We start from the raw sequence: 144,179 nt of genomic DNA, 5'->3' as shown, positions 1-144,179 counted from the left end.
TATGTCTCAAAAAACTGGATAAAAATAAATAAACACAGAATGTTAGAGTTTGAGGGGCCATGATTTACTTTCTACATTCAAAAAAAAAATTCTTGAGTGGTGGAATTATGGGTAATTTAATTTTTTTCTGTCTACTCTTCTATAGTTTCCAAATTTTTATGATAGCCATGTTTTACTTTCATAGGTAGAGAAAAAATAAGGAACTTATTTTTTAAAAATAATTATCTAATCTGTTTTTCCAATACTTTATCTCTTTTAAAATATCCTCCTTTAGACAAGCCAGCCACTTTCTTTCCAGATAGAAACCAAGGTCTGGAGTGCTTACCTGAGGCCATCAGGGGGTTTAGTGGTTGACTAGAGCCTCCAGTTCCTGGGAGGACCCTACATGTAGGCCTTGTCTTCATATGGAAACCCCAGAAGCTCACTCAGAGGCGTAGCTAATGGGGGAGGTGATCCCAGAAAAAACACCAGTGAAAGGAGCGGTGACAGGTGGAGACATGAGAAAAGAGGTGAATTATCAGCCAGTCGAGGTGAATTACCAAGTGAGCTGCCAGTCAGAGAAAAGGAGCTGTGTCCACAGGGGACCGGGGGACCTCTGGGAGCCAAGGCAGAGCACACCTCACTGCATTCCATTTCAGGGAGACGGAGCTGGGGTATGGAATGTGTCACCTCCTGTCGACATCAAGGACCACTCCCAGGGTCGTGACAATTCCTGAGTACTCTAGCCTGTCACATGGATGGGCAAAGTGGGCTCTGGCAGCTAGAAGTGGGTCCTGCTCACCGAAGGGGTCAGAGTGAGGGGACGTGGGGGAGCAACACCAACACCTACCACAGGTATAATAGGGAGGAAACAAAATTGTGAACTTGGAGAGGCACCCAGATGCCTGACTACCAAAACCATAAGCCTGCTCTGGAGGTCACAGGGCCCCAGATTTATCACCTGGGAAACCTTCATTTAGGTTAGCAGATCACCTCCAGGAAATTATTTGTGAGAAGCAGCACATTATTTCATGGCCTCAGGAACATCTATGTTAGTACGTATTCTTTGGTTACAAGTGACAAAATCCAATTTCCATCAGTGTAGACACAAAAGGGGGCGGGGGAACATCACTTCCTTATATAAGTAGGACAGGGTGTGAATTTTTCGCAATTCATCTATGAAATGAGCACAAATCTTGCAATTGGTCCGCCCAGATGAGATGCATTTTTAAAAATTTGCACTATCATCTTATACACTATCAGCAACCTAAAAATTCCCGGAAGAAGGGAGGGATGCTGGGCGCACAGATGAATAAATGTCCTCCTCACCATTGTGATGAACAAAGTAGCTGTCCCCTAACAGAAAATAGGGCTGTGAGGGAATGTTAACACTTGTGGGTAAAATTGTGAATTTATTGGAAAATAGTCTTTGCAGAGATAATCAATTTGAGATAAGGTCATGCTGGATGAGGATGAGCCTCATCTACCATGGCTGGTACCTTTTTAAGAAGAGAAGAGTCACAGACATTGGGAGAATGCCCTATAATGATGGAAACAGAAATTGGAGCACTGGGTTTACAAACCGAGGAATGCCCAGGATTGCTGGCAACTCCAGAAGCTTAAAGAAAGTCATGGAGCAGATTTTCCCATAGAGCTTTAAAGAGCGTGGCACTACTGATATCTTGATTCTGGACTGTAACCTTAGAGCTATGAGAGAATAAATGCTTGTTGCACACAGTTTGTTGTAATTTGTTTTGGCAGCAGTTTTTGATCTGAATGTTTGTGTCCCCCAGAATTTATGTTAAAATCCTAACCCACAAGGTGATGGAATGGAGCCTTTGGGAAATGCTTAGGTCATGAGGATGGAGCCCTCATGAATGGAATCAGTAACCTTATATAGAAGAGGTCTGAGAAAGCTCCCTTAACCTTTCAGCCCTGTGAGGACAGAAAAGAAAGTCATCTACAAACCATGAAGAAGGTTCCCACCAGACACTGAATCTGCTGGCACCTTGATCTCAGACTTCCCAGTCTCCAGAACTATGAGAAATAAATGTTATTTGTAAGCCAATCGGTCTGTGGTATTTTGATATAGCAGCCCACAAGTACTAAGACAGCAGCGCTAGGAAATTAATGCAGTGATTGGCTGCACACAGCTCTGGCGAGAAAGGAGGACCAAGCCCCTGACAGGACAAAGATATGTCAGCATGAGGACACTGGGCAACTAGGCATGAAAAAGAACAAATGCTGGGCCACCAAGGACAGGAAGCTGAGGTGAACGCTCACTCACACACCTTCCTCGTTGGGCTGTTTCCTAAGGCTGGCTGTCTCTGTGTAAGGAGCAACATTTTCTACCTAGGAAAAGGTAAAGAAAAGAAATGTGTCATCCCAATTTCTCTTTTAGGTGACTGTAGGTCTTCTCTTAGGTGGTTTTGACTGCTGTGATTATAAAAGGCAGCAAATATTCTCGAAAGGAATGGTATCATACCTTTCTTATAATTTCTATTGAGTCCATTATTAACAACTGATTAACCAATATGAGCTAAAGCATGGCAAAGGACACAGAAGACATGTAGAACATAGTCCTGTTCACAAATAACAAACTATGTTAAGAGATCAAAGAACAGCGGATGAAATAATAGTGAACCCTACATGATGGTAAAAGAAAAAATAGATACTCATCTTGGTCCTTGGTGTCTCTTGCTTGAATCACAGTCAATTACTTATTTCTCTGTATCCCTCTCCAGTAGATTTTATTATTGGCCTAAATATTTTATGCCTCCTTTATTCATGTCATTTTCTGAGTAAATTTGTAATTCCTACAAATGGATAGAGTCAAAGTCCCAATTCTTGGGTTCAGCCACATGACTGACTTTGGCTGTCGGAATATAAGAAGAAGTGACAGTGCATTGGCTGGTATCCAGGCCTCAAGCCATGTGTCTTTCTGCTCGCTTCTCTGCCATCAGAATAAAAAATATATATACATATGCAGGCTAGCCTATTCATTCCAGAGGAGGATGAGAGATATGTGGAGCTGAGTCAAGTCACCCCAGCTGAGCCAACCTAGATCAACTGACAATGAGACAACTCTCAGACTCATGAGCAAAATAAATAATTAGTGCTGTGTTCTATAGAGAGTGTGGGACTATTTGTTACACAATAATAGCTAACTAACACTCTGCTGGGTACAGCTGACTCTCATGCTCCTGTAGTGCTTATTGTACTTAGTTATCCACATGCCACATCTCTTCTATTGCACTGTGAAATTCCATCAGGAAGGTAATGGGGTTTTTCTTTTTTATTTTTCTTTTATATTATTCTTAGTACCTAACCTGTGCCTAACACACAGGGTACACTCACTATAAATGGTTGAATAAATGACTATGTGAAAGAATGAGTAAATGAATAGCATTTTCTGCATGGCTTTTGCTTTGAAAGTTATCCTTGAAGGTCCAAAAGATCTTGCTATGCAATCTATAAAACTTCTTTCAAATTTTAAACACTGTATAAAATGTTATATATTTGTCATATATTTATTAATGCATATATTGAAACAGTGTATAAAATAATCATCATAACAAGCATATCTACTGTTACAAACCTTTTACATCACCTCCAAAATAAAATGAACCAGCTAACATACAACTTACCCCCAAAAGAGAACAATTTCTTCAGGCATTGATTAATCAAAAAATATTTTTAAAAATATTCAGTACATAGGAAATCTTTATTTGAGCCAATAAGGAAAGAGACTTGATTGATCTGGATAATTGCTTTGCTCCAAGGAAAATGCCACTCATCGAGAGAGCCTATGTCCTTTTTCCAGACACCAGGTCTCTGTGGGAGCAGAACACAAACAACACCACAAAGGGGTCAGGCTAGGGCAGCAGGAGAGGATAAAGTAGTCAGGAGCAAAAATGCCCAGGACAACAAAACAACCTGTGTCTACCTAGGTAAACAGGTCAGAGATACGGAAGGATTGTACGATGAACTTTTTCTTAAATAAAAAACAGATTTTGACATAATACAGACACACTGTTATCTATTTTATAGATGGAAAAGTAAACTGCACAAGTTTCCTGAAATGAAAACACGAGACTGGCCTAAAGTTTTTTTAAGCAGATTTGCAACACTTTTGACAGCTGTTTGCCCTTCTTTTCCAGGCTGTTAAACTGGACTCCATCCATTACTAACTTTTAAACTGAAAAAATAATGTGGAAAGTTTGTAGTACAAGGAAATATCTGATGGTGAAAAAGGAATATGTCAAAGTATTGGCATTTCTGTTTCACAATTTTAGGGAGTTAATTTCCCTTTCATATAGCCTTGTATCTAATAATTTGCTTAATGCAAGTGAAAACAAAATTACTTCTGACGGAAAAAAGTCATAAACTTGTATTTCAATGAGATCAGATTCTCTGGTTGTTTTGTTTGGAGGTGGTAAAACAAAGAAAAGCAAAGAATATCAAGAATGCTGTAATGGAAACTGGATCTATTTCTCACCCCAAGCCTGAAATTCTCACTCTCCTTCCCCGAGGCAACCATTTACTGTTTCTAGAATATTATCCCTAAAATATTCCATGCACACATAAGCATTCCATATCTTTGAAATAGTTAAACAAATGCCAAATTTCTAACACCTGTTGTTTTACATCTTGTCTTTTTCATGTGGAAAAAATCTTGGAGCTCATTTTATAAGTTACTTGCATTTCAACAGAATCCCTCAAAAGTGACAAGAAAACATGGGAAACCAAGACTGTTTTAAGTTGTTTACTAGCAAAATAAATTAGCAAGCAGTCCTTCATGAAAGCACCCAGCATGTTCTCTGGCATTTGTGAGCTACGTGTATGGAAAACTCAATACAAGACTGTGAGAAACCAACTGAAGTTCTATATTGTAATGGCCGTTGACTGGAACATTAGCAGCATTAACATGTGCCTCATGATAATAATCGGTTTCATGACTTTCATGTCACTGTTGGGGATTTTGAGGAATAGGAAAGCGTGCTCTTTAGTGGGGAAATGCAAATTCAAATAACAATGAGCTATGATTTCAGAGCCATTAGATTAGCAAAGATTTCAAGTCTTAATAACATCACCTGTGGTGAGAGGGAATCAAAAACTGGCTTTCATACTTCATCTGTGGAAATAAATTTGAAATAATTACAACAGGGAGCAATTTTATAATACTTAGTAAAGTTAATACACACAAAATCTCAACTTAGCAAGCACACTTTCACATATATACTGAAGCAAGGTCCTTGCACAAGTGAGTTGGCCATGTGTACATAATAAGCCTGTTCAGCGCTTGTGATAGCAAAATGATGGAATACTAAAGGGGAAGTTAAAACAAATGTATGAATTAAAGCTACATTTTCCTTCAACATGGGTAAATATCAAAAGAAAACAATGGTAAATGAACAAAAGCAAGCTGCAAAAACATATGTAAAAATATGGCGCCATTTAAGTAAATTTGTAAAACCTATGAACAATGCTTTGCTTTGTGGTGGACACATATTCTCCAGCTGCCAGATCCACCTGCCAGCCTTCTCCAGCACACTCTGGCCCTGGGAGGCTTCGTGGACTTCATCTTCCAGCACTCTTCCGTTGGATTCATTTGGGTTCATCTGACAGGAGGCCCTAGTAGTAGTCTGAGGGGAGGAGAAAGGGAGTCTGAATATCATACCCTCTACCCCTTGCCAAGGCTGCATTTTTTGACAGAAGGCCGCAGCTGCTGTCAGGTAACCTGCACCTATGGCGACAGGTCTTTCTGGGTCTGGTCGCAGTTGTGGCTCTGTAGTGGGTATTTCCCTGTATCCCTCCAAGCTTAGGCATAATAATGACTCCATTCAGATGCCATCTCCCAAGTACTTCGCCATCCCTTGTGGAGCTCTGTTATCACAGCCTACACATTTGCAAGTAGAACCTTTAGTAGATGTTCTCTATTACCTGCCAAGGTCCTGAATGATGCACATATTTTTGTGGGGAGATTTAACACTAAGCCTGCTAATGCCATACACTCAGTTCAGGAGACTGGTTACCTCTGTGAAAAGAAGTATAATTGAAGAAGAAGGGAAGGAGGAGGAGAAGGCTTTAGCTGGATTTGCAAAGGTTTTTTTAAAAATAAATTTTTTAAAATCACAGACACTATTATTTAAAAATGGTTAAATCAATTAAATCTGGGTGGCTAATACATAGGTGTTATGTAATGTTTTGATTGAAATATTTCTGAAAATATTTTGTTATAATAACAAGCTTGAGATAGTGAAATTCTTTCCCATGCAGGGTGACACAAGAGTGTCATATGAGGCCCCAGGCACACTGCATCTGATAGAAAGTGCTTCTCCCTTGCCCTGATTGTTTCTTCACCAGCACTTCCTCAAAAGACCAACGATAATTCTGCATAATTGGGTGAGGCATTCCACTCTCTTTGCTTGGAAACTGTGTGGAAGGGCAGAAGTGCAATTAGAACTACAACACCTGAAGAAAGTGAGATAAAGTTGGCTCCCAGTCAACTCTCGAAGGCATTGTGGTAGGTGACAGCCAGTCAGGAGTGTCCAGCCCCCAGCCTGTGGGCTGCATGCTGCCCAGGACGGCTATGAATGCGGCCCAACACAAAACTGTAAATTTACTTAAAACCTTTTTTTTGGCTCATCAATTTTCGTTAATGTCTGTGTATTTATTGTGTGGCCCAAGACAGCCCCTCCTTCTCCAGTGGGCCCAGAGATGCCAAAATGTTGGACACCCCTGGACTAAACAGATCACTTGAGTCGTTCTATGTCTGCCAATTATTGTTAACCAAGGCTTCAACTCATTTGTTTCCATGTTGCTGAGGAAGTTGTTTACATCACCAAAATAGACAAAAACAGGGTTGAAAATTGCACAGTCATTCAACTTCCTTGAGAAAAATGTATTGCTCTAAATCTTGGAGCTTAGAGTCAAAGCCTGTATTGCCTTGCCTGTGCGTGTATGTGCATATGCGCACAAGGTTGTGATTTTAATGTTCTTAAATATTTTATTGCTTTCTGTGGTATTTATACCAGTTACACTTATTTTGGCAGCAAAGTAATCAAAATGAAGTGTAGGGTTGACAGGACAGGTCCCCTCGGCTCTTCTAGCCCCACCTAATGCCCTCCCTTCCCCCAAAATAAATGCTGTTATTAATGAGCTGTGTTCTCCTGGGCCATTTTCTATGCATGTGTGTGCATGTGTGTATAGAACTATTATCTTTACTATTAAAGCTTTAATACTCTTCTTGGTGTTCTACAGCTTACTGTCCTCATTTAATAATAGGTGTTCTAGTAATGTTTGATACATCTCTATGAGACAAGTAGAGTTAATTCTCATTTTTACAAAAACCTATTATTTTCCCCATTTTACAAATGGGAAAGCAGAAGTGTAGAAAGCTTATCTGAGCATAGACAGCTAGGAAATGCCAGCACCAGGATTGGAAGCCAAATGGACCAGTGTCAGAGCCCTCATTTGTTACCCCTGTGCTGTATTATCCTCGTCTTTTAAGACTTTGTCATGTCACTCCATGGAGGTCTTCCTATATCTCTTTAGGTGCTGCATGGTTCTCAATAGAATGGATGGTGTCTGGGCCATCTGGCTCTCGCCACTCACACCAAGTGCTTCTTAATGCAAGTGCTTAGAATTTCCACCTGAACTAACTCTAGGGCTAGGGGTGGGGGAAACAACTGCCCTCAGCCAGTGACTGATGGGGATTGGTGATAAATATCTGAGCTACCTGAATCCTCAGGTAGGACTAATCTGAGGTGTGTTCTTCATACTCTCCCAGAATTCCCAGTGATTGAGGCCCATCTGCCCATTCTTTACTAACACAGCCATGGCTTCCTTCCTTCTCCTATGTTGCTTCCCTAAGACCCTGAAGGAGCTTCCTGGGATCATCTCCCAAATAAACCACTTATATGCACATCCTTGTCTTTGGGTCTATTCCTTGGGAAGCCTGCAGCAATGCTCATACAATGCAGTCTCAGCATCTCAGCACCACCCAAACTGGGTGGGCACCTGCCTGCGCCAATTGGATTCTCTCTCCAGGATTCTCATATTGGAACAGACAGGATGTTGGTCAGTTTCTGCAGGAGCCTGGGGCTCTGACATATGACCTTGGGCGTGTTGCAAGGTCATAATATATCACATGTGTAGGAGAAGCAGAGAGAGCCAGTCTGAAAGGGGAGGGGGGAGAATGGTCAAGAGAATCAGAGATGAGAGATGGCTTCCTGCTGTAGCTTCCCTCCCTTCCTGAAGCCCTCCGACATCTGCTTCCTGGTCTATGAATTATGCCAATATAGAAAAAGGACACAATAAATTTCCTCTTTTCTCTCACACTAACTTAAATAACTTGTTACATACTACCAAACAATGGGTTAACACAGCAAATCATCACAATATTGAACTTGCCCTGGAAATCTGCGTTCCAAGACTCTCCTCCTCCCTACTCCCATTCTCTTCCCAGCCTAGTTCTCTGCTGGGACTCAGGAGGAGCAGAAGCTCTGCTATCAGACCTCTTCCTGTGACTGGCCTCATGGGAGGCCTGATCCTGCTGACGGGGGCCCCCAGGGAATTGGTGGGCTCTGCTGAAAGGGTATATTCGTGCTGAAGACCCCTCTCAGGCAGCAGCAGTCCTGTCTGCCCTCACTCAGCCTTTGCCAGACTCGAAGCCTGGGCTCCATCTGGGTGAAGTAGCTCCTTGCTAGACAATAACCGGTGTAGCCCTTGCTGTCAGCCCCTTGCTCTGTGCCCCTTCAAAAGGAGGCTGGGAGTCTTTTGAGGTTCTCTTCATGCCCTCAGCCTAAGGGACACAAGATGAGGAAAAAGCTCTCCCCACCCTCTCCTTCTGGGGCATGTTGCAGCGTGGGCACTGCTCGTCTAGTATAGGCTGCTTCCTCGGGCCCCGTTTCAGGAATTTTTATTCAAAAAGCACTACTGATCTCTAAGTTCACAAGCACCCCCAAATTCCAGGGGACATATGTCAATTCTCTCAAGAATCACAAATGCCCCAAACCGATCTGATAACCCCCCAAAACCTGTTCCTCCACGGCAAGGGTCCCCAACCCCGAGGGACACAGACCAGTACCAGTTCAAGGTCTGTTAGGAACCAGGTCGCATAGAATCACCACCTGAGTTCCACCTCCTGTCTCCTCCCCCTTCCCCATCAGTGGAAAAAATGTCTTCCCCAAAGCCATTGCCTGGTGCCAAAATAGTTCGGGACCGCTGCTCTGCAGGCTCTTCTCACCTCAGCTAATGGCAGGCAATTCTATCCTTCCAGCTCCTTGGGCCAAAACCCGTCTTCACTCCTCCTTTTTCCCTATTTTATATCCAATATGAGAGCAAACCTAGCTCTACCTTCAAGATATATCCAGAATCTTATCACTTCTCACCACCTTCCTGCTATCCTCATGTCTTGCTTGAATTACAGTAATATCCTCTTCCCACGTCTTCCTCCTTCCAGCTTGCTGCCTGTATTAGTAATCCATTGTTAATGAGAATGCCAAAGAAACAAGCACAAAACCTCCGTGGCATTCATCAGTGATGCATCTGGGGTTAACTGGGGATCAGCTAAGTGGCTCATATCCATGCCTGGGGGCCAGCTGGTTGGCTGACAGAGGTGGGTCATCTATGCTCCATGTATTTCTTAGCCACCAGTGAGTTTACCTGGACAAGTTCTCAGGATGGTGGCAGAGATGCAAGACAGCAGGTGGAAACCTGCAAGGCTCCTGAAGCCCGGGCTTAGAAGAGTTCTGCCATCACTTTCACCTTCTTCATTCAGCCAAAGCAAGTCATAGGGTCAAGCCTGGGTGAGGGGAGTCCTTACCAACTTTTATGGCTGAAACTAAATCAAGTGGCAGGGAAGTGCATTTTGCCTCATAAGAATAAACCCAGACATAAAAGAGTATACACAGTGGGAACCCATTTATTAGAAATTCTAGCCCTGGCTGGTGTGGCTTAGTGGATTGAGTGCCAGCCTGTGAACTAAAAGGTCACTTGTTCGTTTCCCAGTCAGGGCACGGGTTGCCAGCCAGGTCCCCCGTTGGGATTGTGGGAGAGGCAACCACACATTGATGTCTCTCTCCCTTTTTCTCCCTCCCTTCCCCCTCTCTAAAAATAAACATATAAAATTTAAAAAAAAAAATTCTAGAGAAGGCAAAACTGTATAGACATAAAACCAGTCAGTGATTGACTAAGGCTTGGGGTTGGGGAAGACGGCATGTCAGACCATTCTGGGGTGGTAAAAATGTTCTATATCTTGATTGCAGTGACAGTGAAAATCTTTGTTGAAGGCTAGAGCTCCATTTTACAAGGATGAGGGATATACTGTAGTTGGAGGGTGTTAGACGTCTTCCCGAAAACTAGGAATGTTTACAGATCTGCAGAGATAAGGCCTCTGAATAGGCTGGCTGCAAGTGTGAATGGGATTTGGGACCCCAGATGCTACACAGAGGCCTTGGCAAGGAGCCCCTACCTGAACCTGAGGGGAGGAGACACTGGAGGGGGATTATGAAACTCCACTTCTTCCAACTGATCAGGTGGCAAAATATTTGGACTGACGGGGTACCAGCATGGTTGGGTTCTGGTGAGAACTCTCTTCCTGGCTTGCAGATGGCTGTTTTCTCACTGTGTACTCACACGGCCTTTCCTTTGCACTTGTGTGTAGAGAGAGAAATCTCTCTTTCTCTTCTTATAAAGTCATCAAGTCTACAACATCAGGACTCTGCCCTTAATGACCTCATTTAAATTTGATTACCTCCTAAAAGCCCCATTTCCATATACAGTCACATTAGGAGTGAGGGCTTCAACATGTGAATATATGGGGTTGGGGGGGTGGGGGAGAGAGGTATTCCAGACCATAGCAAAGAATAAGCAGCCCCTCCTTGGTCTCAGCATGAAAATTTCAATTTAGTCACCACAGAACTTGCAAGTTATGAAGCAATAATAACTGGTGAGAGTCAAAGAAGACTTTCCAAAATTGGGATTCCCGTGGGACCATCAAGCCCAAGTGCACATTTTCTAAACCTTGAATCCAGCCAGATGTTCCCACGCTCAATGGCTTCCTATTGCTCTTAAGAAAACATACAGACTCTCTCTTTTTTTTTTAATTAATTGTCACTGGAGGATATAGTCATTGATTTTAGTGAGAGAAGAAGGGGAAAAGAGAGATAGAGAAAGAAATAACAATGTGGAGAGAAACATCAATTTGTTGCCCCCTGTACATACCCTGACCAGGGACTAAACACCATATGCCCTGGCTGAGAATCAAACCTGGGACCTTTCGGTGCACCAGATGACGCTCCAATCACTGAGCCACACCAGCCAGAGCAACATACAGACTCTTTATCACTGCTTTCTGAATCCCCCATTCTACCTCCCGGCATCTTCTCCTGTCACACGCTGATGCAGTCCCACTGAGATTTTCTTCCGTCCCAAGGGGCTCTCCTTCACCTTCGGGCCTGCGCCCATGTGGCTCCCTCTACCCAAAAGTCTTCTCTACCCAGTACCTCACATTTCATTCCCTCACCCTTGTTTTGGGCCTGCCAGCTCCTCTCACAGCTCCTCTCATCCTGGAGGTCTCAGATGAGAGGTCACTTCCTCCAGAAAACCTCAAACTAGGTTATACGCTTTTCATGTTCACTATAGGCCAAGGTAGAGAGAACAGTATCATGAAGCCCCATGCGCTCATCACTCAACTTTGTTGATGATGAAATATAATAAAAAAAAATACAGCTTCTTCTGCACAATCTGACCTCACTGTAAGGTTCTCCAAAAAAATTGACAATGTGCTTTAAAGGAACAGAAGGGGAAGGACGTGTGATGCTCCAGTTGGCAGCTCCAGGCTCCATCCAGCACAGCCTTTGAGGGCATCTCAGGAAGTTTATAATCTGTTGCATAAGTGTTTGTGCATGTGCACCCTGTGAGACATACTGTACAAAAGCTAGGTCTAAGTTTAGGTGAATTCCAAGATCTTCCCCCGCTAGATCCTCTAAAAATACCTTCTGTGTTACTTAGGAAATCTCTCTTGCTCCTGAACAGGAATATGATTTGATCTGACTCCAAAAGAAAAAAAAAAGTAGTACCATCTGAAAGAAAAAACGGGGCATCCTGGCTTGGTACCTCAGTTGGTTAGAACATCATTCTGGTATGCCAAGGTTGCAGGTTCGAGCCTGAGTCAGGGCATATACAAGAATCAACCAATGGCCCTGGCCAGTGTGGCTCAGTTGGTTGGAGTGTTGTCAAGTAACTGAAGGAGGTGCAGGTTCAATTCCTGGTAGGGACACATTCCTGGGTTGGGGGTTCTATATCTGGTCTGAGCGTGGATCCGCAGTCCGGCACGTGCAGGAGGCTGGGGGTCAATGTTTCTCTCTCATCGGTGTTTCTCTCTCTTCCTTCTTCTCTTCCTTCCTCTCCCTCTAAAAGCAATAGGAAGAAAAAAGGTCCTTGGGTGAGGATAAAAAAATAAAGAAAATAGAAATAAAGAAATACTTTTAAAAAAGAATCAACAAATGAATACGCAGCTTAGTGGAACAACATATTGATGTTTCTCTCTCCTCCTTCTCTCCCCCCGCCAAATCAATAAATAAAAATGAAAAACAAACAAACCCATAAATCAAAAATCAAAAAAACCCAGATCACTCATTGAGAGATATGGATGGGTAAGGAACTATCTGAAACTACTTCCCTTTTTAGAAGGTATGTAATCTCCCCTCTCCCCATTGCTGTGTTCGGCACTGAAAACACAGTGGAGAGGAGGCTTCACCATTGAAATTTGGTGAGTGTAGGAAGTGGGAGACAAATACAGGCAGCATTCTAAGTCCTGCTTTGTAACACAAAACATGTCAGAGAGAGAAATGCTGAAAAACAGAATAGGGGAGGATTTATATTTCCATGTTGGCAGTAGATCACATTCAGTCTTATTCAGTGAAGCAGCTTCAGTGGCTGTTGCCATGGGAACCAGACATGAGTAAGTAGTTTACTGAATGCAGCTTTCACGGGCTGACGTTCTAAAGCTGGGCCAGGGGTCCCCCCTCACTCCAGGTATTCTAAAGCTGCCAGGAGGTTTTCTTCTGATAGGTGTGTTTTTAATTTCACTATCTATGAAAACCCAAAACATCTGTGATAAAATGCTGCTAAAATGAACCTAATGGTTGTAGGATTTTGATTATCTTGTCAGGAATGAAATAATTCAGTGTACTTGCCAGAAGGAGACTATCAGCATAATTTTTATGTGTGTGCACGCTGAGTTTTGCATCACGATGTAGAAGGGATCATCTCACATTGTGAGATCACCAAGGCCTGATTTGCAGTCTTTTCTCTTTCCTGGCTGTGCTGATTCAGAAAAACATTCACCATTGTAGAGACTTCTTTGTAATCTTTCCAAGTTCTTCATTATTCCTCATTTGTTCAAATTGGATAATTCTCTGGTGAGAGCGTGGCCAGACAATTTGTCTCCCCAGCTACATGACAAAGTGTAGTGCCACTTGTTTCCTCGTCACGTTCAGCCCTCTAGTTACCAGTACTTACCCAACACACGTGGAAGGGCAGCTGACACTGAAATACTGTGTATCTGGGATTCTTTCCAGAAATACTCTGCAGTGGTCAGTGTGTAGAAATCCACGCACATCAAGCAGAAAGCAACAAGTTGGGGCAGTGCTGCCTAAGAGGCCAGTTTGCAGACCTGGGCTTTGTTTCTTAGAAGCCCTTAGAGTGACTGGTTTCCTTTCCCACAACTGCTTCATGATTCCTGGGATGCACTGCCCAGATTCCTTTCCCAGCCAGAAAGTCTGCTCAAAGTCTTGTCAGCTGACAGCTGAGTGCCTTTCCAGGAATTGCCTTCTCCTAAAAGGAGGCAGCTTCCATAGGGCCATGCATTCTCCTGGGCACCCCGCATACAATGTCTAGTTCACGAGATGAGGGGTATAAAGGCTCAGCCCCCTTACTCCCACCCATCTTACTCTGACTAAGATACCCCTGAAGGGTCATCCCAGCTCCAGAGGCCCCTGTAGAGTTGCCGAATGCTTGTTGAAATCCTTTGCAGCCCAGCTTCTCCCTCTGGTCAGCCCTGCTGCCTTCCTTTCCTTTCCATGGCTGCTACTCACAAGGGAACTCCCTAGTACATCCGTATATTAATGTTCATCTCAGAACCTGCTTCCCAGGGTAAAAATCTGCAACAACCCTGAACTTGCTTTGGGAAATTCCCTTCCCTATTTGGGTGTGATTTATTCCGTGCTCTGTCTCAGGCCCATGGCATTTGGAAAAAATCCATCCTTTCCTTATCCCCAGGTCCCATTGATTTCTGAATTCGGGCAATGAAACAATGAGAAGGGGTCTGAAGGCTCTGAAAAAGGAATCAGTTTTCTTCCTAGTTTTCCTAAAGATTCACCAAAGAGATGTTCTTTGTCACTGGACATGAACAAAGAAGCATGTAGCCTTTGAGTTGCTGACAGATGCCTTAAGGTGATGAGAGAAGCCTGCTGAGCCTAGAGCCAACATGTGAAAGTGGAGGTGAGAAATAATCACTAGATTTGAGCCACTGGCTCCAACTACACCTGTACCAGTCACATCTGAAGCCAGCCTACCTCAGGATTTATCAACCTGTGAACCAATACATTTACTTTATTTTCTAACTTCAAGTTCTGACGGTAAAATAGCATTGATGTTACTGGAACCTACTTCCTGGGGATGTTTTGGAGAATTAATTATCAATTCTTCCAGCACATCAGAAGTGCCCTACCAATGTTAGTAATCCATGTAGTTTTCAAACCCCATGGCTGATTTATATACTAGAAGACCATGCATTTCTTTTAAGCGTGGGCTCCTCAAAGTTACAAAGGTTTTTATTGGACAATATTTCAGACTTTCTTTCCCTATAGTATGAAGTTTCATCCAGAGCTGAGATTTTCAATTTTTAAGCAGTAACATTTTTGAAAACTGAAATCTCATGTGAAAACCACAGATATGTGTATGGTAATAATCAAAAAAATGTTCAGGGAAGCTGGTATGTGCCAGGTACTGTGCTTAACATTTTACTTATAGGCTCTATGTGCGTGTTTGTGTTATATATGAATTCACTGAAATCCCCCAACAGTCACGTGAGGTAAGCTCTAGTATTATCTCTATTGTAGTTTTCAGGAAACCTCTCCAATGCATTCATGATAGTACAGAGAGTCCTATGTGGAGCTTGACAACTTTGATTCTTGTATTTATTTTTATCCTCATCTGAGGGCATTTTTTCCTCCATTGGTTTGCGGGGGGTGGGGGGTGGGGGCGGGAGAGAGAGAGAGAGAGAGAGAGATGCAAGAGAGAAGCATCGATTGGTTGCCTCCTGCATGCACCTGAACCAGGGATTGAGCCTACAACCTAGGTATGTCCCCCGACCCGGAATTAAACCCACAGTCTTTTGGTTACAGGATGATTCTCCAACCGACTGAGTCACAACGTCCAGGACATTAACTCTTTATTTACTCTGGATAACAGATACTTTGACTGCAGCTTTGGGTCACAAGACTCTCTTTTTTTAAGCAGGAAATAGAATATTGTTAAGTGCAAATAGCCTAAAGTAATTACATACACACACAAATAATGTTTATTTCAGAGCTTCAGCGGGTCTTTGTGTAGCTGAGAGCAGTTGTTGAGAAATGCTGAGGCTCAGTCACAGACCTCTTTCATATTCCAAACAGGCCTGAGAAAACCATTTGAAAGGCGAAAAGGGAGAGCAAGGCCAATTAAAGAAAGAAATGAATAATACTACCTTATATAGAAATGTAAAATTTTATATTCATTGAAATAACTATGCAAATTATAGGGTGTGTTAGGAAAATGCTTTACTTCCTCTTTTTGGGTTTACCCTGCACAGTCTGAGAATTAACGTCTGTCTTTGGGAGGCTACATGGGTTTGTGTGTGTAGGAGCCTTCAGTTCCCTGATGGGCAACTAGGAAATGCAGAGTCCTATCTGCAATTACACGGATAGGGCTGAGCCAAAAAGAAAAAGGGAAATGGACTCATGGACAGGGACAACAGTGTGGTGATTACACTGGTAGGGAGATTGGGAGTTCAGGGTTAGGATTTAGGGATCCATGTCCACACTGGACTCTTTGAAGGGGCTTGGAATGCTAAAACCTTCGAGAACTGTCCTTATGCCCACACCCTCAAGGTGTTGCTCCAGACCAAATAAATGAGCTTCAGGGCCATGTATCACTCAGGGAAGGACCTGATGAGGACCCAGGTCCAAGTCTGATGGCAAGATACCTGGGTAGCAAGAAAGGAGAGGGGTATGGAATGAGAAGCCAGGAGCTCCCGTTTCGACACAACACTAGCCAGCAGGGTAACCTCAGGCGTTTCTCCTTGGCTTCTTGGAGCCTCAGACTTCTCTTCTTTAAAATGAGAGGTTTGGAAATTCCACAATGACAGATTCATTCTTTCGGCCTACGGTGTTTCTTCTTGACAAAATATACATTCATCTAAGAGCGTTGCCAGAAATCATAACCAGGCATTTAGGCTAAAGTGAGTTTATTCAAGAACAGGCTTTGATGGGAGATAAAAAGCACAGAAAGGGGAGGCTGGACAGGCCAGTGTACAGTTATGATTGGAGCTAATAAGGTATGGGAAGAAAAATGAACTTTTGACAGTGTCACCTTGTCAAGGGAAGAGGGTGGTAGAATATGTAGACATGTCACCACAGTAAAAGTTGAGTTTTACTATGTTTGTTCCACAGATAAACAATTGCTAGCAGTGCTGACTAAAACCTCCAAGTACAAAAGCATCACCCTGAGTTTCTTCTAGGGTGGGAATATGATTGTAAGGAATACTCTGAGCGGGAAAATTAATTCCTTTTTTCAGATCTCCCCTCTAAAATGTATGTCTTGTGATCGTTTTCTAATTAAGTCATTTATATATTGAGAATGTAGGAGAGTTCTGCTTTGTTTTATCAACTCTAAAATCAAAGGTTTGTCAATGATTTTTTTTTTTTAATAAGAGCTTTGGAGAAGATACTCCCAATGTCCCTCTTCTAGCTTTAAAATATTTTGGCTGTGTGTCATGCCTTAATTCCTGAAAGTGGAGGTGTCTGAAGGAGACCCAGCCCCATAGGGACCAATTAAAAGAAAAGGCACCATGCTCAGGGCTGGCCAATTTTGCTGACTCATTGAAATCAGAAATATATCCTGTCTGCATTTGTTGAGAAATAAAGGGAGAGCCACATTTTGTAGCTCGTGGCATCTTATAATTTCTTCCAGAAGTTCAGCAGACATTGTGAATTAGAGATCAAATTAATGTAAATTTCTACAAGGAAGTTAAGCTACAGCACTCGATATAAGCAATTCCCTTTAGAAGCAGCCAAGAAAATGGTCTTAACAGAAATAACATGCTTAGATGGTTTAGAACAATCTCTTTGCCCAATCATCTGATCCTTAGAGTTCAAAAAACAAAACAAAATGCTTCTCTCCATATCATTTTAATTTTTTAATTGGGTTCTGAATAAGGATTGTCTTTAAGTGGCAGGAGAAAATATTTTTAAAAAGGCATTTTAGCTCTGAAATAAGCTTTTTCCCCCACAGAAACAAATATGAACAACAAGGCACATTTCCTCTTTAAAGTTTCCTCAGGGACAGATGAGCCTGCGATCTTTGACCTTGTGGTATCTGGTGACACACTATTCTATGCACAAAAATCATTTTAGTTGTCTGAAGATTTATTAACACAGGTCTATTCCCTGAAAAATACACTCTTCCCAGAGAATTCTATCTATTCGCTCACTGTTTCATGATTTATTTTGAAGGATTTGACTTATTTTGAAGTGCTTGAAGCATTCCTTCAGGGGTAATTTGAATTCATCTCACAGAATCTAGGCTGCTTTGTGAGTTAGAATTTCAGGATCTGTAACTTGACAAAGGAGATTTATGGCTTTTATGAATGTTGGAAAATAGGAGCTTCAATGGGTTAAACTCCACTGAAAACTTGCTATTGATTTGTTCCCAACATTTAGAGATTTTTTAAAAGATTTTATGTATTTATTTTTAGAGAGAGGGGAAATGAGGGGGGGAGAGAGAGAGAGAGAAAGAAACATCAATGTAAGAGAGAAACATCCATCGGCTGCTTCTCACACGCACCCCTGACCGGGGACCAAACCCACAACTCAGGTTTGTGCCCTGACTGATGTCGAACCAGAGACCTTCTGCTTTGTGGGATTATGCCCAACCAACCAAGCCACACCAGTCAGGGCCATTTAGTGATTAATTCACAAAACCTAAGAGACGCTGTTAAGGTATTAGAACAGAATTCAGATTCCTGAATATGTTTTAACCAAGCGAATGGTAACTTCAAGTGTATCAAGTGGTCAGCTCAGTGTGTATGAGACTTGAAAGGATGTATTTTTTCAGTGTTATTTTCTATCAATTGAAGAATTTTAAGGTGCCAGATTCTAATCTGGAGTTTCTTTCATGCATTCATATACAAAATAACTTAAGTTTAGTTCAAACCTTTTTCTCTTATTCCATCAAAACAATGTCCATCTCACAGGAGTTTGGTCTTAGAAGAGGAAAAAAAGAGCAACAATAAATTCCAATGAGAAACACAGGAAATGAGACTTGTCGTGAGAAAATTCTTCCAGTCTTTGCATGTTAACTTGAGTGTAATAACTGTGTCATTGAGGGCCAACACTGGAAGAAAACAGGAACTGTTTAGCTAAACACTCTCCACTGAGGGGGTCTCAAGGATGTCTTTATTATTGGTTCCAGATGCTGATTTACCTTACCAATTTTTAGATATGGCTGCTATTGAGTGTGATTGGTCACTTCTTTCCCCTTTCAGGAAAGAAGTAGTTCATTGTTTTATGTTGTCTTTCATTTGTTTCCAATTTAACAAGTCTTAAAGTCTCTAGTTATCCTCATTTGTGGAAAAAATGGGCTGGCATTATAACTATGGGAATAACCATGCTGATGGAAAGGAAAAGGGAACTAAGAAGAGGATAAAGGGGATTACTTTAGATAGAATGGTCAGAAGAAACCTCTCCAAGTAAACAACAATTAAGCTAAAATCTGCCCCCTCAACAACAACAAAAAAAGAAAAAAGAGAGAGAGAGAGAGAGAAAGAACCAGCGTAAGAAGAGAATGGGAAGAGCCTCTATGAAAAAGAAACAGCATATGCAAAGGCCCCGAGGCTGGACAGGGCTGCTGTAGGAAGCCAAAGAGAGAGTGGTATAACATGAACTTAGGAAGGCATACAGGTCCTTTAGCAGCTTAGAGAGAATGCAAGTTTATGTTTAATTCAAGTTTATATTTAATCCTAAGTGTAGAGTAGAAATCCATTAAAGGATATTAAGTAGACTGCGGCGTAATCTGGTTTTTATTCTCAAATCCACCTATTTTCTGTGTAGATAATGGGTTGGATAGGGCAAGGAGATTGGGTGGTAATGGAGGTGGACAGGTTTCAAATGGGTTTTTGAGATAAAATCACCAGCACTTTTGATGAATTGGATGTAGAAAGCAAGAGAAAGACTGAATCAAGATATAATGAAGTTTCTTACTAGGGCAACTAAATGAAAGGTGGTACTATTTATAAGACAGGTAAGGCTTAGGGTGGGGCAATAGGTTTAGGAGGTGAGGAACCAAGAGTCCAGGAGACACACTGTGATATCTGTGAAATTCTGTAGTGAGAATATCAAGAAAGCATTTGAAACCTTGAGTTCCAGAAAGAGATCAAGGATGGAGATATTAATGTTGACATTGTTGGCATCTAAATGGTATCAAAGGCATGGGATTGGGTAAGATCATGCAGAAAGAACATAGAAAGACAAGAGACAAAATGCACAGGATTCCCAACATTTAGAGGTTGAATAGTGGATATAGAACTTACATAAATGGCAAGGAGGTGGCAAACAAAAAGAAAATGGTATCCCAGAGATCAGGAGGAATATTTCCAGAAACAATAGGATCAGTACTGCTTAGAAATCAGTAAATACAAAAACAACAGCAATAAATGTCCATCCAGTTGGGCAACAAGGAGGCCGTTGTTAACCATGATGAAAGCAGGTTTGACAAAATGGTGGGGGCACAGCCAGACCAGAGGGAAAAAGGAGGTGAAGAAGTAGAGACGGATGTAGAAGGCATTCTTCCAAGAAATTTGGCTCTGACGACAGCAGTCTAAAAAACCTTGTTTTCCTACACATTGTAAAGGAACAAAGCTCTAAGGTTCTTGTCATGTTACAGTCTGGTTTCCCTTCCTGTTTTGATTGCAAAGTTCTCTTTGCTTCAATTTTCAATTAGCACTAACGGGAAAATCACCTCCTTTCATCCCAGCATGAAACCTGGACATTATTGTCCTGTAAAGTAACTACTAATTACATTGGCAGAAGTAAACTTCCTGAAAGCCTGTGTCCTTGCTGAATAAAGATTTCATTTAGGTGACCCTGATTTCTTGTTAGAAGCTGAAAATATCTTTCCATGTTCATAAAACCAATTAATTATTCAGGAGAAATAGTCTCTTTATTGTTCAGCCAAGAAATTGAAAATGACCTTTTAAGGACAGGAGCAGCTTGTTTCCTACCATTAGTATAAGAATAACTTTGAGAGAAAAGGAACTGGTCGGTCATTCGTCTCGCTTCTGTGGCACCTCCTATCTTTGACAAGATGTGTGAGGAACTATCTGCTCTCAAGACTTTCCACCCCTTTCCCAGCTCCAGAACTTAAATCAGTGCTTCACTTTTCCTTAAAATGCTCCTGGCTCCGATATTACATACCTCTTTTGTCTCTTCTCTCCTCAGCATCACCCTTTCCTTGGCTTAACTACATTCAGTTGCCAAGATGGCCCCCAAGGATGTTCACCGCCCAGTATTCATGCCCTTGTGTCATCCCCCTTTTTCACTAAATAGGGTTGATCTCCGTGACCAGTAGGGTATTACAGAGATGATAGAGAATGACTTCCAAGGCTAGGTCACAAAAAGCATTGTGGCCTCTACCTTGCTCTCTCTTGCATTGCTTACTCTGGGAAAAGTCAGCCACTTTGTCATGAGAAAGATAAAGTAATGTGTGGAGAGGTCCTTGTGTAAAGAATCGGAAAGTTCCGGCCTATAACCAAAACTATGTGAGTGTACCACCTTGGAAATGGATCTTCCAGTCCCAGGCAAGCTTTCAGATGACCACAGGCCCAACTGACAGCTTCCTAAGAGACCTAGAGCCAGAACTGAGGCAGGAGACAGCGTGGCAAGAACTCTGAGGCTGCACTGCTGTTACTGGCCAGCTTCTAGCATCCTGGCTGCCAGGAAGGGCCTCTTGGTACTTAGGTAGAATGAACAGCAAATCAAGGCAAGGGAGGAGGAGGGAGACATGCCTTACCCATTAACTCAGCAGTCCTGAGACTGGTCCGATAATATTGCCAAGTGTCCCAACATTACAAGAAACACCATGTTAGTATGTGAGGGGGGAAGTCATTGAAATTTCATGTAGCATTTCCACTATCTGGGAAAAAAAGCCTTGAAACTGTGCTTTCACCCCAAGGCCTGAAATATGGGAAAGGGTCCACAGTGCCCAAAGAAGCCCATAAATAACTTTGGATAACTGCCCCAACTTTAATTAACTGCCTCCTGCCATGTATCTGTTCACAAGATGAACAAATGGAGTCGGGAGCAAGAGAAGGGTTCAGGCTAACAGTCCCACACATGTACCTAAGTTTCTGTAGTTACATTTCCCTAGGAAAGCTGGCACCATTTTAACCAGTCAATCAATACGTAACTTTTTTACTCCTATCTCGCCAACTACGTATGTCCTCAGAAAAAAGGATCCACCAGGCTTTTGGCCACCCAGGGACTTGCCACCCAAACCTTCAGCTGCCCTTACTTTTGCCGCCCTGCTTTTCCCTGAACCTATGCCTTTCACATCCACTCCCCACCTAAGCTAGGCCCGTTCTCTTCCATGGGAACAAATCACTAATAAACCCTGATTGCACACTAACAGATTTGCTGATCTGTAATTCTTTGTAGGCATTGGCAAGAAGAACCAGGTTCTCTCCCATCAACCAAACCACTCAGCTAAGCTGCTTCTAAATTCCTGACCCACAGAAACTATGATATAAAATGATTAATGTTTTACAACACTAACCTTTGGGATCTATAGCAATAAATAACTAATACATCTCTGAGATTAAATTACTGGGGGCAGCCCTGCAACTTTCTGAAGAGAATTTTTTTTTAACTCAAATCTGTAATGATAAATTTTAGAAAACAGAAAAAGTGATGTAGAAGGTTCAAGGCAGAGGATACGATGAAGATGTAATTTTTCTCTGTGTGTGTTTTTGAAAGCAGGAGAGGGCAGAAAATGCTAATATATGGTTAAGTAGGTCCTGATAGCCTGTCTTCTTCAAATCCAACTCCTTCTAACCTTGTGCTTCTTGTCAGAGCTTCTTTTCTTCCTTTACTTTAAAAAAAAAAATCATTGAAGTAGATGGTGGTAGATTTAAAATAGCCACTCTGGGGGAAGCCAGACACCATGTAAGATGTCTGACTATCTTCAGGCCACCATGCTGGGAGGAAGCCCAAGATAACCATCTGGAGAGGTACTTGAAAGGAGAGATGCCTGGCCAGCCCCCAGCTACTCCAGCCATCCCAACTGAAGTGCTAGACACGCACTTCAAGTGGAGAAGCCATCTTGGACATCTGGTCCCATCTGCCTTTCAGCCAACTCTGCCCCCACCCGCCTTCTAACTGCAACAACACAGGAAACCCTGAGCAAGAACCTCCCAGCTGAACCCAGCCAGCCAAGAGAACTGAAATAATAAAAAGGTTGTCTTAAGCCTCTAAGTTTTGGAGTGGTTTATCCTGCAGCAAAAATAATCAGAATAATGAAAAGGGAGTAGCACTGACATCCCAGGAGACAGCAGCCTCAGACTCGAGCTTTGTGCTTTCATCCCCCTTCCCACAGGAGTGCCCTTCACTTCACCCCACACCTTGGGTGTGAACTTCTTGCCTAAGGACTGGGAAGACTAACTAGTTTGAAAATGGAAAACCAAGAACCAGCAGATTCTTCTTGAAAAACCAAACAGTTTTTTATTTCAGAGGAGTTCATTGCAGAAGGAAAATGGTCAAGTTAGAAAAAACAGCTTACATGGATCCTACTGGTAAAACAGGAACTTAGGAAACTGTGAAATGTACAACTAAGAAAGGACAGTTGGCTGATGGAGTGACGATTATCCCAGTGCTGTAGAGAACTCTTCATTATGATTGTGTCTTTCTGATGAAACAGCTCCATCAACGCACGGGAGGCTACTGCCCAGAATTCCCGCAGGTCTCATAGATGATAACAAAAGCTCAGAAGCAGCTGCTCTGCGAGAGCTGGAGGAAGAAACTGGCTATACAGGTGATGTTGCTGAATGTTTTCCAGCTGTCTGTATGGATCCAGCCTTGTCAAACCGTACCACACACTTCATGACAGTAACTATTAATGGAGATGAGGCTGAAAATGCAAGACCTAAGCCAAAGCTAGGAGATGGAGAATTTGTGGAAGTAATTTCCTTACCTGATGAAGAGATTTGAAGCTCTGGTAGCTGAAGAACATCTGACAGTAGGTACTGGGGTCAATTCCTATGCTCTGGCGCCAAAACATGCAAACACGAAGCCATTTGAAGTGCCCTCCCTGAAATGTTAAGGCCAGAGGAGAGTAGCCGCGTTTCTGTAAATGAGGTCACCAGTCCTCCTTCACTAAGGCTTTGTATTCAGCTAAGTCTAATGGAGATTTGAAAATACCTTACTCATAAAATATAAACAACAAAGATTGCAAAAGAGGAAGAAACAGCACGAAAAGGGGATTTATCAGGACTTCCTGTCCAGGTTGGTAATCATTGATTTATAATAGAGCCATTTGTCTGGCTGTGCAACTTTCTCCAGCTCAGTTTCTCAGGTTCAGGATCAGAGGAATGAATAGTGGGGCTTATGCAAGATTATTACTTTGCCACATGGTATAAAGAGACATCAAACACCCAAGGAGTGATAAGTGAGTATTAATGAGACTGTGTTTGCTCTTAAAAGGAGAAAAGGAATCCAGAAAATAAAGGTATGGTTCCCAAAGTCTTGTTGTCTAGGCCAGTGTTGTGCAAAGAGTTAAACTGTTAAAAAAACATTTTTTTTAAAGCAAATGGTTGACCATTAACAGTTTTCTCTTCTGAATCCTTGGTCATATTGTTTCACCCACAATTTTGTATCTTCTGTTGTAATTATGTAGGTGGGCAGCTGGGTCTATTCCTGCTATGAGATGATGACATCCAGTAGGACAAGGGCCATCTTATCCTTTTGAACATCCCTATAGCCCCCTGCCCTACACTTCAAATAGGCTTTCAAGAAACATTTGTAGTGTTGCTAGGTATTTAATTTTTAAGATGTATCAGTGTAAGAATACCCAATCCTGTAGAGGATTTTTATAATAACTTATTTGAGCCAAACAGAGGATATTTGGCAACAAGATCACACACTGAGAAAAAATGCTTCAGAGAGCAGTTTGCAGTTTCTTTTACGTATTTGAGATTAAGGAGACAACTGTAAGGAAGATTACAGGAAGGTGGGAGAAAGCAAGGCTGGGATTGGATTACAGGGAAATTAAGATTATGTATTCTCTGGGGGGTGGTCACCTTTAGAAAGGAATCTGAAAGGAAGCATTTCAAAGGTGTGTTAACCTAGAGGCACAGAAACAATGGGCCGGACTTGCTTGAGGCAAAAATGAGGTTTAAAGAAGTTATATGCCTGGGGCCTCACGACCCACAATGACCTGCCCACTTAGGAATTTATTATCAGATCATTTTAGAGATTACTTTCCGTAGAATCTTTTTTTCATTCACAAAAGATACCTCAACATCCTCTTGTTGCTAACGTTTCTTTCTTAAAAAAAAAGATTTTATTTATTTATTTTTGGAGAGAGGGGAAAGAAGGGACAAAGAGAGCGAGAGAAACATTGATCATTTGCCTCTTTGATATCCCCAACCAGGGGCCCACAAACCCAGTGTGCCCTGACCAGGAATCCAACTGGTGACTTTTCCGTTTGTGAGATGATGCACAGCCAACTGAGCCGCACCAGTCGGAGCTTGTTAATGTTTCTTAATCATGAAACAGAGAGCTGGAGGTTTTCAAAACCACCTGAAATATACTTCCCATCACAGTCTTTGGTCACTTTGATCATTCCTGTTGATTAGGTCAACCTCTTCCTTCTTGAGGTAGCTCTTGACTTTGGTGAAGGCTTTCAATAGCAAATAATACAGACTCAGATGTTAAGTATACCATTTAATAATAAAAAAAAAATGCTCATTCTTCAGTGAGGTAGGAAAACGCAGGATTATTTTTTAAAAATATTTTATTTATTTATTTTTAGACAGAGGAGAAGGGAGGGAGAAAGAGGGAGAGAAACATCAGTGAGTGGTTGCCTCTTGCACACCCCTTACTGGGAGTCTGTCCTGCAACCGAGGCACCTGCTGGCACTCAATCCACTGAGCCACACCAGCCAGGGCCTCTCCCTTCCTCCCTTCCTCCCTTCCCTTCTTTCTTCTCTTTCTTCTTTTTCTTTTTTAAATATAAGACCTTGGCAGGGCCTCTGGCTGATAAGAAGACGGCATTTGAGAGATTAGAGGAAAAGCTTTGAAATTGAGTGTGCCTAAGCTTATCAAGTGAATGGCTCCTACTAACTAGATAGTCAAGAGTAAGGGGATTTATTTTCAAAATAGGAACAGGCTATTAAGAGTCAATAGATGGAGTGCCCTCCCTCTCGGAAGCAGGTCTGCACATTTCCCTTCCCCTCCTGGTCCCCCCAGGTGCCTCACCTCTGCCTTTCTCTCTCCTAAACTCCAAGGACCCTTCTTCTACTGCTATTAAGCTTTTTTCCTGAGCCTACGCAGCCCAACTGACTCACTTCTACTACCTCTGTAACTTTCTAAATAAACTTTCTATTATAATTTGAAAAAAAGAAAGAAAGAAAGGAGAGTCAATAGAACCCAAGTTTATTTTCTTCACTTGTACCACCCACTATTTTGAGGCTGTTCTCTTTGGAGAACAAAGTGTGACTTACTGCCAGGTGTTTCTATAGAAGCACCTCAAGGTTGCTTGATAAGTTACACACTCTACCACAACCACTCCCAAAACCAATAAAACAGGCCTGAACCCATTCTTGACTTGTAAGTAGCTATAATTTCACAAAACAAAAGTGCGAAAAGTGAAAGTAGATAGAGACCAAGATTTCAACCCATGATTGTGTTGACTGGGTGTGCAAATGTTTACAAAGCTGGGTTTTCAATTCCACTAAATATACAGAAACTTTGAAAAGATTTAGAGCAGAGACAATCAAATCTAAATACGTGATTACATCTGCCAAAACCTAAAAAATTAGGGATAGAAAATGCTGACTTTATTTTCCATATAGCTTGATAAAAGATTTTTAGATAAGTTAATATTTCCAAAATTAAAGCAGCTATAATTATCTAAACTCATTGCATCAAATAAATGGCTAGGATATTCTGTGAGTCTATCATGTAACTTGGAAAACTTATTTTTTGTCATTTTAAGAATGCTTTAAAGAGGGACCAATATTTCTTTTCTACATGAATTTTGTTCATGTTAGTAGCTTTTAATCTTTTTGTTTTAAAAGAGTGACATCTTGAAATTAAATGGGTAGATATTTATGTCCTAAGTACAATGCAGATAAATATCTTTGAAAGGTAAAATCCTTATTAAGTAAAATGAATTTTTAAAGTTATGAACCATTTAAATAAACTTTCACTTAATTGTCTTTTCATTTGTTTAATCAATGACATTTTTAAAATACATATATCACATTGCAATAGTTTCAATTTTAAGCTATGCATTCTAAGTTATTTATATTTTAATGTAAGTAACTATCCTTTTAGCAACTGAGACTGGAAATGAGAGGACATTTTTCACAAATAATCAAGTTGTATAGGATCTGCAAGCTCAAAAGAAACATTTGTGCAAGTGAAAAATGACATAGTATAATTTATTGCAGCCCAACTTCTACTTGCCTTGGGAAACTTGTAGGCTTTATCTCCGTATTTGTGACTGTCACATCCAGCTTTTACAGAAAAAATAATTTTTGGAGACAAATCACCCAGCTCACTTTTTCACAATGTCCTGGTGGATTGTAAATATGATTTTCTCTGCTGACTAGCTGTAGAAATGACATGCAGTTAAGTGATTTATTTAAGGTCTTCACAAATGTGATGTGAGAAAATATAAATGAAATTGGAACCAAAGATGTTGGATATGATCTTGATATTTGATATTTGCCTTCTTTGCAAGTATTTCCCAGCTATTGGTTTGCTTTCATGCATTATGTAAAAGCAACTGTACAACTGCAGGGTGTGTGTTATCAACTGGCTTGCAAGGAAGGAGATTTAAGCCCAAGATTGCAGCACCAGGTCATGTGAAGTGACTAAGGCTATGATTTTAGGTGCCTTGAAGTCTGGCTAGTGATTCACCATCTAGAGCTCCTAAAAATATATGATGTAACCCAAAAACATCAGGTGAGAGATAGATGCTAAAGGCCTGCAAAATGACATATTCTTTGAACATCACTCCTCTGTGGGAGGACTGTGGTGCACCGTGCTACTTAAGAGGCAGGTATCATCAGCATCCCCTGGGAGCTAGTTAGAAATACAGAATCTGTAGAAGTGACCTGCGAGGAGTCAGATTCCCTGTGTGAAGAAGTTTGAAATGTCATTCAGTGTTTAGTGCTCAGGTATGTAGTAAGTACTGTAGTGGGTTTTTTTCTTTTTGTTTGTTTGTTTGTTTTGGCGGAGGGAGGTGGTGGGGAGGTAAATGTGTAGCTATTTTAAAATATTTTGACATAATTTCACTTTTTTTGCATTTTTATCTGATGGCATTGTTTCTTATACTAAACCATTTTTCTGACTGAAAAACAAAGCAATACAGAATCTCAGTATCAGAATCAGAAACTGCACTTTAACAAGAACCCCCGACAACACCTTCAAGTAATTAAAGGATAACAAACTTTGAGAGGCACTGATCTAGCCCTAGATTCTAGAGCATCCCATAATTTTATTTGATTTCTGTAAACTATCCCACGACCCATGACACCTCTTTCCCTCTCTCTTCTACCCACTTCTCTTTTGTTTTATGCATGCCCTCCTCCTCCGCCTCTTCCTCCTTCTCCTCCCTTTCTTCTTCCTCTCCCACCTCTTCTTCTTCCTCTTTCTCTCTGTGTCTTTCTCCACATGCACACACACATACACAGATTATTATTTCTCCAAATCATTTGTAAGAAGTCTGTATCCATCGTACCCTGCACACACACACACACACACACACACACACACTTTTTATGTGGGGTAGCAGAGGATCACACAGTATTTTCTCAAACTTGTGATTTCATTTTTATGATTTCGGATATTATTTATATTGTTTATTTAATAAGATTCAAAGTTCGCCATATTAAAGAGCTGCACTTGTTCATAAATTCCACTCATAGAGTTTTGTTTCATTTTTTCTTTTATGCCTGCTTAAATACTCCATAACCTTTGGGAATAAATGGCCACATTTTAGCTTTCATTCTAGGCATCTGTGTGTAATTTTTTGACATGTCTGAAGGGAAAACTGATGAGGACTAACCACCATTTGGATTTGAGTATGGTATTTTTTTCTCCCAGATTTATTGGGATATAATTTACATATAACACTATTTAAGTTTAAGGTGTTCGATGTGTTGATTTGATACATTTGTGTATTGCAAAATGATTACCACCAAAGCATTAGCTAACACTTCCACCCCATCACATAATTACCATTTCTTTCTTATGGTGAGAACATTAAAGATTTACTTTCTTAGCAATTTTCCTTTTTAAAAAAAAAAGTTTTTAAATGACCTTTTAAACAGATAGGAAAAATAACCTTGAGGTACATTGTTTTCAGTTTCAAAGGAGGTCTAGAAAAAGCCTTGGGTACACGTGTTCCATCATCTGGAATTTTTCCACCTTCAAAGAGACCCAAAGTATCCAAATTCTCTTATCTATTTGAAAATACTAGATGGTATCCCCAGAGGAGTTTTAAAAGCATGCCTGAAGGTATCATCAAAGCTAAGATTAAATTTAAACTTATATACGTGCCATATACACTGTGCAAAAATATCACAAAGATACTCAAAGGAAATACTGTTCTGTTTCAGCAGTGGCTCCAGAAATAATCCAAAGAGGAGTTTTACACAATCTATTTTCTGAGTTTTACAGAGACTTTACCCTTCTGTGTTAGCCTCTTCACCTTCTGTGTTAGCACTGTGTCAACCTTAAAAGGGCACAGAAAAGGGCGTCTTAGCAACTTCCAGGGACAGTTATACCTTGGTACTCACTGGCTTCAGAACTCGTCAAACCCTGTACTCGTCGCATGTTGATGAGAAAAAAAGTGTTTCAGCACTAGGTGCTTGCTCAGGACTGGTCGCTGCACTTGCTAGAACTTGTATGAGTCATGATGCTGACCAGCAAGAGAAAGCCTTGGGTACACGTGTTCCATCGTCTGGATTTTCAGATGATGGAGCTTCATCTTCAGGTGAGGTGGAGGGAAGGGAGAAAGTCTACTGCACTGATAAAAGAAATGTGAGGTAAAGGGGTTGAAGTTCAAAACTTTGTGGAAAAACATCACCCAGACAATACTCTCACAAGCCCACATGTGGACATGTTTAATGAAGAATGTCACACTGCAGAAGCGTTTTGAAACACAGACAGAAACAAGTTTCTCTTGATAGGTTTTTAGTGAAACTCTCTAAATCTGAGTCTCCAACAGTGTTCAGTGAAGCCAAGAGACAGAAAAAAGAAGAAATCCCTGAGAAATCGTCTGAAACTGGCTTGGAAGAGGACTCCTCTTCCAGCGATTAACCCCTCTCCTCCTCCTCCTCCTCCTCCTCTACCTCGCCACCATCTCATTGTGTCAGGAACCCCTCTCAGTACAGATAAAGTGAAGTTAAATTTTATTTTATTTTTATATAATTAATTGCTTTTTAATCCATGTCTGTTTGGTTTTAAGGTTCCGTAATACAAAACAACCTCATTACAAAATATTAGCCCAGTAAAGTGTGAAAGTTTGGGGAATTTTCACAAATTATTTCTGATTACATTATTTCTTATGGGAAAATTTGTTGTGTACTTGTTGGTTTCAACACTTTTTCATGAGTTCCGGAACAAATTAACAATGAGTCCCAAGGTCCCACTCTATGTAATATTAGCTGTAATCACCATGCTGTACATTGGGTCCCCATGGACATTAGACCTTATAACCATGCCCTTTGACCCGTATCTCTGCACTTCCCTCACCCTCCAGGCCCCCCTAATCACTACTCTAATCTCCATTTCTACGAGTTCAAGTGCCTCCTACACTTAATAGTTCAGTGTATATTTCCTAAGAGCAAAGATCTTCTTTTATGTAATCACGATATAGTTATCACATTCAGAAACTTCACATTGATATGTATGTAATATCTAACCTACAGCCCATATTCAACTTCCAGCATTTGTCTCAAGATGTCCTTTCTAGTAATTTTTTTTTCTGATGTAGGATCCAGTCTAGGAGCACATGTTATGTTTAATTGTCATGTCTTTTTAGTCGCCTTTAATTGGAACACCTTCTCAGTTTTTCTCTGCCTTACAACAACAGCAACAAAAAAATGGAGTGACATTTTTGAAGAGTATAGGCTAATCTTTTTTCTTCATTCTTAGATTCAGATTATGTATATTTATATATATTTTCCTAGTTTTTATCATATGTTTTACTCTAATTGTTTTTAAATAAGCTTAGGTTCTCAATTTTAATATAGTCAAATTCATTAATAGTTTCTTGCATGTTGAGTACTTTTGTTTTCTTATTTTTTTACTTATACAGCAACATACATTTTATTTATTTATTTATTTTTGAAATCCTCACCTGAGGATATGTTTGGTAGTGGGGCGTGGGCGGGGGGGGGGGAAGGTATAGCAGAGAAAGAGAGAGAGAGAGAGAGAGAGAGAGAGAGAAACATCAATGGGAGAAAGAAACACGTATCTGTTGCCTGTGGTACAAGCCCTGGCCAGGGATCAAACCTCTAACCTAGGTATGTGCCTTGACCATGGATCAAACACACAAAGTTTTTACATAGGAGAAGAAGCCACAACCAACTGAGCCACTCAGCTAGGGTATATTTTATTTATTTTTTTAATTGAAATGTTTGGGGTGAAATTGGTTTATAAAACCATACAGGTCTTAAGTGTACAATGAAATAAAAAGTCATCTGCACACTATATTGTGTACCTGTCATCCCAAGCAAATTTCCTTTCCATCCTCTTTTTCCCCTCTTTGCCCATCTCCACCTATCCCCTACCCTCCTTTCCCTCTGGCGATCACCACACTGTTGTCTGTCTGTGTGCTGTGTATATATGTTTTTTTGGCTAATCCCTTCACCTTCTTTATCCAGTTTCCCAGTCTCCTTCCCTCTGACAGCTGGCAGTCTGTTCCATGTGTCCATGCCTTTGTTTCTGTTTTGTTTGTTAATTTATTTTGTTTATTAAATAAAACTGCATCCTGAGGACATAAAGATTCTATCCTATATTTTCTTCTAATGCTTATAAAATTTTGCTTTCGCATTTAAGTTCTTTGTCTCTGTGGCATTTATTTAGTGTATGATGAAGGAGGAATTCAACTACATAAGTCACATTTACAAAATTGTATAAATCAGAATTTATTTGCCAATAACATACTATATTCCTTAAGAAGAAAGAGATGTAATATAGTGAATTATGTGCATTCAAAAGTCTTGGGAACATTGGAGAAATAGGCTCTAGACTGGGCTTCAAAGAATGATTCTCAACAAACCAATGTGTTAATGTTGAAATGGCTCTAGATGTTAGACCTTGGTCCTTGAGTTTTGGCTAAAAATAATTCAGAGTCAAGACTCAAATACTAGCAAAAGTTCATTTAGAAAGTCACAGAGGGAGAAGAAGTGAGTCAGATGGTCTGTGTGAGATCAAGAAACAAGTTACAAAGGCAAAAGCAGAGCCCTTGGAGTTTAGGAGAAAGTAAGCAAAGGTATGTGCTTTGAGGGAAGAAATGGGGAGGAAAGGCGTAGGTGTGGGAGGGAGAGAGAGAGAGCACATGCCCAAAGCTTGGGAGTGCTTGGGAGAGAGAGAGAGACCTAGATCATATATTTTTGACTTGAATACTCCATGTGTTATTGTGCCCTTATGCCCTTGTTTTTTCTAAACTACAATTGGTGAATTTTAGAAGGCTCATGCAAGAAATGTTTTGATAGGATCGATGCTAAGGACTCAGTATACAAATTTCAAATTCTCAACTCCAATAAACTATGAAGTAAACTATGTTTATACCCAGGTTGGAATAGCCAAGAAGCTCTCTGCAACAGTCAACATAGTCTGCTCTTTAGGTATCAGCGTGGACTTGGGAAATGTAGAAAATTTGTGGGGCCAGACTCTCAACAGACAGGACTCAGCAAGGCCATGCTGGGCAGTGGACTCTTTGGAGTCTTGGGGAAGGGAATATGAGTATTTGTCAGAAAGAATGGGCCTAGTATTAGTTAATATTCTTGGGTTACAGGTAACAAAAAGGTGACTGACTCTCTTTACCTTATAAGAAAGGGAATATATTGAAATATAGTCATTGTGATACTGAAAGCCTGGTCAGACGGCTGGGAGCGGGCAGAAAGTGGGGAACACAAATCTTTGTCTCAGAGTTTGCTTTGGAGGAATACAAACTAAAATAATAGGAGAGAGAAATGCTATTGTTCCAAGCTGACACCGTTTCTCACTTTTGGATCAAATAGCTACGGCCAGGCAGGCGGGATCTCTTAGTAGTGAGCTGGCCAGCCTTCGCCCACACTTAGAGATAAGCACAGACTCCAAGCCATGAAGAACGGCTGCGAGCCCCACGCTCACTGCGACGGAGGCCTGAAGGAATTCTCAGTCTGTGAAAACTTACGTGAAAGGAGGCATTGGAGAGGAAAGAAGCTGATGTGGAATAGAAAGGAACTGAATCTCCTCCTTAGCAGAGCTTGTGGGTGTGATGTGTCTCAGATTCACGGGCTTCAGTGTGCTTAGGTTAGTGGTTATCAGACTGAGAAATTTTGATCCAACAAAGTAAATTTTTAAAAATTCGCGCCTAGATATAGGATTGCCAGGCTTTAATTTTGCCACATAGACCATTATAAAGTAAAAAAAAAAAAAATTCCTGTCATTTCAGTTTTAATGAATATTTTGGCCTTTAAAACATAAAAGTGAATGACATGTATAATAGGATAACTTTTTGAGGGATAAATTTGGCTTCATGGAAAACTTATGACATTTTCTTTGTTTCTCACTTTCCTTGTGGCTGGTAAAAATACACTGAGGAATCATCACTTGTTCCATATGGATTTTGGGTATTATACCTCTTCTTCTCAGGGTTATTTCTAATGGTTTTACAGGATAGAAAGAGAAACTCCCTCTGGAGAACAAAAAAGGAGAAAGTGAGGGAATTAGTGGAAGGGATGCGTAGAAACCACACTCCATTTTTCAGGATTATTTTCTCTTCTTCCCTCTACACATCTGCTCTGCATCTCTCTGTTTTCCCATTGCCTTCATCTGTTGACTCATCTTGGACTTGGCCTGATAATTTGCAACCTCCAGGCCTACATATATAGCACTTATTGAGGACTTCCTTCTCAGTGTCTGTTATGGGAGGAACCGTGTCCCTCAAAAAGATATGTTCACATTCTAACCTCCATATCTGTGAATATGACCTTAATTGGTAATAGGGTCTTTGCCGTTGTAACCAAGATGAGGTCATTAGGGTGGTCATCAATCCAGTATGACCGGTGTCCTAAGGGGAGAAGACACAGACACAGACATGCACAGAGGGAAGACAATGTGAGGGTGGAGGCAGAGATTGGAATGTTGCATCTACACATCAGGGAATGCCAGGGATTATTGGCAACACCAGAAGCTAAGAGAAAATCATGGAGCAGATTCTCTCTTTGCGCCTTCAGAAAGAGCATGGCTCTGTCAACACCTTGATTTTGCAATTTTTGTCTCCAGAACTATGACAGAATAAATTTCTATTGTGTTCAGCCACTAAGTTTGTGGTACTTTGTTGCAGGACTCCTAGTAAACTAATTCAGTATCCTGGCTGAATTTGCTGGGAGAAGCTGATTAGCTTCCTTCTGATCATGGGTCGAACCCTGGTCCAGTCAGAAGCCAGCCTAGTGTTCCTCCCAGCCTGGGCAACTAGGTGTGAGACAGTTTGACCTACATGTCTCATACAGGAAAGCTGGCAGGCTAAGACCCACTGGAGAAAGGCCAGTGAGTGTGGCCAGTGGATCAAAGACCTCTAGGAGAATGAAGATGCACCTTTACTTCCCCATTTGATTGAACTTGCACAATGAACTCCAATAGAAAGTTTCCCATTTCTTCCCTGGCTGGTGTGGCTCAGTTGGTTGGAGCATCATCTTGTGGACCTAAATCTCGTGGGTTTGGTGCCCAAGCAGAGCACATACCGAGGCTGAGGGTTGTGTATCCAGTCAGGACATGTATGAGAACGCGACTAATTGATGTTTCTGTCTCACATCTATGTTTCTCCCTCTCTCTCTTCCTTCCTCTCTCTCAAAAATTGATGGGGGAAAAAAATGTCCTTGGGTGACGATTAAAAAACCATTTCCCATTTCCTCAGCCGTAATGAGGGAGTCTTCATATGTTATCATGGAAGAAAAAGAAATTTTTCATGATTGAATACCAACCACTGAACTAATGTTGATCAATTCTGCCTTATTTTGGTAGAATATTTTAATTTCTTCATGCCAGGCATTCTTGCAAGACATGGTTCCAGAGAAGGAGAAACACATTTCGTTAATGAACTAGCTACTTCAAGGCTCAAGTATGCCAAACAAAATGGGCTATTCAGAAAATGATTAATCTGGGCATGCTCTCCTCCTGGGACACATCCTTGCCTTTCCCTTCCCCTTCTTCTCCCCCCACCAGGAACATTACCTTCACCTGTCTCTTTCCTAAGCACCATAAGCCATACTTACTCTTCTCTAACTTGTTTCTTAAGCCTATGCAGCCCAGCTGGCTCACTTCTACTACTTCGGTAACTTTCTAAATATCCTTTCTCTTACATTAAATTTTTTTTATTAATCTGTGCTCTTTATGGCAACGAAGGACAGGATAGACTTTTTTTTTAAAGCACACATCAGCATCTGAAGACATTTTGTGGGTTATATTGCGTTTCCTTAATCAGACTGAAAGAGCTGAAATGGGAAAAATCTATTTCTGGAGGGTTTTTGTTGTTGTTGTTAGATTGTGTTTTGCCATTCTTGTAATTCCTTCACATTCCAGCTGGGGAAATAGGCCTCAGGACATGCAGAGCCAAGCTATGAATCATTCCCCAAAAATAAATAATAAATTTTGAATTTGAGCCAGACCAGTAAATTCATTAACTTTCAGTCTGGGAGCTGTGGTGTGCCGGTGACTAGCCAAGAACCATCTCTCCAAGGGGAAAAGCCCTAGTTTGCAGTGTTTGCTGAATTTTGACTCCATGGCTAATTTCAAGTCACCAATCTAGGACAGTGAATTTGAGGTTGGAAGGAGGTGTGCACAGCTGACACTCAATCTGGCTTCTGCAGGCTATTGCTTAAGTGTCTGTCCTAATGGTCATACTTGACATCTGTAGAAAACTTTTAAAAAATTGTTTTCTTTATACCAGGTATTTTGCATAAGATCTCCTTAATGGTTCACATTCTTTTTTAAGCCTCACGCTTGATGAGGTAAACAGTATCTACATTTTATAGGCCATAAAATTGAGAGCCTAGGAAAATAGGTGGTATGTATAAAGCCAGGTAGTCGAGCTGAACTAGACAAGTGATTTAACCTGAATAGTCTCGGTTTCCTTTTCTGCAAAGTGGGTTATAATGGTATCTCAAAGATGGTTGCGAGGATTTAATTAGATAACGCATGTAAAATTCTTAGCACATTGCCGGGTATGTAGTTTTCTCCATTTCAAGTGCAATAAATATTCATTGTAGAACATTAGAAAGCATCGATATGCAAAAAAAGGAGAAAATTTAAAATACTTAAGACTGCTAACAATCTTGGTGCAGAATTCTGGTTCTGGCTTAATATGATTTATGAACAGCAGGCAGTCCAAGCCCATGAAGAACTTTTTTTCAGTAATGAAGCATTTGAGCAATTGTTGAATGCAATTCTGTTTGAATCATGAGGGAAGCTTAGGTTGCATATCGAGGTATTTAAATTACTTTTTAAAAATAAATTAGAGCAAGAATAATATGTCATGTTCTATGATATTCTTTCTGGAGTGGGAGTCCAAAGAAAGGAAATGCAATAAAGGCACAGGGCATTTAATAGCTATAATGGGACACCCACAGGGACATGTGGTATCTATAAATTACACCTCTCAAGAATGCTGCAAGAGAGACTGAGGGAGAACTGAGTTGGACAAATTCACAGTTAGGCCAGGAGAGCTAATGTGTTTCTTGCAAGCCCAGTCTGTTGTAAGTGCTCCCTGGTGCACTGTGTTGAGAAGGACAATGGGGCATGCCCTCTGGGGCAAGTGGTGGGGTGAAGGCAGGGGTGAGGAGAATGGAGAGGAATGGGCTGGGAGGGTGGCTGCAGAATTTGTGTGTGCGTTATGCCCACATTGAGCAGAGGAGAGGGAGCAGTGGTTTGTACGCTAAGTATAAGCTGTTTTTGGTATTTTGGTAGGTGATAGATCTCTATCTGATCTGACTTAAAAAATTTTCAGTGAAAAACCTTGCTTTCCGTATCCCACAATACCACGCGCTCTTTCTTTCCAGCTTGGGCCCGGCATAGTGGCTCCCGCAAAGAAGGGTGGCGAGAAGAAGAAGGGCCGTTCTGCCATCAGCAAGGTAGTGACCAGAGAGTACACCATCAACATCCATAAGCGCATCCATGGGGTGGGCTTCAAGAAGCGTGCCCCTCGGGCACTTAAAGAGATCCGGAAATTTGCCATGAAGGAGATGGGAACTCCAGATGTGCGCATTGACACCAGGCTCAACAAAGCTGTCTGGGCCAAAGGAATAAGGAATGTCCCATACCGTATCTGGGTGCGGTTGTCCAGAAAACGAAACGAGGATGAAGATTCACCAAACAAGCCCTATACGTTGGTCACCTATGTACCTGTCACCACTTTCAAAAATCTACGAACAGTTAATGTGGATGAGAACTAACTGCTGATTGTCAAATAAAAGTTATAAAACTGCATTTGAGGTTTGGTTTCCTGTTTCTAGTGGCGATGTAATGTGTTTGTATATCTTAAAGTACTTGCCAATTAAAGAATCATTTGGAAAGCTAAAAAAAAAAAATTTTTTTTCAGTGGAAACAAAAAGTGATACTTTTATCTTGAAATTTTCACATACTCTTGTTTTATTTGTGTTTCCTTTGCTACCATAATTTAGTATATCTAAGATGAGGTTATAGTTTAGTTTGATTGTATAAAAAAACGCTTTTCTATCATTCTCAGGCACAATTTAAAAATTAACATATATTGCCCTGGCTGGGTGGCTCATTTTGTTGGAGCATCATCCTGTGCACCAAAAAGTTGTGGGTTCAATCCCCCGTCGGGGGACGAACTGGAGGCAACCGACTGAAGTTTGTCTCTCACATCAATGTCTCTCTCTCTCTCTCTTTTTCTTTTCCTTCCTTTTTCTCTAAAAATCAATAAAACATATTCTCAGGTGATGATTAAAATTTTTTTAAATTAACATACAGTCACATGGGATATTTGAAAAATTTAGAAAGATGCAGAACAGCAACTTTACATATCCCCACTACATTTCCATGCATTCATTTAGCCTTTTAAAAAATGCTATACCAACATATACCTCCATAAATATATACATGTATCAACTTAGACTTTAAAAAACAAGTGGGACCATACTATACACTCTACCATTTGCTTTTTTAACTTGACAGTAGAATGTAGACATCTTTCCTAGTAGGTATACAAGGAGTAATCACATTCTTTTAGTGGATGTGTATTTCTGTGTAAATAAATGAGCTTCATTTATGCAACTATTGTCAAATATCACATTGAAGGATATTCACATTATTTTTACTTAAAATTTTTTTTGGCAATTTTAAGCTGTTACATGAATGTAACATAAATGTGTTACATGAATATTCTTGATGTATCTATGTGCCTATATTAGTATTTTTGTAAGTATATATTTCTAGACATACAATTTCTGGGTTTAAAAGCTATGCACACTTAAATTTTTCGTAGTTATGTCTTCAATATTCTTTTAAAAAGTGATATCGATGAATACCCTTAACATTAATGTACCAAATAATTCATTTCCTCACAGTCTCCCAAAACTGGGTGTTAGAAATCCTTGCTTTTATAATTACTAAGTTCCCGTGGTTTCCTCCTTGATAAGGACTCTTGGAAATTAGGAGACTGAAGTCCACATGGTGAAGCTATTTGTTCCTTTGACTGCTTGACCTGTAGTCAAAAAGGACCATTCCGGAGTCTGGGCAGGAAAAAAACTCATGCTTGCCCTGAGACTTGAGGTATCAGAGACTACACACAGTATAAGCCTGTGGTGGCAATAGAGTGACGTAGTGAGATGGCAGGCCCCCCATTTTGTCCTTTGTACTGGAAACAGAAGCAGAGGGGTTGCATCGCCAAGAAGAGTTTAGTGCTCAGCCTTGTGCTGTATTTAATCAATAGTGTGAGAATAAAGATTTGTGATTTTGAAATCCCTTCAAACTCTACTAAATATTAGAAGATCCTTCAAGTGACTGAGTCTAATTACAAGAGAAGGCGAGGTTTAGAAGTTAAGCCTTTATTTCTTCAGCCAACACAATTTATCAATTCCATTTTACAGGCATTATTCTAGATTTTGGGGTTTCAAATAGAAATAAGTTTCATGACTTCCATGAGTTTACAATGTGGTTGGGGAGGGTAGGGGAGACTGAGAACCAGAAACCAGTGCCTTCCACAGAATGCAGATTCCGTAATGTAGATGTGATGAACATTTGTCTTGCAAGTTTGCTCATGCAAATTGTTGTCCCACCCACAAAGGAAGAACTAAGGAGAAGGGAAAAGGATGTTTGTAAGAAAATGCTGCCAAAATGAGTTGCAGATCACTTGATTGCTTTTTGGAGTACATTTCACAGAGGTATATGAGTGGGTGACCAGTGGAGAAGGGTCTTCTAGAGCGGATCTTCTCAAACTTTGTATTTACGTGAATCTCTTAGAGATTCTGTTAAAATGCAGGTTCTGATTCAGCAGGTCTGGGATCAGGCCCAAAATTCAGCTATTCTAACAATCTCCAAGGTAATGCCAGTGCTGCTTATTCAAGGATCACACACTTGGCAAAGTTCTAGACTGAGGAGCCCTAAATCCTTGAGTATGCTTGGAAAGAAGGGGGTGTGTTGGGTCAGAGGTAGATGCAAGCCAGCTAAGGAATAATTGTCTAACTATAGAAAGTCAATGGCATGCTAAAAGAGAGGTGTGATTAACTAGGGGAGGTGGTGGAATCTAATGGGGAGAGGCAGACTATGGAGATCAAATCTTCTACCCACTTCCTTTCCTCTCTCCCCCTCCTTCTCATCATCATCATCTTGCATTTATGCAGTAAAAGTGGAGAATTACTTAAAGCAAGCAAAGGAAAAAATATTTCTCTAACTATAGATTCATAATGACAGGGGAACAGCCTTGGATGATAGGCTTAAGTGATTAATGCATGTGGAAGGCTGTAACTCAAGAGTTAAAGATTTCAGCCTTAGTTGATAGGTTTAAGTGACTAATGCACTGGAAAGCTGTTATTCCAGGAACTGGAATGCATGACCGCAAACCTCCAAAAGGTCAAAAATCAATTCAACCTTTGTACCCCAGCATCTGCCAGCCATGGAGATGGCTCTGAGCCACTGCTCTGGACTTCAACTTGTATCCAATTAACCTTTTTTCTAAACCCCTTACCTACCCTTCTATCCAATTAACCTTTTTCCATATTACTTTCCCATCCTTTCTTCTCCTTATAAAAAGGTCATTTTGAAATGAGATGTTAAGATGGTTTTTGAGGGTACATAACCTGCCTTCTCATATCACCAGCCATCTGAATAAAGCACTCATAAAGATTCAATCTTTGTCTCTACTTATTGGTTCTGGTAGTGACGGGCAGCATGAACACTGACTTTTTTGATTTCAATAGTATATGTTATGACATGATCTTGGTATACAGAACACAGATAGCATACACCAAATAGTATTTCAAAAGAGAGGTGAAAAGAGAGATCCTTGAGAAAAATCTTGGTTTGGCTGAGTTTGGCGTACTATGAAATCAGTGCTATTATGAAGACAAAATGATTTCTGGCTATTACAGGAGTCTTAGGTCTCCAAACTCCTTAAAATTTCCTAGATGAGTTTCGATCTCATACTAAAAAAAATTTGGGCTGCTGTGTCTGTGGAGTAGCCACCTCTGTCTCACTGCTTCACTAATATACTCTTTCACTTAAAAAAATTACAAAAAATTTTGGCTGTTTGCCTTACACAGTGAGTTCCCACTTTGGCCATAATTCTATGGTTTACACCATAAAATGGTGTTTTTACACAGCTTCTCTGGACTGTGATCTGGGACCTAAAATAAAATCACTGATTTTAAAGATTTTATTTATTGATTTTTAGAGAGAAGGGAAAGGAGGGAGAAAGAGAGGGAGAGACACATTGATGTGAGAGAGAAACATCAATTGTCTTCCTCTTGCATGTGCCCCAACTGGGGATAGAACCCACAACCTAGGTATGTGCTCTGACAGGAATCAAACTGGTGACCTTCGCCCTTGTGTAAGGTCGCCCAACCAACTGAAGCACATTGGTCATGGCATAATCACTGGTTTTAATGACATTTTATCAGACTGTGAAGCCATTTTTTTATAGAAGTTTTCTGTAATAAATTCACTACCTGCAACTTCTGTTTTCAAATCCAGTAAAGTAAACATCTCTAAAACAAACCAATAAGTTGAATTTATCAATGCTCATTTGTATATTTGGTTGGGTAATAAACAACTTGGGAGGTAGTTTCTATTTCTGATGGGGTTTGATTGACTACATACACTACAATTTGGTTCTCCAACCATGAATCAAAAATACAATATTTATGTTAAATAAGGGAAGACCATATATTCAGAATTCAAAAATGATGAGTAATTAGTTAAATCTGGAAAAAAGATAGTTTAGAATTCTAACTGCTGTCACTTTGGTTCTTGGGTTTTTCTTCTTTAGGAAAATATTTTGATTACTTCTATTTTTGTTGTCTTAGCATCTTTATGTATAGTCTACATTAATTAATTTCATGGTAACACTGATGAAACACAAATGATGTGGATAATCCCCACGCTCTTTCCATGCCCCTTGGGTTGGGACTTACATTTGTTCTTTTAGAAAAGATTGCAGTAAGGAAAATAGCCATGGTATGTACCTATTCTCATGAAAGGAAGACAAGGGTCCCTTTAACTCAGGAGGACAAAATAATCAGGAGTTTGTTTTGTTCTTCCAGAATCCAAACTCAGAAGCCTATCTGGCCCAGATAGGAATATGAAATATGTGATTGGTACAATAGATGAGTAACAGATTGGTGGGATCTGTGTTGGCTTAGCATATGCATTCAAAAATTAAGAAAAAAATCACTGTGTGAGCCATACTTCCACAGCTGTGGATCAGATAATTCATCGGACTAAATGTCATTGTTGATAACCAGAGGAGCACTTCTATAGGACAAGGTATTATGGGTGCACGAGGAGGCCATGCAGTGGAACTCACAGCAACTGAATCCGTGCTTCTCCAATGGGTACACGCAGTATTGTTTATTATTAAATAGTGACATCCAGAACTGACAGTTACTTGGTACTTTTCACTGAAATTTTCAGTGATTTCTATAAATTATGCTATGTACCAGGCATTATGCTGGGATGTAAAGATTAATAATAATATATAGTCTTTGCCCTTAGGGACTGATTATAAGAAGAAAAAATAGAGATAGAACAGATAAAAGCAACAAAGTGTTATTTCTCAGTCTCATTTTCATTTCATAGGTAAAATAATAAATGAATTGAGACAGTAGAAGAGAGAGCAGACTCACTGCCTCTTATCTCCTCATCTAAATCACTAGATCATTCACACAGTGAGTACACCATCATTGCCAAAAACCTCTGCCTTCCTGACTCCAGTCCCAGCTCTCTCTGGCCCACTGCCAGCCTGGTGTGAACAGCTGGGTTTTTGAGCCTGGTGTGTAATAACAATGCTGTCAGAAATCTTTTGTTAAGAGTAAGGATATGCCCTGAAAACAGCAGTTCATTCTGTAGACAGTCATCAATATTTTCACTAAAATCATAAAATGGTAGCCAGTCAATTACTGAACAATTTGAGCAGCAAAGGAAATTCCCTTGGGGAATTCACATTAATGCAGAATGTGTGAGACTGAGAGACAAAAAATAATAACAAACAGAACAGGCTAAAAAAAATGGCTCAGTTCAGTGTTTTCTGATATAACTTTTGTTTCTTAGTTTTACAAGGTCTTGATTCCTAAAGAGTCCAAAAGAAAGATACTTTTCAGAGTTGCAATTGTGTTAAACTATATGGGGGGGGATGATTTTTTCTTTGTTTTCTTTAAAGATTGTATTTATTTACTTTTAGAGAGAGGGGAATGGAGGGAGAAAGAGAGGGAGAGAAACATTAATGTGTGAGAGATACATCTATCTGTTTCTCTCACAAGCCCCCAACTGGGGGCCTGGCCGGCAACCCAGACATGTGCCCTGACTGGGAATTGAACAGGTGACTCTTTGGTTCACAGGCCAATGCTCAATCCACTGAGCCATACCTGCCAGGGCAGTGGTGATTTTTCTTTAGAGACTGCTTAATATCCAGTTTCACCAATATACTAGTACTTTACAAACAGTATCTCACTAGTCAGCATGTGTCTGTAGAATGCTGCACTAACTGAACATGAAAATTTGAACTAACATTTGTAGGGGGCTGGTGGTCAGCAGATGACTTCTTTAGAGATGAAAAGTTACATTTGATTTTCCCAATCAGTTATGAAAAATGGTTGTTCTACTGTTATTTTTTGCAGAGGAGACTCTATATAGTAACTGACAAATCTTTCTAGATTATTTCTCTATTAAATAAAAATTTTTTGAAGCTTTCCCTTTTTCATTTTATAGATTTAAAGCATAAGTAAGGAGCCCTGACCAGCATGGCTCAGTTGGTTGGGCATTGCTTCTCAAAGCAAAAGGTCACTGGTTCAATTCCCATTCAGGGCACATGCCTGGATTTCAGGTTCGGTCCCTGGTTGGGGGTGCATGTGAGAGGCAATGGATTGGGGTTTCTCTTTCACATCGATGTTTCTCTCTCTCCCTTCCCCCTCTCTAAAATAAATAAATAAATAAATAAATAAATAAATAAATAAATAAAATCTTTAAAAAATGGGTAAGGAAATCTAATGGGTAACTAACTCTAGACTCATTATCTGTCTACACAATTAGTTTAATTGCTACACTTCAGCGAGTTAAGATGAGTATTACCTTATTTCACCATTTTAAGGTCTTCCTTTTATAGTTTTAACATGTGAAATCACTGGTGGCCAGGCAGCGATCCTGACACACATGTCATCCTTTGGGCTTTCTTGAATGTGGTTGTTTTTCCTGGTGGCATGACTAAGGGCTATAAGGACCATTTGAAGATAGAGGAGTACTGGCTGTTGTCTGTAGACTTCCACTGAAAACTTCTCTTGGGGTCAGTGGATTGGAGAAAAATCCCAGAGATATTATTTGAGCACTTAAAATAATGCTTCATCAGCCCTGGTGGGTGTGGATCAGTGGATTGAGTGTTGGCCTACGAAGCAAAGGGTTCCTGGTTCAATTTCCAGTCAGGGCACATGCCTGGGTTGTGGGTCAGGTCTCCAGTAGGGGGTGTGCGACAGGCAACCATACATTGATGTTTCTCCCCCTCTATCCCTCCTTTCCCCCTGTCTAAAAGTAAATAAATAAATTTAAAAAAATTAAATTAAATAAATTTTAAAAAATGCTGCATCACTAATGTTACTGGATAATGGGTTTAGAAAAACAAGAACTTTGCAGTGTTATGCAGGGTTGAACTATAAATGTGAAGCCCAAGAAATACTCAGTTTATTTCACTTGAGCTGAAAAAGGAATTCCCTTGGGGAATTCACATTCATGCAGAATGCACAAGACTGAGAGGCATTTGGAAAAACAAAGAATAATAACAACTGGAATTTTCTTTTGTATGCATGCATATATAAGCCCTGGCCAGGTAGCTCAGTTGGTTAGAGCACTGTCCTGTTACAGCAAGGTTGTGGATTTGATCCCTGGTCAGAGCACATACAAGAATCAACCAATGAAGATATAAGTGGAACAAGAAATTGATGCCTGCCTCTCTCTCTCTTTCTTTACAATCATTAAAAATTTAAAAAATATGATATAATACAATTTGTGTCTAAATAGGTATAAAGAATTCTTTCAGTAAGTAAAGTGAAACATTCTAGGTTATAAGAACGGATGATGGCAAAGTTTAAAGGGCAGTTCTTTTTTTATTTTAGTATTGTCTTACAACAGACTTCTTAGATTTGATGAAACTAGTAGTTCCTTCATAGAACTGAGGTTCAGAGAAGGCCTTGGGAAGGATGAAAGCATAGGGAGCAGCAGGTGCAGTGTTAGATGCTGGGTACCTTCTCAAACTTCCTCTCAAATAACCTGTGTTGTTTACATTCCCATTGTGCTGATGAAGAAAAAGGCCAAGGAAGACATCTTGATCCCGCCATTTGAATCTTTTCTGCTCCAGACGTTTTGATCCTATGATGCATTTGAGAGCTTGGAAAGTAAAACACCAGGAAAGCTGCAGCCAGTTTGAAGTTAGTTTAAAGGTTCACATTTGAGGCACCTAAATAGTTTTGGAAATCAGCAATTTAATTATTTTGTGTGTGTGTGTGTGTGTGTGTGTGTGAATTTTTATAACAGTTTCTTTGAGCCAAACTGATGACATATGCCAAGAAGCAGGATCTCAAAGCCTCTGGAAATCAGCAGTTTTCTTGGTTTCCTCCATATAAAATTGACCTTTATATGAAAGAAAAATCAATTGCAAAAACTGAACTATAACAATTATGTCATCTACATGAAGAATAAGTAGTGCATACTGCAATTTGGGAAATTGTTCATGGACTAATGCAGAGGAAATGAAAGTTATTTCATAGTACCTTTGGTACCTCTGGATAGTACCTTTGAGGAGCAGGGCCACTAGTGAGATAAATAAAATATGGAAAATTGATAGTGTTTTGAATCTGACAGTGGAGCAATTGTGGTATATCTTGGGAGAATATTTACAATATTTTAATGGAATGATCAAGAGATAAGTACAAATGGTCAACCTTTTATCCAACTCTTAATGAATATTTCTGGGAGAAGAATCAGTCCAAAACAAAGCTGGTGGCATCCTTTCATAGGATTTAGGGAAGGAGCACAGATTTGGTCCATCAACTCGACTTATGAACATTATTAGGCAAGTAATTGCTTGACTAAATGGTCATTACAGGAAAATAAAGATCTATAATAAACATTTAAAGGAAGCAAACTTGTATGAAAGAAATTCATCACTGTAGTATGACTAACAGCAGAGGAATGAAATAAACTCCAAGTTATTAGGAAATGTACAACAGCAGGCTTTAGCAAATAATGGTACACAGTTAGGAGGAAATTTTAATTCTTTAAGAAATGTGGACTTAATATGAGGACCACCAAAAAGCCCATTTTATCCTGTGCCTATTGCAAAGTAGTCACTTAATAATTATTTATTACCAGAATGGATGACATTGTCCGAAATGCCCTAGGATCTAATCAAAGTTCAGATATCAAACGTCATGAACAATCTGATTTATAAAACTGAAAGCTCTAAAGCAAGAGCTCATCTATTCCAAACACCTCCCCAGTGGGCTCATTCTAACCAATTTACAACTCAAGTTATCTCTATTATGCGTCCTTCAACATTCTCCACAGAAGTGGTTCTGTGGAGAGCAGGACCAATAAAATGGCGTTGGTCTGATTAAGGTAGCATAAAGTATATAAAACAAAGTGGAGTCACTTGTGCTAACTAAAATGGCTGTCAGTCAGCCATGAACTTTGGTTCAAGAGAAAAATTAACTAAGTCAGAGCAGACATGTCTGGCAAGGAGACACACTTAAGATTATCAGCACAGTGGTCAGAGTAGCTGTGTCTGCAGAGTGGGACCACTCATAGACAGGCTCCTGGGGAAATTCCACACTTGCCAGCAGGGGTATCAAACAGAACAGCCGTGTACCACTCATAGGATCCTGGGCAAGTTCCACACTTGATATCAGGGGTACCAAGACATTTATTGAAAAGACCCAGAAGGGTGGAGTATACCACTTTCAAGGTATAACTGAGGCAGGTTCCAGACCACTGCTTAGACTGCTGAGCTCCACACACCAGAACGCTGCTCCTTGCCATGCTGATCTCCCTTGGCTTCAGCTACTGGAGGATCTGCCCTGCTAGACTGAGGACTTTGCCTGCCCTGCTGCCTACCTGGCTCCAGGACAACTCCTTTGCCCACCATACTGTCTCCTGGACCTGCAGACTGAGATTCTGGAACTTGGGTTTGTTATCTCCCAGTTGATTGCTGTGTGTGTGTTATATTTCTCTTAAGATTGTTAGAGCGTGAGTAGGATATTATTTGTTGATGTTCTACTTTGAGTGAACCTCCATTCAATACAAGCTGAGTGAATAGTGCAGTTACTATGTGTGATTATTATCTATTCTTTGGTGCCTCCTGCTCAAACCCAGCTGCTAACCCAACAGCTGCCCAGCTGGCTTATAGGAAAGCCTATATCAAGATCAGACGCTTGTGACAGGTTCTTTTCTAATTTTCAGTATCTCATTGATTTTAATGAATCTGGTAACATAGTTTTCATGTTAGTAGTACTTAGATGCTGGAACTACAACAGTTTAAGTTAGGTAGGTACCCAGCAAATGCGGACCAGTTTTTCTGGGACCACCAAAAGAGAGGGAAAAAATTTGTTTTATGTTTGTGTTTTCTTCTTACTGGGGCCGATTTATTTTCCAGGAAATAGACGACGACAACTTTGGCAGCTTTTTTTAGCCTTCAGACAAATTCCTTCCAACTTTAATTTACATACAAATAACCTGGGGGTCCTGTTGCGGATTTGATTAGGCAAGTCTGCGAAGGTTCTGAGGCTGCAATTCAGACAGCTCCCAAGTGACACAGCTGGCTAGTACACCGTCCTTTGCATAGCCAAAGTTACAAACGTTTAACCACCTTATGTCGCTAATTCTCGCTTTCAACTTTAAATGTGATCAGAGTGTGCTTGTTGTTTAGTAACGAAAGTTTCCGAAAAACATCTGTTCTGCTAATATTCCTCACTTTCGAACGGGAACAAATGCAATTCAGAACTGCAGCTCCAGTCTTCAGACACTTGGGTGTTCTAAATACGTTTTGGGGACCAAGGTGCGCGTCTAGGATCACGAGCCGGGTCTTCTCTGTGCCGCCGCTCGCTGAGGCTTGGGGCCAGCGAAAAAAAGCGGATCCCCGAAGCCGGTAGGGGGGATACCCCGCAACCCTCGGCCGCTGCCTCGGCCACGTTCCAGGAACGCAGGGCCCGCCCCCTTGCGCGAGGCTGCCGATTGGCCGGGAGGGAGCCGGGCTTGACGTCAAGCCCCGCCCCGCCGTGTTGCCGGCCCCGCCTGGCGGTTTGGTCTGGAGCAGCTGAAACCGGTTTGAGCGCAGCCGCTTCCTGCCGCTGGGCGCCGCCGCGGGCCGCCTTGGGGAGCGCTGGAGAGGCGCGGCGGCCGGAACCCGGCAGCGCGGCCGGAGGCACTCATTCTCGGGCGCAGCGGCGTCGGCGGTGGGGATCCGCGGACCCGCGGGCTCGGCAGGTGAGGCGGGCAGCCGGGCGGGCGGGGGCCCAGGGCAAGGACCTGGGCGGCCGCTCACGTGGCAGCCGAGCTGTCAGGGCGGCCGCGCCGGGGGACGCGGCGGGGCGGGGGCCGCCGGGACCCGCGGCAGGGCCGAGGGGTGGGCAGTGCCCCCCACCCCGGACCGGGCACTGCGTGACAGGGAAACAGCGGCCTGGACGTTCCGCCGGTGGGTGGGTGGGTAGCGTCTGTTTATTCGACTTTTATTGTTTGCTGCCACGTTTCCGCTGGACTGTCTGTTGCTCAGTTCCCCTCCGAAAAATTTGTGAAGTAATACAGAGAGCGTAGGACCACCACGAGTAAACCAAGGACCAAGGAGCGAAGAGACAGAAATGCAGCTTAAGTTGTCTGTGTACCCTAACCCACAGCCTGTCCCTTGCCCATCACCGCTCTCTCCGTCTGTCCCTAAGTCGTATTGCTTTGACAACTGCTTATTTTCTGAAATCGCCTAACCGCGTGATCTGGGACATGCTTGGATAATTCATTTATTCCAAGAAACCAAAGTGCCTTCCTCTCCTAGGAAAAGGTTCCAGGAATAGACTTCAGTGTCCTCGATGCAGTTTTAAGACAGCAGCTCTCTTCTCTCCAAAGCTCTACTTTTTCCGAAGCTCTTCTGTTTGCCTTGATGAGTTCCGGGAGAAAGCCTTAATCGATTGGGTGCTTCATCAGCCCCCCGCCCCCCCTTACCCCGCTGCCCTGTTATAAAGGAAATCTGCCATGAATTCAGCCTTGAATTGTAGAGAATTCTTTCACCTTGAGGCAGCTGCTGAGTCTGATGTGGTACCGTCATAGGGGAACTGATGGAACCCAGCAGGATGTTTGGACCTGATGTTACCTCTGCTACCGTCACCTTCCCCATTTCTCCCCAGCTCCTGCTCAGTACTCTTCCCCTTCGTGTTTCTCCATCTTGCTACATTTCTGATAGTTGTGACTTAGCTAAAAAGTAAATTCAAGCTATCAGTACATTTTCCAACTCCTAATATTTTGGGTACAAATAAAACAAAATAAACATTAGGTAAAACTGCACATGGCCCTTTCCGTTCTTGGTTTAAGGACTAGGGAGAACCAGTATTCTAGCAAAATAACACTTAGGAAGGTTGGACTCAGAGAAATAAGGACCACAAAAGAAGTCCTACGGTGGCAGAGTGAGTAAAATTTATATGTACAAAAAGCAGATTGATAAATCAAATCTTTACAACTTAACCAGGAAAAATACATGAAATCTATATGCAAATAATATCACGATAACATGAAATGGAAAATATTTGGGAAAAAGACTTTACTGCAATGTTTGGAAAGTGATTAAGGAATTAACTTGGCTTAATGAAATCCAGAAATGCTTTCTTAATAAGAAATCCATTCATGTCTGCATACATTTGATTAAAATATTATCTCAAAGTACACTGGGGTCAGAGTAGTAAGGTCGTAATGATCCTCCACCAGAATGAACAGAAATTAACTCAGGAAAATGTACATATATTCCTTTCTTACAGCCAGTTATGAGACTCAAAGATACTGGAGTCTAGGAAAGAGCGAGAAGGACTAGAAACAGCTTTTTCTTTGAAAAAAATGGAAAGGAAACAGTGAGAGATGTTCTTTTTAGCTAGAGAAACACGTTTTAACTAAAAATATCTGACTTAAATTTAGCTCTAAACTAAATGTTCCTGTACCATAGTTGGCTTAAATCTCCCTTTTGTCCCCTAAGCTGCTGGTAAACTAGGAAGGTCATGTATTGAAATAGTCTCTTTGACAAACAGGAGAGTAAAATTTATTTTGCCAGGTAGTGTAAAATCAGAAATATTTTAAAATGTAAATAACGATGTCATATTTTGCTAATTGCTTGAGTATTCAAAAACTTAAAATAGTGCTAAACGCTGCTCAAAAATCTCAGATGAGAATACTGTTTAATATTTATCTTCAAAAAGCACAAAATGGAGGTTATATTTTAAAACAAAAGCAAACCAAAAACCTGTCTTAGGAAGCACAGTCTGTACATGAAGTAATAGGTGAGCTGGTTAAATTACGTACATAGTCAGCTAATGTATGCAGTGTTTTTCATCTTGTTTTATGTATCTTTGGAAGACCTTCCCAGTTCGAGTGTTGTTGTTGTTGTTGTTGTTGTTTTACTTGTTTGGATGAAAAGGAAGTGTTGGGTCTGTAAATTTTGCGTTCCACCACAGTACAGTATTTTACTTAGTCACCACTGTTTTGGTGATAGCTGGGTGCTTCAGCCCTGCACCAGAATTTTGGCCTCTGTCCATGATCAAGTAAACTGCTGAAGCAGCAGCTCCTCCAGCCTTTTATTTGGTATGGCATTAAATTAAGGGAGTAGGGTGGAAATTAAACAAAATTACATGACTTTTGGCAATCCAAGTGGAAGAGGATGCTTTGTTGACATTTGGGGAGGTTTTGTGGTGATATCCTTGTGCTTTTATTGCTTTGTATAGTAGTACATTTACTACAGCCGTGTCCAGCCGAGTTACTATAGCCACTCTCACAAGCAACTTAAGAATAAAAGTCTCAGTTTTAATAATCAGTTGATTTCCCTTTTATTAAATTGAATTTAGATAATTTTCTCATTTAATACAGTAGAAATTTAGAGGTAATTTTGAATCATTTGTTGAATTTAATGCAAAAGAATAGTTACATCTGATTTCTCTAAAATTGGTTAAAATAGTTATTTAAAATCAATCATATAATAGTTGAGTACTGTGTAATTATGTAGACAAGATTGTCTTTAGTTGACAACTGGGAGTAAACACTGGGTGAAAGTACAAGTCACAGGTTGAGATTGAGGTTGGTTATTCAGCAGTTTTACTGGATGATGTGTCTCAAAGTTAATTCAGTAACTTGAGCTTTTTTTTTTTTTTTTGCTAGCCTTAAGATTTCTTCTTGATATGTTATAAATGGAAGATTGCAGTGCTTCAATGAGAACCATTTCATTTATTATTTATTTATTAAAAAGAACTATTAAGATATTTGGATAATAATAGGTTATGGGGGGCGGTGTTTAGCAACCTAGGTAGTTTTTAGATTTAGGACATTCTTTGGTGGTGCTTGAACTGGCTGTATGTGCTTTAAATAGGTCACGTTTACTCTTAGAAAGTAGATTAAGGTATTTTAGAAATGATTTTGATCAAGGACAAGTTTTTCTCCAGTGCAGAATCTTGGGTTTTCTAACTGAAATAGTAGAGTTGCCAAACAGGGAAATCTTTATCCAAGTGACATTGGATAAATCACATTGACTGATGGTCTTGTTTATGTATATTCAACATTTACATTTGTAATTAATATAAATGGAATGGTACATAGCTTATAGCTAACATTGATCCTGGACTCTTGATCCCGGGAGCAGCCCCCTATGCATAGATATTAGAGATCGGGTTTCTCAGTCTCAGCACTATTGATGTTCGGAGCTGTAAAATTATGGGTGGAGAACTGTTCTCTGCATTCTGTGATGTTTAGCAGCATTCCTGGCCTCTGGCCGCTAGGTGCCAGGGGCATCACCCCCAATTATGGTAACCAAAAATGGCTCCTGATATTGCCAGATGCTCTTCGGAGGCAAAATTGCCTCGAGGGAGCATAGACCGATAGTTGCCAGATGGGAGGGGGAGTGGGGAGGTGGGTAAAAAAGGTGAAGGGATTAAGAAGTACAAATTGGTAGTCACAAAATACAGGAATGTAAAGCACAGCACAGGGAATATAGTCAATAATATTGTAATAACTACATATGGTACCAGGGAGGCACTAGACTTACTCATAAGTTACACGAATGTCTGTCTATAAGGCTGTATACCTGAAGTGAATATAATATTGAATATCCAGTGTAATTGAAAATTTTTTAAAAATTAGAAAATAATAAACTATGTTCACTTCATTTTTTTTTAAATGCCTCAAGTGAGAACTGCTACTAGGTCTGTCTACCTTGACTTACAGGCATGGTTAACTGTAGGTAGCGATGTTCATTAAATGCCCATTGCATAATAGTGCATGTTTTCACAGGGAGCCAAGGGAGAACAAAGGGGAAATAGAAAAATGAACTGTTAAAGCTTCTTTAGGACTTTTTAATATAAAATAACTTATAAAATAAATGCAAATAAACAGTTTAGTAAGTTAGCAGAAATGATGTAGAATAACAACATGATTGGAATTTTTTAAGGAACATTGGTGGATTGGGGTGCAGGAGTTTTTGGGGAGTACCAAAGAAGTTATGTAGCTACAATATATCTTTGTGTGACATATGTGTTCTTTCTATATTTAAATTATATAACCTTCTTGAGAATTGACATTGTATATTTTAAAAAGATATAATCTTTTAAATTTCCCTTAGATACTTAAGTTAGGGGACGGTAAACAAATTGCTTTGGCTGGGCAAACACCAAAGAAGTGAAAATTCAGAGACAAAAATGTGGATAAGTGATAAAAGACATCAGAGGCTTAGGGATTTAGACTTCTGTAAATAATTGAAGTGATTTCAAGAATATTGAGGAAGAATATTCTAAATGACATAAAATGTATTATTGGGAAGAGATTTAAAAGCCAAAATACAGGCAAGGAAGGGACATTAGGGTTTTAAATGAAGTTCAAACTTTAGGAAGAAAAGCATGTATGTCAGGTCAAATAGAATCAACAGGGTTTGATAATAGGTTGGAAAGCGAGACTCTGAATACAAGTTTGCAGAACTGGACTTGATGGTTTTAAGGAGAATAAAGAGAAAATCTGAAAAGAGGGACTTGTGGGGGAACGTTTTTGTTTGTCATTAGTTACTAATAAGTGTATTCTCAAACTTGTTGCAGACCATGACTAGTTTGTTTCAGTGGGTGATACTTTGTTCTTCGGTTCTTTCTTTGTTTTTAAAGTTGAAACCTTTTTATTAAAGTAAAAATCCTCTCTTGAGCCAAGCCATTTCTATCTATAGTTTTTTTTCTTCCACCATAACATGAGCCTGGTCAGGAAAGATAGGTTGAGTTCAGAACAGCTGCTTATCAGAAGAGAAAGTATGTGACAAAAGAATCTTGCATCCTTGAAAAAATTTTGAGGGACACACATGTTTTACAGTTTTTATGGTCCTTGCATTCTTCTGGAACAGTTTTGTAGCATTACAGGCCCTAAAACTTGCTAGGTACTAAGTAATTAAGTCTCTCTTTATAGGGTCTCTGAAATATTGCTCACAGTTAAGATTCATTTTGGGGCCATGACCAGGTAGCTCAGTTGGTTAGAGCATTGTCCTGATAAGCCAAGACTGCGGGTTTGATCCCCAGTCAGGGATCATGCAAACATCAACCAATGAATGCATAAATAATTGGAACAACAAGTCCACGTTTCTCTCTCTCTCTCTCCCCCCCTTCCTTCTCTAAAATTAAAAAAAAAAAAAAAGTTTTTGTTTTTGTGTAGCTATCTAGAGCTGGTATTTTCATATATTATAAATGACATCTTCTCTTTTTCTTCCTAGCACGACGTCCTAAAATAAATCCATCAGAATGACACCTTCTCAGGTTAACTTCGAAATAAGAGGAACTCTGTTACCAGGTATTGTAAATGAGCATTTTTTTAAATCTGGTTTATCTTAAATATGGAGTTGTTATTAGAGTGGGCCTAATTTTTAGGTGACAATGTCTTTATGGCTTGCCCGATACCAGAAAAGTGCTCAGAGCATAGTAAACTCAAGGAAAAAAACAAACAAAAAACCCCCTCATTTTCCAAGAAAGCTTCGATGTTATTTAACTTTACACATGACAAAGATAATTGAGCTATGCTTTTTAAGTAGCATGAAAATAAGGGAAATTTTACTAGTGTAAGAAGTTGGCAAAATATTTAGCTAACATTGTTTCCTACTTGTAAATTTTTATATTTAGCTTTATTGTATTTATTGTTGTCTATATAAGCAGTGTAAAATAATTTTATTTTTTTTATATTTATTGTTTTTACTGTGAAATAATCTTAATGTGAGTTAGCACAACAAAACAGTGTCACACCTGGGGTATATGCCTCCTTGTTTAATATAGTCTGGCTATACTCGCCAGTCCTTAAACCAAAGTGGTTCCTTCTCTAGAACCACTGGGACTTTCTCAAATTATTTCTTCTGCCCAGATCTGTGTGCCCTCCTTAATTCTCTTGACTGCAGCCTCCCACTTTCAGCTAAGGTTCCTGAGAAATTCAAGGTTTCAGGATTTAAGCACCTCTTACAGATTTTATAGAATTATCTGAGTAATTTTGTTTGTGGATAGATTATAAACTCTATGAAAAAATGTTACTTTGTCTTGTTCATGCTGAATTCCTGTAACCTCTCTCAACACCTGACTCACAGTGGAGGTAAATGTGTGTTCAAGGAATGAATGAATGATTGATTCACTCTATATATTTAGCATCTTTGTTTTAGGAACTATTACAGCAGTTGACAGAGTTGTGTGCGTAAGTGTAAATTCTTAGCCAAGATGATCTGGTACAGCTCCATCTCTGGGCAAGATTCTACAGATGGAAGATTGCTAGTTGGCTGAAGGGTTCACTCCCTTGGGTCGAGTGCTCACCTCCAGTCCTCTGTGCAGCCTTCTCTGTGAGAGAAGACGACAGAACTACATCATACCCATTTAGGGAGTTGTACAAAGGGAGTTTAGCTAGAAGGAGCTGGCTATGTCAGGCAAATAGACTGACCACACAGTTAGCTATAGAAGGATCATTTCGGCAAGAGGGAACTCTCATTCTCAAGGACTCAGGGGAAGATAATGGTGGATATGGATGCAGATGAATAGGTAGGTGGGAAAGAGAGAACATAGAGGGACAGGGAGGGGATGTTGGGGTGACCCGCACCACCCCCAATTCTCTCGCATTACCTTGATTTCCTTTCCAGAGGAGGAGGAAGTATTCTCTACTGAATGTTGAGCAAATAAGGGGTGCTGAGAGGGGTGAGGTTAGAGGGAACAAGTGAAAAAAATATGTGGGGGTGCTGTTTGCAAATTCCTTTAAAGTCTTTATAATCTTTTATAAATGCAAGCTAATTAAACAAAGAGATCTGTCTGTTCCAGTAAAGTTTCCCCCTTTCCCTTCATAGAAACCGTATTAAAGGCAGTCAGCAGAAAGACAAAGTACAATAACATTGCAGGAGAAGCGGCTGATATGCAGGAGCACTTGTAGGAGGAAGAGTGAATCACCAATTGATTGCCTAAGTTTTGCCTTCTCCATTTGGGGTACCTGTTCTTTCCAGAGCAAAGAGTAGCTGGTTTTGTATGGGGCTAAGAAATAACTGGCTCCATGGAAAAGTTTGAATAAGACTCTCCTTTCTAAAGTGGGTATAATGGGCCTGAATCAGTGATTTTATGGTAATCTGTATTTTGAGCTGGGATCAAAATCTATATTTTGAGCACAGCATATGCTTTAATATGCATAGCAATGTATACAGTGTTGGGAATGAATATTTGTGCCTTGTATTTAGCAATAGTGTTTATCTTTGAAAAAAAGTATGATAACCTAAGTTAATTGTAACTGGTTACTTTAAAGGATTTATGTATTTGAAATATTTTGATGTGAAATCTTCATACACAATTACCTTGTGCTTTATGCACATGTATTTAGAACTCCAAAAACTCCTGAGTGACTCTCATACCTAGAATTTTAGTTAAGTTTTACTGTCCAGGCTTATAAAATGTTCATGCAGGTGGCTAAACCAACTGTAATTCAGTTCTTAACAGAGTAGTGCCGAAAGCTGGAAACCAGGCTAGTCTCAGAAACTGGAGGAATTTCTCTTAAGGTTTATAATTTGGGCTCAGTTCATTATCTTTTTCATTATGAATTTTAATTATTTTAAATCAATATGTGTTGATATAAGTCAAGGACTTCTGCATATTTATATCCAGGAAGGTGTGGACTTCTGCTAAATAAATATATGTAAGTTTAGCCAATTTAGATGATAACTGTATGTTCGTTTGTTGATGAGAAGTGTTCTGATAAAACAATAGTCATTATTTTTATAAGGTATACTAGATTTTTCAATGTATTTTTCGAGGATTTTTGTTGTACATTGCTTCTGTCCTGGAAATGATCAATTAACTGTTTCTTTAGAATACTTATATGCATTTAGCGATTGCCCCTTTAAATTGGAAGCTGCCTTGAAGGTGGGGACTTTGGTTTGATCTCTTTGTCTTCTTGGTGCTTGTTATTGGGTCGATAAGTGGTTGAACCAATGAAGAAAAGTTTATCCCTCCACACCCTTCTTTGTCTTTGGCTTTGATTCTGTAGAGGTGGGTCAAGTTAATAACGCAGGTGCTAGTATGGTACCTGGGTTCAAACCCTTGTTTCCAGTGGGGGTCCTCCATCTCTGCTGAAGGGGACTCTGTCCAGTAGGACGAATGCAACTGACTGCTCTTTTCTCTTTCTCTAAAACTAAAACCTGAAACTCTCCTATTTATGCCATTGTAACTGGTGTTTTGTTCCTTTAGGAGAAGTTTTTGCAATTTGTGGAAGCTGTGATGCTTTGGGAAACTGGAATCCTCAAAATGCTGTGGCTCTTCGTCCAGAGAATGAGACAGGTGAAAGGTAAGCATGGAGATGTTAGGTTACAGAATGGTTGTGACATTCAGGTTATAAATTTGGGGACTTCTGAGATAGCTTGGTGTATTTTTCTTTTAATTTTAATTTTAATCAAAGTTACCATGTGTACATAGATGAGAAATGATAATTTTACAGAGTTTGCAGTGAGGAAAAAGTTAGCCTGTTTCTCAGTTCCTACCTCTCGGACAACCATTTTCAACTCTTAGTTGGTTCTTCTGGTACACATCTCAAAATAATAGGCTTATATTGCTATTCCTCTTTTTTTTAAAAAACCTTTTTTAGGCAGTATCTTTTGGTTTCTCAATACATGTTCTTGATAAAAGATTTAATTTTTGCTTTAGCCTATAAAATGTTTTTTTCAAATGTGTATAGTATTAACTAAAACTCGAGAGTGGAACACATGCTTATTTAGATATCTTAACTAATGTAATGAAATGAGTTCACTATGGAGATCAAATATAGCACTAAACTTAGCATGGGTGTATTGGTGCATTGGGCAGGGGAAGGGTGGATCTGGGTGCCGGTTTCAGTTCTGCAGTTAACTGTGATCTTGGACAGATATAGTATCTCTAGGCCTCGGTTACCTGGTCGGCACAGCAGTGGGGTTAGGATAGAATCAGTGAATGTCAACCAAGTGGATGCTTCTCCACTTGGGGTACTCGAATGTGTTATGGGTTATCTGGATCTATGCATTGCGGGTGGCAGGGGGAGAGTAAGGAGAAAGGAGGAGATTCTAAATATTATATAAATGCATGCAATACTCCTAGGGTAAAAAACACTAAACTTGTTGATTATGAAGTTCTAATTCTGTTTTCTTGTGGAGCAGTGCTACTAAAAATGCGGCATGTGGACCATGCTGCACAAAACTTTTCTTTTTTTTTTTTAATTAGTGCATGATATGAGAAACACAGGCATTTAGAAATGTTTATAGCAGTTTGACATGCTAGGCCATCCTTGAATGTCACTTCATCCTTGAATGTCTCATCCCGTTGAACTGAATATGGAGACCAGACATATCGGTGGGGTAAAACAAACAAGAAAACAAAAAGTGGGCCATTGCAGCAGATAGTTTGAGAAGCACTAATGGCAAAGCAAAGGAAAACAGCAAGAAAATAAGCCAAGGAAAAGAAAACAAAAATATATGTAGAACGCCCTTTTTGCTGTTTGTCATTAATGTGGCACATTTTCTCAGCCACAAGTCAAGTTCTACTGATAAATGATACTGGAGACACAGAGGAATGAGATCTTTATTTTTATTAAGTGGCTATTTTTACCTTGATTTCTGGATCAGCCACTCCTATGAAGTAAAACCTCATATCTTTCTGAACTTGTTCCTAAAACACTCCTTTGCTCTGAACTTTTGAGCTGTCCTGTCACCTTTCTTACGTCCATTTCATCCAGCCTCATCAAAGTGATGTGGACAGAAAAAGGTAACACTTAACTACTTAACTTATGGGACCAGCCATTTTTACATTGCTGATGTACACTGAAATATAATTGATTCATGTATGGCAGATAAACAGTGTTTCACAAGCAGAAGGGAAGTTAGGTGATACAAGATGATACAAAAGGCAAGCATTTGCTTGCCTTTGGATGCCAGCTTTGTATTTTAGAAATGAGTTTCTTTGGCATTTCAGTGTACAGTAGCAGAGATGGGAAATAAATTGCACCTTATACTTGGTAGAGTTTGCTTGGACTCCTGTGTTGAAAATGATTCTGGGGTCTCTGAGGGAAAAGTGGTAGGGGCACATAGGCCAAGCATTTGCTGTCCTTGCGTTATGGCAGTGATTCACAACCAATCAGACATCTAATGCCTGTGAAGTTTTGTCAAACTCCATTTTCCACCCCAGACCTATGAAACTAGAGTCTCCCAAGGTGGAGCCAGGGTATATGTATTTTGTTACTATCAGATTAATCTGATTGCGGAAGGTAGGACCATGGATAACAGTTGGTTGTGGATATTTCTTGGGAAGCACAGTTGAGTTAGAGTGAGGGTAATGCTCTAAAGCCTGTCCTGGCAGATCCAGGTGGGGAGCAGTGCTAGCCATCTGGTGTCAGGAAAGAACATTTGGAGCTGTTGTGTACTCACTGAACTGTTCATGTGGAATTAATGTTTGGGTAATGGTCTTTGACAGAGATTCTCAAACTTAAGGCTTTGTCATGAGTCACTTGTTAAGTTACAGATTGTTGGGCCTTACCTCCAGTTTCTAATTAAATAGATGTAGGAGTGGCCTGAGAATTTGCATTTCTAACAGGCCCCCAGGTGATACTGATGGTCCTGGGACCGTGATTTGGGTACTACTGGTCTGTATTTTGAAGCTAAAGATAAGTTCTAATCATGAATTGCAGTGATTTTTTTCATTGTTGAGTTAAAGTTTTAGAATAGCATAGTTAAGAAAGAGACATTGGATTGAAACAGGTAAGAGACACAAATACTTATTGCTTAGCTAGAGGAATAGCCAGGGGGTGGGCAGGATAGTTAGAACATGGAACAGTTGGGAACATGGGTATAACTAGACAGCTTTGGCCCCAAAGCCTCTTAGCAGCCATGTGACATCTCTAGCTAAGTTGAAAGTCTGACTCTGGCTTCCACCTCTGCTCTACTTGCTTTTTCTGTTTGGAATACTTCTGGCAGTTTTTATGGCTGGTCCCTTCCCATCATATACATCTCAACTCAGACAGTTCTTCCTCATTGAGGCCTCCTATTCAAAAACCTCCTCCAAAACTTCCTGTCACATCAAAAAGGTCAGAGAGCCCTTATTATGTATGTTGCTTGAATATTTGTCTACCCACACAGGAAAGCAATCTCTTTGAAGATGGGGCTCTTTTTGCTTCACTCATCAATGTATTCCCAGTGCCTGGCACAAATTAAGCCTAAAGTAAAATTTTGTTTAGGATTAAATAAGTGTTGTGGGTCATAGACCTTACTTGAGTGGTTTTATGAATTATAAAGTCTTTATGCATTTTACTGTGATACTGATGCTGCTGCTTTTAATTTTTTTTCCCCACACAGCATGTTATGGAAAGCAATCATTGTACTCAGTAGAGGAGTATCAGTTCAGTATCGCTACTTCAAAGGGTGCTTTTTAGAACCAAAGGTATGTTTTCTTCATCTAGTTTCCAGTTTCTTTAGCAGACTTCTTTCAAAAGCAACTGATTTATATTTGGAAGTATTAAAAGTAAAGTGATTTTGTTTTGATCAAATAAGGAAAGCAGAACTGTAGATTAATAACATTTTAGTACCAAAAAGCAAGGAAGTAACCACCTCAGATGCAGATGATGTCTGTTATGGAATTTTTAAAAGACTCATAGTAAGTATGTTGCAATATTGTCATTGTGAAATAGGTTATAATGATAAATAAATGTTCTTGATAGGTAGGTATGCATTTTCTGTAACTTTTGTAAACTAATTAGTAACCAGTTTCAGGGGTTTTTCTTTTTGTTTTTTGGTCCTTGTGTGGTATAAATAAATTTAGAGGCGTATATAGCCACCTTTAAGTGAGTAATTACTTTTAAAAATTATTTCACTGCAGCTGTCTCTTAATGGCTGCATTGTTTAACTTCTATCAAAACTGATGTCATTCCTCTTAGATTTTTTTTTCAACAAAGGTATTATTGATAGACCAGGATCTCTCCTGAAGGCCTTTGGAGTAGCTATTAAATCTAAATCTGCTTGCTTGTAATTTATTATTTTGGGATTGTTTTCATATTTAGAAAAAAAAGTTGATTCTTTTCCTCTTATTTTGAAGATACTTATTTGCTGAAAGGATTCTTTTCCTTCAGAGTTTTACCTTTGAGCACACTTGGGCTGCATGTAAACAAGGTTTAGGCAGCGGTCTAGGAATAAAACATAGATTAGAACTTTTAAAAAATTTTATTTCCCTTTGTGGTCATTGAATACTTGTTAAATATGAAAAATGCAAGCAGCCACTGTTGGCTCATTCTCTTAGCCACCATTATAAAAAAGAAAAAAACTGACAAACCCACTTCAGCTGTCTTTTGCACCTATTACGTTTCTTATTCCAAGAATATATTGTAAATACTCAGTAATTAAACTTAAATTACATTATGGTTGATCATTGTGTTGGCTTATCTTGACAGTAGTCTCACTTTGTGACTTAGGAAAAGATCATTTATTTATTGTAGGGGTTATGCATCATGGCATTGTTCTTCAGTATAAATTGAACAATTGTGCATAGATACTGAAAGCTTATTTTATGGGTCCTGATATGTGAAATTTGTAATATGTGAAATCAACTGAATTTTACTTAAAGGGCATTTGGACAAGAAAAATTATAATGAGTCCTTTGGGCATATTTTTTTTTAAAGTAAGACTATTGTCAACACAGGTTACATTAAGCCAACCTACAGTATTTCCCCATTTCATTGAAAATGTAACAAAAAGCAGCAAATCATTCTAAAAATGCCTTTTTAAAAAAATTGGCAAGAAGTCTTATAGTAAGAAACGAGTTTTTCCCCTTGTAATACTTGCAAAAGTTTACAGTATGTGTTGGTGAGTGTGTTTCTTTAAGTAGGTGCTCTGTATCGTGTACACATGTACCGTGTGATGCAGGGGCTGCCATGGTAAGTATGTTTTTCATGGAATAGAGTAAATAGCTACATAAAATCCCATGCATATGGCCAGAGGCCTTTTTCCCTCACATTCCAGCTTAAAGTGACACTTTTTTTTGTAAGTTGGTGGCGCTTTTTAAATGAAACTTAATTTTTAATAGAAATAATTATGAAACTTTGTCTCAATTTTGCAATGTCAAATGATAGAACAAATGTGCAAGGAATCTTAAATCAAGAAATGTAAATTATTGAAATATATATTTTATGAATATAAAGAATAATAGGAAAGCAAAGTAATTATGAAAGTATTAAAAAGCTGAAATGGGTAATAAGATTAATTTTACAGGGTCAAATTTTAGGAGGTGGTCTACCCAAGCACTTGCAGAGCCTAAGCTAAGAGTCTTGTCATCTTGTCACTTGACCTTTAGACTTCAGCTTCCTTATCTTTAAAATGAAGAGTTTGAACCATAAATTTCTTAGGTCCTTTCCATTGCTAATATTTTATTGTAAATAATATAAAATTTTACCATTCATATTCCCTTTTATATTTTGCTCCTTCTGGCATGTTCCTTTTAGTTTAGAAATTGAGTCTTGCAGTCCTTTTTCTCTTATTTTTTATAGCCACATGTTCTCATATACTTTGTAGAATTAGAATAAGGTATTAATATGTTGAATTTTAAGATAATTTTACAGGTGACAAATAAAAATATTAACTTATGTAAATATAGGAAATAAAGGTAGTAGATATCCCTGGAATGAAAAGATTGGCGTGAGCATACAGATAGTCCATTAATGTCACATCTTCACTAAAGTAATTTTTGAGTTAACATTCAATTTAAACATTTTCTAAATCCATGTCCACCCCTCCTGTGGCTAGAATAAAGATAGTTACCTTTACAGAAATGTTAGCCAATTTTTAATTATATTGTCTTTGAAATATTTCCTCCTTCTCAGTATAAATAACTTTATTTTTCAGTAATATATCTTTATTACTGTTTCTCATTTTTACAGGTGTTAACATTCACTCATAATTAGATTCATTACAAACTCTTACTTTTTTCTTAATCTCCCTTGATTTTTATTTAAATCTTTTAACAAAAGAATCAGTCATCTGTGAGAGGCAGATAGATGATTATTTATTTTTAGAATAGCCCATGGTGTTATTTTGTAGAGTAGTTTCTTGATATAATAAAAATCTTCTAAATGCTAAATATCCTCAGCTGTTAACTTCAAATTTGAACCACCTCATAGGTATCTGTCCACTTAGCTTTCTTTGCTTGACTCATTTCTAGGCAACCCTTTTTCATAATGGTCTTGTTAAAAATAGTGATTCTTAAATAACTATCATCTGGCCTATGACAGCATAGATAATAAAGTTCCTTAGAGAACCTTTTCCGTGCATATTTTTTTCCAAAATTGTGGAAGAAAACAACTAGTAAAATTTTAAAAGCTAACGTTTACATTTTTCATGATATTTAAAAGCAGTGAGATTACATGAGTATTTGCTTAGTGGTTCGTTAAAACAGAACAAAAACTCCAATTTAAATGTTAGATAATAATCTTGTTTACTTCTCTCAGTGTTATAGATGAGTGATTGTCCATACTGTTGAAGAAAGCAATCATTAAGATTTTTTGTTGTGTGTGGAAACATAGATGTATTTCATTTTTGTTAGTATGCATGTTTGGAAACATTACAGCAACTCTCTGATTTAAAATGTGCTAAATTGTGAAATACTATGATTCTACTAGTACTGCAAATGGAATACTTCTTGGACTGATACTGTCCCCCGCCCCCTCCCACCTCCCCTGCTCAAAGATCACTTCTCACCTGATTCTAAAATGCTTAAAATTGTGGCAGCATTTTACAGAATGGGACTGTTATTTTTTTCTAAGATCTTGAAGATTGTTTTTCATGGGATAGAGCTTTAAAAAGATTTCATGTTTTGGAGTCATTACTGAGATTTTTAATGTATCACTGCTCAGGTACTAAAATTTTTCTTTAAAGAACTTCAGTGAGCTAAAATTTAAGATGGCCTTCTAAAATTTAATAAAGTAGTCATAACAATTTAGGAAATACATTGTATTTTAAAACTTGATACTCCCCCCCCTCAATATTATAACACTTTGTGTACCAAACAACATGGATTTGTAGTGTGAACGCTAGTAGACACAGTTGTAAGTCATCTGCTGAATTAGTTGTAAGCAGTCTGTTGGACTGTTCCTCATATACCCATTCTGTTCAGGCCCAAATTGTTCTATGCTGGGAGCAGTGGCTTTGCAACTAAAACATATGAGGGTAGAGTTAATTAAAATTACTACTAAAATATATTCCCTATCTAATATTTAATCCACAGGGCTATTCTTACACGATTAACTGTGGATATTACAGTGAACACATGGTAAAGTTCCCAACACCTGAATTAAAACAAAAACAGAGCAAACTCTCTTTTTCCTCTACCCACGGTTTATCCTTGCTGATTACATTATATTCGTGGCACCCTTTCAAATCAGCTTTGATTAGTAACTTCTGTAAGAATTAGATTCATACCATCTTTGTAGTGAATTTTATTGTATTTATATTTTTTGGTAGGGGACGTAGGGGACATGGGAGGAGTGGAGGAAGAGAGTAGGTTAGTTTTTTTCAGACTGCTTATTATTGCTAAGAAACATCATTCTATTTTTAATGTACACATTTGCATCTCTTGAGGATTGGAAAGTTTGATGTTTAAAAAAATTTCAGAAAACTGTGACAGGAAAAAGTTTTAGTAAAAAAATAACTAGGTGACATAGGATTATATGCACCTCTTTCTTTTAGTTGTAATGAAAATTAAATTCACTATATTTTAATATGAACATTCTCACATTTAGGTTTTTAAAAACATCTACCCAAGCCTACCAATTCATAAGTAAACCTTTTTAACGAGGTATTTATCTGTAGAAAAGAAGCATTTCCTGTATTATCCCAGGATAAATTATTTGAATGAGCATGTAGTGCTATTTTAGTTTTCAAATTTTAAAACTTCGCAAGTCTTAAAAAAAGATTTTAATCTCTGGCTTTTTCAAGTGGCAGAATTATTTCGTGTTTAATAACCTAGTAATTTGCCACCTACTTATTTGTTGTTATTTGCACAATTATTAAATATAATCAACACTGAAATCCTGTAACATGTTATAGGAGAATATTTAATGCCATCTGAGGATGTACAATATTCTTAGAGAGGCGTTTATATTTTTCAGACTTATAAAGAGTGTATTTAATATATGCCTAGAAAAAGGCTTGAGGATTAGGTATGAAAATGTTGATAGTGATTAACCCTAAGTGGTGTGATAATGGTAACTTTGGTTTTTTGGGGTTTTTTTTTGCTGCTTTGTCTCTTACTACATTTGTTCAGAAGACATGTAAAGAGCAAAAAATTACAGTAACTTGTAAGGTTACAGTCAAAAATTTACTTTTATAATATATCACTGCTCAGGTCTTAAAATTTTTATTTTGGCACATAAGTGTAGTCTTTTTAAAAAAAATAATTAAAGGAAAATTAGGACGCATTTAATACTTCAGTCTCTTAGGTATATGCTGGAAATCTGTTTGTAGACTTATTCTTGTTTTTAAATTGGTGTAGATGTTAACAACATATAAAACTTTATTTTCTCTTTTATAAGAGAACTTGATAACGGGACAATACTAGGAGTTATCATATTGTATGAATTTATAAACTTGAAGGCATAGAAAGTAAAATTGGATGGTAGTCCCCCTTTTATCAGATTTGTTCTTCAAATTTACCCATGCATGTGTCTTTTTTCTTTAGGGTTTCCTGTGCCCTTTAGAAACATTGGTTACTGTGATATGAGAAATCTGGTGTTCTTCCTGTTACCTACTTACTATTCTTAAGTGTATATAGTAAAGAATTTTATTATGCCCTCAAGTTTCTTGAGTACCTTATGACAATTGATCTTAAAGTACTTGTTCCTACTATTCCTACAATCATAGAGTTTAGGCTTTTTTCAAACACTTTGAGAATTACTTAAGATGAGATACTTTATCCAGTTACACCCCATTGACTGCTAACTTACCAAACCTAAAGTATATTTGCAGTTAACTTTAACTTGGGACAGAATATCAGTTAAAGATTAAAATTTCATTGGAAAAAAATTGAGTGTCGTAGGCAGATTTCAGAATGGATTTAAATGGTTTTTACATGGCAGTTCATCTCATTTTTCTTTGTTTACTGTCTCATCCTCATTTTTTTCCAGCACTCATCAAGTTTTGTGACCTGGTACATTCCTGATTGGGGGCATATTATATTGATAATTAACAAAATGAATCTCTTGGTTTCATATTTAGTATAATCTTAGGCCACAAACATCTAATGGAGTCATGGGTAGAAAATAAGATATAAGAAATTATTGCAGACATTTAACTTTTAAATTGCAGACTATCGGTGGTCCATGTCAAGTCATAGTTCACAAGTGGGAGACTCATCTACAACCACGATCAATAACCCCTTTAGGTATGGGCATTAACTGCATCTGTTTGAGGCATATGCATAAAGTTACTAATATGCTGCACAAATGGCTTAGTGGGATTTAATAAATTTTTATCTAAAGTTTAAGGTCAGTTTTCACTTAGCATATCATGAATCTTACTTTCAAAACTAAATAGTTCTTAATTGCTTTTTTATTAAACTTTATTAGAAATGCTTGCCTAGTTATTTTTATTTTCTTGGGTTAGGTTAACTTATTGTAGAATATTTATTTTCATTTGGATAGTTACAAAGTTTATAAAATAACCTTCTTTGCTGAGTGAGCATCCTTGGCTTTGATTACCTGCTCAGAGAACTTTGAGGACTTTTGAGGAAAGAATTAATTCAAAACAAAGATTCATTTAAAAAAATTTTTATTAAAAAAATTATTTAAATTTTTTTAAATTGATCAGTTTTAGAGAGGAAAGGGGCTGGGAGAGAGAGGAACATGAATTTGTTGTTCCACTTACTTATACATTCATTGGTTGATTTTTGTATGTGCCCTGACCAGGAATCAAACATGCGACCTTGGTGTGTTGAGATGGTGCTCTAACCAACTGAGCTACCCTGTCAAGGCAAAAACAAAGATTCTTAAATTTTTAACTTTGAATAGTAAGAATAGAACAAGTTATTCTACTTCTTCTATGTGGTTTTTTAAACTAGTAAATACTTGAATAAACTTGTATGAATAAATTCAAATTTCTTATTTGTAGCAGACATATTTTCCTCCTAATTTACTTAAATACTTAGCTGACTATGTTAAAATTGATATTTGGATAGTTTGTTGTTTGTTTGTTTTTTTTACCCATGGCTGAATTTCCCACCACCTTTTTTTTAAAAAAAGATTTTATTTACTTTTAGAGAGAGGGGAGGGGATGGAGAAAGAGGGAGAGAAACATCAATGTGTGAGAGAGACATTGATCGGTTGCCTCTCACATACCCTCAACTGGGGACCTGGCCCACAACCCTGCCATGTGTCCTGACTAGGACACGAACCAGTGACCTTTTGGTTTGCAGGCTGGCGCGCAATGCACTGAGCCACAGCAGCCAGGCCAGTTTTGGGTTTTTTTAAACATTATTCAGTTTTCTTATGCCTACAAATGGCATTTCTCTTCCTACAAGTATTTTTAAATTTCCTTTTTCATACTAAGATTAAAAAATGAAGTTCATTTCATATACATTAAATTATTCACTTGGATTCATCTGTAAATCAACTCAATGCTAAGAATTGTATCTTTCAGTTTCTAGGGAAAATTAGAATGTAAAGATAATAAATGACTTTCTAGTTACCAGCTTAGAAAGTAGTGAGAGATTCTGCTTTACCCTATAGTAGAAACATCTTGTTTAAACAGCTATCTTATTCCATCCTCTCTATTGGATTTTCTTTTTCTATGTTTTAATCCTTTTTTATAGTGTATTTAGAATTTTTCTGATAGCGTGCGTTAGAGTTATATAGTTACATACTAAGGTTGGAAATTATTAGATACTGAATATTTAAAAATAATTTGCGTTTCGAAGCATCTTGCAGTTAAATATATTCATTATTGTGAGAAATGGGATGATTTTCTGGTGTTTTAAAAGAAAATTATACTTTTGGTAAAACAGAAGTACTAAACCTAAGAGCTGTGTGAAATCAATCAGAATCTTCATTGGGAACTATCACACATATTTGACAAATATTTCAGACTTATATTTAAAATAAACTAGGAGAGGAAAGAGTAGGGAATTAGTATGTTGCTCAGAGGGTGGGGCTTAATGGCTTATCTCATTTAGTTGAAATTTCTGTTAGGAGGGCATGTATGTGCTAGAACTTACTTTTTTGGTAGTTCCTCACAGCTCTGAGTATACAGGTAAGTTATGCTGTTTGTAAAGCTTTTAGCTGGCTGTAGAGGATAGTTGAGATTTGAGGAAAATTGCATTTTAGATAAGATCAGAATATGCATTACATAAGAATAAGCATTTTAATTGTGCCAAGACCTTTGGTTTGAAAAATGAGCTAGGAGATATTGTTGCCCAGCAACCTGTCAGTTTCACGCCATTGGTGGGTGTAGAAGTTTGTCCCAGTGCCTCTAGAGCACCTGTCTGAGGAATTTTCTTTCTCTTTCTTGTAGCATTGTGAATAATCACCAAGTATGTAAGAACTGTTATTGTTTGATAGCCTTCTTAAAAGGGAATTCTATATTGAGGGCTACAATAAATATGCTTATTCACTTTGGGCTGCTTTTAAATTTTAGATTTTATATTTTAAATGCTTAAGGTAGTTAATTTCTCAGTTGTTTATTCTATATACATCATGAATTTTAACTAGCTTTTCTATTTTCCTTCAATTCTAGAAAATGAAATTATTATTGATGATGGACAATTTGGAATCCACAGTAAGTTAGACTGAGTTTTCAAATTTTTTACTGATATGGTTGAGATGTTATACAACATTCATTAGAAACAAATAGCATCAGGGAATATTACAGAGTTGGATATTGAAAATAGAGGCTAAATCTAAGAAACAAATAACATTGTCTTAAATAATAGTTTCTAATATGTATAATTCTTATGCTTTAACATTTTATTATTTTTCTTTTTACTTGATTGGTGATTTCAGGTATTTGAGTTAATGTTAATATCATCACTTTTTAATGCTATTATTTTTGAAAATGATATTAACAGTTTTAAAATTTAAGGCGTGAAACATTCTTAAGCTAAATTTATGCATTTTGTATGATTATGTGTGCATTTACAGTAAAATCCAGATTAAGCAGAATGTTCTAGTAATTCTGGCTAGGTAACATTTAATTTGAAGTATATAAGAAAATCCTTTTACCTCTGAATATGTTGAAAATGTTATGCATTTGTATACTTCTGCTTCAGTAAACATTTTATCTTGAGAATTCAAGTTTTCAGTGATGTGAATTCTCACAGTGTATCAGCATTATCAGCATTATGCTAAACTGCATTTTCATTTTCAATACTTTACTGTAGGAGTCAAACAGTGTAAAGGGGTGGGCACAATGTGGGCTTGTGCTGACTGAACCAGAGATCAATTGCTGATAACCAATTTGCTTTCCTGTCTGAACAGGAAGGAACAGGTCTGAATGTCTTAGTTGTGGTTTTATTAGGGACACATATTTATACACTTTAGAAATGTACCTGCTTTGGCAATATTTGGATAGGAATTTGGATTTTATTTGTGGTTATTTATATTACATCATAAGGTAATCTAAAATACTTCAATAGCTTTAATGTTTATGGTTTTATAGTCCTCTTTGTTTACAAAAGATATTTATGCTACATGTTTTGGAGAGCTTTCTTTATGGAGGAATAGTTTTTCATTTTTTCAACTGTAATGTATGACATTATATATTTCTATTATTTTTTAATTAATTGGAATGCCAGTGGTTTGAAAACCATGAAGGTTTTAAGTATACAACTCAATAAAATATCATCTGCACACTGCATAGTTTGCCCATAGCCCCAAGCAAAGTGTGCTTCACTCTCCATTTTCCCCTTCTTTGCCCACCTCCATGTAGCTATCTCTATTATATGTTAATTACTATGAATGGTTAAAATGCATGGACATTTTTGTTGTTGTTGTTCTAAATCTAGCTCTAGTTAGCTGTTAGGATGGAAAGCCATATCTTCAACTTTTCCATTTCTGAAAACCATTTAAGAGATGATAGTAGCTTCTCTCTTGGGACTTCAAGATGGGAGAGGATTGAGTGGAAGTCACACTGACCTCCTCCCAGGACCAAACTGGAACTGCAACTAAACTGTGGAGAAATCACCTGGAAAACAATGGAACAATAGTCAGAGAGGAACCTTAAAACCTTGGACAGACAGAGGAATCGGCTTTAGCACAGTCTAACTGCTTCCATCTTGCTCAGGCCGATGACTCCCCTGAGCAGCAGCAGCATGAAAGGACACAATAGCCCTGCCCCAGGAGGCTTGACCCTAGCCAGGGTGGTGGGCAAGCCAACTGCCAAGTACTGAGTGGCAGTCACAGATAGTAGATCTCTGGATAAAGGGGAGGCAGAGTGGTCTAGAGATGCTTGAGGAAAGTCTGGAGATGGAGGCATTAGGGAGAGAACTGAGGGAGTAGCCAGGTGGGGATCCCAGTGCAGCTCCTCCCCCATATAGCAGCAGCCATCTGGCTGAGGCAGGATACTCCCCTGAGTGGCAGCAGCATGAAAGGACACAATAACCCCACCCACAGGAGAGATTCTGCCCTGCCCTGTGGTGCCTAACCCTGACTGTTGAAGGAAGAGTGACTAGATTAACAACCAGAGGAGACAGCCACAAACAGTAGTATCCTGGAAGTCTCTCAAAGACTGCGTAAGGTCAGACGGGGTCAACAGCTAACATCATCAGAGGCAGATCCAGACAGAAAAAGAAAGAAAAAAGTGGTCTCCTACCATAGAAGTTCACATCACAAAGTCAGGAAATCAAGACAGATCACTTTGAGAAGCAGGAACAAAAAAGAAGAGTCTCACAAATAATGGGAAGACAAAGAAACACCCCCACCCCAGTCGAAGGGGAAAGAGGAACCCCCAGAAAGAGAACTAAATGAAATAGAGGCAAGTAAACTATCAGATAGTGAGATCAAAACAATGGTTCTAAGGAAGCTCAGTGAGTTCAGTGAGCTCAGAGAGAACTACAAAAAACTACAGGGTAACTACGAGGAACGTACTGCAACTATATCAGCATGAGAACGGACATAGGAACTATCAATAAGAGACAAGAGGAAATGAAGAATACAATTTCTGAGTTGAAGAACACAGTAGAAGGAATCAAAAGCAGGCTAGATGAAGCAGAGGATCAAATCAGCGAGCTGGAGGATAAGGTAGAAAAAAGCTCCCAGAAAGAGCAAAAAAAAAATGAAAAAAGACTCAAAGAATGAAGAGGCATTTAGGGAAATGCAGGACAACCTGAAAGGTAATAACATCCGTATAATAGGGATACCAGAAGGAGAAGAAGAGGAGCAAGAGATAGAGAACCTGTTTGAAAAGGTCATGATGGAAAACTCCCTGATTTGAGGACAGAAAAAAAAAATCACACAAGTCCAGGAAGCGCAGAGGGTCCCATTCAAGAGGGACCCCATGAGGCCCGCTCCAAGACACATCATCATTAAAATGGCAAATATCAAAGACAAACAGAGAATCCCAAAGGAAGCAAAGGAAAAAGAGGTAGTAACAGACAAGGGAGCCCCAACACGCCTAGCAGCTGACTTCTCAACAGAACCACTATAAGCCAGAAGGGAATGGCAAGAAACGTTCCAAGTCATGAAAGGCAAAGGCCTGCAAGCAAGACTGCTCTACCCAGAAAGGCTCTCCATTAAAATGGAAGGTGAAATAAGGAGCTTCTCAGATAAAAGAAGGCTAAAAGGATACAGCTCCACCAAACCAGCGTTGCAAACCATGTTAAAGGGACTGCTTGAAGAAGATGAAGAAGAGTGAGAAAGAGAGGAACATGGGTACAAAGGGGAAAAATGAGTAAGTACCTATCAATAATAACTAAATGTAAATGGATTAAATGCCCCAATCAAAAGGCAAAGGATAGCTGAATGGAAAAGAAAACATGAGCCACACATATGCTGCCTACAAGAGACCCATCCACCTCAGAACAGAGGACCTGCAGTACAGACTGAAAGTAAAGGGATGGGAAAATATATTCCGATCAAATGGAGAAGAAAAAAAAAAAGCAGGGGTAGCAATACTTACATCTGACTAAATAGATTTCAAAACAAAGGCAATAAAAAGAGACCCAGAAGTACACTTGATAATACTTAAAGGAAGAATCCATCAAGAAGACATAAGCATTGTAAACCTGTATGCATCCAACATTGAAGCGCCCAAATATATAAGGAAAATCTTGGAGAACTTCAAGAATGATGTAGACAGTAACACACTGATAATAGGGGATTTTAACACCCCACTGTCAAAAATGGATAGATCTTCCAAACAAAACATCAACAAGGATATTGTGGAACTGAATGACGCATTAGATAAAATGGAATTAACTGACATATATAGAACTTTTCATCCCAAAGAAGCAAAATACACATTCTTTTCAATTGCGCACAAAACTTTTTCAAGACCACATGATAGGACACAAAACAAGCCTAAACAAATTCAGGAAAATTGATATTAACAAGCATTTTCTCAGACCGCAAGGGCTTGAAACTGGAAACCAACCTCAAGGATAAAAGTCAAAAACATTCAAACTCATGGAGACTGAATAACACGCTGTTAAACAATGAACGCTTCTGGAAACAAATGAAAACGAACACGTGACAGTCCGAAACCTAGGGGACACAGTGAAGGCAGTCATGAGAGGAAAGTTCATAGCAATACAGGCCTATCTTAAAAAGATAGAAACATTTCAAATAAACAACCCTACAGTTTCAAGAACTGGAGAAAGAACAACAAACAAAGCCTAGAGCAAGTAGAAGGAAGGAAATAATCGCGATCAGAGCAGAACTGAATGACACAGAGACTAAAAGAACAATTCAAAGGATCAACCAATCCAGGAGCTTGTTCTTTGAAAAGATAAACAGTCTACAAGCCTTTAAGCAGACCCATTAAGAAAAAAAGGGAGAAGACAAATAATATCAGAAATGAAAGAGGAGAAATAACAGCTGATACCACAGAAATACAAGGGACTGTAAGAAATTACTATGAACAATTATATGCCAAGAAATTTGAAAACCTCAATGAAATGGACAAATTTCTAGAAAAATATGACCTTCTAACACTGACTGAAGAAGCAGAAAGCCTGAACAGACCAGTAGTAGCTGGTGAAATTGAAGCAGTAATCAAAAAACTCCCAGCACACAAAACTCCTGGACTGGACGTTTTTCACAGGAGAATTTTACAAAACATTTAGGGAAGAGCTCACCCTATCCTCCTCAGACTATTCCAAAATGTCCAAAAGAGGGAAGACTCCCAAATTCTTTTTATGAGGCCAGCATCATCCTGATCCCAAAACCAGATAAAGACACAACAAAGAAAGAAAACTACAGGCCAATATCACTGGTGAACATAGACTCTAAAATCCTCAGCAAAATACTGGCAAACTGCACCCAGCAATACATTAAAAAGATTATCCACCATGATCAAGTGGGATTCATCTGAGGGATGTAAGGATGGTTCAATATTCGCAAACCAATAAACATAATACATCACATAAACAAAAGGGAAGACAAAAACCACATGATGATATCAGTAGATGAGGAAAAAGCATTTGATAAGGTATAGTACCCATTTATAATAAAAACACTCAGCTAAGTAGGAATAAAAGGGGCATACCTCAACATAATAAAGGCCATATATGAAAAACCTACAGCCAATGTCATACTCAACAGGCAGAAACTAAAAGCTTTTTCACTAAGATCAGGAACAAGACAAGGTTGTCCGCTTTCACCACTTCTTTTCAACATAGTATTGGAAGTCCTAGCCACAGCAGTCAGACAAGAAAAAGAAATAAAAGGCATCCAAATTGGAAAGGAGGAAGTAAAAGTATCATTGTTTGCAGCTGACATGATAATGTACATGGAAAACCCCATAGACTCCACCAAAAAAAAAACTACTCAACCTAGTAAGTGAATTTGGTAAAACAGCAGGATACAAAGTCAGTATTCAGAAATTGAAGGCATTTCTGTACACCAAAAATGAAATATCAGAAGCAGAAATCTGGATAAAAATCCCAGTTGCTATAGCAACAAGAAAAAGAAAGTACCTAGGAATAAACTTAACCAAGGAGGTAAAAGATCTGTATGTAAAAAACTATACAACACTGAAGAAAGAAATTAAGGAAGACATAAGTAAATGGAACCATATACCATGTTCATGGATTGGAATAATTAACATCATTAAAATGTCCATACTACCCCAAGCAATTTATAGATTCAGTGCAATTCCTATTAAAATACCAATGATGTAATTCACATAGAACAAACGTTTAAAAAATTTATGTGGAGCCATAAATGACCCCGAATAGCCACAGCAATTTTGAGAAAGAAAAACAAAGTAGGAGGGATCACAATACCTGACATCAAATTCTATTCTAAGGCCTCTGTAATCATAACAGTCTGGTACTGTCATAAGAACAGACACATAGATTAATGGAACAGAATAGAAAGGCCAGAAGTAAGCCCATGTCTCTGTGGTCAGTTAATATTCGGCAAAGGGAACAGAAACATAAAATGGAGTGAAAATAGTCTCTTCAGCAAATGGTGTTGGGAGAACTGAGCAGCTACATGGAAAATACTGAAATTCGACCACTCACTTACACCATACATAAAAATAAACTCAAGATGAATAAAAGACTTGAATATAAGTCGTGACGTCATTAAAGTCCTAGAGGAGAACATAGGCAGGAAACTCAGATATTCCACACAACAGTATTTTCACCAATAAGTCTCCTAGAGCAAGGGACATGAAAGAAAGAATAAACAAATGGTTCTTCATAGAAATAAGAAGCTTCTGCATGGCTCAAGAAAACATCAACAAAATGAAAAGGGGACCTACCATATGGGAAAATATATTTGCCAATGATACCTCAGACAGGGGTTTGATCTCCAAAATAAGAACTCACATGACTCCACTCCAGAAAGACAAACAGTCCAATTAAAAAATGGGCAAAGGACCTGAACAGACACTTTTCCAAGGAGGACATACACGGGCCCAGAGACATATGAAAGGATCCTCATCATCACTAGCCATCAGAGAAATGCAAATTAAAACCACAATGAGATACCACTTCACACTGGTCAAATGTCCATCATAAACAGATCAACAAACAACGGGTTCTGGTGAGGTTGTGGAGAAAAGGGAACCCTCTTACACTGTTGGTGAGAATGCAGACTGGTGAGGTCATTGTGGAAAACAGTTAGGCATTTCCTCAAAAAGGTAATATTGGAACTGCCTTTTGACCCAGCGATTCCACTGGTGGGATTATACCCTAAGAATCCCAAAACACCAATTCAGAAGAACGTATGCACCCCAATGTTCATAGCAGCACAATTTACAATAGCCAAGAGCTGGAAGCAACCTAAGTGCCCATCAGTAAATGAGTGGATCAAAAACTATGGTACATGTACACAATGGAATACTATGCAGCAGAAAGAAGGAAAGGCAGAGAGAGAGAGAGAGAGAGAGAGAGGACGGGTGGGAGGGAGGGAAGGAGGGAGGGAGGCAGGAAGGAAGGAAGGAAGGAGCGAGCGAGCAAGCGAGCTACTACCCTTTGCGACAGCATGGATGGAACTGGAGAGCATTATGCTAAGTGAAATAAGCCAGGTGGTGAAAGACAAGTATCATATGATCTCGCCTATGAGTGGAACCTAATCAACAAAACAAAAAAGGAAAATATAACCAGCAGCGTTGAAAGAAAAAAGAAACCAACAGAAACAAGAGGGAAGGAGGGAGATGGGTAATGGGGAAAGGAAGAGGAAGGGTCAAGTTAAGGAACATATATAAAGGACCTATGGACAAAGCCAAAGTGGGGAAGGATAGAGGAGGGAGGTGGGGGTGGGTAGGAGAGGGGAAGTGGTAGCAGGTAAATGGAGACAAATGTATTTGAACAATAGAGAGAGAGAGAGAGAGAGGAAGAAAGAAGGAAAGAGAAAGAAAGATAGTGGCTTCTCTTTATTTTTAAAATTTGCTCGTTATTATTAAACATTTTGAAGTTTTATTTAAGGAAAAACGTTTCTTGACTTTTTTGTTTGTTTTTTTAAGTCCTCTTGAAAAACTTAGAGCTAGAACAGTTCACAACTCTGTAGTATTATGAGAAGTGTATTACCTATTTTAGAAGGAAACTTTAACTTAAATAGTACTAGTACAATGTTATCACAGTCGTGCAATTTATGGTAGAATGTATAAATGTGAGAATACAGAATTGACTCTCAGTTTTATTCTTATCCTCTCACATTTCAATCCCCAGCACTATTGGTATAACTAGTTTCAGCCAAATAAATATCTCTTGGGGAGCATTGAAAGCTTAATAGTAATCTGTAACGGAACAACTGCAGTTTAGAAGCCATCTTGGAACACGTATGCTTTCTAAAATGGATTTGTATTACTTTGATAATGGATTTAGTAAGAATATTTTTGTTTACTTAAGTTCAACTGTGGCTATTGTTAACATTCATTTCACTTTTTTCCCTTTTATCATATAATAGTTATTTTTCAGTGACAAATTTAAAACTACTTATAGATTGGTCTTGGAGGGAAGTACTAGTGACATGTAACTTCAGTGTATTAAAATCTGAATGTGAACTAGAATTGTCAGCATGTTTTGTACTTACTGGATTATTTTAAAAATATGTGTAGTAATTATTGTTCTTTCTGTTACTTGCCAGATGGTGTTGAGACTTTGGATTCGGGATGGCTGACGTGTCAGACTGAAATAAGATTACGTTTGCATTATTCTGAAAAGCCTCCTGTCTCAATAACCAAGAAGAAATTTAAAAAATCTAGATTTAGGTATGACCATGTGTGTTTGTTATTTAGGCCATTTACTTTCACTAATGCTATAGATTTCTGGTGTTAGCCCTAAAGTGTATAAGCTGAGAAAAGGGCGGACTTATAATGTCTCATTTTCTAGTAACTATTGGGTCTTGTGATGGTGAACTGTTTCCCTGCCACAGATTGCTGCAGTTACATGTACTTACGTTAATCTTAATCTCTAAATTTGAAGCTAGAATAATTTGTTTTTTATGTAGATAAATGATTCCCAAGCTTATACATCGTGTAGTTTATACCATTTAAAATTCTTAGTGTAGCAATAAATCGCTTGTTTAAAATTGATATAAGGGAAATGATTTGGTGCTCAGTGAGGGCAGGATAGCACAGAGAAATGATTCTTGGAAATACCTTTCAGTGTCCTAAATTTTCAGGTAGCTTCAAAATGAAAACCTTTCCATGAAGAAAGATAGCAGTTATCATAGCAGTTCCATTAGTTACTTTTAATCCTACATTAATTTAAGAAACAGATGTCAAGCTTTGTGTGAATAGCTAAATAAATAATAAGTGTATTTTTCTCTAATGTCATCATGTATACCTTTGAGTGAACTGGCTTCTCAGTAACCCAGGCAGCTCTATCATTTGAATATTATTCATAGCAGTACTGCATGAAAATCCTTAAATGTTTTACCATAACTGCTTAAATATTGTAATACTTATTCTAGTCGTAAAACATAAGGGAAAGGGTGTGTAACACTTCATAGTTATTTGCATTGGCTGCTCTGAGAGTTAGTAAAGGGTTTTGGATGTACCCTGTCTCTGTGCATTTCTAGGCTTCTGCTTTGCTTCAGAAAAACCGAGGTTGTTGGACCAAATGGTTGATCTGCAAGATCCATTTGACTGCAAAGATTCTCTAAGCAGTTAGTAATATAATTGAATATTCTATCTACATGTTAAAAGAAGCAAATAATTTGTGTAACAGCTATAAAGTGCCTCATTAGCATAAGACCTCAAACTAAAGTAGCAGAAGATAAAGTCTTGGTTGGCTGGGCTTATTAGGATTATTTTCCTTGACTGTAATTAAGAAATTAATAGATATGAATGGTTGGGGTTCTGATTGGTTTGCAGATATATGCTGAGTCCTAGACTGTTCTTGTTTATAGAAATTATTTTGAATGTTAGCATATATATTATAGTGTTGCTTAGGCTTAAATTGGAATATTTTCATATAACTGTAGTTCATTGGTCTCTACAAATTAGTAACAGATTGTTATTAAAGTAATCATGCATAGCTAAAAACTGGTGTTTGTTCTTACCATCTTTTTCCCCCCCAAAATTTGTATTAGTGATAGAGTAAACTTTCATGGGGTAGGAAATAAACTTATCTACAAAGATATAAGGACTTTAAAATTTGAGCACCAGCTTACACATTTATTTTATTTCTATTTATTGATTTTAGAGACAGAGTGAGTGAGAGAAAGAAACAGAGAGACAGATAGACATCAATTTGGTATTCCACTTATATATGTATTCATTGGTTGTTTCTTGTATGTGCCCTGACCAGGAATCGAACCTACAACCTTGGTATATTGGGACAACACTCTAACCAGCTGAGTCACCCAGCCAGGGCAATATGCATTTTAAATAAACTGGACATGCTGTTTTATCTTATTACCATCAAATTTTAAACACAAGGTTCTCTTTCGGTTGACTCCAGTAAGTGGAAAGCAATGATAGGCTATAACATTTATGTAACATTTTGAAGAAAACCTTTAACAAATAAATTCTTTCATAGATCCCTTTAAATGTGAATTTTTTTTCTTTTTTAGTAGATGCAAACTGTTTTTGGACAGAACAGCCTTTTTATCTTCCGTGCCTTTTTTGCCTCTCACTTTACCATCCATTTGTGGTCTATTTATATATCCTAGTAGAGAATATTTCCTCCTTCAGTTTCACCAATAGAATCAGTTGTCTGGAACTATTCCTAAGAGCTTGGTTTATGAGAAGAGATGATTTTTGTTTGGGTTATTGAAGTGCTACTTTTGATTTTATAGTATGGCTACAGAAAAGTATTACTAATTGAATACTCTGTATAGATATCCCCTCTGGGGGACAGAATTATGTGGCTATGAGACAAGGCTCAGCAGTGGTTGGAGGCAGGAGGCCATGCAGAGAGAGCAGCACTAATGTAATTCCATTATTTGTACTATCAATCAGATCCCATTTAAATCTAAAATGAAAAGTTTTTGTAACTTAGTTGTTACTCTACACCAGCTATTTTCATCCGCTGTGCTACAAGAATTTTTAAAACATACGATACCTGACTAGTTAGGGGCACTGACCTATTTTCCCTTAAGTTGTCAAATAAAAAAATGACAGCAGCCAACACAATAATAGCTGTCCTGTGTGAAGGGAATCAAAATTACACCTATTTTTTTGGTCAGATTGGCAATAAATATATTTTTTTGGTGTGCCACAGAATTTTAGTAATTTGTTTATGTGTGCCTTGAGATGAAAAAGGTTGAAAATTGCTGCTCTATACACTAACATTGTTTCTTACATTAATAGTATTAAAAATTCTTTAAGTACTTTTCAATTGATGCAGGAAATATTCTAGAATTGATTACTTTTTGGCGTTACAAGTGCTCTGTGCATGTAATTGCCTTTCATAGGGAATAGACTAGTCTCCGTGGCCCTATGACTTGAGTAATTGGTCTTTATTTTCATTGTTGTGAGGTCTATAAGAGTTTTAGACTCTTGGTTTATTTTTTGGTTCATTTGTTTCATTTTTTTAAAAGTACATGTATGTAAATGCATACCAACACATAAAAAGATGCATATATACAAATATATATACTTAATTCAATGTTTTCCTTTAATGATATACTTTTCACAAAGTACCTGAGTTCATTGTGGTAAGGAACAGAGAAAGGGGAAAATTTTTAGTTTACAACCTCCAACTCTAATAGTCTTAATGCACACTAACAGAATATGGTTCAGTTTTGCATTTGTTTTATGTATATGCATTTGTTAAACTTCTCAAAAGAAATGGAGGTAGCCAGTTATAAATGGGATAATAGTAAATACCTTTTAGAGTCATTTAAAAAAAATTAATGAAGACAACCTTAGGCATAATGTGCTTTTTTCTCATTTTACTACTTTAAAGAAATATATGTAGGTAAAAACATCAGTATTTTATTAAATACAGCTAATACCTTAACCTGTAGCATGTGTAGTCTTTGTTTAGTACACAAAGTGAGACAAAAGTAGGCTTACAGTTATTTTTGTGGATAATAATACAATAATACATAAATAACAAAAAAAATGTTTTGCATACTCACAACTGTAAACCCACTTTTGTCCCACCCTGTATTACTTTTATTATTTGAAGATTTTTCATGTTCAGGGGGCACTTCTAAATTTTAGCATTTAGGTAACAATTTTATGATTTTTTCCTTCTGTTCCACTTGTTTGCATTTCATTATTTTTTTCCTCTCATTTAGGGTAAAGCTGACAATAGAAGGTCTGGAGGAAGATGATGATGATAGGGTGTCTCCCACTGTCCTTCACAAAATGTCCAATAGCCTGGAGATATCCTTAATAAGTGACAATGAGTTCAAGTGCAGGCATTCACAGCCGGAGTGTGGGTATGGCTTACAGCCTGATCGTTGGACAGAGTATAGCATACAGACAATGGAACCAGATAACCTGGAATTAATATTTGATTTTTTTGAGGTGAGTAGTTCTTTAACTTGAGGGGGTTGAGAAAGAATGCAGGCATAAGCTTATTTTTACATACGTTTTGATTTTTATTGTAGTCTAATTTGTGTAAACCTATGATTTATACTATGTTTTAGATGTTTAATCCTCCATCATTTTAGCTGGCTTAAAAAACTTTAAGAGTTGACAGACTCAAGTACTATTAAGAATATTAAGAGAACTTCCGCAGAATTGGTTTCAAATCAAAACTAGATGTCTTGATGTCTGTGTCTGTTCTAAATATAGAAGAATTATATCAAAGGGAGCCTCCATGGATCAATAGAGGGATGGGCAGGCTGCATAACTCTTATAGGCATCCTGATGTAACTAGCATGATTGAGTCTTCTTCATGACTGAAGTTTGTGGTTTATTGAGACATTGTAAGAATTCACTGTAACAGTGGACTCATTTTTGCAACTTTACTTGGTATTGTAAATATGTAATTAAAAAGAGATGGTATAAAAATTGTGCCAGGTTGTTCAGAATCTGTGCTGCCAACTTTGCAGAGCTACTTGTGACACTTATACTAAAGCTCTCTAGCTCGTTGGATGCTAAGATGCTCAACACAGATAATACTCGGCCCTCCCCTGAGGTCCTTGCTCTGTTGTGCTTGGCTTAGTAGTTATATGTACCACTTCCTTAGACTCTTGTTTCCTGACATATTCACTCCCATTTCCACTAGATTAAAGTTTAAATCTCTGAGGGTAGGGAATATGCCTTGGCTAGCAGTAGCAGCTAGCCACAGTTTTTTGAAAACAACAGAATTCAAAATGGTTTTAAATCCTTGAGTAACGTTTGTTGCACATAATTAAAATAACAGTCTTCGAATTGTTTAAATTTGATGATTGTTTTTGGCATGGCCTTTTTTTAAAAAAAAGATTTTATTTATTTACTTTCAGAGAAAGGGAAAAGGAGGGAGAAAATGAGGGACGGAAGCATCTGTGTGTGAGAAATACATTGGTTGCTTCTCACACATGTCCCCAGTGCCCCAAAACTGGGGACTTGGCCCACAACGCAGGCATGTGCCCTGACTAGGAATCGAACCAGCAACCCTTCAGTTTGCAGGGTTGCACTCAATCCACTGAGCCACACCAGCCAGGGCTAGCTAGGCATAGCCCTTGCAGTGGCTTTTTAGCTACCTTGCATTAGGTGGAATTCAAAGTTGTTTTTTTCCCTTCAAAAAAGTGAAAACACTTCAAGAAAATTATAATTGGTCTTACCTAAGTAATAAGACCTGTGGGATTTGTTATAAAAATATGAAGTTTTGGTTACAGAGTTTCTTTGTTCTTTAAGGAACTACCTTTTAATAATCTCTTGAACAGCTAACTTCCTTTTCACTTGGTTAGCAGTTTTGGAAATACTATTTTATTTATAAACTAGGCTGATAAAATACCCTTGGTAATGTCAAAGTATTTGATTCCCTGGAGAGCTCTCATCGCCCCTATATCATCTACATGGATACATTTTTAGAGAATATAATATACATTAAAAAGCTCATTACAAGTATATCTTAGTCTTTGAATATAAGCATTTACTTTCAGTCAGGGCTTTAAATTCACCTGATACATACTAGAGGATCAGAAGTGAAAGTCAGCAGAGTTATAATGAATGAAGTAACACATAAAGTTTTAAGTGTTATAAAATATTATGTACAAAAAAATTAGTTATTACCAAAAAAATGCTCTCTAAATCACATGCATATAAATTTGATTGTATTTCTTATTGATCTTCCTTCATAGAGTGTTTTGATCTTTAAATGGGAAGTATTGAAGTATAAGAACTTGGATTATTCTAAACCTCATTTTTTCAGGAAGATCTCAGTGAACATGTAGTTCAGGGTGATGCTCTTCCTGGACATGTGGGTACAGCCTGCCTCTTATCATCCACCATTGCTGAAAGTGGGAAGAGTGCTGGGATCCTTACTCTTCCTATTATGAGCAGAAATTCCAGAAAAACAATAGGCAGAGTGAGAGGTAAGCCTGGAGAAGCAAGGTGGCCCTTTACAAATAGGCAAAGTTAAAATTTTTATTAGACTCAAAATGAGCTTTTGAGAATTTTAAATATTAAATTAGTGATTTATTTTAGAATATTAACCAAAATAACAAGGATATATCTATTGAATTTTCTGGCAGCTTTACTTTGAATCAGTTTTGACTTGTTGATTTTTTTTCCTATTTGATAGAGATTGATAGATAGTTTGAGTGGTATTTAAATGTACTTGAGCTCATCACGGCCTTTTTAATTGTCTTTATTTTTGTCCCCCCCCCCCTTTTTTCCCTACAAAAGTTGACTATATAATTATTAAGCCATTACCAGGATACAGTTGTGACATGAAATCTTCATTTTCCAAGTACTGGAAGCCAAGAACACCACTGGATGTTGGACATCGAGGTGCAGGGAATTCTACAACAACTGCTCAGTAGGTTGAATGTTTGAGCAGTGTTAGCATTTGGCAGCTCAAACTTGATAATGTTAAATTGGTTTGACTGACAAAAGGTCAAATGATTCTTTTATTATTACCCTGCAATTTAAATTTAATTTGGTAATTGGGTTTTCCAATTCAAATTAAACTGACTCTCTTCTAAGATTCTTGTTAGTGTTTTTCATTGATAAGAGAGACATTAAAACTAGAAAGCCAGGCCCCAGAGAGGAGGAGGGTAGAGGAATGGGTGAAAAAGGTGAAGGGGAATAAGAGGTACAAACTTCCAGCCGTAAAATAAATAAGCCATGAGGATGTAGTTTACAGCACAGAGAATATCATCAATAATACTGTAATAACTTTGAGAGACAGTTACTAGACTAATTGTGGTGATCATGAGGTATGTAAATGTTGAATCACTGCGTTGTACACCCGAAACTATATAACTTTGTATGCCAACTGTACTTCATTAAATACATATTTTTTAAACAAATGAGAAAGCCAGGAGGAAAAGCTTAATGCCAAAAGAGTCAGCCTGATGACCTCAGTGTGTCTGTATTGCAGTCCTGACGTTTAGCATGTTTCCCTCTCCGGGTCTGTTTCCTCACCTGTTCTCAGTATAGTTTCCATACTTCCACCCTGTTGGAATGTCAGCTCTTTCCCATTCCCCCAGTCTGCCAGTATTAAGTCATGAGGCTTCATCACAAGAAGCAAGTTTCAGTGTCTCTTCTATTTCCTGCCATTGCAAAGGTTCTTTTTCTTTGTTGGTCACCTCACCTGGGGAAGTTGTGTTAGCATAGGATATGTCTATATTCAGCTCATAAATACAATTTTGAAATAAATGCACACACCAGCCAAGTGATGGTAATAGTCTTATTTTGGGACTGGAAAATTAGTCTCAATATAAAGATTAAGTGTTTCCATTATTGGAAATATAGCTGGCTTCTTTATCGTATTTGTTTTCTTTATCTTCTCTACAGTATATGATAACTACATTTCTATACATTTTCTCTTTCAGGCTTGCTAAAGTTCAAGAAAATACTATTGCTTCTTTAAGAAATGCTGCTAGTCATGTAAGTGAACCTCTTTTTATAACTTTGGACTGTTGGTCCAAAGGTAGAAAAGTGGAGAAATAATGGGTTGGTCTGGGGAGTCTTCTCCAGTCTGCATTAATAGGGTAAAAAGGGGAATATTTATGCTTCATCTGAACATGTTTCTAAGTGAAGTTTAAGTATCTCTAGACATTTGTATTTAGATTCATGGTGCAGTTGAGATAAAAACAATGGAATTATAAGCATCCTTTCAGTTTTTTGAAATAAACTTTGAGTGGTTGGGCAAGAAAAACGTTCCCCATTAAGCACTGGTTTTCATCAACTGAATAATGTGCTCATTCAGATACTCACTTTGGGAATAATGCTAATGGTAAATTTTTAACTCCTTTCATCCAATTATAAAGGGTTAAGAGTCTTTTTAGCTTTTAGTTTTTTTTGAGCAACTACAACTTGACTTTTTAAATTAAGAACCTGAGATTCCCTTCCCACCTCCCATTCCTCTGTAACTGATTAAAAAGTCTCATGTTCCAGAGTTAAACTAGGTGGAAAATGAAGGAACAATTCATTCTTGTACTTCCACTTTACTACAGTGTCCTCCACATACCTTTTTAAACTTTGCCTTTTTAAAAAGTTTAGTAAATAAACTTGAATCATCAGATGTTTAACTTTATCACTTATAAATGAGCAAACATCTATTCTAAGACATACTTTTTCATATTTTAACATCTCTAAAATTGGGATGAGTGTTACAACTTAGGCTTTTATCATGGTTTGATTGGCAGTGGTACTTTTTCCCTCTTAGTGATACATAAAATAATGATGCATTTTATCATAATTATTTATTTTAATATTTAAAAGCATTAATAATGGATAGTTTTGACTTGTGTTGAAAGGATGATATTAAATCTGTGGTGTCCTGTAGTTCATTATTTGGAACGAGTTTTAATTCATTGCAGCTAGCTAATCTAAATACTGTTTTATTAGCTGTAGACACATGAAGGATCCCTGTTAAAGAACTTGCAGAATCTCTGATTTTTAGAGAGATTTTCATTAAGCCTTTTCGTTTTGTATTCTAGTAAATTCCTTTTTAACTCATGTGGATCACATTTTAGAATATTTTATGTTACTAATGATTGGTTTGTTTTAATGTTAAAAACATATATTTGAAGAGGTTTTGGTCCGTTATTGTCTTAATTTCCTAAACTCACACATGAATTTTGGGATCACATTTTATCTTTCAGTAAAATTATCTTCATAAAGGATGAAGATCATGTCAAATTAAACATTTAAACTGGAAAACTATAATTTAATATGTTTAATCATTACAACTATTTGGCAGTGGTGCGGTTTGTTTTTTTTGGTAGAAATGGTTTGTGTTATCATCTTGTTTATGTAATAGAAGGAGTTAAGCTGCTTTCCTGCTTCAGAAGTCATCAGAGAGCTTGGCTCTTGCATTTTGCATCTGTTATCCATGTTTACTCAAAAGCTGGGCAAGGTTTGGAAATGTATCCACCCATTCTTAGTACTTCTCTGGGCCATCCAATGTAACAGAAAGCTCAGACCTTGTTTCCTTAGATCCCAGCTGCCTTTCTTGCAATGAACACACAAATTTGTATGTCAGGTAATGTTCTCAGCCTTTATTTGGATTAATTCATATATTAAAATGGGTCTGACTTTAAAAAATATACCCTTAACTCTAATTTTTGTCCTCCTTCCTTCTCTTTAGGCTTCTGTTAGGAAATTTATCGTGTGCATCATTCTTGCCCATTTCTGCTTTCTCCATCTTTTCAGAAGCAATTGTAGTTTCCTCTTTAATCTGGCTATTGAGGTTTTGCTATAAAAGGCTGTGGTGTTCTACTCAAATGTACAAAGGAGCAGAGCTAAGAGACTGCAGCTTATTCTCCTTCCCACCTCATCTTTAAGATACAGCTGTCCAGCCAATGTCTGCAGGGGCAACAAGGTGTGAGGTAGTAGCTCTGTGCTCCAGGCTCTTGTTCAGCTCCACTTCTACTAAGAGCAGTAGCAAAGGTGACATACCTGTGAAGGCTGACCCTACCACAGAGGGGCCCTAGGGCATGTTCAAGTGATCAGTGCCCATTTTTTGCTAGGAAAAAATTGCTCTGCTGTTGCAAAAAGGAATATACTTATAATGGTTTTAAGAGAAGAAATTACTTTTTAGGATAAAGTCTGAAGTGTAGCATTAAATCACGAAGAAGTTTTATGTTTTTGTATACAGTTCTGTGATTTTATAGTGAACAATAAATTTCTTATGTCCTTGTAGTTTGAAATGTATTGCGAGCCAGATGACATATTTCAAATACTTGTTTCCTTTGTTTCCATCAGGGTGCAGCCTTTGTAGAATTTGATGTACATCTTTCAAAAGATTTTGTGCCTGTGGTATATCATGACCTCACCTGTTGTTTGACTATGAAAAAGGTATGTTGAAATTCTTCCACTTAAAATAGATATGTAGATAGTTATTAAATAAAACTGACCAATTCATTTTCTTGGTGAGTTACTGCCAACTCTTGTTTCTCTCAAGCTCCAACAACATTGAGAGAGGAAGATTAATGTTCTAGAGTATTAGGGTCTCTGTATCACCAAACTGGCTTTATGATATTACCTAACAAAAAGACATTCTAGGTGGTTTCTTTACAGTCTGCTACTGTCTCTATATTGAGGCAGGAAAAGAAGCTATCAAAGTGTTCGTTTTCTAGGCTCCCTTCTCTTTCTGCTTCAAGCTTTTCCTCAAGTTAATATGATTTGGCTAAAGTGGGAAGGGACACAGTGAAAAATAAAATTGGGAAAGTACTTCGGAGCCATATAGCGGAGGACCTCCATAAAGGGGTTTAACAGACTTAGGAGCTAGGGAGCTATGAAAGACTTTAGAGCCAAGAAGGGAAATATTCAGAACTAATCTGTCAGGTTAATAATTTGATGCCTGATACAAGGTTAATAATTTGATATCTGATGTAAGGGGAATTTAAGAGGGCAGAGGGTAGAAGCAAGGGAATAGTAATGCAGACCAAAGGCAAGGCAAGCCTGAACTGGAGTAGAGAGAGTGAGAGTGGAGAGGAGGGCATGGCAGAGGAGAAAGTCCAAAGGAGATTTGAAAATGCATATAATTTCAAAAGTAATTATTGTGCCCTGGCTCAGTTGGTTGGACTGTTTTCCTGTAGCTTAAGGTTGTGGGCTCAGTTCCCAGTGAAGGCACATACCTGTTCCTGGGTGCTTATGGGAGGCAACTGATCGGTGCTTCCCTCTTGGATCGATGTTTCTATTTCTCTCTTCCTCCCTCTCTAAAAGCAAAGAAAAAGTGTCCTTGGGTGAGGATTAAAAAAAATTGTAATTGTTGTACAAATACAGTTGTGATAATTATATAGTGCCTAAACTTATTATATAAATTAACTAAGTATTATGAGGTACTACATATTATTTTCCATGGAGTTCATTTAAATTAAGGCTAGACTGCTAACACTTACAATACGGCACCAGACACTGCATGTTGTTTTAGTAGATGGCAAGGCATCTGGCTCTGCCTGCTAGTGGATTCTAATCAGTCATTTGGGTTTGGATTACTGTCATGTATAGAAAAGGACTCTTCCATTTATGTGAAACAATATTAGGAGAGTGAGGAAAGGAAACGTACCTTTAGATGACAGAAGTAGATGAAGTAGAATAACTTAATGGAAATAGAGCAGGTTTTTGCTGTGGGGAAACATTAGTGCAAAGTGAAACAAGAAGAATTGAGGGGGGAGTAGAAAGGATCTTACTAACCAAGGTAGAGGTTAATGAATCTAGTTCTAATTTCTAAAAATCTATTAGAGTTAATCGAAGAGTATTATTGATACCCCTTTTTCACCAGACTATATCGTGTTCCTTTTTCCTTTTTTAAAAAAAAATATATTTTCTTCTTTGTCTTGCTCTTAAATTGAATCTGGATGAGTTATTTGGGGAATGAAAGTAATGCATTGCATATATTTTTAGTTTTAATTTTTAAGCTGGTATTTTCCAATAAAGCAATAGTTCATAAGATTATGAAGTAAATATAGTTTCCTTTCCCCTTGGTTGCATTATTTCCTTACTCTTAATAGTTTCTTATGTATTCTCCCAGAAAAACTTTTATGTTCATATTGTATGTACGTGAATGACTATAAAAGTAATAGATTTTAGCCCTGGCTAGGTGGCTCAGTTGGTGGGAGCATTGTCCTGTACACCAAGTTTGTAGGTTGGATTTCCAATCAGGGTACATAACCTAGGTTGCAGGTTTAATCCCTGGTTGGGGTCCATACAGGAGCCAACCAATCATCGTTTCTCTCTCCCCCCGCCTCACACACTCTCTCTCTCTCAAATCAGTAAAAATATATCTTTGGGGTGAGGAGTTTTTTTTTAAAGTAATGGATTTTAGTATACAGGAATGTGCAAAAGTAGGTTCACAGTTGTGAGCATACAAAACAGTTTATTCGTGTATTATTTATTGTTGTATTATTTATTTGTATTACAATTGTAAACTTAACTTTTGCCTACCCCGGTATTTGTTGGATTGATGATTTATTGGCAGTACGTCAACTTACTTTATTAAGATAGACGTGTCGAAACAGTGTGACATTTGATATTGTATTAAAGTCTAATAACACAGATTTTCTCATGGGGAAAACATTTATGATAGCGTTCCTGTTAAGTATTACTGTTTATAGCTAAACAGACATTTTTAATGACAATTGATTTTTGTGTCTGTTTTTAACCAAACTTAAGTTTCAAAGGTTTAGAAGAGGTTAGAAACTTACTGACAGAAATTAGTTCTTACATAGTAGTTGCCTGCTGATTTCCTAGTCATGTGGCATAGTATGTGGCAGGTAAAATATACACAGGTTGACAGGAAATAGAGGAAATCCCTGTACTCTGACTTTGGTTTCAGCTTGTCTTCAGTGCCATAGCTTTCCATAGCTCGCTTCCAACTCTTTTTTTCTCCCAGGCACTACCACTTACATTAAAAACAAAAGCTAGGATTAAGAGCTGGGGGTGGTGTTAAGTAAGAAGGGCTCCTCTGCATGGGCTCACTGTAGTCACCAAACAGTTCTCATCATTCAGGAAATTAAAATATTAGGCCTGTCTAGGGTAAACTCATTAATAATTTGGGGCCTGTTTTTCTCTTTGTTTTTTATTTAGAAATTTGATGCTGATCCAGTGGAATTATTTGAAATCCCAGTAAAGGAATTAACATTTGACCAACTTCAGTTGTTAAAGGTAATGTAAAAATGTAAATTATCTTTTAATATTAAGACTATTTGTACCTGTCTATATGTAGTAATAATTCTCTATGCACATGGAAATAATATGTTCAGCATGCAGAGCGTATGCTTTGCTTTTCTGTTCTGTTAGGAAGAATGGGTTTGTGTTAATCCATCTGTTTCTTTGTTTTCTTAAACCTCATTGGTTTTTGCATACTTGATGGGGCTAGGCTATACATCTTTGGAGGCTGTAGGAGCTAGCCCTTCTCATCCATAATCTTAGGTTGCCCCTGGTCTGCTTTAGCCATTCTTTAATATAACTCACTACTTTACAATTGGCCTTTTGTGCTGTTGTTAGTTTTGTACTTTATGGGACTATCTAAGATCTTTGTATATTTTGTTATACCATGTAATTTTATATGATCCCTCTTTCTGTTCTCATTAGATACCTAAATAAATGGTTCGTTGGGTATAAACACTTTCCCGACTTAAGAATTTTTATATTCTTCCTTACTTGGGTATTTGATTATGATCTTATATGTATGTATGAACAAATAAAATATATTCTGTGGTTTAATACTTATTTTCATTAAACTTATTCTACATTTGATAACTTTCTCTAACTTGTGAGCTTTTCAAATTACAGTTCTTTATAAAACTACATATCTTTGTAAACTAAGGGTTTTTTAACAGTTGCATTTTGTGTGTGTTTTTTTAGCTTGCTCATGTGACTGCACTAAAATCTAAAGATCTAAAAGGTATGTACATACATGGAAACACCGTTTTCATTTCAGAGTTAGCATACATACAGTATTTCCTTATCCATTTTAACACTTGGTCATTTTAATGACTATAATACTGGGCTATCCAAATGTAATTTTATAAACATGAAAGGTTTACATATATTAATCTTCAAATGCATATATGTCTTGTATAGTAACCATGATTTTTTACTTCTGTGACTTTTTTCTTAGCTTGATGATCAAAGTTCTCTATAATTTTGTACCCTTCAGTCTTTCCAACTTTCTTCATATTACAAAACAGGAAATATGTCAAGCATAGAATCGGGCTCCAGAGCCTGGAGTTTGAATCCAGCTTTATCTAATATTTACCAGTTGTGACCATTGGCAGTTTACTTAACTATTCTGTGCCTCAGGTTCCTCAAAGCTTGTCCTTCTCACAAAATCCCTTTGTAATTCTACTTTACTTTCTACTTCCATGGAACTTAATGGCCTATGCCATTCATTTGAGGCTTAGTGTATCCTTTTGTTAACCCTTTATTTTTGTATGTGTCCTGTCTTTTCAACTAGATAATGTAAAGCTCTCAAGGGTGGGGAAAGTGTTTTTATTTTTTGTTATTCTATTACAGTTGTCCCAAGGGAAGATGTTTGTATATATTCTCTGAGCCATTTTTAGTATAGTACATACTCATTAGATGTTAATCTGCAGCTGTGATAGCAGATTACTTGGGACGCCTCTATGAAAAAATTGTAAAGGGCTTAAAGAGTCCAAAGATTATCTGAGAGCACAAATATTACTAATAGGCTTATAGATCTTTCATAACTGTTCATAGTAAAATGAATTTTACCTTTAATTTATTCAACTGGAAAATTTTACATGATTTTCTTTGAATTTGTAGTACATGGGCTTTTTTTTTTTTTTTTTTTTCCCAAAGAAAAGCTTGGTATTTTTTCTCTTTTGGAAAAAAATTCTTGTGTGTCTCAAGATGGAATGTTTTGGATTAAACCTAATGGTAACCAAAGCACATGAGTAGCTGTAGATTTCCTTAATATCTAACTTTTGAGCTGATTTTGATTTTAAATAGTCTAAGCAAGATAACATTAATTACATTGAGAAATAACAAGTCACTGCTTGTGACTATTTTTTAAAAAGTAATATTACAGTTTTTATAAGAAAACAATCACTGTTCAGGCTACATACTATGGTATTTCCATTAAATTTTGTGAACTAGTCTTCAAAATGGATGCTTATGTCAAACATTGGGGGTTTAATGGTTACAAATAAATACAAAAGCCTTCAAGCCTACATATGGAAGGATTTCATAACTTTAGCTTGTCTTATTTTGCCTTAAGAATTTAGGAAAAGATCTTAGTGATAAAATGGTATTTTACCTACTGAGCTTTTGTAATTTAAAATTTCAGAATCTGTGATTGAGGAAGAAAATTCTTTTTCTGAAAATCAGCCTTTTCCTTCTCTTAAGATGGTAAGTGCCTTAGGAAAACTAAAGCAAGGCTATCTCATTAATTTTGTTATGTCCAAATAATTAATTTTGTCTCTTAAATGAGCACCAAAAAGGTTGTGTCAAAGGCAGTATTAATATATACTTGTCATCACTTAACGCTTTTTACAGAAGATGTATTCTTATGTGGTGTATTTATGCTACCTTTTTTTAAAAAGAGTAACTTACCTGCTCAAATGAATTAAAAATCTTACCTCAACTGATCAATTTGGTAAGGATAGGAAATCCTAAATTCCTATATATAAGCAGGAAGTACCCTGAATTCTTAAAATGAGACACAGGTTTAAAGAATTTACTCTCAAAAGTAAAACAGAAACAAATGTGAAGATTTAAAAACTAAACACAAATCATACAGGAATCCATTTGACAGCATCAGGGAAGCCTACATGGACACCACTCTCCTTAGCATGCTGGTCTGCTTTTATCTTGCTCGCTTCATTTCCTAACTTCTACTCTCCTTCATAGTCTTGTCTTGGTGATGTCACCTATAATAGATTTCTTTGGCAAAAAATAGGTCATTTCAATTTATCACAATTATTTACCCTACAAAAAGGATGTCTGTACAGGAGACCTCCAACAATAAAAATAAACTTAAAAAAACAAAAATAAATAAAATACTGTATTCTGCTGTGTATAATGTGCTCCCTTGTATAATATGCACCCACATTTTTGGCCTAAACTTTCAGGAAAAAAATCTTTAATTTTAATTTTTTTATTAAATATTTTATTTATTTATATTTAGATACTTTTTTTGTATTATAAAGGAATTTTAAAGGAGTTACACTTTTAATGCATAAGCATAAATAGAAGAATTAAAAACATTTATATAGATGCCAAATTAGTACTACTCATTTATAATGCATACCCTTATTTTCCCTAAAAAATTTGGGTAAAAATGCATATTATACATGGCAAAATACAGTAAATGTTTATCATAAATTTATGCTAAAGGAAAGTCTATAGACTATTGTGTTAAGTGAGAGGAGTAAGGAACAACAGCAGTATGAGTACCATTTTATAAGAAATAAATAAACAGAACTATGAAAAAAATAAAACAGGCCTCGTCCTAGTGCATTTAAAACATGATTTGAATAATTTGTTAGATATTTATGAAGCCCAGTTAAGTAAAGTCATTTTTTTCTACTCCAAAATTCTGAAATCATTTGGTTCTTATAAATTTTGAGTTCTAGGCTTGTGATTTAAAAGAATGGAAAAACAGTTTTTAAAAAAACTGTGAAAGGTTTGACAATATTTCTTTTACCAAGTAAGTTAAACATACATACTCATTTATTCACTCACTTTGCCATCTCTATAATTGAATCACAGTGAAATTTTAAAACTAAAAAAAAGGCCAAATACAATCTCAGTAAAAAAGAGGATCTTTCTACAAATTTGATGTTTAGCAATTGCACCACTAATATATACTATTGTCCTTATTTTTCTAATTTTGCATTGGTCCAGTAAAAATGTGACAGGTATGTTAAGTAAATATTGTTAGCAATATCAGAGAAGAAAGTAAAAGCCCTACACAAAATTGAGTGAAAACTCTTTTAGGTCCATACTTTTCATGCAGCTAGTTAGTATAGACCCAGATCACAAGAATCCCATACTGATAAAATCAAATATCATATATATCGTATATGTTAAATGATTTCTAAAGTTTTGAAATAAATTGAAGTTAAATTATAATCTGTTTCAAATTCATTTTGCCCTGAGCATGTTTATGTATTTGCCTGGCCTTCATGTTTGAAGACTAATCAAGTCAGCTCCTTATAGGTTAATAACTAGGCTTCATATTTTCAATTTGATTTTCTAGTTACACTGCCAAAAGGGTTTTATTGCAATGTTTAGATAACTTAGTTAAAATAAGTTGACGCCTTATTATCTGTTCATTTATATACTCATTGCCTTGTTTATGAGCCTTGGCGTAATCATTTGGAGGCAACATCTTTTCAGGGAGTTATCAGCATAGTACTGTTAAGTGTCATCACCTTCGAAACAAGCCAGGAGCTGTTACAGGAGAAACTCAATTCTTCTTGCTGATGCAGTAAAGAATTACACAACAGCCAGTCTGTGAGCGTGCAAGCAGGGTTTATTAGTGACACCCTCGAGAAGGGACCTTGCCGAGGTGGAGGTGAAGGCATAGATTCAGGGCAGGCAGGGTCAGAGTGTCAAGAGCAAGGATGGCAAGAACCTCGGGTCCCTTTTTCTGAGGCCTTACATAGTTGACGGGATGCAGGTGAAGAAGTTACATACTGATTGGTGGGTGATGATGGAACCACCTTTGCCTGGGGGGTATATGACTACCCAAATGTAGGTATATGTGGGGGTCTGTTAGCCTGAATTCTTATCTTGCTCCAGACTACATTTGTTCATCTTGTTGTAAAGCAGATACGTGACAGAAGGCAGTTAAAGTTGAGGCAGCTACCCAAAGTTAGTTATGGGCTCTTTCTGTAAGCACTAAGGACCCCCTTGTGAAACAGATAATGACCAGAGGTAGGCAATTAACCAGAATTATTCTATGGATGGCTGCTTTGGGCACTGTGGACCCCCTCCACTTCCCCTTTTAGGCCTTTGGATGAATACACCATTTCAAAAGCTTGCCTTCCCAGATCGTGGAAGTGATTCATACAGAATTTCAAGGGCTCTTCTCCTCCTATGTTAGTACTGTGTTTCTTGTGATGCTGAAACACCTGGCAGTATTACTGGACCAGGCTCAAGACTGCTGAGTTAGTGGGTGAGACATGTCTCCCTCCTCCTCTCTGCCTTGGTTTACTATCTATCCTACCTAACAGAACTATGGTTTTTTAACCATATCTTAGTATAGTAGATTGACATACTTGAATGAAATTCAGAAAACATGGTAAATGTTTTTTTTTAAATACTTGAGGTCACCTAAATTATTACAGCTCACTTTCAATGTGTAGTAGTAGTAGTAAAGGTGAAAACAACTTTAGGTTAGGAATCCATCTTTGTGGTAGTAGTGATCAGGTATCACAGATACTGCCTAAGGCTATTAGTTTTGCTCTTTAATTTCATTTGACTCTTAATTAACTTCATCAACAGGGTGTTGGTTTGAGTATGAGAAAAGATACTGGCTTATGCTGATGGCACAAAACATTTTACCCTCTCTAGTGATATGTTTTCTTATGGATTGCTTTTTGTGTTAATACTGTTTTCCTTTTTTTCCCCTCTTATTCTACCATTCATCTCACCAAAAATAAAACAATTTACCACCAACAAACAAAACTCTAGGTGTTAGAGTCTTTGCCAGAAGATGTGGGGTTTAACATAGAAATAAAGTGGATCTGCCAACAAAGGGTGAGTAATTCTCTGTGTAACATGTTCTTCTTCCCCTGTTCCCCTATTTCTTTAAATGCATTCATTCCTATCTCTTTGTTTTAATGGATTAAGTGAAACTGAAAACTTATTGTGGCTTCTTCCAGTAAGCACAGTGCTTGTAGACCTTTTTAATAAAGCGTATTTTATACTAATATGTGAATTCTTAAAAGTAGTGATGAGTGTATTATAAGTAGAAATTTCCATTTACGTGTGTCTCATGCACATTTATATGGGTGGTTTCTGGGCATACTTGTACAGTAAACAGAGAACATGCTGGGCAGTCAAAACTCTCAACTCTGATTGGTTTTTGTTTTATCCTCCCATCTAAAAACATTTTAAATAATTTCCTAAGTGGTTTTCTGTTAAATGCTAGTAGCTAGTAATAATTAACCAGGAAAAGAAATTCCTGCAGATGTGTTTTAAATCACTCCCAGATTCAGTCATTCTTTTCTTAAATAATTATATATTGAAAAGTTACTAAGGGCCAGGCATTTTCTGGGTACTGGACAAAGCAGAACAAATCTTTGTCTTCCTGGAACTTATATTCTAGTCGAGGAGAACAACTATTGAATGTATCAGTTGGGGATGTTTGTCAAAGGATGGGATGCATGGTAAGAGGACCAGTTGGGACAGGGGGCATTAGACGTAGTTAATTCAGGTATCATGACTGGGCAGGCAAAACAATAACCTGGAATTCATTTCGGTCAGAATAATCATAACTGCCCTCCAGTCTTGCCCTCTAAAGTAAACCATTTATGATTAGGTAATTTTTAGTTTTCGGGCTTTTAGATTTGTCTTATTGAATAAATTCATTTTAATGAATATTTTAATTAAAATATTTAATATTTGAATATCAGCAGGACTCTTGGCATCTCAGTAATATTTCAGGGTACTTGATATGCCTAAGAGCCAAAGAATGAGCTAGTAATTCATAATTGCCATAGGGTTTTATGGTAATGAGTTAGCAAATGAAGGGGAGTATCTTTGTCCTAAAGTTTATGAAAAATATATTAAAATATTTTAAAAGTCATAGTAGATTGCAGATTTCCAGAGTTTTTGTTTTCATTTTGTTAACTTCTTAAAACAAAAGTCTATTGATGGTATCATTCCTTTGTTTGTAAGTGTCTCTATAACCAAATCATGATGGCTGCATTGTGGCTAAGTAGCTGTGTGGTGATGGGTAGGTCACTTCATCTCCTTAGGCCTTTCCTTTTCTCATCTATAAAATAAGAGTTGGACTAGATGTTCTCAAGATTTTTTCTATCACTGTGATTCTGGGGTATTTAATAGCTTTTGTTTATTTTTTTCTACATAGGATGGAATGTGGGATGGTAACTTATCAACATATTTTGACATGAATCTGTTTTTGGATATAATTTTAAAAACCGTGTTAGAAAATTCTGGGAAGAGGAGAATAGTGTTTTCTTCATTTGATGCAGATATTTGCACAATGTGAGTAATAATCATTTTTTTCCTCCTATACTCTTAGACTGTAGGTAGGACCGAGGGTACACAGATCATGATTGCAGGTGGGGAAGTGCCCAGACCTCACCCTCGCTCGGTCCTCTTAGTCAAGTCGAGTGCACTCTCACTCCCTCTGAGCACTGCCTGCTGGCATGCCCTCCACTCCTGTGAACTCTGCACCCAACTGGGCCCTAATGCCTCCTGCCCTGTGTTGCATGTGACATCTTCCTTCAAATTGTAGCCCCTGAAGGCTTTCTTGTTGCCCATTTCTGAGAATATTTTAGCTCTTGTTTAAATTTTTTGTATATTTTGACTGGAAGGCAATATGTGCATGTTAATGTTGGTTGTATCTCAGTAATGGGATTATGCTTTGGGGGGACTTGTTTTCTTAGTATTTTCTGAAGTTTCAACACAATATATTATAATTATCTCACCAATGAAAAGTATTTTAAAATTGTCTTTTTTTTTAGGGTTCGGCACAAGCAGAACAAATACCCCATATTATTTTTGACTCAAGGGAAGTCTGATATTTACCCTGAACTCATGGACCTCAGATCTCGAACAACTGCTATTGCAATGAGCTTTGCACAGTTTGAAAATCTACTGGTAAGCTATGTTTGAATTTCTTCATTTTAATTTTTTAAAAAAATGTTTTTAGAGCAATAGTAATAAAATTTTAAATAAAGTTACACATCTAATTGGTTAGTTTTGACCTATGTATAACAAACAGATAGTTCTACTTAAAAACGAGGGTATCGGATCTCAGAATCAAAAACACTAATAGGAACAAAAAATACATGTTTTCTTGCAGGCCTATGTTAAGTAAGTTTTGTAGTTTAGTTTTGTAGTTGAGTGGATTTTATGAATCCTCTAAAATGGCTAGACTGTAAACTTGCTTGATAAAATAAGTCAAGTAAGAAAAAATTGTAACATTTCCTTTCCTTGCCCACTCTTACTTTGGAGAGCACTGATCTAGAGTGTGACCATTTAGCATTTGCAGTTCAAAAGTTACTTCTTCATGAGTGACTTATTTTTCTTCCATTAGGGGATAAATGCACATACTGAAGACCTGCTCAGAAACCCATGCTACATTCAAGAGGCAAAAGCTAAGGGACTAGTCATATTCTGCTGGGGTGATGATACCAACGATCCCGAAAACAGGAGGAAGTTGAAGGAGTTGGGAGTTAATGGTCTAATTTATGATAGGTATTTGTTTTTCATGAGAAATTTTCATGATCTGTTAGGGAAAAAGTAGCTTTCATTTTATAATATTACAATGTTAAACTTAGTAAAAATTCTGTAGTTAAACCTGTGGTTTTCTTAACATTTGTCAGTGGAATTTTTCAAACTTTGGAATATACCACAATCACTTGGGAAGTTGGTTCAGGTGACTGGGCCCTAAGTAACCTGGGGCACAGGGGTGGCTGGCTGCCCCAGACTTTTTCTATGTCTACACCAACTTTTTTGCTGATCTTATCCAAATGCTGTGGCTCTTCATACCTTTATATATTCCTAAAATTTTTGTATCTCCAATTCAGACCTTTCTCCTGACTGCTAAACTTATATATCCAGCTATCAATATGTGTTCTTCCTGTAGACTTTGTGATTTCAATATAAATGACAGCTCTGTCTTTCCAGTGTCCCAGGCCAAATCCCTGGAGTCTTTCATGACTCTGTTCTTTATATCATATCCCATATCCCATCCAACAAAATCTAGTTGATTCTATCTTTAGATATATCCTGAAACATCTACTCACCTTGTTTACAACTGTCACTCTCCCTCAGGCTACCTCATTGTGAGTTATTAAAGGAGCCTGCTCACTGACCACGGCCTCTACCCGTACCTCCCTGCTCTGTTTGCAGCACTGCAGCCAGAGGGGGCCTGTTAAAGCTGAAGTCAGATCATGTTACTACTTAAAACTCTTCCCACCATTTTCTGTCACCTGGAGTAAAATTCCAGGTCCTTACCACCCACCCCTACCACATCAACCTCTCAGTAAAGCCTTTCCTGAATATCCTAATTCAGATAACAGTCTTCACTCACAGGACACTTCTGACTTTTCTCCACAGTATTTATCACCATCTGATATACAGTATTTTACTCCCCCCACCCCTGTTCTCCCCCTCCTCCCTATCCAAACTAAAGCTCCATAAAGGCACGACTCTGCCTGTTTTGTTCATTGCTTTATCTCCAGAGGTTAGAACAATGTGTGATAAAGATAAGAGTTAAAATGGTTGTTGAACAAGTCTTTTCTTTTTAATAAGCTCCCTGGGTGTTGATGATGTAAGTTTGAGAGTCACTAATCTGAGAAATGAGAAGGCTGCTATAAAGAAATGTGTGTAAAGAAATATGGGTAGAAAGCATGTCATTTACTCTGCTTGCTAATACTTGAGCAGCATCATGCAAAGAGTAAGTGGTGGAATCTTACCAGGGCTCCTTTAAAAAATACTTCCTTGGATTTAGTTCATATTACAGCTTGTCCTATAAAGTTATGCCACTTTCTTAATAAAACTTTTTTCCCCCCACTATTTTGTCTGAATGAGTCTGGTTTTAAAATTGCAGCCCAGATAATACCTGCCTTTCTTCTTAACTATTTTTGCTCTAAGCAGTATGTTTCATAGTTCTTTTTAATAGGCATTTCCAACTAATTAAAGGAAAAGTAAAATTTTAAATCAATTTGAAGGAAGTCTTTGCTTTAGCAAAATTTTGAAAAATATTCCTTTGTTTTGTTAAGGAAGAGGCAGGAATGATTGCAAATATTTTCAGGCAAGAAAATGTGAAGTAATATTACATACGACTTGGTAGGACACATACACACATGTTAGGCAGCCCCTTTTTCTCAAGGGCCTTACTTGGTTGGAGCCAGATACTGACTGACATGTAATGAAGAACAGGAAGATGCTCTGTGATCTAAAGGGCCCTAAAGAAAATGAGTTCTTTCTGACCTGGAGTCAGTAAGAATAATTTTAAAGAGAAAGCATTGACATGGATTTTGGGATGTAGTTAAGTGCTTTGACAGGATTTGCAGTTTAGGGAGAGGCTAGAGCATGAATCAGTGCATATCTTTTGAAGCTGTGGAGGATTCTGAATTCCTCAGCCCAACACTGGGCTCCTGCTAGGGTCTGATGACCAGTGAGGTGGATTGTGTTAGAGTTGGTTTTTACTATTGAAAGCTTTTTTTTTTATTTAATCAAATAAGAGCATATATATGTACATATAACTAACTATATATGTGCATATGCATGTATGTATATATGTACATATATAACTTTAAAATTATATTACATATAGTTTAAAAATTTAAATAGTTCAGTAAGACTTAAAGCTAAAGAATAAAAAGCAGCATTGCCTACACATACCTGTTTCATTGTCTCTAGCTGAGTTTTTAATACCCCAATTTTAGCTATTCCTTCTGGTACTTACATATTTATGCTATAATTTTTCATGATCAAATTTAGACATATAGAAGGTTTTGAATGATTAGTAACAGGCTTTCATTCATTTTACATCAGGGAAAACTGTGATGAGGATGAGTATTTTAGTTTATCAGAAACTAATTTGTTCTCTTCTTTTACAAAGGCTTTAACGGTAGATTTCCATTTCTTCATGGTTTTATGATATATTATCATATAAACTGGTACGTTTGATTTGCTGATAGTTGGAATTTTTGCATTTATGATAATGACTAAGATGGCCTTTAATTTATCTTTCTCCAAATGGCTTGATTTTGGTGTGGAAATAATACTTGCTTCATAGAGTGAATTGGCCAGTGTCCCCTCTTTTTATAAGAAATTAATATGCCTGCTTAAATAATTTTAAAAAATACAGTACAGACACCCAGATTTGAAGGACATTATCATTGCATTTTGAAGTCCCCTATGTCCCTCTTTCTAACTATTGCCTTACCTCCTCCCTCAGATATAATTACTTATCAAATTATTCTTTTTAAAATTTCTTCTAATTGTTTCTGTCACTAACCAATATACCATTTAGTTTTGCATGGCTTTAATCTTTATTTGTACTTTTGTTGCATGTAGCTATAATCCATCCATCTTCATGGCTGTATAATATTCATGGTTGTATGTTTCTACCATAACTTATCCTTCTCTTGGAGAACATTTTGGTGGTTGGGAAGTTTTTGCTATTACAATATTTGCTGTAAACATTGTCCTACAATACATGTGTAAAGCTCCTCTTGGGCAGTGATTTTCAAACCTTTTTGACCCCAACCCAATTAGAAATGAATTTACATTGCAACCCAGTACACACATAGATAAATATATCTACAAGCATTGTGGCCAGGCATAAAATTCCATGTTAGAAATCATTTCCTTTAGAATTTTCAAAGTATTTCTCCATTAACTTCACAATTCCAGTGTTGCTGTTGAGGAGCATAAACCACGTTGATTTCTGTTACCTCACATGTGTTTTCATGTTTCCTGTCAAGAAACTTGTAGAGCCTTCTTTTTGTCACCAGTTTTCTAAAATTTCAGAGATGGGTCTTATGGGTCTGGTTTCACCCACTGTGCTGAGCATTTGGTAGCCCATTAGCCTATTGAGACATGTCTTTGAAAATGTGAAAAACTACCTGAGTTATTTCTTCGATTTTTGTCCCTTCCATTTTTCTAGGTTTTATTGTTTTCTTTTATAGAAATCCTTTTGTTTCCATATTATACACTCTTGGCTGAGACTTCTAATACTTACCTTTTTTTCTATTTTCTATCTTTGTCATTTTGCTCCATTTTGAAAGATTTCTTCAGCCTTCTACCCATTCTGTCAAGGATTTCACATCTGCTATTGAGTTTTTAATTTCTAAGAACTGTCTCCCCCCCACCCCCCACACCCCCATCTCTTTTTTCTGTGTCTATAACATCCTATTTTCATTTGATGCTATTTCTCTGAAAGCATGAAGGACTTTTTGTTTGTTCTTTAGGAATTTTCTTTTCTTTTGCTCACTACCTTGCATGTTAAAAGTTTTCCTCATATGTTTGGAAATGTAAAATGCTTGTTGGAAGCTTGGAGTTTGTTAAGTTGGATTTCACTGTGGGTGATCTTAGTGGCCTGTTGGATCATACCCCTGATGTCACTAGATTACTAACTTTTCGGCTCTTCAGATTTCTCATGGAAGAATCTACATAAGCTACTTGCAGGAGTGTCCAACCTTTTGGTGTCTCTGCACCACACTGGAAGAACAAGAGTTGTCTTGGGTCGCACATTAAATACATTGTGACACGTAATCACACACACACACAAAAATCTCTATGTTTTAAGTAAATTTACGATTTTGTGTTGGACTGCGTTCATAGCCCATGGGCCGCAGGTTGGACACCCCTGATCCAGGTCTGGCTGCCAGGGTTCTTGGAGCTGAGTGAGTGGGGAGAGGTGGGGAGGGGAGGGCACGTCTCTGTGTGCAGCATCGGTTATATGTTTGCACTATCTCTTGATTCCCCTGGTGCTGGTGGAGGTTTTGTAAAATGTCCAAACCCTCACCTGGTCTTATTCTTGAAGAGATTTCCTGTTTAATTCTTGAAATAACCTTAGTGGGGTGGGGGGCAGCCGCCAGGGCAGGGAGTTAGCTTACTGCTGCACAAGGTATTCACCTGCCTGCCGTGCTTTAGGTCCTCTCCCTTTCACTTTCAGTTCTGGAGGAATTGGGTGCTGCTTTTAACTCAGCCTTTTCACTTTTTCCACTTCTGGCTTGTGATTTAGCCTTTTCTATTCTGCTAACTGAAACACTTTATTACTTACCCATCTATTTTCCAGCTTCCAAAACTTTGTTGCTGTGTCTGGTTTTTCCCATACTCCTGGATTTTTAATAAAGATTATATTTAGTATTTTTTAGAGAGAGGGAAAGGAAGGGAGGAAGAGAGGGAGGGAAATATTGATGTGCAAGAGAAACATCAGTTGGTTGCCTCTCACATGCCCCCAAATGGAACCCCAGCCTGCAACCCAGGCCTGTGCCCTGACTGGGAATCGACCAGGGATGCTGGCAACCTTTCAGGTTGTAGGATGATGCTCATCCCAGTAAGCCACACCTGTCAGGGTGTGTGTATATATATCCCTTTTCTTCATTTTTAACAGGATACACGGGGGGAAGTGAAGTTAAGATGCTTCTGTTCTGTCTGATTCCTTGACCCAGAGGTCACTTTTCATTCTCTTATTTATGTCTTTAATTAACAGGCATCTTTGTTTTATAATAGTCAAATATTTAATAGAGTCAATACATATTTTAATCTTGTTTATGAAATTTTTCCCCACTGTGACATCATAAAGCTTCTCTTGTAGTGCTTCATATAAGTTGCCTGGCTTTCACATTTAGAGTGAAAGGCGATCTTCTCTCTGCTGATCTGCAGTGGCAGTGCTGCCATGAGTACATGAGGCTTTTTCTGTGCTTTTGACTCTGGGTACGTCTGCCAGTACTACACAACTTCAGCATAGTTCTCACACGGATGGGAAGTTCTTACCTTGGTCTTTGTGCTTTGAAGTCAGAACTGGATATTAATTCCAGCTCTGCCTCTAAATAGCTTCCCATTTGTAAAATAAGACATTGCCAATTGATTGACTTGGAGAGAAGATACCGGAAAAATCACTAGTAAACTACAGATTTCATTTTCTCTTTTAGTTGCTTTCTAATCAGCTCTTTTGCATCAGGGAACAAGATTGGGGAGAAGAGAAATATTTTTATACAGAACTGATGCTTACATCTTAAAAACAAAAAGGCTTATTATATGGATGTTCTAGGCATTCAGTAAACAGATTCTTCTAAAAAGACTAAGTCAGACTGGTTTTAAGTAAATCATAAAATTACCCTATTTTATGTGTTTTGTGTTTGTTTCATCATAGGATATATGATTGGATGCCTGAACAGCCAAATATATTCCAAGTGGAGCAGTTGGAACGCCTGAAGCAAGAATTGCCAGAGCTTAAGAGTTGTTTGTGTCCCACTGCTAGCCGCTTTGTTCCCGCGTCTTTGTGTGGGGAGCCTGGTATCCACATGGATGCCAACAGCATTGATAATGTAGACAGTGCGTAGTTTTTATTGGACAGAGGCCGTATGGGGCATGCACCACTGTTCTGGGTATTTACTTCTCATCGTGCATTGTTTATCTATGCCTTTTAGGTTTCTCAGTCCAATGAAGCAATAATGAAGTATTCTACTGTTTCACTACAGTTCTTGCTAGAATTTCAAGTATGCTATTTAAATCATTTGGCCAGGTATAATTACCAGTCAGCCTCTTTACAATGAGAAAATTTACTGGTTGGTAAATAATTTAAACTAAATATGTATATGGATAATGATAAATGTCCATTAAAAGCATAGCACTTTGAAATTAACTGTATAAATCTCTCATATTTACTCTTAGAGTTTTTCATTCAATCAGGTCTGAAATTATTTAGCACTTGAGGAACATGACTATGCATAATTATACCTGACCATAGAAAAAATGAGTACCTCAAATGCATGCATTTGCACTGGTGATTCCAACTGCACAAATCTTTGTGCCATCTATGTATATATGTATTTTTTACATGGATTGACATGCACATAGACCATTTTCATTCAGTAAGAACCTTGAGGCTGCTGCCATTTTCCCATTTAACCAACCCAATGCCTGTGTAAAAAGCCTGGAGGTGATCCTTGAAAACTTGTTTCAAAAGTTGTGTTGCATAAATGTTAGTATTTCAAAATGCTGCAGGGTAATTTAATGTATAAAATACTAGAAGAAATATGTATTGCATACGTAGTAGAATAGATCATTATGTATAAATTCTATTCAATGCATGCTTTAGGTTTTAAGCATGAGATTGTACACGTTTACTTTAAGTCCTTGCATCTGTGGTGCTAGGTGAGTGTGAGAAGGTGTCAAGGACTGAAAATATTTTGTTGCCTAACAAAAAAAAAAGCCTGTAGGCATTTTAAATATGCTTATTTTAAGTCTCTCACTACCTATTACACACCATTGCTTTATGAGTTTGTTGTGTGTGTGCGTGCGTGTGTTGTACAGTAGTTTGATTTCCATGCAGAAAAATAAATGTCCTGAATTCTCGTATTGGTATTCTTTATTGGTTAATGTATATCATGCATGTAATTTATTTAGAAATGTAGAATATCTGACTAAATGTATATGCATGTTCTGAGGGTTGCGCTAAAGTTTCACTGAAAGCAGATTGTTTTGGCATAACTGTAATTTAAGAATGAGTGTTAAATAAAATACACAGATTTAGTTTCTTCATGGTAAAATGAAATTGCAGAAAGATGTTACTTTTGTGAAATTGGTTCTATAATATTTTGAGAAATTGGAATTTAGTGTCTATCCTAAAGGGATGGCTTATTTCCATTTACCTTTTACTGCATGTTCTTCATTAGACAGTTTATTCATGTATTGACATATTTTGGTAGTAGCTGAGAACCTCAGACTTGGAATTATACATTGCATCTTTTTAGTTTTTAAGCCAAGCAATGCAGTTTTGGTCAGATCTTGATTGTGTGAGGATAGGCTTTGAAGACCTATGGTATTGTGTTTGTAACACTGATATTTAATCAAAAATCATTTCAGAAATGGACTATTCTGCCAGGATTGTATTTTTTTTTCCACATTGAATGAGATTTTCCAACACTTTGGTGTGCATTAGGCACTTTTAGAAAACTCCTGAAAAAGAATTAGTTTTCTTCATTTGCAGACCTGTGCAATACAATTACCATTATCTTGTGGTAACTTGATTAGCCAAATGTATGCATTCTAGTCCTGTTTGTTGGCTCCTCCCTTACGCCTTTCAAGTTCCAGCTCCATTTTGAAAACATGCGGATCATAAAGGGAAAAAACGGAGGAAAAAGAGGAAAGGAGGTGGTGGGGGTGGGTTTCCTGAACGGTGTCATTTGCTGAGAAGGGTTTGCAGCTTCACTGCTCACTATCGTGTCTCTTCATGGCCTTATAAACCGGGTTTAGTAGGTGATTGAAGCAAGTAGTATCTCCCCGTTGTATAGGACTAAGTCCAGGCTTCCACATCACTTGCTTTTGCCTTTCACGCTCTACTGCAGCCACACCGTTCCTGTGCTAGGCCCTGACCACCTCATGCTCCCTGTCTGTAGCCACGTGGCCTGTGCACTTCCTCCTTGCCAAATTCATTTCTCCTTGAGCCATCGGCCTCTATTCCCCAAGCCTTTGCAAAACTCCTTCAGAAGGGATGAATTGATCTTTTGACTCTACAGTGGGTCACACCTTGATCATGCCGTGCATCACACAGTGCATCTAGGTGGACATAGCTGATTTTGTCTCATCTACCAGGATGTTGACTCCTCAAGGACTGAGACCTCGTCCTACTCACTCTTTATTTTCACAGTGAATGGAACATAGTAGAAAATATAAATTGAAATTATTGAGGTAATATAATTTATATCAAATGTCCTTTTGAATTAAGAGATTTAGTTATGTTTACTAAGAATGTAAACTTTGAATTGGTTTACATTTTGATAATTGGAAGTTTATTGATGTTAGAGGTATAATGTTATTTTATATTTTCTGGAAATTGAGTGAAATGTTTGATAAAATGCCGCCATTCTTTGTATTTCCTACTCTCTGGAATTATGTACTGTAACTGACTGGGTGTAAGTGTGAGGATACAGCTCATTTCTGTGTTGGTGGTGCCTGAGGGCTACCACAGCCGCCCTTTTACCTCACTCCCATTGCTCCTGTGATGCTGGTCGTCTCCCCTCCAAACCCCCTGCTTACGCCTACCTCAGCCCCGCTGTCGGTGTCTGAAATGCCTTCTCTGTCTTCCTTCAGTGTCCAGCTCAGGTGCCACCTACACCATAAAACCTTCCTCAGCTTTTAATCAGAATCATGATGCAAACAAATGCAGACAACCTCTAAATCTCACTACTTCATTTTGCAGCTGAAGTAATAAACCCAGAGATGTTAACTGACCATGGTGGGACTAGAACTGGGTTTTGTGACTACGCTGTGTTCAACTATGCTGCCTTCTGAATTCTTGTGGCATTTGTTAGCATACGCTTTCTTACAGAGCAACTTTTTATGTGCCTGTTATATTTCCCTAATAAGATTGTAAGCCCCTTAAGGGCAAGGACTTCTTTGCATTTCCAGCACTGCTGTAGTGTTCTATACTTAGTTGTGCACTAGATAAATAAATGGTGGTGGTAACAATCCTAGTTTCTTAATTCAGAATGTTTCACAGTACACATATAATTTTGTATGGCATGCCAGGCCATATTGTCTGGAGTGTGTACGTGCAAATGTGTGCATGTGTGTTTGCATGTTTACATGTGTAGTTCTCACTCTGCCCCGGTTGGTTGAGATCACATATTTGATGGGTTACTTTAAACCAACTTTCTACTTTATGCTGAATGAGGACAATTACGGGGATAAGGTATGGCTTTCCCCCAGGCCTGGTGGCCCCTCCCGGAGGCGGTGCGCCTAAATCCTACAGCTGGTGGCCTGACAGTGAAGAAAGTGCTACCTCGAGTAGGACTTGTGTGACCCGTGGGGTGGCTGTCTCATTAGTTCTGATGGACCATCATTGCCCTTTGTGCCTTGGTGCTTCACAGCTTGACTGCATTTTGACTTTCACGTTTTTCCTGGGTTGGTACTCAAGGTTGACAGTGGAGTGAGTCCTGTTAACTTGAATAGAACTGATTCACCCTTGCGTTTTAGGTTTGGATTATGTACTTTTGGTGTAGAAAGCACAGTATATTAGAAATACTGCATTATTTGGGGGTTCATGAGTGGAAATTCATTGAGAGATAATCTCTTAGTGTGTTTATGTAGTTTGAGAAGTAGATTTGAATGTTTAAAATGCAAGAGCGTGTGATTAAGACCATAGGAGTGTATTGGAGTTGAGGAGAGACCCTGGATTGGAACAGATGTCATGAACCTCTCAAGCTCTCAAAGAGTCGGGTAGAGGTCAGGGCTGTGAAGCCAGTTTGGGGCATAGCCTTCGTCGTCTTAGAGGCCAGGGTAGGGGTCGTGCTGTGTTCAGGGAAAGTGAAGCCATCCCAACAGTGAGGATACTTGAATGTCAGAGGCTTTGCATCCTTGTAGGAGACGAAAGTGTGTTAATGATTTTAAAGGAAAATGATATTAAAATAAAGATGTATTCTAAAATAGTGGAGAAAATATTAGTACAGGAATAAAAGAAGTACCGAGGTTAAATTTAATCCTCTACTAAATTGATCCATACATACCTCTCCCTATTTCCTTAGAAAACAAATGTGGATGGGAATGGGTCAACACTGACACTTGTTAATACAAACTACGTAATTTCACAGGAAGAAAACTAAAAGCCTAGTAAAAGTTCCATGGAATCCCATGGTTTTAAATGTATTTCTGTAGCCCAGACCACTCCCCAAGCTCCAGATTCATGCTTCCAGCTATCTGTCCATCTCCACTTACAGGTGTAATGGGTGTCTCACATTTAATGTACCTCAACTAAGCTCTTTCTCCATCTACTGCCTCCAGCCCACCTCCTTCTGTGTTCTACGACTCAGTAACCATACCTAGGAGTTGTCCATGATTTCACTCTCACTGAAAACTTGTAATTAGTGTAACTTTACATCGTGATATGTGATAGGTCAATTGCCCATTTGTTCTTTCCATTTAAAAACTTCCCCACTTTTTTTGTTTTGTTTAATAATATGAGACACACCAGGCATGAGAAAGTTCCTTTGGGATTTTGATCAGTGTTAAATTGATTTTCTAGATTAATATGTGCATAGGATTAATATTTTTAAAATATGAAGTCTTTCTATCCAGAACACAGTGTCTCCATTTATTCAGAATTTCTATGTCCTTCAGTAAAATATTTTTCCACTTAGGTGTTGTGTGCTTTTTAAGGTTTATTCCTTTAGCCCTGGCTGGTGTGGCTCTGTTGGATCGTCATCCCATAAACTGAAAGGTTGCTGGTCCAATTCCTGGTCAGGACACATGCCCAGGTTGCAGGTTCAGTCCCCCGTTGGGGTGCATGCAGGATGCAACAGATAGGTATTCTCTTCCCTCCTCCCCCCTTACCCTCTCAAATGAATAAGCATGTCCTCAGGTGAGGATTTAAAAGAAGTTCACTCCTTTAGTTTTAAAACTATTTCCCTAAAATTCCTATTACATTTTCTTAAATATGTTCTTCATCAATAATGAGCAGTTAATTTTTGTTTATTTCTACATTTGTTAATTTTTCTCTTTAGAGACAAATTCAATTATTCGAAATAGGTTTTTATTTAAGTTTGGGATTTTCTAGATGATTATTTTACCTGAAAATGCTTTTTCCTAATTTTTAATAACAGATCTTGTCTTATTTCACATAGGCATCCTTGTTTCTTTCCTGATTGTCATGGGAAATAAGTGTGATGGCTGCTGAAGGTTCTAGTAGATAGCCTTTATTAAATTAAGGGAATTTCCTTTTCTTATTTTGCTAAAGGATCGCTTCCTCTCTCCCCGCCACCAAGGGGTAGGTTTTGAATTTATCCAACAGGTTTTTGAAGATTTAGAAAATAATCATAGTTTTTCATTTATCCATTAATTTTAATGGAGTTAATGAGGTTAATATATTTTCTAACTTGAATTATCCTTCAATAACTGGTATAAAACCTATCTATGAATGCTTTGTAACACTGCTTTGCTAATTTGTTTAGAATTTATAATCTAGACTCAGTGAGATGACATAGTTTTTTAATGTAGTTATATCTAGTTTTAGAGACCGTTGGGTTAGTGTATTTTCTGTCTAGTGGTCCGGTTCATATAGTGTGAAAATCATCTGTGCACTGAAGGTTTGATAAACAGCTATAAAACTTTTTGCATATTTTTAAGTATTTTTTTACTGCCCTTACAGTTTCTTCTTTAGTTATAGTCTGTTCATGTTCCTACTTTGTCATTAAATTTATATTTCCTTGGGAAAATCATTCCAGTTTTTCAGGATTTAAAAAATATATGCATATGAAAGTATATGTTAAATTTAGTGAGTGCAAAAATCTTCCCTAGGTGTGACCACTTTTTTTGTTCTTAATATTTTCTATGGGTGAGGAGCTGCATTCTTGATTGTATTGCCAAAGATTGATTGATTATTTATTTTTAAGAGCTATGTGTTTACTATTACTGCTCTTCAGTTTTTAGAATTCTACCTAATTTGGATTATTTTGTGCCTTTTCTTGCTGCTTGAGTTGAATCTACCTCATTATTAAACACAATTCTGGTTCTGTAGCAGTGAGATAAGAGAGTTGACCTTGGAGTGTACTGTTTAAATGTTTAGTTTCTGGCTAGACTGATTGAACTGAATTTCCTCATATTGTAATTCACTAAAGCATAACCAAGATCAATTACTTGTTGAGGGCTTGGATAAGAGAATAAAGCAGCTTCTGTCTTCAACATGCTCATTATTTAGTTCGGGTAGTATATGTTTTTAAAAATGCAAGATTGTAGTAGTTGTCTTAAGAGTGATAGAAGAATTACCAAGTTATACCCCAGGGCTCATTTAGCAACACAGATCAGTCCTACCATCTGCATTTTAACTCAAATGGCTATGCTTTGGCCTGTTTTGTTTACTCTAATAGATATGTGATTTTAAGATGGGGTTCCTTGGCTAAAAGTATTTGAAATGCCTATTAGACATGTAAGTGGAAGAGTGTGTGTTGCATTTTGGGTGATTTTTCTCAGTATTGTCTTCCGGTTCACCTATTCACTCTTTACTATACTTTGTTCATTGCATTTTAAATATTAAAATAATATTTTTCATTTCCATGATTTCTAATTGTGTCCATCTGATTTTATTTCATTTCTTTTTATTAAATAATTTACAGTTCTTTTTTAATGGAAGTATAACTTTATATTCTACATTTGTTTCATTTAAACATTCTCAATATAATTTACTTTATCCTTTTTAGGCTCTTCTGCAATGCATTCCTGTTCAGATTTTGTTGATTTAATTGGCTATCTTAACATTGAGTTTCCTTGTGTATTTTGAAGTTTTACTATGCAAGATTATGTTTATGTTTCTTCCCTCTTTCAACCTCTCTGATGGTCTTGTGGTTGTTTCCTTTATGAGCTTCAGGACCTCAACCTAAATTCAGATATATGATTTTGCTTGATTTACCTGGTAATTAATGCCTATCAAGACACTGGGGATATTGCACCCCGCCCCAGAGTCACCAGGTGGCATCAGTTTGATTTCTGGTTCAAGCAGATTATGTTTGTGTATGTGCGTGTGCATGTACACACACACATAGATGTAAGTATGTGTGTATGTAGTATGTATGTATACATACATACACCTGCATAGATTGTATGTATAGTTGTATCTATGCATACATATCTCTCTCTCTCTCTCTCTCTCTCTCTCTCTCTCTCTCTCTCTCAAGATATATTGAATATATGTAGTTTTCTCTTTTTGTAGTCTGTTCATTTTTCCTGTGGAGCAAAGATTTGTTTTTGTTGTCATTATTTTTAGCATAAACTCACCGAGTGGTGATGCAGTGTCAAAAACCCCACCATCCCAGAGTAGTGTTGTAGGTTCTTCCTCCCCAGAGGGGCCCGGAATTAATATGTGTGTGATGGAGGTTTGTGGTTCTTCAGCTGCCCAGCACCCCACCACTTACTGTGGGGAGTAGCATTTCCTTTTTGACAATTCTGTCTCCCCTGTTGAGTACAGTCTTTGGGGAATGTAAAATAAAGTATACTCCTTTCCCCCAACCAAGAGTTGGGCGCCTGAACAAAGCCAAACCAACTGGACTCTAGACTCGCTCCTGGGTCGTTGCATTTTAATCAGAGCAACCGGAAGATAGAATAGGTGTTTAGACTGTTTACAGTACAGGGCAACTTCAGTGGATTCAGCCCATAGGATCTTCCCGATCCCTATTCTTTCTGACCTGGCTCTTTGCCCTTCTGTTCAATTCTGTGAGATCCCCTATGTTCTCCTAGTATTAGAGGCAGTTCTGTTGCTCACACCGAGGAAGACTTGACTGATAGAATATGTACTTTTACAGATGTATATGCATCTATAAGCAGGTCAACTTTCAAATATAATTTTTATATTCCATGCTTACACTCCAGCAGCTTGTATTTTATTCACACATGTATGTAGCATCAAACAAGAAGCATTCAATAAGTAATTCAAGTTGGTAGAAGCCCAGTCTTGGTATCTTTGTTTTCATCATTTTCTTGCTATTATTTTACCTCTCCTTTCTGCAAGACCAGCTCAGTGACTTGAAGACTTTTTGAATACCCCAGCCTATAGGGTGGTGCCCTTCTTCTCTCTCCCTCCCCGAATTCCCAGATTAGCTGACTATTATTGACCTGACAGTTGCTTGCCTAGTTACTTAATGCGTCTTGAGTCCAGGATATAAAGGGCAATTAGACATTGCTTTGATGTCAGGCTTGTTTCAGTGCTTGATACACATACACTTGCCTTCTGACTTTTAAGTGCCTATGATGTCATTATATTTATGCCGTTTGATCCAGTAAGTGAGCAAATCCCATGTTCACAAAGGAAATTTATTTTGTGACACAGCACCCAGCACCAGAGACAGTGAAGGAACCAGCTGCCTCAAAAGGAATTTGACTCCACTTGCACCTCAGAAACCTGCTTCCTGAGATTTGTAGCATCTATCTTCCCACCATCTCTCACTTCTTCCTCATGGCATGAAACTCTTCACATTGTCTATGCCAATCTTTCTTGTCTTCCTACCTCTCCCTGGCACTGGGAATCTTTGCTGCCCCTCCAGTGGCTGATGATTGGAGAGGGGACAGCATTGTCTACCTTGGATTAGCCAATGGGTGCCAACCAATGGCCTCCCCCCCGCCCCCATGGCTAGTTCTGTAACAGAACCACTGGATTCTATTGCTCTGGGTCCTATTGCCCACTGCCGATTAGAACCAAGACTTGCAGTGCCAGAGTCTTATGAAAAGGAAAGGAACTATTTATTTAAAAGTTACACTGAACAATGGTAGAATTCTCCCATTAAATCCCACCCTTTTTAGAAACAAAACACCCACAAATGCACAGTCCTGCCCTACCTTGCCAAATCAGGCCAGTTAGAGGTACTGTCTTTCAGGAAAAGAAATAGAAGACTGCAGCTTAGCTGGGCAGATTCCTGTCTGTATTATGGCTTCTTCCAGATGTCTATTCTCGGCTAGCTAGGCTCCTGCTTTTAACCCAAAACCGCATGCTGATGGTGGGCTGGGGGGGCATCCTTTTGCATTCTTTAAAACCATGTGGCCAAGACCACCTCTGCTCTCAAGCCTCATGGTTCAGAGAGCGAGAGAGGGTGGGAGAGAGCCTCTCATGGCTCTCCTACTCACCCCACATGGTCCAGAGCTCCCGCATGGCTGGGGGAGACTGGCTGCCCCACACCTGAGTTTAAATGCTGGCACGGATTTTCCTTTGTAATCCCATTTCTGACTCCTTCCACATTGGGTTACATCTGCCAGCACCCAGCTTTCTTCTCTCGTCCTCAGCTGCCATTGTCAGTCCAGGCAAGTGTGGCCCTGTGATGCAGAGCCAACCACCTTCCCGCTCTTGCACAGGCGCAGCAAGCCCCTCTGGCTACACTGCATCATCTCCCTGGTTCTGGGCAGGCACAGTTATTTAACATTACTAAAACATTCAATGGCCCTGCTCTGCCTCCCCCACCCCCCAAGTGATAGCTGTGGGGTTTTCTCCGTTTATGGGGGACCTCTAGCTCAACATGCCATTACAGTTCTGGCTCTTGAGCTGTCAGAATCTTTCCTGAGAGTTGTATATTAAAGAGACCAAGGACCTGTACATCTTCAACCAATAGAGCCTGGATCTGTGATCGCCAATCTGGCCCGATAGGTAGCCCCTAGGAATTCCTTGTTTATAGCATATGTAGCATACGTAGAGTACTGCGATTGAGTCTTCAAATCCATTAACTGACTTTGAGCAGGTGAAATAGGTGAAGAGGATTAAACATTTACTTGAAATAACAGAAAAACTTGAGAAAGCAAGAAAGCAATCTGCAAAAGACAAAACCAAAATTGAGGCCACAGCTATCCTGAAGAGTCTGCTCTTCCAGGAAATTAGAGACTAGATTTCAAAGGCCATGTGGAGGGATAGGAGATAATGTCTTTGGCCCATACAAGGTGGGAGAATGGAACTGAGACCCTACAAACAGCCAAAAGTTTGCAGTTTGAGTGAAAGGGTTATTTAGGGGGGAAAAAAGAAAAAGTAGCTACCAGCAAGTCACTATCTGTCTCGGGTCTCCTCAGGTTTAAGGGGTAGGAAAGTCTCCCCCAAAATTTCAAATCATAGGTCTAACCTCACACAGGTTCCAGATTTGAATTTATACTACCATGTGATCTAAAACAAAAAACAGACCCAGATTGAGAACGAATTTTCTAGTGCTTCCTGGTTAGTCACAGCCTGAGGCACCGAGCAGAAGCAAATGCAAATCCCACTTGGATGGAGTTACTCTCACCCAGGTCCCTGAGAAGTCCTTGAATGTGAGCCAAATTCACAATTTGGTACACAATAAAAAGTTGCCAAACAAACAAGCAAGCCACTGTGAGTGAGTCAGCAGAAAGGTCAAACAGCAAATCTGGGACCCCAAGGACTCCAGGCAGTAGGTTTACTCTCCAAGTTGGACCTGGAGGAGGTGAAACCCACAAGGCAGTGATGGCAGAGGCAGCAAACTGACCTGTGGCTAACACATCAGCTTCCGACTCCTTTGCTGGAAGGTGTGTGGGCTACATCCAATTGGCCTTCATGCGCAGGACCAACCTCTTGACTGCTTCATGGCCGTGACCCATTACATCCCCATCTCTCTTCCATATTGTCTTTTCCAATTCCCTTGGGCTGAATGGGCCATTTGCTTCCTCCTCTGTGTCTCCCTCCTAAGGTTCCCATATAGACATATACCTCAGCTGCTGGGAACTTTATCTCAGTTTTCATGTGTTCCCTCTATTAAACCATAAGCCCTTTTTTTTCTTCCAGATTTTATTCATTTATTTTTAGAGAGAGGGGAAGGGAGGGGAAAAAGGGAGAGTAACATTGATGTATGAGAGATACATTGATCAGCTGCCCTTCGCACACCCCAAACTGAGGACCTGGCCCACAACCCAGGCATGTGCCCTGACTGGGAATCAAGCCAGTGACTTTTCGGTTTGCAGGCCGGCGCTCAGTCCACTGAGCCACACCGGCCAGGGCGAGCCCGCAAGCTCTTTCAGCGCACACAAAATGGCTACTCTGACATTAGCACCGAGCGCTGGACTGGAAATAATGAACACACGGACTATTTAGTGAATGGGTGGATATTTAATAGCAGTAAGAGGAAATTGTTGCTTTGTTTATTAAGCATTTTATTCCCCTCAGTCGCCCAGTGAGGCAGGTACTGTCACTCCCACTGGCCTGAGAAGAGACTGCCGGTCACTCAGGAGAGAAGTAATGACCTCCTCAACCCCAGCGTAGCAGGAGTGGTGGGGGCAGGGGGAGGTTCAGACGTGAGGTGCTGAGCAGGAGAATCTGCTGGGCCGAGGTGGGCCCACGAGGGGAGGGAGAGGGACTCCCAGGTCTCTGGCTTGGGCCCTGAGTGGATGACATTGCCATGAGCTGACCGGAAGGATATAGTGATTTCCCTCCGGGGACTGTCTGGTTTTAAGTGTCTGGGGGTGCCCAAGGGGAAAGTCCCATTGGCAGCTGGTTATATTTGTCTAGAACTAAGCAGGATATCCGGGTAGATAATTTGAAGCCATCAGCATGTAGATCTGCCTGTCACTTGCCCTGCCACGCACATGTTTACACATGTAAGCCAGGAAAATTTTTTTTTATACAGAAATTCCACCAGTTAGTGGTTTATGAGAGTCATTAGCCTATTTTTAAAAGGAAAAAACTCTAGGACAAGGCTTCCATTGTAAGTGACATGGAATTCTGGAGCCAAAGGAACAATGTAAGTTCTATAGGTAAAAGCTTAGGGATACATTCCCGCCCCCCATCTTCAGAAATTTTGACTGACAACATATCAGAAACTCTGGAAAATCAGTAGTAAAGAAATAGGTGTAACTTTGAAAATCATTTGTCTACATCCTCTTTTTCTGGGAAATGCTGTAACATGAAGATTTCAATCCCATCAGTCATTTACATCTCAGTGTGGATTAATTTCCATGTGCAGGTATTGGAGCAAATGTTCTGAATGTTAAGGAAGGCAGGCAGGTCGTTTTGGAGCACAGGATACTCCAGAATATGGAGGCACAAGACAGCCTGGGGTGGGGGTGGGAACAAATAAAGGATGTGAAGGAGGATGGGAGAGGGTGCCACAGAGAAACTAAAACAGTGCTTAGCCTAGCGTGGCCCTGAACCAGGAAAGAGGCCAGCCTCTTGTGTTCCTCTCCCCTCTGGCCCAGACCGATAGTCTGTACCCTGGCGTTGAGCAGTGTTCAAGTCGGAGGGAGGGGCTGGCCTGGAACTCTCCATGCCTTTTAGAACATGCCCAATGGGTAAATGGTAGTCAAGTTCTAGGAATCAACTTGTAAGCGATCTTCAGCAACAGTTTCTTGTGTCGATTAGGGCCTCCATTTCAGATGACTGTCTGACTCCACTGACTTTCAGGAAGGCTGCTCTGAGCGGCAAGGACCAAGGCTTGGGGCGTGAGCGTGATGAAAGAATTCCAGGGTTGGAGTTGGGAGGGACGGAGGCCATGGCGATGGCGGAGGGAGAGAAGCCCAGGCTCCAGGTATGTTTTAAGGGCTCTGCCGGAAGTGCAGGAACCGAGCATCCCTCTCCCCCTTGGGGGAATCTTCGAGGACCCACTTACCAAACATAAGGAGGGGCCAGTTGGTCAGGGTGAACTCCAGGGTCCGCAAGCACCATCTTCCTCTCCAAAGTCATTTCACAGGTCACAAAAGTGTCTGGAGGTGTATCCAGAGATTTTATTGGTACCTTGAGTGGTGACACCTTTGGCTCAGGAGAAGTCTCAAAAACGTCTGTGCCTCTTGCAATTATTTTTACATTTGGGAGACATTAAGAAAAAAAGGAGCTGGTGCCTGGTGATGTTAAAAATGTAGAAGCAGCGACCCCCTCTGCGGTGGCCCGTGAGATGTGTCCTGTGATGGAGTAGGTCAAGCATGGGAAGGACTCAACCCCGCTGCTTCTGTTGCTGAGTCATCAGTTTCCCTGTGGGGTACTATTTGGGGTGCAGGGACTGCTCACGATTGTACATAGCCCAGAGACACCCGCAGCGTACCCTGAGTTTGACCGAGGCGTTGACGGTGCTGTGCTGGGCTCCAGAGCCTCAGCGGCAAGGATGTGGTGGCCCCTCATGAGGCTTCACATCAGCAGCATCAAGTGCATTGGACTCCTCGCTTCACTTGTGTGAACGTATCTGTCTGAGCCTCAGTCTCCTTGTCTGGAAAATGGGTAGTTGCCCCAAAGTGGCAGGCTATGGTGTGGTTATAGATATGTGTGCAGCATGTAGTCTAGTGCTAGACAGGTGTTTGGTCATTAGACATCATTGTTGTATTACCTGTTGGCGGGATGTGTTTAAGGCTGAGACTCAGGACGCTCCCATGGACCCCTCATGATGCCCTGCTGTAGAGAACCCTGAGGGGAACACAAGGCCACAGTGCTGCTCTGGCTCTAACCACAGTCTCTGCCAGTGCGGGGTCATGCCTGGGGCCAGCGTGCCCTGGGAAAAGAAGGGGGACTCCCTGAATAGCAGCCTCGACTTAGTCCCATACAAGTCTCCTTAAGCCAAACCAACCTATTTTTCAAGCCAGATTTCATCTGTGCTAAGGGAAAGTATCTGGTGCCAAGAATGATCAAAGGCCCACACGCAAAGCTCCCTCCTCCTCCACCTGCATCCCTGCCCAGTTCCTCGGCAGCTTCCCAAGAACCATGTGGCCTGCCTTTCCAGGCCAGTTTTGTCCCTGCCCCAGGGCACCGAGCAGTCTGCACAAGAGTAGGGATTTGTCTAGAAATTTCTGGTATCATCACTCCACCTATAGCACTTAGCACACTGCTTTGTGCTTTTGATTTATGTGCCCTTTGTTTTATTCTGTTTGGGCTGCTATAATAAAACACCAGCAACCCGGTGGCTTAAACAATGGAAATTGATTTCTCACAGTTCTGGAGGCTGGGAAGTTTGAGATCAGCGAGCTGCATGACCTGTTCCTGGGCCAGGCGCCCCTCCTGGCTTGCAGGGGGTCTCCTTCTCGCTGTGTCCTTGTATGTCCCTTCCTTGGTGTGTATGTGTGGAGGGAGAGTGCTTTTCTCTCTTCCTCTTCTTATTAAGGGCATAATCCCATTGCGAGGGCCCCACCCTCATGACCTCATCTAAACCTAATGACCCCCAAAGATCCCATCTCCTAATATATTGTGTTGGGGGTTAGGATTTCAACATATGGATTGGGCAGGTGGACACAATTCAGTCCTTGCCACCCTTCTCCTCACTAGGACAGAGCTTAACCCCAACACTTCATTCAGAGCCAGGCACTCATGAGACCCCAGTCAATACGTGCATGAATAAATAAAAGTGACCTAAATGTATAACTTTTCAGGTCTGTCTCCTATCTTCCAGAATGTTCTGCTTTTTCCCCCTTTCCCTCTGTTTCTGCCTATGTGGTTATGAGGCAGTCATGTTAAGAGGACAAACAAAACAAAAGCCAAGCATGAGATATGGGCATGCAGAAGGTTTCCAAAGCCTTAAAAGAAAGGAGCTATATCAACTCAGAGTAAAACTTTTCCGGTGTCTTTTTAAGCAAAGAGGTGACTAAAATCAGTTTCTAATGACCACAACTATAAGCCACAGGAAAGGCCAGATAATCCCTAAGGATCAGGCAGTATCAGGAGAAGCCCAGAATGTCACACAAGTCCCTCTGGACTGGCAGAAAATAGGTTTCAATAGGGGTAGGGCAGGGAATGAAAGAGACATGCATGGGACATCTTACTATGTCAAAAGCCAGGCAGGTGTCAAAGACTAAAGGACTGATGTCAAAGAAGACAGAACCAATCTGAAGGGACTTTCATTCACCTAAGGTTGAACAGTTTTAGCACCAAAACGGAGAGTGGACTGAAACATATAATGATACAAGAACAAAAAGAAACAATAACCCCTTGCATTTGTCACCACTAGATGTTGCCAGGGCACAATAGGTTCTCTTGACAATTGATAAATAAAGGGAGAGAATCAAACATTTATCATACCTTTTTCTTTATAAGGGAACATTTTTCTTTGTAGAAGAATTCCAGCTGGTAGAATCAAAAGGAATGATAGAATTTTAAAATTTACTGTCTTGTACCCTGACTGGTGTGGCTCAGTTGGTTGGAGCGTTGTCCCGTAAACTGAAAGGTGGTAGGTTTGATTCTGGGTCAGGGCACATGCCGTATTTTGCCATGTATAATATGCTCCCATGTACACTGTACAGCCATGTTTTTGGCCCAAACTTTCAGGGAAAAAAATCTTGCATTTTAATTTTTTATTCATTTATTTCTTTTCTTTCTTTCTTTCTTTCTTTCTTTCTTTCTTTCTTTCTTTCTTTCTTTCTCTTTCTTTCTATTTAGAAACAAAACTGATTATCATATTCCAGGGTATCATTTTGCATACAGATATCATTATTGCTTTATAGAGTTACACTTTTAATGCATAAGCATAAGAAAAAGAATTAAAAACATTTATATAGATATGAAATTAGTACTGCCCATGTATAATGTGCATCCTTATTTTCCCCTCAAAAATTTGGGCAAAAAAGTGCGCATTATACATGGCAAAGTACAGTACCTACATTGCAGGTTCGATCCCCAGTTGGGGTACATACGAGAGGCAACCAATCAATGTTTCTCTCTCACATTAATATTTCTTTCCCTCTCTCTGTCTCTCTGCCCTTCCCTTCTCTTTAAAATCAATGAGCATGTCCTGGAGTGAGGATTCAAAAAAAAAACTTTACTATCTTGCAAGCATTAATGAAACAATGAACTCAGGCAATAGTCACCATGACATGCTAGGGTCACAAGTAAAAACTGATGGGGAGTTTTATAATGGAGGGATCAGGTCAGTATCACCTGAGCCTGCAGGGCAGTGTTGGCATCACCAGAAGTATCCAGGAGCCATATAGATATCCATCCATCCATACCCCCAGGTGGAAAGCCATAGCAACTCCACAATACCTCCTCTCAATTCTTCTTGCCAAAAAAGCTGAATCTGAGCAAGCCTCTGGACCTGCCTTCCCATGTACAGGAAATATAAGGAACAGGAATATCGTGGGCCTTAGACATCTTAGGAGGCAAAAGCCAAACCAAGAGCATGGAGCATTCTAGAAGACAATTGATATACTCTAAGAAATCAATCACCTTAAAATAAAAAGAGAGTTAGGATTGCTACAGACTAAAAGAGACCTTAGGAGACACACAACCAAATGTGATGTATGGACCTTTTCAAACCTAATTCAAACAACACAACTATAATGACAACTTTTAGATAATTAGGGAAATGACTACAGACAAGTACTAGATGATAATAAATTATTGTTAACTTTATTGAATGTTCAATGGTGTGTGTTTTTCTTTCTTTTAAAAATATTTTTATCAGTAATAGAAGCATGCTAAAATCGTTCCAAGAGACATGACTTAGGATTTTGGATTGCTTTAAAATGATACAGTGCAAATAGAAGAGGGACTAGGTAAAGCAGCACTGGCAAAATGTTCATAATTGTGATCATTGTTGTCTCTGAGTGATGAGTATATATGGATTCATTATACTATTTTGCCCAATTTTGTATATGTTTGAAATTTTCTGTAACAAAAGGCTAAAGGAGACGGCAGAAAAAGTGTTCTGGGTCCTCGTTTCAATTCTGTCACTACCAGTTGTTAAGCTTTGAGCAAGTCAGTTTCCCTCCTGGGCTTTAGTTTCCTTATCAGCATATCAGTGCATTGAAATGACAAGCTTCCATTGTCTAAAGGCTGTGGTTCTTAATTCCCTCTTCAACTTGGAAGCCATTTTTACACGGCTTTCCACTTACGTCCATGCGGGGATGCCCTCTGAGCGCAGGCTGTACGGGAAGAGTGACAGGTCCAGGGGAGAGTGGAATGCAGAACCAGCCCATGGTTACACATGATAATCGGACTGAGTTTGTGTTTTGCTTCTGCTCATCAAGGAACAGCAAAAAGGCAGACAGAATCATTTGGTACAATTTCCTTTTTTTTTTTCCCCCCCAGGGTATGTTCTTGGTTCATTTCTGTGCAGGAAGCTCTATGTTGAGGATCTGGACAGAGCTACTTGTTCACCAGTTGGCCTGGTGCAAAGGGAATAACTTTCTTCAGTTGGAGTGATGAAGCCGGTTCAGCTCAAAACTCTATTACCCAACATTTGCTTTTTGTAACAAAATTCCAGATGCCTAGGAAAATGTTAGTAATGAGGCAGGAGGAACTTATGAGCACAGCTGGCAAAGGGAAGTTCTTAATGAGTAGCTGTAAGTTTTGAAGAAACACCAATCTGACTTCTGAACCTCTGTACTGTCTTTCAGCTGGTATGCATTCAGGGTAATATTAGACTGAGCTAAATGTCAATGGGATGATATATATATATATATATTTAAATTTATATATATATATTTTAAAAAAAGGTGCACCCTATAGGGAAATGACTGGATTGAGCTAGAATTCTTTGATGCTAGAATTCACATCCCATAGCTATAAATACAACCTAGATGCCAAAGACCCTCAGGTATATATCTTTACCCTCATCTCTCCTGTGAAGTGCAGACCCCTATAGCCAATTTCCTCTTCAAGGTCTCTACTTGGAGGTTTAGCAGGATCCTCAAACCTAACATATCCATCCCCATGTTAGCTCAGGACGTCCCCTCCTGCCACCATCCAGCATTCTACTTGCAGTCCTCCCTTTTCAATAAAAGGCAACTCCATGCTTCCAAACGCTCAGGCCAAATCTTAGAGTGACCTTTGATTCTCCTTTTACTCCCATGCCCTGTATCCAATCCATCAGCAAATCCTGTTAGATGCTTCCTTCAAAATATTTCTGTTTTCCCTGCCTCCTCCTTTAGCACAGTATGAACTGGGGTCTCTGACTAGAAATGGATCATCTCCTTGCCTCCAAAAAGTCACACAGTCTTGCCACCAGTTCTGCCTTGAGAAAAACAGGACTCTATGGCTTTTATCTCTGCTTCTTCCAGACGCCACAAGAATCTCAGGACTCCCGGGAGATCCCTTAGCCCGAGACACTTGTCCCCATACGACTGCGCATCTGCCTCTCTAATCCCGCCAACGCCCTAAGCCTTACTACCTCACCCAGCCTCCTGGAACACTCTGTCAGTTGTCAGCTGAGTGCTGTGTCCCTCACCTCTTATCTTAGTGTCCCCTACACTATCTTTCTCTAGCCAACCACTGCCCGAAAGACATGTAGTATGAGCCATATGTGTAATTCTAAGTTTTCTAGTAGTCACATTGAAATAAGTAGAAAAAAGCAGGTAAAATCAATCAATAGATCTGACATGCGAAAGTATGTTTACGCAACCCAACATATTTCAACATGTAAAAAGTAAAAAATATTAATGGGCTATTTTACATCTTTTCTTATGCTCTCTTTGAAATCTGGAGTGTATTTTACACCTAGAGCACATCTCAATTTAGGTTTTCAGTGGTTATTGTGAAATGTAATCCTACCAAAAAAATGAAGTTGTGTGTAACAGAAAAATATTTTATACTGCTTCAGTTTTTAAATTCACTGGAATTAAATTCAATTAAAAATTCTGTTCCTCAGCCGCACCTCAGCTGCATTTGAAGTGCTCAGTAGCTACACGTGGCTGGCAGCTGCCCTATCGAACTGTGAAAGGCTGAGTGAAACTTCACCTTTCCTGCTGCTCTCTCTACATGTGGGCATTTTCAGCATTTGTGTGTGTGTGTGTGTGCGTTTGTGTATATAGGCACCTGTGTGTCTTCCTTGCCAGCCATTGCTCCTTTTCTGGAACATTCTCTTTCCTCTGACTATTTCTCTGACCACCCTTGTGGTTACAGTCATCTACCAAAGCCTGGAGAGATTACTTTATTCCTTGAAGATTTTTCTTCCTGGTTCCTTGTTACTTCCTCTAACACTCTCCTGTCATGATCCTTGGTGATATCAATATCCTTGTAAATAATATTTTCAACACACTGGTCTCTCAGTTCTTCATCAAAGGCCTTGTCTCCTCAGCCCTTCCTTCCCGTGGCCATACCCCAGACCTGTCCTGTCCTATATCAACACTCTCTCATGCATCCGAGTGTCCTATCACTCTCTCTGGTACCTTCTTGTTAATAGCATCACAAGTTACAAAATATTCCTGATGGGAGAGAAAGAAGTCTACCTTCAGTTAGAGCAACAATTGACAACCTTTTTCACCTTCTGGCACACATAAACTACTAACACCCTGTGGCATACCAAAAAATATATTTTTTGTAGATCTGACAAAAAGTAGGCATAATAATACTACAAACTACCTACTCTTTTTGCTCCAAAGTGACTTTTTAAAAAAAATCAGATGCCTAGCCCTGACCAGAGAGCTCAGTTGGTTAGAGCGTCCTGGGGATACACCAAGGTTGCAGGTTCCATCCCCAGTGTGGACACATACAAGAACCAGCCAATGAATGAATACATAAATAAGTGGAACAACAAACTGATAGGTTTTTTTTTCTCTCTCTCTCTCCTCTCTTCCCACTCTCTCTAAAATCAATAAATAAAAAATTAAGGAAATAATCAGGTACCTATACTTGTATGTAGGGAATTCTGGTACCCAGGATTAACCAGTCCGATGGAACTTTATTATATGTGTCTGTGACCAATAAGATGCAACTCTATTCTATGACTTATATATTTATAGTGCAAGACAGGTCACTCACACTCACTGGCTATTGTGATGGCTGTTGTCATTATTTTCTTTGACAAGCTAAGGGGAAAGAGGTCAGTGCCCTTGACTAACTAGTCAGGTATTGCATACTTTAAAAATTCTTGAAGCATACGGGTTGGAAATCGCTGAGTTAAGAGTTACTGGTTCTAATCTTCTGCGATCACAAAGCCTACACATGAGCGCCACCTAGAGGAGACGTCGTGTACTGGGGGCGTGTTGAGAGACAAGCAGGCGGGCGTGCTCTTGAGTTTACCAGCTCCGTGCCATTAACCAAGGTTCTTAACAGCTCTAAATCTTACTTTTCCTGCCTTTAAAGTAAGAACAATAATAATGGCTACTCCAGCAGTTGCAATAAAATTTAATTCATAACACATGTAAGGCATTGCTAATGTGCCCACCATCGAGTTAAATTCTCAATAAATGAACAACAGCAGTAAGAAGACAGTGTCCAGCATAACCAGTCTCAAGCTATGAACACAAATGGAAAACTTGTGCGAAACAGATCTTTTTATTAAGCATCATTGATTTCTGGCTTCAGGTACAAAATACATATTCTACACCAAAAAGTGAAGAATTCTAATTACACGATCTGTCTTTATGCTTTGAATCTACCTCAAGAAATACTTTATGTGTTTACAACATGTAATTTGAGTTTTGTTATCATAAAAACATGTTTCGTCAAGAATTTTTAAGTAGGATTTTCAATGCTGGTAAGAGAATTGCTGGAAGACAGTTTAACTGCAACGTTTTCGCCTGGAAAAGGACCTTTAAACACTGTGTGCATGTGCTGCCATCTAGCGGTAGTTTGGAGGCAAGGTCTCTGATGTATTCTGGCCTAGTGAGGTGGTTGTGTGTTTGTTTGTTTGTTTGTTTGTTTGTTTTGTTCTTTTCTTTTTTACCGTTTCTGAGTTTGTAGTTTGACTGCGTGGCACTGGCTTTGTACTCCCTTCTGAGGCCTCCTCGACAATCCTAGCTCCCCTCCTGGTGTGTGGGTGGGTGTCATAACGGGACCCTTATGACATCACTGCCCCTCCCTTGGTTACTTGATTCTGGGAATTGCCGGTCAGCCTGCCCCAGCCCAGCTCCCAGGCTCAGTGTCTCCTCCAGTGACTTTCCTTCCTTCCTTCCAGCTCCTGCCTCCCTCTATCCCTGCCGCTCCCTTACATGTCCAGAGTGAAGTTAATTAAACGTCCCAACTTTGCCCTGGAAAGACATAAGTGATGTTCAAAGGGTAACACTGCCAAATGTTGGTAGCCCAGGTGTGCAGAAGCAATAAACAGAGAAACAGAGCCCCCAGGTGAGGGGCCAGGCCGTGGGAAGCCATAAAATGAAAGGTGAGGCATCAAAGCCTGGGTGTCTGGATCTGGGGAGTCAGGGTGGCAGCGACCTGGATTATAGGAAACCAGGGGCTCGGCAGCTTAAATTAAGGAACATGGGAGGAGGTGTGGCTGAGGAATGTTCCTGGGTCTTTCTTGGTGACCAGTGCTAGGACCATCCTGAGGAAGACACCTTGGGGCAGGTAGGAAGGGCTCTGACTATGGGAAGGGCTCTGAGAAGGGACCAGGCTGGTGGGGAAGTGGCTCTCCCAGTCCTTGTGGTGTGAGCAGAGGCCTGAGACTTGCAGGAGCACCATTAGTGGGTCAGCACTGGCTGATGGCCAGGAAAGGGGCTCCCTTCTTTTATTATCTATTTTTAAATTAAATTTATTTATTCACATGTGTGGAACAAATAACCTCGTAAGAGGTTTTATTTCAGGAAACACGATTTCCTACCCTAGCCTGTCCCCATTGTCTGCTCCTCAAAAAACCATTTTCTCCCCTTTGAGCGGAGCTGCAAACATGTTCTCTCCTAATCCCTTCCTGTCCTCATGTCCCCACAGTGCCAGCTCCAGGTCAAGGCGTCCTGCTGTCCCCCTTCTGTTCTGTGAGCAGTTAGATCTTGCCCTTGCTGCGTTCTACTTTTGGTGCAACAATTTGCATCTTTGCTCTAAGGCCACGATTTTCTGGTAAGCGTTCTCAGTAAAGCCTCATTTTCCTTTCCTTTCCTTTTCCATTCTTCTTTTCGTAGTGTTTTGTGCTTCTCTCTAGCTCTTTCTTCCATATTTGTGAATGAGGTACATTTTCCCCTGTGAGTTGTTAGCAGTAAGTTCTTCTGGAGGGGGATAGAACACTGCGGCCCCGGTTCTTATAAATTATTGTTGGAGCCAAGGTTTTGTGTTTGGGTGTTTTTCTCCATCTTAAAAAATGAAATGCAGCACCAACACAAAAGATGGTATAAACTGTGTATGTGAGGCAGACAGAGAACTGATCTCTGGCTCCCTCCCCTGCAGCTAATCCTCACCCCACAGACAGCCTGCGATGAGCTCCCCAGGCCCAGCCTGGAAAGCCACTATTTGGAGTTTTATGGATCTCCATCAGTTGCCTTTCTTTGTAGGTTGATTACAATTGTTTGTATTTGCCAAGATGCACTGAAGAGTTTTGCAGTCTTTTTACCCCATATTGTTTTTCAGGACTCCCTCTGTTGCTCTATGACCTTGTTTGTACTTTCTTGCATTTTGGAGCGGAGAGTGGTGGTTTTTTGAGCATTGTTACTGCTGTTAAGTATTCCGCCGTGATGGCTCTACCACAATTCATTTATTCGTTCTCCTGTCGGTGTGCAGTTGGATTGTTTTAGTTTTGCTTTCTTGAACAAAATGTACTGGTCTTCCGGGACACGTGCAAAGTTTTATCTAACAGTGGAATGGCAAGGCCAAAGGTGCACATTCCACTTGCTTGGATAAGGCTGAATTCTTTTCAAAAGTGGCTGGGACCAATCTCAGTGTAAATGAGTCTGTTCTATCCTGCTTCTTTACAAATACATTAAATTTTGCATTAACACTGATCCTTCATTTTTTACCCAGCTATCAGTGACATGTCATGTAAGCCGTTCACAAGAATAAGTCTCCCCTCCCTCCTTCAAAGTGTTTTCGGTTATAGCCATTTTCACCGCCCACTGTCACTCTATTTCTTTATTGCTGGTTTTCTCTCCCTCTTGCAATGTAAGTTCCAGGAGGCAAGCGTTTCATCTCCCTTTTCAGAGCTGTTCCTCGTTGTCTAGAACCATGGGAGACATATGGGTGCTCAATACATGTTAAATCATTGAATGAATAAAAACATGAAATAAATCAGATTACGGTAAAAATACATACCCTTAAATACATACAACCCTCAAATTACACAAGTGCTTGTCGAAAGGGCCAGCCTCAAACAGGAACCTGCAGGCCCTGGCTGGTGTGGCTCAGTTGGTTGGAACGTCATCCCAAAAACTGAAAGGCCACCAGTTCAATTCCCAATCAGGTCACACACCTGGGTTGTGGGCTCAGTTGTGGTGCATACAGGAGACAATTGATCAATATTTCCCTCACATCAATGTTTCTCTCCCTTTCTCTCTCCCTACTTTCCTGTCTCTCTAAAATCAATAAGCCTTTCCCTGTGTGAGGATTAAAAAGAAAGGAACCTGCAGAGTTATCTGGAGGGTGTTCTATTTCCCTCTCCCTTGCATGGGTGAAGTTCTCTGTTTATAGGCTCTTTTCTATCCATGGACCTACTTTTGGTCATTTCCTTTACTTTATCCCTTTCTACCCAATTTCCATTCCTCGTTTTATTCACAGGTAAATTTCTTGAGAAAACAACAGATTTTGAACATCTACAGCTCCAACCTATCTGCTACGAGTCCATCCCAGCCCTTCTTGCTGTGGTTACCGGCTCTCCGTTTGTCATTTGATCCTGAGCTTCTGGATGTGGTTCCTGCTCAGCCATCCTGTTCCTCCTGGCTCCTCTTTGCTCTAGGTCTCACTGGCACCACGTGCCCACAGCCCCATCTTAGCATGTTAGTTCCCCTACACACACACACACACTGGGTTCCCTGCCCGCCCCCCCCCCCCACCAGCAATGTCTTTGTTTAGGATCCTAGAAGCAGAGCTGGGTATGAGACATAGGAGCACACCACTCACTGGGACCGCTCCCAGGAGAAACTAAGGGAGTGGGCATGGGTTTGGGGCAAAACACCACCTGGGGGTGTGGTGAAATCTAGCCTCCTCTTGATCTTGAGGTGCTGTGTCCAGACAAGGGACCCAGCTTTTGTCTGCCTCATCCCAGGCCAGCCTTAATCCAAGAGGTTTTAAACCTCCTGATACTCCCTGAGCACCACAAAACAATTGTCTCAGGGGTGGGGGAAGTGAGGTCTTGGCAGCAGTAACTATGGGAACGCTCCCAGGTGGGCCTTGCGTGCAGCCAGGATGATAATCTCTATAGCGGGGCTCTAACCTTAAATTCTGGCCCAGAGACCCACGGAGATGACCCTTCCATTGGTACCAGCATTGGGGGAATCCTTATGCAAGGCCTCCACCTTGTGGCCTCGTGAGAGTCTTTGAGGGGTATCATGTGTGATTTCAAGGGCCTGCTTGATAGCAGAACTCCTGGCACCTGCCCTATCCTGGCACATGAATGATCGATCACAAGCAGAGTGTCAAACAAAGCCCCGTGGAGCTTTTGAGAAGGAAGGTGGGGTCTAAGGCTCCATCTCAGTGTGCGAGCATAGCAGGTTTTCTGTGGTAAATGGGGGTCACCAGGGACATGAACTTGAGCTGGTATCAGCTATGCTGTGTGTGCAGACGTCCAGAGACACTCGTGGGCACAGATGCATCTGGGCTCCCACCTGCCCACCTGCACACAGGTGCACAGCCTCCGCTGCCCAGAAGAGTGGTGCAGGTGGGGTCTCAGTTCAGAATAAGGGGCCTGGGACTGGAACTGCGGTGGGAATTTGCCACTGTCCTGGGTGCTTCATACGCAGGGGAAAGTGAGGCCTTTCCCCTCACAGCAGTGCCCCTCAGGCACAGGGACTGCTCTGGAGGGAGTGCTGAGCAAAGGCAGCCTTCCGACGTCATCTGCATCAGGGCCCTCCTGGCTCTCCAGGTGAGGCCGTTGGGCTGGAAATGCCCATCAGCTCTCCTCGGTCTCCAGTGTGCCTGCCTTCAAACTAGAGCTGCAAGATTGCCACCTGTTCTCGAGGCTGCTGGCCCAGACTGCAGACTTCGGACTCACCAGCTTCCCTAATCATGTGAGCCAAATTTTTTTTTTTAATCACAGATCTTTGTGTGTGTGTGTGTGTGTGTGTGTGTGTGTGTGTGTGTGTGTTTGTATTCCTATGCTGTTTTTCCGGTAAACCCTGACTAATGCAATACCCCCAGACAATCTATAGGTTCAACAGCATACCTTTCAAAACTTCTGCTGGCTTCTTTACAGAAATTAACAAGCTGATCCTAAAATTCATGCAGAAATGCAAGAGACCCAGAATAACCAAACAATCTTGGGAAAGAAGAACAAAGTTTCTGATTTCAAAACTTGAGTAATTAAAACACTCCGAGACTGGCAGGAAGGATAGAAGTACACATCAATGGAGTAGAACTGAGAGTACAGAAATAAACCCTTTTATTTACAGTGAGTTGCTTTTCAAGAGAGGTGCCAAACAATTCCATAGGGAAAGGACAGCCTTTTCAATAAGTTGTGGTGGAACAACTGGACAGCCACAGGTGATATAACAAAGTTGGATCCCTATCTCACACCATGTGCAAGAATCGATTTAAAATCTATCAGACTTCAATGTAAGAGCTAAACTTTAAAACTTTTAAAAGACAAAGCAGTAAATCTTTGTGACTTTGGATTAGGCAATATTTTATTAGATAGAACACCAAAACTCACGTGACTAAAGAAACAAAATGAATGTCATCAACATTTAAAATTTTGTGCTTCAAAAACATCACTCACATGTTTTTGTGAAAGTGAAAGGACAATTCACAGAATAGATGTAAATACTTGCAAATTATACATCTGATAAGAGACTTTCATCAATATTCCATAAGGAACTCTTACAACTCAACAGAAGGACAAAAAACCTGATTTAATATGAGCAAAGGAAAAAGAGGCTCAACCATTAATCGCTAGGGAAATGCAAATGAAAGCCACAATGAGATACCAACTCACACCTGTTGGGAAAAATGGAATAGTCACATGTTGCTGGTGAGAATGCAAAATGATACAGGCACTTTGAAAAACTGGCTGAACCCTGGCTGGTGTGGCTCAGGAGGTTGAGTCCTGAACTGCAAACCAAAAGGACACAGGTTCGATTCTCGGTCAGGTCACATATGGGGGGGTTGCAGGCCAGGTCCTCAGCTGCAGACATTCAAGAGGCAACCGATTGATGTTTCTCTCACACACTGCTGTTTCTCCCCTCTGTTTCTCTTTTCCCCTCCCTCTAAATAAATAAATAAATAAATAAAATCTTTAAAATAAATAGAAAGAAAAACAGATTGACAGTTCCTCAAAAGTTGACCATAGAATTCCATTTGACCCAGAAATTCCAGTCTCAGGTATATAGTGAAGAGAAATGAAAACATATATAGACCCCCAAACTTTACACACAGGTTCATAGCAAATTTGTTCATACGGACATACACTGGAAACAGTTCAAATGTCCATCCACTGATGAATGGTTAAACAAAATGTGGTTTATGCATATAATGGGATATCTTTTAGCAACAACATAATAAAGTTCTGATATATGATTCAACAAGTAAAAACTTTGAAAACATACTATCTGAGAGAATATAGTCACAAAAGACCACATACTGTATGGGTTTCATTTACATGAAATGTCCATATTGGCTAATTTATTAGGACAAAGTTAATGAGTCCTGGGGGTTGTGGGGAATGGGGATGGCCATTGGTGGGCACAGAACTTTCCTTTGGGGGTCATAAAAATATTCTAAACTTAGGTTGTCCTGATGGACGAACAACTCTGTCAATACTAAAAACTAGTGTGCATTTTAAAAGGGTGAACTGTACAGTATGTATTTTATATCTCAATAAAACACTTTTTAAAAAGTGAGACGGTAGAAGTGACCCTAAGTGCCTATGGTCGAGTCCCCTGCATTCCCCACCCAGCCTCCCCTCTCCGGTCTGACATCCATCTGTCAGACCCTCCTGGCTCTGAGGTCATCTCTGTTCCCCAGGTAACTGGTGACCACCTAGTTGGTCATCAGTGGGTCAGGGAGGGCCTACTTCTCAGCCAATCAGGGTCATCGGCAGTTGGTTCCTTGGAGACAGAATCCGTTAAACCGACAAAGCCTCCGTCGGACCCTTCGGTGTCTCAGTGAGTGAGGGCTGTGTGCCGGGCCAGGCTCGGTCAGTCAGGAGGGCAGCTGCTGGAATGTTCCCAGTCAGGTAAGTGGCAAATGATCGGCGGGTCAGGCCACACAGGGACAAAGTGGGAGCCTGCTCGAGGGTCCTGGAGAAGTACAAACCCCTGGTGGCTCATGGGCAGGCAGGGGAGCTCGTGAGGGTGGAGAAGGTCACCATCTGCCTGGTAAGAGGTGACAGTACCCAGCAGGACACCCCTCGTGGCTCAGGAGGTCCCCCAGAGGCTGCAGTGGCTCTTGTGGCCTGAGGGCAGGCCTCTGTCAGAGCAGACTGGGGACAGGCTGGGGACCTGGGAGGAGGGAGGAGGACCTCTGGCCACAGGGATTAGGGGAGGTCCCCGGATCTGAGCTGTCGAGCTGAGAGGGGCGCCTGTCGCCAGGGGAGCGGGAAAGGCCCCCGCCACGGTTGCTGCTGGAGGTCGAGGTCTGAACCTGGACTTTGGTTTTCCCCAGTCCCTGCTGGGGCACAGATGAAGGCGCCACGGCGCGCAGTCTGGTCGGGGGTGGGGGGACCCCCGGGGCCGAGCCGGGTCGGACTTGAGTGCGCTGGCCGGCCGACCTCCAGCACCTGTGCTTGGAGGCTGTGCTGCTGGGGCCTTCAGGCACCCAGGCCTCATCCCAGTTCTGACGTGACGACAAAGCCACCTCCTGCGGGTGAGGTCACCCCTTGTGCGTCTGTTTCCCTGTATTTTAACGCCAGGAACAGCCCCTCCGAAGGGTGAACGTGGGCACTCCTTCCGCTCCCGAAGCTGCCCCGGGGGAACGGACCCCCCCCCCCTGCCTCCCCCCCCCCACCCCGCGCGGACCCACCCACAGCCCCAGGGCTGGGCTGCGCCCCCCGCAGGACGGCGCCTCCTCCCTAACAGCTCGAGGGCCATCGCCTCTGGGTGTCCGGCAGAGTCATTGATGTTCACACAGCCTCCCAATGCTTCTGTTCCTCTCCTGGGGGTCGGCCAGATGCCCAGCTGTGTTTGTTTTTAAGTAACCAGAGAAAGAAGAGACACATAGAAAATGTTACTACTTGTATAATTTTCCTTTGAAAGAAAAACCAACACAGTGTTTGGAAGGGAAACACCTCCCTGCAGCTCCAGGAACTCCGGTGACCAGAGAGGCGGAGTTTGAGGATCTCTGGGTTAAGAACGGGGTCTGGGAGGGACGAGGCTCCGTGGGTGCAGGAAAGGGATGGAGATGAGGACCCGGGCCAAGGTCTGGTTCTAGATGTTCCCTCTGTCCCACCCTCGCACCGGCCCTGGATGGATGGCGGTAAAGGTGCTCAGCCCGCTCTTGAAGTGGCTCCAGCGGTCCACACAGAGGACATGGGTCCCCGGTGTTGGAAAGTGTGGGCTCTGAGCCACATGACTCGGTTCCAACACCAGCTCCCTCATTACGAACCCTGTGGCCTTGGGCACCTACGGCACCTCTCTAGGTTTCCACTCCCTCACCTGTAAGCGGGGCTGATGATCGCAACAGGCTGAGAGCACTGCCTGGCCTCTCGGAACGCCATCCATGTCAGAGGTGATAAAAATTAAGCAGCACAAGAGTCCCATAAGCAGGGCAGACATGTGTCGATCCGGGGGAGCCTGGGTGCCACCCTGGGACGTGGCGCTATTGGGCTCTGTCCTCTGTGCGCAGAGGTCCCATTGGAATGCCTTTGGGCAGAGTTGGGAGGATGAGGGGACCACAGCCCCAACCAGGATGGCAGGGGCCCCTTGGCTCCTGGGCGCAGCGGTGCAGTGCCCAGCGCCACAGCCTCCGGGGCCCATGAAGATAGTCTCCTGAGCTCATCAGAAGAATCACCTGAGCCCGTGGGTGAAGGGAAGGTGTTGCCGAGCAAGTACCCACAAACACAGGACACATGCAGAGAAGGGACACCCTGAGACAGGCCCACATTCAGACCTTACTCCCCTCCCTGCAGCCCAGAGTGACATATGGTGGCGGTCCTGCCTGCTGCATCTCCAGGGGGAATGTCGCCCCACCCCGCCCTGGTCAAAACATCCCTCCGTGGCCAGAATGAGCTCGTAGAGCTGGACAACGATGTGTGTGTGTAGAGGGGGGTGGGCAGGAAGGTCAGGGAGGGAAACCACCTACAAATGCCTTAGAGGGAGACTGGGACCCCAAGAGCAAATAAAGGGACAGGATAGCGCAGAGTGAGGGGTCAGCCTATGAAAAAGTGGCTCACACACCAGCTCCATCACAGTACCATGGAATAGTTCAATGGAAATGCGGCCACATGCTAAGAACGAGGCTCGCACATGCTGAACATCTAAGCGAATATTACCTGTTCCCATGTGAGCTTCCCAAGAAGAGGACTATCTCATTTTTTCTCTCTAGCAATCAGCTGGGACGCCTGGCAGTGCCAGCCCTCCCGGCCTATGACCCCCTCCCTCTGGGGCTGCAGCCTCAGAGCTTGGCTACGGGAGTGGCGGGCGGGGCAGGAGCGTGGGCCCAGCACCCTCGCCCAACACGTCTCGGCTCAGCACAGACGGGCAGAGGCCCGACTCCACAATGGTAGCGGCAGAGACCAAGGTTGAAAGAAGAGCCCAAGACACACACACTAGACCAGGGACTGAGCAGCTCAAGGGAGGCGATGGGAATGAAAAATCAGGGACCACTTCAACACTCTCAGAGGGTCCCCCAGGCTCCCCTACACAGCCTTCTCCTCTGAGGGTCTTTATGGACAGGTAAGGCCTGAAGCACTCACCTGGGCTCCCCAGGGGTGAGGATGGGCAGCTCTTTTTGCTCTAGGGACCAATTTTCCCATCCAAAAGACCCAATGGCCCCCATCCCAGGCTGCCACAGGATGCGCAGCCTTGCCCGGCCCATGTGGCCTGGACCCTGCAGTTCAGATAACAGGAATATGGTCACTTACGTGACTGCCCCTTAGGGGACCACCGTCGTGGACATAAAAGGAAACTTCTAGTAACCCTTTCAGTGTGATATTATTTTGTTATAATCTTCATATGTTTGAAAAACCAAATTATAAGAAGAGAGTGAAGGAATTGCAACCGTAGCCGTCAGCAGGTGGGCCTCAGAGCCGAGCACGTTCCCTCTGCCGATCCTGCCGCAGCTGGTGCCTGCTGTGCTGCAGGCATCCGGTGGTCAGACCCCCAGAGGGACCGTCAGGGAGCCCCTGCACCCACCTACCTCTGCCCGAGCCACGGCATTGGCCACCCTGCCCAGGGAGGGGAGGAAACAGGGCTGGGACAGACGCCTGCTCTCTCATGACCCGCCTTGTCCATCGTAGCCTCTCCTTTTGAACAGAAAATGAGCAAAGCAGAGAAAGACCCAGAGCACCGGCAGAGCCAGGAGGGATCACGGAGGCTCTTGATCCCTTCTGGTTTTGTTTTTCTTTTTTCCATTAACAGGTGTTGATTTGTTTGGATGCCAATGGAGCTAAAGGAGGTGGAAGCATGACTGGCTCCCCCTCCCACCTGGGACCCACACCGCCTGTGGCCTCAGGTTCAGGCACCAGCGCTGAGGGGGGCCGTGGGTGCCCACACCACCTCCCGCCTGGAACAGGACATGACTGGAGACCCTGGGAAGATTGTGCACCTTCCAGCTTCCCCTGGAAACTTCTGCCCCGCAGGCTTCTCCGTGCTGCCACCCTGGGCCTAATTTCTGCCTGGAAGAGGCCTGAACTCAGAGAGAAACCTGGAACCTGCACGCAGCCCCTGCTGGTCAGGCTGCGTCCACTCTGAGCACCCGGGCCTCGGCCTGTTCTTCCTGCTCCTGAGCAGTAAGACTCAGGCAGAGTGTGAGACTGGGCGGAGAGCAGGCGCCACGAAGTGCCAAGACACACGATTTATGAGAAAGTGCCCTTCAGAGGCTGAGTTCCAAGGCCAGCTGGGCCACCTGCTGGCCACGTGCTCTGGGCAAGTTTAATTAACGGCTTGGCGCCTTTGCCGTCGTCCTCAGTGCGGTGATGCCAAGAGAACAGGCTGCGCTGACAAGCTGGGGGCCTCTACCGATCTCTGTGCACAGGCCGGGGGCAGCACGCGGGCTCTCCGTGAGGGCGGCTGCTCCTCACAGTGTGCTGCCGGGGAGGCTGAGGCAGGGCGGCCTCTCAGAGGCTGCCCTCCTTGTGTCCCTCCTGCCTCAGTCCAGGGTCCAAGTGAGCAAAGGTCCCCGGCTCTCTGCAGTAGCCGCCCTGCTGGGCGTGGTCAGCACCCTCCGGACTCGCCAAGTCAGGGTGCTTTTGCCGTGGCCTGCGCGCCCAGCTCCGAGGGAGACTCAGCAGGTGAGGTTCTTGGTGTGACTCTGGTTTTGATGACAGGCGGCCCAAGTATGGGATGCGTTTCATTTGCTTTACTCAAGGTATCATCAGTCACCTGGAGATAAAGTGGAGGCCCGTCCTCAAAGCCATGTTCAGTTGAAGCCCGTCTATGTCGTCGCAAGGGGACAAGGTCTTTGTGGCTGGAACTTGACTGGGCTGGCGGGGCTCTGGGCTGTGTCGGTCTTGGCCCAGCAGGGAATCCGGGTGGGAGGACCTCTCTCTGGAAGGGTTTCATGACCAGATCATCCTGGAGCTGGTGTCATTGGGTTTGGTCACCGATGCGTTTCCGTGCTGGGCCATGACTTTCCGTCCGCTTTCTCGGGTCTCTTCCACTCTTCTTTTGGGCTCCTTTGCTGGTCGTTCCCAGCGCCTTACAGAATGACCACGTCCCCGCGGCTCAGCCCCACTGCTCAGCTGAAGCTCGCCTCCCGCCACTCTTTGTTTTCTGAAGTCTGCATCTTTGGCTGTGCCGATGTTCCTTACTGGTTTGTCCTTTTCCCACCATCTGATAGTATCTCCCTGTTTGTCTTTTGGTGACCTTTTTCAGCTTCTGCTAAATCCATTGTCGATCTGCCGATAGTGTCTTTGTATGGAGATCGCTAGAAGGAAGAAAGGACGGTCCTGGGCGCTCTGAGCCTTCAGACCAGCCTGGCCAGGCCTGAGAACCTCTGGTGGTGTAGCCAATCCCCATCCAAGCCTGTCCTCTCCACCTGTAGCTTTGCAACGAGAGAGGTCTTCTATGTTCATGGTGAACTTTGATATTCCTTAGCTCCAATGGATTCGAGTCTAAACTGGCTTAGGCACTTCCACCTGAAGAATCGTTTTCTCATGCCCTCTCACGTTTCTCCATGAGCAACGGGCCCCATTCATTTTACTTACTGGTTTTTCAATTCTTTCCAGCATCTTGCCGACTAGGGAGTTTCACTGACTAAGCAATTGTCATCCAAGGTTGAAAGAGTGACTTGACTCTGGGACTTGACTCTCTCCTGAAGACAGCGCATAGCTCCTGTGTCAGGGTTGAGTCTCGCCCTGAGGCTCCACCTGCCGCCTGCCTCTTCCCCATGGTGTCTGGTTTTCCTGAAGCGGCCATTCCCTGCCTGGCTCTCCAGGTCTCCCAGTGCTCAGGGGACTCCAGATGGACTCAGCAGCGCACTCACATTTGCAGGGTGTTGGAAACAAACGTGTCAGAAAAAGGGCGGGGGCTGCAGAGTGCTTTCCTGTGCCCAGGCTTCTCTCCGCCTTGCCCCCGGGCCTAGCGCAAGGATTTGATCTCCTCTCAGGGGCCCCGGTCAACAGCCAGCTCCTACTCTGAGTCCATCTCAGGGAGAGCTTTGTTCCCGCTCCCCTTCCCTCCCTCGGTGACATCCACACACAGCTCCCAGGACCTTCCAGGGTCTGTAAGCCCGCGCTGCAGACGGAACCACGCTCACCCCCAGTCTTCCCTGTCTTCCCTGGGTCTGTCTCACTCCATTTCACCTGCCCGCCGTTCCCTACGACCGGGAAGTGTCCCACACTTGAGAGGTTAAACGACAAAGTGGGCTCAGAGAGGGCTGTCTTCTCAAGACCACATGGAGGTGGCCCTGTGGTCAGCTCTAGAACCCAGGGCTCACCCGCGCGGGGCCGTCTTCTCTCTCAGGCATCCCTCCCGTCCAGGAGTCTGGCGAAGTGGAATGAGGAGGCAGCCCCAGAAGGGCTGTGGCGCCCTGCCACCTCCTAAGCCCCGCCTAGTGTCGAGGAGCTGAGGTGTCCGTGGTGATGGTAAATCAGCCTCTTCCGGTACTGTCCCGTCCCCTCTCATCGGATTCCATGCCGAATATCCGGAGGCGATCGACAGAATCAGAAGGAATGGAGCTGGAGGTGATGGCCAGACCCCGGCAGCGGCAGCTTGGGGTCCCAGTGGGCTGGGGGCTCAGAGGCTCCGAGTTCAGGGGGCTTCGGTCCCAGGGAGCAGAGCAGCGGTGGCCAGGGGAACGGGGGAGTTGGGGTCGATGTTTGCCGAGGAACGAGTCTAGGCGTGGGTTAGAGAATCCTGACGTTCAGGAGGCCCAGCCCGCAGAGCGAGGACTGGCTGGAGGGAAGACTGGGTGCTGGAAGGTGGCGGAGAACAGGGCGGCCACGTGGCTCAGCAGGGGGAACGGGCTGCCGGGCCCTGGAGGCCCCGTCCCTGCCACAGGGCCAGGGCCAGGGGCCAGCGGTAGGAATAGGTGCTTTTTATCATTTTAAAAAACATGACCATTTATATTCACTTGGTTTTGAGCATGAAATTGCTCTTTAATGAATACTTTATTTACACTCTACCTGCGCCAAGTAGAAAGTATTTACAGCAATTTGAGTTGTTTTTCCCCTGAGCTTTACCAGTTTTTTGTAAATTTTATTTTATGCTTCTGCCCTCATATCTTTTTCCTGAGCCATTGTATTTCTATAATTGCTTCTTGTATAGACATGATTGATTCATTCAGCTTTCTAATCGGACTGAAATTTTCAATTTTAACTTGCTTTGTGGACTCACTTATTTAGTGAGTTTTCTTTCTCAGCCATTTTTTCTTTTCCTTTCTTTACTTAGTAATTTTGATCAATTCTTGTGCTCATTCCTTTTTGATAACTTATATTTTCTACCTGTCTTTTTAAGAACTTAATTTGGGACAGCCTTGGGCTGTGTCAAAGGTTCTTATATATCTTATTATTTAAGGTTTTTGCATGTAGTTATTTCTTAGTTTAAATAAAATGAAATAATCCATTATAAGTGGTAGAGTATATAAATTTTATATGTCATGTATAGAGAATACTAATAAATACTAATACACTGATCTCTCAGCTTAAGAAATGGAACCCTACCATTATCTCTGAGGTCTTCTGTGTGCTCCCCCAAAATCTCCCCCTTCTCCCTGAAGGTAACCACTATCCTGAATTTTGTTTGTTGATCAACTTCTTTTCTTTATAGAAATTTTTTACAGTTGTTTTTATGCTTAAAAAATTAAATACTTCTACATGTTCTTGAAAGTATTTATAAATATTTACATAGTGTGTCTGTTGTAGTTAGCTGTTACCCAATGATGATGTCTAACAATCCCAAAAGTTAGTAGCATAAAATAGTAACAGTTACCCCTCATTCATGCATCTAAGGGTTGGTTGGGTTTGACAGAGCTAGGTTCAGCTGGTTTGTAGTTTGGGTCCAGACCTGCTCCATGTGTCTCCTAATTTCCTAAGACCTGTGTATATTTAAGGAATTCTCTTTCCATGGTGAAAGGCAGGGGCACAAGAGAGCAAGCCCACTGTGCAAGTGTATTTTTAGCATTAGCTTATGTCATGCTCACCAACATCCTAATGGCTAAAGCAAGTCAGATGGGTTAGCTTGAAACCCAGAGGTGGGGAGTTCCCCTCTGGCCTCATGAGGACTTGGGGAGGGTGTGGATCTGCAATACAACAGATGGAGGCTATAACTCAGTCTACCACATGATGCAATCATATTTGTTACATAATTCCATCTAAAAGCGTGTAGCTGTACCCTATCCATTTTAACTCATGGGTAGAATTCCTCTGTAATGAACGTAGTTTACTTCTCCTTGTTTCACTTTATGGACATTTTCATTTTGCTAACGCAAACAAGGCTGTTTTGAACATGCTTGTACGTGTCTCCTGGGGCAGGTGTGTGAGAATTGCTTAAGATGAAATTATAGAAAAATGACCAAAACTCTGAAATAAAAGCAAAAAGAGGACCACCTGACCTTTAAATAGCATTCTAAGAGCATTTTCATTAAGCCCTTTGGAGATGATCCAACTCTGTCAGGGAGTTGACTTTATGGACTTATTAACAATTTATAGATCTAGTTTTATAACTCAAATGGGGGCATCAGTGCAATTACTTAGCACATGTGATGGAACGGCCTCGGTTACCAAGAACTCTCAGCGGGGTATATGAAAGGTAAAGCGGGGTGTGGGTATGCTGGAGAATGGCCCACTCTTGGCATCTTGGCACCCTTGCACATACACGCACAGCCTCGCTGGCAAAGGCTTGAATCACAGGTACTCTGACTCCTGGCAGAACACTCTGTGGCCCCCCTGCAACACGGGAGGATGGGAGCAGCTCTGAGGGCCATTTCCCACTTACCTCCCTCTGTTCCCTAGAGACTGCCATTGCCTCCTGGGTTCTGATAAGGTGTGAGGCTTCCCCCTCAGACTATACAGCTGCTGAGCTGCACTCCAGCACCGGCTTGTCAGCAGTGGGAACCCCCCAGCCTATTCCAGTCACCTGGCCCCTTTCATTTCAGCGTCTGTTGCTTGTGTGTGACAAGGATACGTGGAGCTAGCACCATTGGCTATTCTTTCTTCCTTTCACTGTTCATGTATGTAATAAACCAGCTGAATCTAAAAGTAGTTTTTGTGTCTTTACTGACCAAATCAACTATGTCTTGCCCTCTTTTTTTTTTTTTTTTGGTGTATGCTTGACAGACAGATGGAAGTCCCTGCGATTTTCCCTCCCTACAGAGAGCAAACCAGAAGCAAATGGCATCAATAGGGAAATTATACAGATGAATGCCACAGTCCAGGAGTTGAAAGAAGCAGGAATGGTGACACCCGCTACGTTTAACTCACCAGGCTGGCCTGTGCAGAGTTCAGATCCGTGACTGTGGGCTCTCATCAATTTAATCAGATAAGGGCTCTAATCGCAGCTGTAGGCTCACATATAAAAACTGGAGCAGATTAACATGACCCCTGGAACCTGGTATGCAGCTTCCGATCAGGCTAAACGCCTTTTTCTTCATATTAACTTGCACAAACCACAAAAAGTTTGCTTTTACTCCCAGCATTGCCGCAGGGCTAGGTCTATTCTGTCCTCTGCAATAGTATAGTTTACAGAGATACTGATTTCTTGGCATTCCACAAAACATACCACTGGTCTGCTATATTGAAGACGATATCATGGTTGAATTTGGTGAGCAGAAAGTAGCAAGCACTTCAGTTACCTCTACTAAGACATATGTGAACCACTTGTGGAAGATCTAGCCCATGAAAATCCAGGGGTTTGTCCCCTGAGTGTAGTTTCTGGGGGTTCACTAGTCTGTAGCATGTAGAGAGATCTTCCGAGGCAAAAGACCAGTTTCTGTACGTTGTACCACCGATTATGAACAAAGGGATATAACTCTTGGTAGGCCTTTTTGGATTTGGCAGGTGACATATATCACAGTTGACACTCTACAGAAACAGTCATGAGGATGCCAGTTTCAAATGGGATCACAGAAAGAGGAGGAGGTGTGGTTAGTTCAGGCTGTAATAAAAGCTTCTCCGTAACTTGGTCCAGTGATATGCAAAGCATCTGTGGCAAATAGAGTTGATGTAGGGTGTTTCTCACAAGCACAAATGGGAGAACAACAGCTTGATTTCTGGGATTTTTGAGAATATCCATAACGCCTTCTGAAGATAACTATTCTTTTGAGAATAGCGTCTGGCTTGCTACAGGACATTTGAAGATACTGAAAGCCTAACTATTGGACATGAGGTAATCTTGTGTCCTGAGCGTCCCATCATGAATACAACTAGCCATAAGGTTGGACGTGTGCAGAAGTATTTATCATCAAATGGAAATGGTATCTAAGAGTTCAAGTTTGAATAAGTCGGGAAGATATAAATAGATTGCACGAGCAGGCGTTCAGACTCCTTTGACATGAACTCCTATTGCATTGTGTCTCCTCTCCTTCAACCTACACCCATGGCCTCATGAAGTGCTCCTCATAATCAGCTGACTGAAGAAAACCCTTCAACCTGGATCTGCACTGGCAACACGCAAAATCAACCAGCGGCAGCACTACAGGGGTGGTCCTGCAGTAGAAAAAATCCGCCTTCCTTGCCTGTGATGCTTCTGCCAGCAACACCATCTGTGACCTCGCAGGATGCCTTACCCACTGTCAGCAATCCACCCTCTGTTGTGTCTGATCAAGGAGCTCATTTCACAGCAAGGGATGTTTAGCAATGGCTCACACCCATGCAATTAACTCTTCTTACCACCACCCCATCACCTGGAAGTGGTTGGACTCATTGAAAGGTGGAAAGGCTTAGCTTCAGGAAGGGCATCAGCTGGAAGAGAACACTTGATAAGAATGGTTTCTGTTCTACCTGATGTAGTATATGCTTTGAATCGTAGACCATTAGGTAGTGTGATCTCTCCAACAGCCAGACTATGTTGGTCTGTAAATCAGGGGTAGAACTGGGTGTCGCTCCTTTGACAGTTCCAGCTAATAACCCACTTGCAGAACTTTTGCATGTTGTCCCAGCAACTTAGAGTTTTGTAAATTTATAGGGTTAGTCCCCAAAGGTAATGTCAGGGGGGATAGTGATAATTTCATTGAACTGAAAATGAGACTTTACCTTAATATTTTAGACTCGTTATTCAATTAATCCAGCAGATAAAAAGGCATTGCTTTACTGTCTAGTGTGATTGATCCTAATTTCCAAAGGTTCCTGAGGTTGCGGCTACCCAGTGGGGGCACGGAGGGCTGTGTTAGGAGCCCAGAAGATTTGGTGGCAACCTCCTTGTGTTTCCAGGGTGAATTGTAAAGGTTAACAGAAAACTACTGCAACTAAAATGTGACAGGATGTTTGAGGACTCACGTCCTTTGGAAGTAGGGATTTGGGTCACTTCAGTAGACACAGAGTTGAAACTAATTGAAGTGCTGCCGCAGAGTTCAATTATGACCTCATAACAAACCCCAGAAACAAGTGTGATAGTAGCTCTGTATATTTTTTTCTTTGCTTGTAGTATGTAGGTGTTTTGATAACTATGTACCATTTTGATGTTTTTCTCTCCTTCCATTATTTTATATACAAATCACTGAGGTTGAATTTTCTAACTTAGTCTTCAGGGAAGAGAATATTTAGTGAAACCATGATGAATTTTGAGGAATAGTAATATAGTCAGCAACGAATACAATGACCATTGGAACTGTGTATCTCATTTTGGAGTGAGCGTGAAAACATATGCAGATATATGAAGACAGCTAGCTATGTTTTGTTTGGTGGAAATATAGAGCTGTTACATTGTTTTATTTAAGTTCTCATATGTGTGGAGGGTGCACATGGAAACTAGGAGTCAAAAGTCTGGATGATCATCCCCTTGCTTTCTCTTTGAGGGTGAATTTAAGGGGCCAAGTCTGTTTTAGACTTTTCTTAATCTCTCATAGCAAATTTCAAGAAATATGTCACCATGTTGACTCACGAATTATTCAAAACAAGTAAAAGATTTAGAAATGCAATTTTTCATGTGCAGTCTTGGGAGTGTGGGAGTTGCGCACATGGGTAACACAGGAGAAATAAGAAAGAAGCAGATGCACCAACCATGATGTCCTTTTCAGAAGTGAGCATTTTGAGTCAATTATTTGAAGAATCGCTGTAGCTGCACCAAGCAGAGAGGTGAGCAGGGAGGCAGAGGACAGAGGAAGAGGGCCACTCCCACACAATACCCTTTGGCCCACTCCCCCCCCCTTTAAAAATCCTATTTCTCTTCCAGCGCTCAGCTCGGATATCCCTCCCCAGGAATGCCACACTGATTTCAATGGTCTTGATGCACCTCTTCTCTGAAATCCCACCTGTGTGCTCACCATCTGTGGTTAGTCAATTGCTTCCTTTTTTGATTCATCCAATGAACAGTGACCTTCTAAAGAAAAGGAATAAGAACAGTCTTACCTTTGTTTTTCATCATCAATACCTGGCACATGGGAACAAAGAAGACATTTATATATGTCTGAGTAGTAAATAATTTCAGAGGTACAGCAGGGGACAAAATGTCCTTGCCAAGTGGTCATCAAACTGCACCTTTGCAGCCCTGGCCAAGTGGCTCAGTTGGTTGGAGCATTGTCCTGTGCACCAAAAAGCTGCGGTTCAATTCCCGGTCAGGGCACATACCTAGGTTTCAGGTTCAATCCCTGGTGGAGACGCGTAAAAGAGGCAACTGATGTTCCTCTCTCTCCCTCCCTTCCTCTCTCTCTAAAATCAATAAACATATCCTTGGATGAGGACTAAAACAAAAAACTGCATCTTTGCACAGCAGTTCTTGCAGTTCTTGGGGATTTCCCGAGGTGGGCACCGGTGAAGGAAGCCATGAACCTGCCCTTTAGGCATCTGAGTGATGATGTAATCCTTGGAGGCTGCTCCTAAGTAACTGAGGTCCAGGAAGCATTGCTGGTGCCAGCAGATGCGGTCCTGCTTCCCAGACCTCTCCCCCAAACCACCGCAACCTCTCTGCTAGAATTTTCAAAGTATGGTCTTTGTGGGTCCCTCATCAGATGGATTTAAGGGACATATGTCCTCTGAGCCCATCTTCAAAATGACGCTGCGATGAGCTTACTCCTTTTGGCCCTGAGAGGGCGCATTTCTCACCGCACTGTGGTCCAGGAAACTCATGGTGCCCTCCCTGTCCTGCTCATCTGGGCTTTGAAGCAGCCCTGATAACCACAGGCAGATGCGAACATTCAGGGGCTGATGAACAGGAGTGAAAACGGGAGCCTGGAGGCAGGGGGATCTTTAAAGAAATCCAAGAGCAAGACCAAAACGAGGAGAGACGCTGGAGGCCGGCGGGCAACACCTGAAGACATACCCACGAGAGAGCCGGGAGGTGAGGGACGGCTGTACATCCTCAGCGGAGCCGGAGTACAGAAGCCCCATCTGTGCTGTCCCTGCGTCGGGGTCCCCCTCTGGCCGCTGCCATTCGCACGGTGCAGCCAGCCCCGCTGGGTCCACCGTCTTGTGTGCTGACCCTGCAGGGGACCTCGAGCGCCCGCCTGCAGCCTGACCGAGGAGACGGACAGGGGAGGAAGTCGAAGTCCTCGTTCGCGTTAGCGGAGGGTGAGATGGGTCGGGATGAAGGGGGCCCGGAGAACTAGCAAGACTCGCAGCACCTTCTCTCCGTGCCCAGAGTCTCCCTTTGGGCTCAGGCCCTGGCGACCAAACCCTCCCCCTCTGTTCCCTCTGCCAATCGCCGCTCTGCAGGGGCAGGGGTCACAATGGGGCCCTGTGACGTCCCTGCAGCCAACCCCTACCATTCCTTCCTGTGAAACGTCCCTGGAGCCGTCCCTGCCCCACTCCCCGTCCCAGAGGGACCCGTCCAGCCGCAGTCCTTTCTTCTCTTATCTCCCCCTCATTCCATCCAACGCCCGTCTGTGCGGTGCCACCCAGGGGTGTCCCAAGTGTGCAGGAGGAAAAAAGTCGGGGCTCAGAAAGGGGACATTCTCTTTCACTTCACAGTCTCAGGTCGAAGCCCACAAGTCCTTGACCCCTGAGCGGTCAGAGCAGCAGGCTGCCCGCGGACCTGCTGCTGTGGGGCAGCAGGAGGCCATGAGCCCTGCAGGAGGCCGGCCCGTAGGAACGGGGGCGGGGCGGAGAGTTTCCCGGCCCCCGCTCATCTCACCCGCCCCTTGAGCAGCTGACCTGCCATTTTAAAGCACTTCCAGCTCTGGATGCTTGGAGTTTCCATGGTGATGGAAAACGAGGCTCTACTGCCCGTCTACCTTTGCCCCCAATTTAACTTTTGTCACCAAGAGTGATGGTCCAGACATGCAGGTGTGATGAGCAGGGACCCGGAGAAGTAGAGTCGAAGGTGGGAACGTGGCCCGAGGAAGGGGAGAGGTGTGGCTCTCTGGTCCAGGACTCCCCGGGCTTGGGGCAGAAGTGACTGGGAGTAGCTGGGTTGGGGAGTTTCTATGATCCAGCTCCTCTGAGAAGCAAATGCCAAAAACAGATTAAATTTATGAGGATGTTATTAGGGAACGTGTCTGTTTGAAAAGAACAGGAGGGAGCTATGAAAAGCTGGGTGAGTCGTCAGACCCCCAGGTGAGTCTCACGGCCCAAGGTGGGGTCAAGAGGGCAAGATGCAGGGGAGCACCCTGGACTGTGACTCAGTCTAAGTAGAGTTCCACGGAGCCTGCCTGGAGTCTTTGAAACAAGGCCAGTCAACAAGTTTTGGCTGCCCCAGCAAGCAGGCTGCCTTGGATCTCGCTGCATTCAGTCGCTGGAGGGAAGCTGCTGGCTTGGCACAAAAGCCCATGAGGACATGAAATGCAACAGCCAGGCTCAGACACCTATGCTCTCATAGGAGGAGGCAGGCATAGGAACTCTGGTGCAGAGATTGGGGACCGCAGAAGGAAGCATGGCTGAGAGAGCCCAGAGGTTCCTATATCCCCAGTGTCCAAAGCTACAGCCAGCCTAGGCAACACCTACTAGTGTTCTGGAAAGTTCTAGTTCAAGGGAACAT

General features: G+C 40.3%; 2 protein-coding genes, 1 non-coding gene and 1 pseudogene across 4 annotated transcripts; 3 read left to right on the top strand and 1 right to left on the bottom strand.

Annotated features, from left to right (window-relative positions):
* The first annotated feature begins 22,972 nt into the window (after positions 1-22,972).
* On the top strand, positions 22,973-23,619 carry LOC129070529 (ADP-sugar pyrophosphatase-like; annotated as a pseudogene).
* Positions 23,620-29,143: 5,524 nt separating this feature from the next.
* On the bottom strand, positions 29,144-29,274 carry LOC129070994 (small nucleolar RNA SNORA26). Its single transcript, XR_008529164.1, has one exon. It is a non-coding gene; the product is annotated as a small nucleolar RNA SNORA26 (small nucleolar RNA).
* A 6,472-nt stretch (positions 29,275-35,746) lies between these two features.
* On the top strand, positions 35,747-37,326 carry LOC129070966 (60S ribosomal protein L31-like). Its single transcript, XM_054574178.1, has 2 exons — positions 35,747-35,751; positions 36,747-37,326. Exons 1-2 carry the CDS (start codon positions 35,747-35,749, stop codon positions 37,189-37,191), a joined length of 450 nt encoding a protein of 149 aa, XP_054430153.1. The 3' UTR covers positions 37,192-37,326.
* A 10,424-nt stretch (positions 37,327-47,750) lies between these two features.
* Positions 47,751-105,758, top strand: GPCPD1 (glycerophosphocholine phosphodiesterase 1). Of its 2 annotated transcripts, XR_008529153.1 has the most exons (21): positions 47,751-47,941; positions 53,433-53,509; positions 56,413-56,509; positions 59,538-59,622; positions 65,529-65,604; positions 67,950-67,991; positions 75,965-76,088; positions 79,571-79,802; positions 81,637-81,799; positions 82,113-82,245; positions 83,264-83,318; positions 85,641-85,733; positions 88,467-88,544; positions 89,247-89,286; positions 90,691-90,752; positions 94,044-94,109; positions 95,446-95,582; positions 96,065-96,200; positions 96,640-96,800; positions 99,175-99,232; positions 102,439-102,513. XR_008529153.1 is itself a non-coding variant. In XM_054574013.1 (20 exons), exons 2-20 carry the CDS (start codon positions 53,461-53,463, stop codon positions 102,626-102,628), a joined length of 2,019 nt encoding a protein of 672 aa, XP_054429988.1. In that variant the 5' UTR covers positions 47,751-47,941; positions 53,433-53,460; the 3' UTR covers positions 102,629-105,758. The 2 variants fall into 2 exon arrangements, 1 of the variants encoding a protein (XP_054429988.1); XM_054574013.1 differs by lacking the exon at positions 99,175-99,232 and having other exon boundaries at positions 102,439-105,758.
* The last annotated feature ends 38,421 nt before the right edge of the window (positions 105,759-144,179 follow it).

The sequence above is a fragment of the Pteronotus mesoamericanus genome, unplaced genomic scaffold (assembly GCF_021234165.1).
Source record: "Pteronotus mesoamericanus isolate MK-2021 breed Mesoamerican mustached bat unplaced genomic scaffold, CSHL_Meso_final contig_25, whole genome shotgun sequence".
Classification (NCBI taxonomy): domain Eukaryota; kingdom Metazoa; phylum Chordata; class Mammalia; order Chiroptera; family Mormoopidae; genus Pteronotus; species Pteronotus mesoamericanus.
This window is presented reverse-complemented; position numbering and strand designations above follow the sequence as displayed.

What these genes read in the sequence shown, in the direction of transcription:
- GPCPD1 (XM_054574013.1), top strand. Translation starts at nt 53,461, where the DNA reads ATGACACCTTCTCAGGTTAACTTCGAAATAAGAGGAACTCTGTTACCA. An exon ending in TGGACAATTTGGAATCCACA is followed by an intron (nt 67,992 to 75,964) that starts GTAAGTTAGACT and finishes GTTACTTGCCAG; the next exon opens with ATGGTGTTGAGACTTTGGAT. An exon ending in ACCAACTTCAGTTGTTAAAG is followed by an intron (nt 88,545 to 89,246) that starts GTAATGTAAAAA and finishes GTGTTTTTTTAG; the next exon opens with CTTGCTCATGTGACTGCACT.